Genomic DNA, 144,179 nt, shown 5'->3' on the forward strand with positions numbered 1-144,179 from the left:
AGTGCCTATTTTCTCCCAGCACACACCCTCCTGTGCAGGCCCAGGGGTCTTCTCTTTGTGTCATCTCAGCCTTTGTGCTGTGATGCACATAGCTGCATTTTAGAACTGGAGTATTTTCTCACTTTCAATTTTTGAAACCAAATATCCCTTCTTTAAACCTCCTTTTTACTTTATTATTTTTTATTGTCTCATCGCTGACATTGCAGCTCTAAAATATTTCCTCCTTCAAGGGAAAATAAAGACACATTTCTTTAAATATGCCTTCGAGTCCTGGTCAAGCAGTTTAGTTGATTGGAGAATCATACTGATGTGCTGGGGTTGCAGGTTCAATCCCTGGTCAGGGCGCATACAGATGTCAACCAAAGAATGCAGAAGAAAGTGGAACAATGAATCAGTCTTTCTCTCTCTCCTCTTCCTCTCTATCGAAAATCAATACATTTTAAAAAATTGAATGCTATAGGAAAGTAGTCTAGGTTCTGTTTCTGAAATGACATGAAATCATGAAACCATTTATACCTATTAATTTGTCAGTTGTGTAACTTGGATACATATAAACTTCCTGCTTGATTCAGTAATGTTTCATAAACTTAATAATTAGTTTGTATTTTAAAGCTATTACTTTTTATTATTATTAAGTAAGAAGTGGGAAGACAGAGAGACAGACTCCTTCACACGTCCCGTCTGGGATCCACCCAGCAAACCGCCAATGGGCAATGCTCTGCCCATCTGGGGCCTTTGTTCCATTGCTCAGTAACCAAGCTATTTTAGCACCTAGGGTGAGGCCATGGTGCCATCCTCAGCACTTAGGGCCAACCTATTTGCATGTGCCATGGCTGCAGGAGGAGAAGAAAGCGAAGGGTTGAGGGGAGGAAGGGTAATGAAGAAGCAGATGGTCGCTTCTTCTGTGTGCCCTGACCAGGAATTGAACCCAGGATTTCCAGGGCCAATGCTCTACCGCTGAGCCAACTGGCCAGGGCCTAAAGCTGTTTCAAAAAGTAAATATTTACAGTTAAATTTATCTTAGGTGAATTTTGTATTTTTTCTTCCTCTTTCTTTTTCCAAACTTAAAAGGAAGAAATGAAACATGATTTCAATATCAAAAAAATCTTAAATTTGGATATCCAACATAGTCAAACATTTTTTCCCTCTTAAGAACAATAATAATATTATTGCAGAATAATTAGCCATTGCATCTAGAATCTATAAAGAAGTCCTGATGGCTAACTAATTTTTAAAAATCCAGAAGGCTAAGTGTTGAGAAAAAACATAAAATCATAAAACCATCAGTGTTCAAAGGGAACATCTATCATTTAGTTAGATAGTAATCTTCCTACCAAAATTAGGAATGTGACAACCTTGCATAGATCTCACCTGAAGTCGTGCAGACACAACTCTTGACTTGCTCAGGTTTGGACCTGCACTGTTGAACATGACAGCCCCATTTGGCTACTGAGTACTTGAAATGTGGTGTGTCTTAGTTGAGATATGTTGTAAGTATAAAATACACCCTGGATTTCAAACACTTAATATTGAAAAATGAATGTGAAATACAGTATTAATTGTTTATGTTGATTACTGATTGAAGTAATTTTTAGGATATATTAGGTTATGTAAAAGGTTATATTAATTTTACCTATTTCTTTTTATCAAAATGTGGCTGCCAGAGAATTTTGTAGTGTATTTTGAAAACAGCTAACGCAATACCTCCAAGTATGGCGTGGGGAGAGGTTTGTGCACGTGTGCTCAAGATTGCACTGGTTGTTTTCTGTCTTTTATGGTTCCATATGAATTTCAAAATTGTATTTTTTTTCTCTAGTTCTGGGGAAATGTTGTATAAATTTTAACAGAGATGTTATTAAATCTTTAGATTGATTCAGGTCCTATAAACATTTTAGCAATTCTTCCAGTCCATAAATATACAAATATTTCCTTTATTTATTTATTTATTTATTTATTTATTTTCTACTTCTTAATTTTTTTCTTTTTATCGAATTTATTGGAGTGACATTGGCTAGCAAAATTATATAGATTTTACATGCACAATTCTACAACACGTCATCTGTACACTGTGCTGTGTGTTTATCCCCTATACCCTCCCCACTCCGCTCCCACAGCAGTCGCCACACTGCTGTCTGTGTCCGAGTTTGCTCTCTTTTTTTTCCTTTTTTTGCTCAATCCTTCCACCACCACCACCCACCCCCCCAAAAATGACAGCTGTCACCCAGTTCTCCAAGTATAAGTCTGCTGCTATTTTATTAGTTCATTTTGATTCTACATATGAGGGAAATCATATGGTACTTGTCTTTCTCTGGTTCATTTCACTCAGCATAATGCTCTCCAGGTCCATCCAGGCAGTCACAAAGAGCAAAATTACCTTTTTTATGGCTGAGTAGAATTCCATTGTATAAATGTGCTCCAGATTTTTATCCACTCATCTACTGATAGACGCTTGGGCTGCTTCCAAATCTTAGCTATTGTAAATAAAACTTCAGTGAAAACAGAGATGCATATATTTTTTCAAATTAGTGTTTCAGTTTTGTTTTGTTGCTTTTTTAAAAAATAAATCTCCAAAAGTGGAATTACTGGCCATAAGTCAGTTTCATTTTTAATTTTTTGAAGTAACTCCACATTGCTTTCCACAGTGGCTGCACCAATCTGCATTCCCACCAACAGTCACTGAAAGTTCTTTTATCTCCACATTCTCACCAACAGTTGTTATTTGTTGATTTATTGATGATAGCCATTCTGACCGGTGTGAGGTGATATTTCATTATGGTGTTAATTTGCGTTTCTCTGATGACTAAGGTCTTTGAGCATCTCTTTATATATCTATTGGCCATCTGTGTGTCCTCTTTGGGGGAGAGTCTATTTAGGTCCTTTGCCTATTTTTAAATTTGAATACAGTATTTGCTTCTTTTCCTTGGTGTTGAGTTTTATAAGTTCTTTATAACTTTTGGATATTAACCCCTTATCAGATGCATGATTGGTATATATTTTGTTCCATTCAGTGGTTTGTCTTTTCATTTTGTTGACAGATTTTTTTTTTATTTTACTGTGCAAAAGATTTTAGTTTGATGTCATCTCATTTTTTATTTTATTTTTTTAATTTTTTATAAATTTTAATTTATTATGTTAAAATGGATTCAAGTGTCCCACTCAATATAACTCCCTCACCCCCCCATCACTCTTCCTTTGTCCCCTTTCCTCAACATCTTCCCCCCTTCCTTTGGGATTTGCTGTTCTGTTATCTGTATCTATATGTTATGTATATATAATTTTACTAATCCCGTCACCTTCTCTGATCCCATCCTCTGATCCCCCTTCCCTCTGACAGCTGTCCTTCTATTCCTGTGACCCTGCCCCTGCCTCTATTCCATTCTTCAGTTCACTTTGTTCATTAGATTCTACATGTAAATGAGATCATATGATATTTGTCTTTCTCTGCCTGGCTTATTTCACTTAGCATAATAGTCTCCAGGTCCATCCATGTCATCACAAAAGGTAAGATTTCTTTATTTTTCATGGCCGTGTACTATTCCACTGTGTATATATATCACACTTTTTAATCCACTCATCCACTGACAGACACTTGGGCTGTTTCCAGATCTTCACTATTGTAAACAATGCTACCATAAACATGGGAATGAATATCTTCTTTTGAATCAGTGATTTGGTATTCTTAGGATATATCCATAAAAGTGTGATAGCTGGGTCAAAAGGCAGTTCCATTTTTAATTTTTCTGAGAAAATGCCATACTGTTTTCCAAAGTGGCTGCACAAGTCTGCATTCCCACCAGCAGTGCAGGAGGGTTTCCTTTTTCTCCACGTCCTTGCCAGCATTTGTGCATTGATTTGTTAATGAGCACCATTCTGACAGATGTGAGGTATCTCATTGTGGTTTTAATTTGCATTTCTCTGATGATTAGTGATGTTAAACATGTTTTCATATGCCTATTGGCCATCTGTATGTCCTCCTTGGAGAAGTGTCTATTCATTTCTTTTGCCCATTTTTTAATTGGATTGTTTACCTCCCTGGTGTTGAGTTTTAGAAGTTCTTTATAAATTTTGGTTATTAACCCCTTATCAGATTGGCGAATATGTTCTGCCATTGCATGGGCTGTCTTTTTATTTTGTTGGTAGTGTCTTTTCCTTTGCAAAAACTTTTTTATTTTGATATAGTCCCATTTGTTTATTTTGTCCTTTATTTCACTTGCCCATGAAGATAATTGGCAAATATATTGCTACAAGAGATATTGGAGAGTTTACTGCCTATATTTTCTTCCAAGATGTTTATCATTTTACTACTTACATTTAAGTCTCTTATCCATTTTAAGTTTATTTTTGTGAATGGTGTAAGTTGGTGTTCTAGTTTCATTTTTTTGCATGTAACTGTTCAGTTTTCCCAACAATATTTATTTATTTATTTATTTATTGTGGCAGAGACAGAGAGAGTCGGAGAGAGGAACAGATAGGGACAGACAGGCAGGAAAGGAGAGAGATGAGAAACATCAATTCTTTGCAGTTCCTTAGTTGTTCATTGATAGATTTCTCATATTTGCCTTGACCAGGGGCTACAGTAGACCGAATAACCCCTTGCTCGAGCCAGCGACCTCGGGCTCAAGATAGTGAGCCCTGCTCAAACCAGATGAGACTGTGCTCAAGCTGGAAACCTAGGGGTCTTGAACCTGGGTCCTCCACATCCCAGTTCGATGCTCTATCCAATGCACCACCACCTGGTCAGGCCCAACACCATTTATGAAAGAGACTATCTTTACTCCACTGTATGCTCTTATCTCCTTTGTTAAATATCAATTGACCATAAATTTGTGGGTTTATTTCTGGGTTCTCTGTTCTGTTCCATTGATCTGTATGCCTGTTCTTATGCCAGTACCAGGCTGTTTTGAACAATGGCCTTATAGTATAACTTGATATCCGGAAGTGTGATACCTCCCACTTTATTCTCATTTTCAAGATTGCTGAGGCTATTCATAATCTTTTCTGTTCCATATAAATTTTTGGAATATTTGTTCTATATCTTTGAAATATACCATTGGTATTTTCATTAGAATTGCATTAAATCTACAGACTGCTTTGTGTAATATAAACATTTTAATGATGTTTATTCTTCCTATCCATAAACATGGTTTATGCTTTTACTTGTTTGTATCTTTCTTGATTTCATTTATCAATGTTTTATAATTTTCCAAGTATAAGTCTTTTATCTCCTTGGTTAAATTTACTCCTAGGTAATTTTTTGTTGTTGTTGTTGCAATAGTGAAGGAGATTGTTTCCTTAATTTCTCTTTCAGATGGCTTATTGTTGGTGAATAAAAATGCCACTGATTTCTGAACATTAATTTTATATCCTGCTGAATTCATTTAACAGGTCTAATAGTTTTTTGACTGGGACTTTATGGTTTTCTATGTAGAGTATCATGTCATCAACAAATAATGATAGTTTTACTTCTTTTCCAATTTGTATGCCTTTTATTTCTTCTTCTTATCTGATTGCTGTAGCTAAGACTTCCAGACTATGTTGAATAAGAGTGGTGAAAGGGGGCACCCCTGCCTTGTTCCTGATCTCAAGGGGATTATTTTTAATTTTTGCCTATTGACTATGATGTTGGCTGTCGGTTTGGCATAGATGGCCTTTATTATGTTGAGGTATGTTTCCTATATTCCCACTTTGCTGAAAGTTTTTATCACAAATGGGTGCTGGATTTTATCAAATGCTTTATTTGCATCTACTGATATAATCATGTGATTTTTATCTTTCCTTTTGTTTATGTGGTGAGTCACATTTTTTTTGTAGCAGTGCTTAAGTGTCTAACAGAAACCACTCCATCTGTTAAACAATATCTCAACTGCAAAGCTTCTCTAACTGTTGGTGGATCGATAATGACACAGGACAGTCATCATCACCATGACAACAGTAGCAGGGAATTATCAGAGGAAAATGGCTGGCTCTTGAGCAGTCCTGCCTCAGCTTCCTCTGGAGTGTGCTTTTTCTGCAAGTCTGGTGTGCTCTAGGGTACCACTGAATCACATTTATTGATTTGCTAATATTGTACCAGGCTTGGTTCCCCAGAATAAATTCCACTTGATCATGATGTCCAATTTTTTAATATATTGCTAGATCCACTTTGCTAATAACTTGTTGAAAATTTTAACATCTACATTCGTCAGGGATATTGGCTTATAGTTTTCTTTCTTTGTAGCGTCTTTACCTGGTTTTGGAATGAGGATTATGCTTACCTCATAAAAGAAGTTTGGAAGTCTTCCTTCCTCTTAAATTTCTTGAAATAGTTTGAGAAGGATAAGTGTTAGTTCTTTGAATATTTGGTAAAATTTGCCTGTGAAGCTATCTGGTTCAGGACTTTTGTTTGTTGGGGTTTTTTTTTTATAACTGTTTGAATTTTATTTTTTTGTAATTGGTCTGTTTAGGTTTTCTGATTATTCTAGATTGAGGTTTGGAAGGTTGAATGTTTCTATGAATTAATCCATTTCACCTAGGTTGTTCAATTTTTGGCATATAGATCTTAATAGTATTTTCTTACAATCCTTTGTATTTCTGTTGTGTCAGTTGTTACTTCTCAATTTTTCTTTCTAATTTTATTTATTTGAGTTGTCTCTCTTTTTTTCTTGATGAGTCTGGTTAAAATTTTTTCAATTTTGTTTGCCTTTTCAAGAACTAGCTCTTGGTTTCATTGATATTTGTATTGTTTTTTAACCTCTTTAACCTCTATGTTATTTATTTCCACTCTGATATTTATTATTTTCTTCCTTCTACTTCCTCTGAGATTTATTTGTTGTATATTTTCAGGTTCTTTTAGATTCAAGATTAAGTTGTTTATTTGAGTTTTTTTTTTTTTTTTTTTTTTTTTTTTTGCTTCTTAAGGTATGCCTTTAATGCTATGAACTTCCCTCTCAGGACTGCTTTTGCTGTGTCCCATCAATTTTGAGGTGTATGTTTATTTTCATTTGTCTCAGAAAATTTTTTATTTATTTCTTCATCTCATTATTAACCCATTTGTTATTTAATAATGTGCTATTTAGCCTTCATTTGTTTGAATGTTTTTCAGTTTTTCTATTGTAGTTGATTTCTACTTTCATGCCATCGTAATCCAAGAAGATGCATGATATAATTTCAATCTTCTTAAATTTATTGAGACTTAATTTGTGTCCTAACATGTGGTCTATCCTAGAGAATGTACCATGAGCACTTGAAAAGAATGTATTGATATATTCTGCTGCTTTGGGTGAAAGGTTCTGACTTTATCAATTAAATCAAGTTGCTCTAGTGTGTCCCTTAATCTTGCTGTTTCTATGTTAATTTTCTGTCAGGAGAATCTATCTTTGATGTTAGTGGGGTATTAAAACCCCCTACTATTATAGTCTTGCTGTTGATCTCACCCTTTATGTCCATCAAAACATGCTTTATATATTTAGGTGCTCATATTAGGCACATAAATATTTACAATGGTTACATCCTCTTGTTGGATTGCTCCCTTTATCATTTGGTAGTGACCTTCTTATCCCTTACTCTAGCCTTTGTTTTTTGGGGTTTTTCTTTTGTTTGTCTGTTTGTTTGTTTGTTTGTTTTCTGAAGTTGGAAATGGGGAGGCAGTCAGACAGACTCCTGCATGTGCCCAACCAGGATCCACCTGGCATGCCCACCAGGGGGCAATGCTCTGCCCATCTGGGCCATTGCTCTGTTGCAACCAGAGCCATTCTAGCGCCTGAGGCAGAGGCCATGGAGCCATCCTCAGCGCCTGGGCCAACTTTACTCCAATGGAGCCTTGGCTGCAGGAGAGGAAGAGAGAGACAGAGAGGAAGGAGAGGAGGAGGGGTGGAGAAGCAGATGGGTGCTTCTCCTGTGTGCCCTGGGCAGGAATCAAACCCGGGACTCCTGCATGCTAGGCCAGTGCTCTACCACTGAGCCAACCAACCAGGGCAGCTTAGCTTTTGTTTTAAAGTCTATTTTGTCAGATATAAGTATTGCTACTGCAGCTTTTTTTTTTTTTCATTTTCATTTGCATGAAATACTTTTTTCCATCTCTTCACTTATAGTCTATGTGTATCCTTAGTTCTGAGGTGGGTCTATGATAGGTAGCATATGTATGGTTCTTATTTTCTTATTCATGCAGCTACCTTATGTCTTTTTATTGGAGCATTGAATTCATTTTCATTTAAGGTTATTATTGATATGTATTTATTTATTGCCATCTTATTGTTTAAATCTGCAATCCTCTCAATCTTCTTTTCCTAGATTTTTTTTCCTTTGCTCTTCTTACAGTAGGCCCCTTAACATATCTTTTTTATTTATTTATTTATTTTTCTGAAGTTGGAAACGGGGAGGCAGTCAGACAGACTCCCGCATGTGCCCGACCGGGATCCACCCGGCATGCCCACCAAGGGTCGTTGCTCTGTTGCAACCAGAGCCATTCTAGCGTCTGAGGCAGAGGCCATGGGCCATCCTCAGCGCCCAGGCCAACTTTGCTCCAATGGAGCCTTGGCTGTGGGAAAGGAAGAGAGAGACAGAGAGAAAGGAGAGGGGGAGGAGTGGAGAAGCAGATGGGTGCTTCTCCTGTGTGTCCTGGCTGGGAATCGAACCCGGGACTCCTGCACGCCAGGTTGACGCTCTACCACTGACCAGGGCCTTAACATTTCTTGCAGTATGTGTTTGGTTGTAATGAATTCCTTGATTTTTTTTTTTTTTTTTTTTTTTTTGCTCTGGCAAACTTTTTATTTTTCCTTCAATTTTAAATGCTAGCCTTGCTGGATATAAAAGTCTTGGTAGTAGGTTCTTGTTTTGCATCACTTTGAATATTTCCCCCCAATCCCTTCTGTCCTCAATTGTTTCTCTTGAGAAGCAAGTTGTCATCCTTATGGGGGTTCCTCTGTAGGTAATTAACTGCTTTTCTCTTATGACCTTTAGTATGCTTTCTTTGTTTCTTAATTTTGGCACTTTAATTATGATGTGTCTTGCTGTAGGCTTCCTTGGGTTCCTCTTTAATGGTACTCTCTGTGCTTCTTGAACTTGTGTCACTTTTTTCTTCATCAATTTAGGAAAGTTTTCATCTATGATTTCTTCAAACAGGTTTTTTATCCTTTGTTCTCTTCAAGAACCCCTATGATTCAGATGTTGTTTCTCTTCATGTTGTCACAGAGCTCTCTTAAAGTTTCCTCAGTCTTTTTGAGCCTCTTTTTGTTTTGCTGCTCTGCTTCCATTTTTTTGTTTATCTTATTCTAAATTGCTGATTCAATCCTCTGCTTCATCCAGCCTGCTGTTGATTCCTTCTAATGCAGTCTTCATTTCTGTTATTGTATTTATCATTTCTGATTGGTTCTTTTTTATGATTTCAATGTCTTTTTTTATGTTTACTATCCCTTTATTTAGGTGCTTCTTATATCCATCCATTGTTGCTCTAAGATCCTTGAGCATCCTAAAAATCATTTAAAACTCTGCATCTGGTAGTTTGGTTATTCCATCTCATTCAGTTCTTTTTCTGGGGATTTCTCTTGTTGATTCATTTGAGTTACATTTCTCTGTCTGCCCATTTTGTCTGTGTATTAGGTAGCACTGTTTGACTTTGAAATTTTTGTAGTGTTTTTATGAAGAAGATAGGCTCAGTGGTACTGACTTCCAAACCACCTGTTTTCCTGGTTCTAGGAATGCTTCTTGAGTGTACTATTTTCTCTCTTGTATGTGAGTATTAAGTGCAGTTGGTTCTTTTGTAGGTACAGTTATCCCTTCAGGCTGGTTGGCTCTAAGGGTCAACCTTGATCATGTGTATTACACTGTGCATCGTCTGTCCTGTTGGGTATATTTATTCTCCAAAGTGTCTGGTGTCTGCTAAACTTTACTTTTGGGTGTGCTGTTTGTGTAGGTAGCTGAGTCTAGGGTTGGTGCTGTCTGCCACCCACTACCTGAAGTATTGGCTTTAGATCTTCTTGGGTTGGTATCAGTTGTTGTTTTAACCCACTGTGGGCTACCTGTTTGTAGCTACTGAACTTTTTTCTATTTGTGTCTGTGTATTCTGTGCCTGGGTAGTGTAGGAGGGGCTGATCTTTGTATAAGGATCAACTTTCTTCCAGTTAGAGATGATAGCAGCTCTGTCAAAGCCCCAAGCTTTTACAGAGGCCCAGGACCCTCCCTTCTCTGCTAAACTCACCTCCGGCTGCGCAAGTCCCTCCGGGCTGCCACTTGCTCCCAGGAGCTGGGCAGCCCTCTCTGCATTTCCACTTTTCCTGCCAGTCTTGGTGCGGCTTCTTCTGTGATCCTTGGTTATAGACTCCTCATTCTTTAGTCCAAACTTGCTTTTTCAAGATTATAGTTCTTAAATTAGATTGTAATCCAATTTGGAAGGAGTCAGTTGGAATGTCCGCCTACTCCATTGCCCTCTTGGAATCAAAATTTTTTTCAATTAATTAAAGTTTTAATGCATTCTTGTGCAGTAGTTCATGAATGACAAATTTGGGGGGGGGGACCAACTTCCTTTCTTGGGGTTGTAGCAAATGAATCCATCCTCTTGTTCCGCGGGCAAAGTCAGTCTGATGCCTGCAACTCTCACTTGGAGAAGATCACAGAGCTCTGGCAAGGGAGCCTTTCTGCTCCTAATCCCCACTTGAACGTGATGACCTCTTTATTTCTCTTTTAGTTTCCCTTGCCTGATAATATATATCAGAAAAAATGTAGCTAAGACAAATGTTGAAGATTTCACTGTCTATGTTTTCTTCTAGGATTTTTATGGTTTCAAGTCTAACATTTAAGTCCTTAATTCATTTTAAGTTTATTTTTGTGTATGGTATAAGAAGGTAGTCTAGTTTAATTTACTTATTTATTTTTGCTTATATTTACTCAATTTTCCCAATACCATTTATTAAATGAACTATCTTTACCCCATTGTGTATTTTTATCTCCTTTGTCAAAAATTAATTGACTATAAATATGTGGATTTATTTCTGGGCTCTCTAGTCCTCTAGCCTGTTCCATTGATCTGTATGTCTTTATTCATGCCAGTAGCATGCTACTTTAATTACTATGGCTTTGTAGTGTAGTTTGATATCACGTAGCATAATATTCAACATTATTCTTTTTTCTCAAGATCACTGTTGCTATTCAGGATCTTTTGTGGGTCCACATAAATTTTAGCATTATTTGTTCCAGTTCAGTGAAATATGCCATTGGTGTCTTGATGAAAATTGTGTTGAATCTGTAGATTGCTTTGCATAATATGTATATTTTAATGATGTTAAGTCTTTCTATTCATGAATACACTATATGTTTTCATTTATTTGTATTGTCTTATATTTCTTTCTTCAGTGTCTTATAGTTTTCTGAGTACAGGTCTTTTACATCCTTGGTTAATTTTATTTCTATATATTTTATTCTCTTTTAAGCAATTGTAAATGGAATTGGGGTGTTGTTTTTTTGTTGTTGTTTGTTTGTTTCCCTTTCTGATAGTTCATTATTGGTGTATAAAAGTACAACTGATTTCTGGATATTTATTTTGTATCTTGCTACTTTGATGAATTCATTTATTCTTTCCAGTAGTTTTTTGGTGAAGTTTTTAGGGTTCTCTATATACAGTATCATGTCATCTGCAAATGATTACAGTTTTACTTCTTCCTTTCCAATTTGGATGCCTTCTGTTTCTTTTTCTCATCTGATTTCTATGGCTAGGACTTCCAGTATAATGTTGAATAAGAATGGTGAAAGCAGACATCCCTGTTTTGTTTTTGATCTTAAGGGAATAACTTTAGGTTTTACTCACTGAGTATGATGTTAGCTGTGAGTTTGTCATATATGGATTTTATTGTGTTGTATGTTCCTCTGTTTCCACTTTGCTGAAAGTTTTTCTTTGTCTCTTGCTATAGCCATTGTTTTAAAATCTGTTTTGTCATATATAAATATTACTACCTCAGCTTTTCTTTCAATTTTATTTGCATGAAATAGCTTTTACTATTTCTGTACTTTTAGTCTGTGTGTATCTTTTGTTCTTTGGTGAGTTTCTTGTAGAGAGCATGGGTCTTGTTTTCTTATCCATCCAGCCATTTACACTTAAAATGATTATTAATAAGTATGTATTTATTGACATTTTATTCTTTTAACCCTTTGAGTAGTTTTTTGTTTTTTATAAATAAATTTTTATTAATTTTAATGGGGTGACATCAATAAATCAGAGTACACATATTCAAAGAAAACATGTCCAGGTTATCTTGTCATTCAATTCTGTTGCATACCCATCACCCAAAGTCAGATTGTATTCCGTCACCTTCTATCTAGTTTTCTTTGTGCCCCTCCCCTTCCCCCTCCCTCTCTCCCTCCTTCCCCCCCCCCCCACCCCCCATAACCACCACTCTCTTGCCCATGTCTCTTAGTCTCGTTTTTATGTCCTGCCAATGTATGGAATCCTGCAGTTCTTGTTTTTTTCTGATTTACTTATTTCACTCTGTATAATGTTATCAAGATCCCACCATTTTGTTGTAAGTGATCCGATGTCATCATTTCATATATACCATGGTGTATATGTGCCACATCTTCTTTATCCAGTCTTCTATTTTTTTTTTTACAGTGATTAAAGCCTTTAAGCAAACCCTTGGCCAATACTTGAGTAGTGAGTTTTTTTATGCTCGCTGGCCCCTGAGAGTGAGGTCTTATAAAAAATAAAATAAAATTAGTTACAGTTACAGTTTTATTAACTTAAAATCATGTTTGTTTGATAATCAATTTATGGAAACAAAAAGAACATACATTTGTCTTTTTTAATGTTGCCTTACACATTTTTAAAATAAAAATTTTTATACAATCATACTCTGGATGGGCAGGAAACATGAGGATGTACATGATCATTTGTACTAGTACTCAAAGGGTTAATTACAATATATTCTTCTCTTTTTACTTTTTCTTCTTCATCTTCTTAGAGCAGGCCCTTTAACATTTTTTGTGATACTTGTTTAGTGACAACAAAGTCTTCTAGCTCTTATTTGGGCTGCTCATTATTTAAATTTTACTTCAATTTTAAATGATAGCCTACTGGTTGGATGGTCTTGGTTGTAGGACCTTGCTTTTCATCACTTTAAATATTTCATGCCAATCTTTTTTTGCCTGTAATGTTTCTGTTGACATTATTATAGGAGTATTATGACAGTATTATAGGAGCTTCCTTGCAGACAACTCATTATATTTCTTTTGTGGCTTTTAAGATTCTATTGTTGTCTTTAAACTTTTATTATTATGTGTCTTGGTGGGGGCCTCTTTGGGTCCAAATTGTTTGAGACTCTCTGCACTTCCTGGACTTATGTGTCTTTTTCCTTCACCAATCATTATTTCTTCAAATATGCTTCAATTCCTTGCTCTTTTTCTCCCCCTTCTAATACCCCTAAGATGTGGATGTTTGTTATGCTTTATCTTGTCAAGTTGTCCTAAAGTCCCTTAAATCATTCTCATATTCTTAAATTCTTTTTTCTTTTTGCTGCTCTGATTGTGTATTTTCTACTACCTTGTCTTTCAAATTGCTGATTTAATTCTCTGCTGCATTCAACCTACAATTTATTCCTTACAGAGTATCTTCATTTAAGATATTGTAGTCTTTATTTCTGACTGATTCTTTTTTACGGCTTCTATGTCCTTTTTCATGCTGTTTAGTATGTTATAACCATTACTTGGAACTCTATATCTAATGAATTGCTTGCCTCCATCTTATTTGGCACTTTTTCTAGAGAGTTCCTCTATTCTGTACTTGGGGCCTGTTCTTTTGACTCCCCATTTTGGCTGCCTCTTTGTGTTTTTGTATGTGTTGTGGGGTGGCCTTATGACTAGGTGTTCGGTTAGGTCCAGTGATGCAGTCTTCTTGATCACTTGATGTCCCACTAATCTCTTTTGTGTGGGTTATGTAAGCCCTCTTGTGGTAATTGAGTTTTGATTGCTATTGGCCTATTTGTGCATGAAATCAGCCCTCAAGTTGGCTGACTGTGAGACTCAACCTCAACCATAGCATATGAGCTACTGTGCAAGTGCTGACCACATGAAATGAAATTGGCCTCAGCAGATTTTGGAGCCTAAATAGATCACCCGTTAGATATGCTGCTTGTATAGCTTATTAGATCCTGCTCTGATATTGTAGCAGGCCACTGGGTGTGTAGGTTCTGGGCCTCTTATGAGGGTATTTGGTACAGAGAAATGTAGGACACTGCTTCTGACTGTCTCTTGGCAACCTGTTTGGAGCTATAAGCAATCCACATTTTGTGGCTGCCTCTGGTAGGCCTCGGTGTGTGTACAGAGGAAAGACTAAACTATGCACCAAGCCAGCTTTTAACAGTAACTCACCAGGAGTACCTCAGCAAAAGTTCCAATGCACCTTTATGAGATCTTTTTCAGCTTGCTTCTGCCTGCTCACTGCCTATTAGGCTCAGTCACTGAAAGAACCTCTGGTTCTACTCTTTAGCAGGACACAAGCTCTACAGGGTGAGGCAGGAGGGAAACCAAAGGTTGTGGCTACTGCTTTCCTTCAAGCAAATGTTGCTCAGATAGTAGTGCTCCATCCCAGAAAGATGGGGTCTGTAATATAAAAGAGCACTCAGCACAGGATTTCTGGCAGCTGTCCCCCCTGCTCCATCCCCAGAGCCACCAACCCCAGACTCTTCTTATGCTACTCTAATTCACTTTGCCCTCTGTTACAGGAACCTAGTGTGAGTGGATGTGAATGAGATTTTGTGCATTTGTCCTTTAAGAAGATTCTTGTGTCTCTAGCAGACTCCCATGTCTTCCTGGTTTACAGAAACTCTGCTGCTTATAGAGCCAGGTGTTCTGTGAGCACTTCTTCCTGGAACTGGTGCTCTGAGCAGAAAATCCCAGCTTGGGGTTGAGACCTTACCTTCTCAGGGAAATCCCTCATGGCTTAGAAACCCCTCTGGAAACTCAGTTGCTGCCTATGATTGCAGGTCCAGTCATTTTAACATTTTCAACCTTCTTACCAGTCTCTTTGTGGCTTCTGTGTAAATCCTTGGTTATAAGACTTCTCTTTAGTTAGTGTTCAGTTGGTTATCCTGGGTGAAATAAGTCTTTCAAATTTATTTCTAATTTTAGTTTAGTCCTAGGAGGAAGTGAGTGTACTGGTAACTTCCATCTACTCTGCTGCCATCTTGGATCCCCTTCTACTGATTTTTGTCTTCCTCAATTTCTTTCATCAATATCTTAGAGTTTTCAGTGTACAGATCTTTTACATTCTTGATAAATCTATTCTTATGTACATTTTTTATATGACTATCAACCATGACTTGCTGACATCACATTGTAGGGACAATTTTACCTCAGTTTAGAAAGTTTGTTCTGCATTTTGATTACCTCAAACCATTTGTCTAAGTGATAATGATTGGCTTACTAGCTACCAAAGCACCTCCTTCCCACATGGTAACAAACTTTTGGCATTGTGAGTCTTTGACTGAGAACATAAGAAAGCTTTTTGAAAGCTTTAGTACATATATACTATGGAATACTACTCAGCCATAAGAAATGATGACATCGGATCATTTACAACAACATGGATGGACCTTGATAACATTATACTGAGCAAAATAAGTAAATCAGAAAAAACTAAGAACTATATGATTCCATACATAGGTGGAACATAAAAATGAGACTCAGAGACATGGACAAGAGTGTGGGGATTACAGGGTGGGGGGAGGAGAGGGAGGGAATTGGGGAATGGGAGGGCACAAAGAAAACCAGTTAGAAGATGACAGAAGACAATTGAACTTTGGGTGATGGGAATGCAGCATAAACAAATGTCAAAATAACCTAGAGATGTTTTCTCTGAACATATGTACCCTGATTTAAAATGTCACCCCATTAAAATTAATTTTAAAAAAACAGAATATTTTTCATTTATGTTTTCTTGATGAGATAACATGCTCGCTTGACTCACACATTGTAAATTCTTTGGATTGTGTCACCTCCTGCTATTTGGGAATTTATAAGGTGTATCATAGTTTCTAAATATTTCAATTGCATACAGTCTGCTTTGTCTTCTCTAATGTCTGTGACTCACATATCTAAGCATCAACTAATTTTCCTAGAAAGAACTAATTTTCCTTTCTTTGAGACACATTTTTTCTGCTTTTTTTCCAGGTACTTAAGGTGTTTTTGATTGTTTATTTGTTTATTTAGAATAAATTAACTAAATTTTTGTTTGTTTAATTAATCTGAAGTTAGCTTTCTCCAAGGTTCCATTATTATTATTATCACTATTATTATTATTTTAGTGAGGGATAGAGAATGAAAGAGAGTCAGGAAGGGGGAGAGATGAGAAGCATCAACTCATAGTTGCAACACTTTAGTTGTTTATTGCTTGTTTTCTTATATGTGACTTGATTGGGAGGTTCCAGTAAGTGATAGGATTCAAATAATTTAACAACTGGTTCTCTGCCTTAATGATCTGTTTAAGTATAAAGAAATGATAAAAATAAAAGCTTGTTTATTATTTCATGAATTTAATACTTAAATAAGAACAGTAAAAGAGGTACACAAAACTAGATTATAAGAAAGAATTTTAAAATAGTAATGAAAAAATATTGAATAATACTTGACAAAAAATTAAAAACTTTTATTTAAGATATTTTCAATGACAGCTTGACACCCTGGTTCTTTGGCACTTTTTCTCTTTATGTTATACCATATGTTTGTTTACTGAAGTAACAAATGTGAGGGAATTAAAATGTAGTATTTCCTCAAAGATTTAATGAATTTAATGAAATGAATAAATAAATATTACCAGCATAGTTTTATCAATTTGTTTTCACCTATGGTTGGAAAGAACATTACTACAGGCACTTAGAATATCCTGTTGCTCAGATAAACGTTAAAAAAGAGTAAGGAGGATGGCAAGATGGCAATGGAGTAGGCAGACATACAAAGTTCCACCTTTCAGTACCAAAGTAAATTACAACTTAATCATAAGAACAATCATCTAGGGATGAAGACAAGATGGCGCTGGAGCAGGCGGACAAACCAACATCCACCTCCCAGAACCAAAGTGGATTATAGAATAATTTTAAGAACTATCATCTGGAAAAACCAACTTTGGACTAAACTAAGAGGACTCTTCAACCAAGGGACACTGAAGAAGCTGCACCGAGACTGGTAGGAAAAGCAGAAACTCAGAAAAGGCTGCCCAGCTCCCCAGAGCAAATGTCAGCCAAAGAGACTCACGTGGCGGAAGTGAGTTTAGCAGAGAGGGGAGGATCCAGAGCCCCAGGAACACACCCCAGCCTGCAGCCCCAGAGCACAGAAGAGGCGTAAGGACAGTATTTAGCTGGAAACAAGTCAGGATACTGTTTGTGAGAAAGAGTCTGATTTCTCAGACCCAGGATCCTTCTTTTTTATTTATTTATTTATTTATTTTTATTTTTCTGAAGCTGGAAATGGGGAGAGACAGTCAGACAGACTCCCACATGTGCCCAACCGGGATCCACCCGGCACGCCCACCAGGGGGCGACGCTTTGCCCACCAGGGGGCGATGCTCTGCCCATCCGGGGCATCACTATGTCGTGACCAGAGCCACTCTAGCACCTGAGGCAGAGGCCACAGAGCCATCCCGAGTGCTCGAGCCATCTTTACTCCAATGGAGCCTTGGATGCAGGAGGGGAAGAGAGAGACAGAGAGGAAAGAGAGGGGGAGGGGTGGAGAAGCAGATGGGCGCTTCTCCTGTGTGCCCTAGCAAGGAATCAAATCCGGGACTTCTGCACGCCAGGCTGACGCTCTACCACTGAGCCAACCAGCCAGGGCCTCCAGGATCCTTCTTAAAGGGACCGTGTAAAAAAATCTCTCTCACAACAACTCACCCGGGGCTCCAGGGGATGGGGAGAGAGGAGAGGACCAGAGTAGCAGGAGGAGAGTGTAATCTAGGAGGCACAGGGAGAAACATTTTGGGAGACAGCCACCCTAACCCCTGGGACGAGTCACTCCCCAAATCTGAAGTGAATATTTCCCCCGGAAACAGCAATACCAGTAAGAGGAAGCAGGACACCAGCCAAACAAGCTCTCCTGCGGCACTCAGAGCAGAGTTGCTTAGAAGGAGGGAGCTTTCGGGGCTACATTAGTGAGTGTTAGGGTCTGAGCTGCAGCGCTCGCACCCCACATGGCTGAGGGCTTGCTGGAAAGCAGGCAGCTGCGGGACACAGAGGCGCCATTCTGTCGGCAGGGGAAGAAGCCTGCTAGCCGCCACTGGGCTCACTTGTGAGCTCAATCTTGCCCAGCTGGGGAGGAGTAGGTGGGCAAAAGCAGTCAAGCCCAGCTGCTGGCAGCCTGTAATCCAGCCTGCAGGAGAAGGGCGGGAACTCCAGAAGGGGTGGTGACCAGCCCTTGAGCAAGGGCGCAGGAGCACAGCCTTGCCCCACCCGCAGAACCTAGGATTGTGACCTGACTTGGGAGCCGGCTCCTCTCACGGGGGTGGAGCCAAAAGCCCATAACAAGCAGAGTCCCCCTACTGAGCATGGGCACACAGCCCCGCCTGGCCTGTGGAGCCAGAGTTTGCAGCCATCCCATGAGCGGGCTCCTCCCACAAGGGCAGGGCAAAAGCCCAGAAACAGGCAGAAACCTACAGCTGAGCAAAGGTGTTGCCACTGAACGCAGGGCTAAGCATAATGCCACCCATGGGGGCAGAGCAAAGGCCAAGGCCACCAAGGCTTGTGCACCCGAGCACGTGATATCAGCCACTCCCGTGGCGGACAGGTGGGAACCACAGTAACAGCCCCAGTGGGCAGGCACTGGCAATGCCCAAACCCAAAACCTAGGCAGCAACAGAAGAGGGGGTAGCAGGCCTGCAGACAGACCATACCTAAGGAACAGAGGCCATACCCAGTGGACTCCAGTCGCTAAAACCTTCTTTACACAGAGAAAATGCAAAGGCAAGAAAATGCAACACAAATGAACCAAGAGAAATCCCCAGAAAAGATCTAAATCAGGGGTCTCAAACACAACTCAGCATGTGGGCCGCAGAGCAAGATCACACCCGTTTGGAGGGCTGCACTAGGTCTACAAAAGGCAACTGTTATGCAACACTTTTCTCCCTGCAGTTGAAAACAAAAAAAAAATCAGTACAAAATTGTTTGGCAGGCCGCATGCGGCCCGCGGGCCGTGAGTTTGAGACCCCTGATCTAAATGAATCAGATATAACCACATTACTAGATGCAGAGTTTAAAATAATGATTGTTAGGATGCTCAAAGATATTAGAACAATAGATGGTCATTACAAACACCTAAATAAAGAGATGGCAAATATAAAAAAGGACATTGAAATAATAAAAAAGAATTAGTCAGAAATGACAAATACAATATCTGAAATAAAAAACACAATGGAAGGAATTAAAAGCAGGATGGATGAAGCAGAGAATCAAATCAGCGAGTTAGAGGCCACAATAAGGGAGAAATCCAAAAGGAAGATATAACCATTATAAATATCTCACACCTAATATAGGAGCACCTAAATATATAAAGCAAACTTTGATGGATTTAAAGGTGAGATCAACAGCAACACTATAATAGTAGGAGATTTCAATACCCGATTAACATCATTAGATAGATTCTCAAGAAAGAAAATTAACAAAAAAACAGCAGATTTAAAGGACATACTAGATCAACTCGATTTAATAGATATCTTTAGAACCTTTCACCCTAAAACAGCAGAATATACATTCTTTACAAGCGCTCATGGTATATTCTCTAGAATAAATCACATGTTAGGGCACAAAAGCGGTCTCAACAAATTTAAGAAGATTGAAATCATATCGAGCACTTTCTCTGATCACAATGGCATGAAACTAGAAATCAACCACAATAGAAAAACTGAAAAATACTCAAACACTTGGAAACTACATAGCATGTTATTAAATAATGAATGGGTAAACAATGAGATCAAAGAAGAAATTAAAAATTTCCTAGAAACAAATGATAATGAGCATACATCAACTCAAAATGTATGGGACACAGCAAAAGCAGCCCTGAGAGGGAAGTTCATAGCATTACAGGCTTACCTCAAGAAGCTAAAAAAAGCTCAAATAAACAACTTGACCCTACATCTAAAAAACTAGAAAAAGAACAGCAAGTAAAGCCCAGAGCTAGTAGAAGGAAGGAAATAATAAAGATCAGAGCAGAAATAAATGACATAGAGGCTAAAAAAACAATACAGAGGATCAATGAAACCAGGAGCTGGTTCTTTAAAAAGGTAAACAAGATTGATGAACCTTTAACCAGACTCACCAAGAAAAAAAGAGAAAGGACTCAAATAAATAAAATTAGAAATGAGAGTGGAGAAATAACAACTGACACAACAGAAATACAAAACATGGTAAGAAAATACTATGAAGAACTATATGCCAAAAAACTAGACAGCCAAGATAAAATGGACAAATTCTTTGAAACATATAATCTTCCAAAAATTAATCTGGAAGAATCAGAAAACCTAAACAGACCAATTACAACAAATGAGATTGAAACAGTTATCAAAAAACTCCCAAAAAAGAAAAGTCCTGGGCCTGATGGCTTCACAAGTGAATTCTACCAAATATTCAAAGAAGAACTAACTCCTATCCTTCTCAAGCTATTTCAAAAAATTCAAGAGTAGGGAAAACTTCCAAGCTCCTCTTATGAGGCGAACATAATTCTGATTCCAAAACCAGGCAAAGACAACAGAAAGAAAGAAAATTATAGGCCAATATCCCTGATGAATTTAGATGCAAAAAAACCCCCGAAATATTAGCAAACTGGATCCAGCAATATATGAAAAAAATCATACACCATGATCAAGTGGGGTTTATTCTTGGGAGGCAAGGCTGGTACAATATTTGCAAATCAATCAATGTGATTCATCACATAAACAAAAGGAAGGAGAAAAACCACATGATAATTTCAATAGATACAGAAAAAGCATTTGATAAAATCCAGCACCGATTCATGATCAAAACTCTCAGCAAAGTGAGAACACAGGGAACGTACCTCAACATGATAAAGGCCATCTATGACAAACCCACGGCCAACATCAGACTCAATGGGCAAAAATCAAAAGCAATCCCCTTAAGATCAGGAACAAGGCAGGGGTGCCCCCTTTCACTACTCTTATTCAACCTAGTTCTGGAAGTCCTAGCCACAGCAATCAGACAAGAAAAAGAAGTAAAAGGCATCCAAATTGGAAAGAAGAAGTAAAACTATCATTATTTGCAGATGATATGATATTGTATATAGAAAACCCTAAAGTCACAGTAAAAAAACTACTAGACCTGATAAATGAATTCAGCAAGGTGGCAGGATATAAAATCAATGCTCAGAAATCAGAGGCATTTTTATACACTAACAATGAACTGTCAGAAAGAGAAATTAAGGAATCAATCCCCTTTACCATTGCAACCAAAAAAATAAAGTACCTAGAAATATATTTAACCAGGGAGATTAAAGACTTGTACTTGGGAAATTATAAAACATTGATAAAAGAAATCAGGGAAGATACAAACAAATGGAGGCATATACCGTTCTCATGGTTAGAAAGAATAAAAATCATTAAAATGTCAATATTACCCTAAGCAATTTTAAATTCATTGCAATACTGATTAAAATACCAATGTCTTACTTCAAACATATAAAACACATATTCCAAAAATTTATATGGAACCAAAAGAGAACACAAATAGCCTCAGCAATCTTGAAAAGGAAGAATAAAGTGGGAGCTATCACACTTCCGGATATCAAGTTATATTACAAGGCCATTGTACTCAAAACAGCCTGTTACTGGCATAAGAACAGGTATATAGATCAATGGAACAGAACGGAAAACCCAGAAATTAACCCACACTTTTATGAACAACTGATATTTGACAAAGGAGGTAAGAGCATACATTGGAGTAAAGACAACCTCTTCAACAAATGGTGTTGGGAAAATTGGACAGCTACCTGAAAAATAAATGAATCTAGACCACCAATTTACACCATTCACAAAAATAAACTCAAAATGGATAAAAGACTTAAATGTAAGCCATAAAACCATAAGCATCTTAGAAGAAAACATAGGCAGTAAGCTCTCTGACATCTCTCGCAGCAATATATTTGCTGATTTGTCTCCACAGGCAAGTGAAATAAAAGACAGGATAAATAAATGGGACTTTATCAAACTAAAAAGCTTCTGCACAGCTAAGGACAATAAGAACAGAATAAAAAGACAAACTACACAATGGGAGAATATATTTTACAATGTGTCTGATAAGGGCTTAATAACCAAAATTTATAAAGAACTTGTAAAACTCAACAGTAGGAAGACAAACAATCTAATTCAAAAATGGGCCAAAGAAATGAATAGACACTTCTCCAAGAGGACATACAGATGGCCAACAGGCATATGAAAAAATGCTCAACATCACTAATTATTAGAGAAATTCAAATTAAAACCACAATAAGATATCACCTCACACCAGTCAGAATGGCGCTCATCAACAAAACAACACAGAATAAGTGCTGGCGAGGATGTGGAGAAAAGGGAACCCTCCTGCACTGCTGGTGGGAATGCAGACTGGTGCAGCCACTGTGGAAAACAGTATGGAGATTCCTCAAGAAATTAAAAATCGAACTGCCTTTTGACCCAGCTATCCCACTGTTAGGAACATACCCCAAGAACACCATAGCACTGTTGGAAATGAAAAAATGCACCCCCATGTTTATGGCAGCATTATTCACAATAGCAAAGATCTGGAAACAGCCCAAGTGTCCATCAGAGGACGAGTGGATTAAAAAGCTTTGGTATATATATACTATGGAATACTACTCAGCCATAAGAAATGATGACATCGGATCATTTACAACAACATGGATTGACCTTGATAACATTATACTGAGCAAAATAAATAAATCAGAAAAAACTAAGAACTACATGATTCCATACGTAGGTGGGACATAAAAATGAGACTCAGAGACATGGACAACAGTGTTGGGGTTACAGAGTGGGGGGGAAGGAGAGGGAGGGTGTTGGGGGAGGGGAGGGGCACAAAGAAAACCAGTTAGAAGGTGACGGAAGACAATTTTATGAATGTCACACCATCAAAATTAATCAAAAAAAAAAAAAAAAAGAAGGTGTCTCATGGCTAATTCAGGCAGTTAGAAGAATAGTATAAGGATGCTAATTCTGCTTCTCAGGCCACATCCTGCAAAAGGGGCCGCACAAATTGGTGATTTGGCTCCTCTGATTTTGCCCATTGGATTTAAAAAAAATAGGTCAGGAACGCCCTGAAATGGAACTAACAATACATGAGCATAAATGTAAAGGACTTTTAGATACTTCGAGGTGATGTATCTGTTATTACTAAGCTACATAGGCCTCTTTCCTGGCCCGCTCATGCAGCAGCCACAGAATTACAAGGTATAGGGAGAGTAAATCCCCTCAACAAAGTTCTAGTTTTCTACATTGGGAAGATTAAGAAGGTCATTCTGGATTTTTTAAGCCTTATGTGCTCCCTGGATGGCCAATTAATATGTGAGGTAGAGATGTTTTAAAAAATATGGGAGTGTTGCTTGTCAGTCCTAAAGTTTAGTCAGTACTCAGATGCTTGATAGGGGATTTATGCCCACCAAGGGACTAGGGAAAGAACAGCTAGGAATTATCAGCTCCATAGAAGTGGCACCCAATACCAGAAGGTATGGATTAAGATATCAAAATTTAGCATAGGGGCCTTGGTAGCTCCTGCTACCTCAATAATGCATTGTGAAGACCCAATTACTTGGAAATCAGATAATCCTGTATGGGTAGACCAATGGCCTCTTTCTGAGGGGAAACTTAGGGCAGCTGCTCAATCAGTACAAGAGCAGTTACAGCTTGGGCACATTGAACCATCTAATAGCCCATGGAATACACTTCCATATTTTTATCTTGTTGCCTCCTGGATTATCAAGGGGCAAAGGCGACCCTTACAGTTTGTAGGTTTTGAGTCTCAAAATTATTGTTTTTCCTTTTTTCAAAAGATCAACAACAATGGCTCTGGGAAACTTCCACTAAATGGCAAATTGATTCTTACAAATCAATGGACAACTTTTAACTGAAACTGTCAACTTAAAATCAGCTCAAAGTCTAGAATTATATGCCATGATCATGGCTTTTAAGCATTTGCCATATTCCCCCTTTAATCTATATACAGACAGCAAATATTTACTTATGGTGTTTCCACTATAAAGACTGCTGTCTTAGGGACAAATGCTGCTGAACTATTTCAGCAGTTCCTCCTTCTTCAAAGACTTGTATGTTGACATAGAGCTCCATGTTTTATAGGACATACTCGAGCTTACTCCATGCTCCCTGGAGCTTTAGCACAAGGGAATGCCCTTTTTTCTTTTTTCTTTTATTTCTTTTTTTATTTTGTTTTATTTTTTATTTTTATTTATTTATTTATTATTCTGAAGTTGGAAATGGGGAGGCAGTCAGACAGACTCCCACATGCACCTGACTTGGATCCACCCGACATGCTTACCGAGGGGGGATGCTCTGCCCATCTGGGGTGTTGCTCTGTTGCAACCAGAGCCATTCTAGTACCTGAGGCAGAGGCCACAGAGCCATCCTCAGCACCCGGGCCAACTTTGCTCTAATGGAGCCTTGGTTGCGGGAGGGGAAGAGAAAGACAGAGAGGAAGGAGATGGGGAGGGGTGGAGAAGAAGATGGGTGCTTCTCCTGTATGCCCTGGCTGGGAATCGAACCCAGGACCCCTGCATGCCAGATTAATGCTCTACCACTGAGCAAACTGGCCAGGGCCTAGGAATGCCCTTGTTGATCAAGCTACCCAAAAAAAAATTATTTGGTGCAACCATGACAGATCGAGCAATTCAGTCTCATACTATTCATCACCAGAACGCTGCAGCCCTGTGTAAACAGTTTCAACTTTCTCAGGAAGCAGCACGGCAGATTGGAAAATCCTGTCCAAAGGGTCCTATGCTACAATCTGCCCCTTCATTTGGAGTTAACCCTCAAGGACCCCTACCAGGACAACTTTGGCAAATGGATGTTACTCATATACCTTCATTTGGCAAACAGTCCTATGCCCACTTTACAGTGGATACATATTCTGGATATATAGTAACCTCTGTCAGAACAGGATAGGCTGCTAAGCATGTTATAGCTCATTGTCTGTATGCATTGTTCTATTATTGGATTTCCTAAACTGGTTAAACTGACAATGCTCCTGCATATGGAGCAAAAGCATTTACTGTATTTTGTCAAACCTTTTGAATTATGTGTATTTCTTACAATCTTTAAAGTCAAGGTATTATTAATGTGTACCCAGCAAATATTTTAAGGTCAATTTAAAAAAATTTAAAAGGGGGGAGTCATATCCTGGAACTCTTATGGGTCTACCATATCATGCTTTTACTTAAAAAAATTTTTAAATTCCTTTTGAATGCTGATGAACAAATCTTTTCTCCTGCAAACTACTACCTTCTTTATTTGATCCAGCTAATAACACTGTTTTGTCTTTTTCCAAATAGCTCCAGATATATGAAAAAGATTTATATAGGTGGATGGGGATCCTCAAACCCCTCAGCGAGATCTTCTGAGCATGGCTTTTAAGATACCAGGAGGCAGAAAAAACCCAATAGAGATCAGGGGAACTACCAGTTTTTAGGATATGCCCTTAAATGCTCTGATGCCCCAAAGGGGTTTCATAGGATGCCATCTGGGTCCTGCTTCAATAGTGGAAAGGAAGGTCATTGAGCTAAAGCCTGCCAGACTTACATGCATCTGCTAGGAGGAAACAGGGACACTGGAAGGTAGGCTTTCCCCTCGCTCCTCTAAGGGAGGGTTCAGTCTCTTCCAGTCCTGCTCCAGCCACCTATGACCTAACCTTGCCCAGAGTGCTGGGGTTTGCCACTGAAGGCTGAAGGGGCCCTGGGCAGTTGGCCCCATCTATGACACTGTGGAGGAGCCTAGGGTATTTCTTCCAAGAAGCAAGTAATTGATCTCATTTGCACAAGGGCCACTTACCTATGTCTTGCCTGAATAGTCAGGTTTTTTATTCTTTCCTCAAAGATCTCTGTTGTGGGTGTTGATAGTCCTATTTTCTGCTTTGTTTAATATATAGTGTTTCCTTTATTCCCCCTACTTCAATGCCCCACTCATATTTCACACTGGGACCTACACATAATCTAGAGCTCTCTTTCCCCCTTTTGCCAATTTCTATTATGAATTTACCTTTGCCACCCAGCTTAGTATATCCCAAGGTTCTCTTTACCAAGCCACAGTCGCAGAGCTCCAGGGAAAAGCAACCTGGTCTCATCTCTCCAGGCAGAGAGGAACAGAAGCTCCATCTCCACACATGCTGCAGATGACTTTTCCAGTCTACCTGAATCATTACCAGCTAGAAGCAGTGGTCATTGGGATTTGGACGTGAGCTGCAACGTATAGAATTGTGACAATACCAGTGCCATGCAGACTTTTCCTGGAGGTGGACTTGTCCTGGACTCCTGCTCCTAGTGACAGCCCCTAACAGACTGAACTGGGGTTGGGTTGCATTTTTCAGGGATTTGGCATGGTGTTGGGGCCAACTTGGAATTGGTGAGCATGTTAAGGACACTACTGTTTTATGGATTCTTGCTGTATTGGACAAGAGTTTGTTTAAAGGCTTTAATCACTGTAAAAAAAAATAGAAGACTGGATAAAGAAGATGTGGCACATATACCCAATGGTGTAGACTATTCAGCCATAAGAAATGATGACATCGGATCACTTACAACAAAATGGTGGGATCTTGATAACATTATACAGAATGAAATAAGTAAATCAGAAAAAAACAAGAACTGCAGGATTCCATACATTGGTGGGATATAGAAATGAGTCTAAGAGACATGGATAAGATAGTGTTGGTTATGGGGGGTGGGGAGAGGGAAGGAGGGAGAGGGGGAGGGGGAAGGGGAGGGGCACAAAGAAAACTAGATAAAAGGTGACAGAGGACAATCTGACTTTGGGTGATGGGTATGCAACAGAATTGAATTACAAGATAACCTGGACTTGTTTTCTTTGAATATATGTACCCTGATTTATTGATGTCACCTTATTAAAATTAATAAAAATTTATTTATTAGCCCTGGCCGGTTGGCTCAGCGGTAGAGCGTCGGCCTAGCGTGCGGAGGACCCGGGTTCGATTCCCGGCCAGGGCACACAGGAGAAGCACCCATTTGCTTCTCCACCCCTCCGCCGCGCTTTCCTCTCGGTCTCTCTCTTCCCCTCCCGCAGCCAAGGCTCCATTGGAGCAAAGATGGCCCGGGCGCTGGGGATGGCTCTGTGACCTCTGCCTCAGGCGCTAGAGTGGCTCTGGTCGCAATATGGCGATGCCCAGGATGGGCAGAGCATCGCCCCCTGGTGGGCAGAGCGTCGCCCCATGGTGGGCGTGCCGGGTGGATCCCGGTCGGGCGCATGCGGGAGTCTGTCTGACTATCTCTCCCTGTTTCCAGCTTCAGAAAAATGAAAAAAAAAAAATTATTTATTAAAAAAAGGAACAATCATCTGTAAAAACCAACTTTGGACTAAACTAAGAGGACTCTTTAACTAGGGATCACTGAAAAGCCACCCTGAGACTGGAAGAAAAAGCGGAAACGTGGAGAGGGCTGCCCAGCTCTAGGGAACAAACTGCAGCCTGGAGGGACTCGCGTGGCGGGAGGTGAGTTTAGCAGAGAGGGGAGGGTCCTGAGCCCCAGGAACAAAGCCCTAGCCTGCATAACCAGAGCCTAGAAGAGGCATACAGACAGTATTTAGCTGCAAAACAAGTCAGGATACTGTTTGCGAGAAAAATATATCTCAGACCCATATTCTTTTTAAGGGAACCACACAGAAAACCTCTTTCACAACCACTCACCTGGGGCTCCAGGGGATGGGGAGAGATGAGAGGACTGGAATAGCAGGAAGAGAATATAATCACAGAGGCACAGGGAGAAACACTTTGAGGGACAGCCACCTTAGCCCCTGGGCTGAGTTACTACCCAAATTTAAAGTGAATATTTTTCCTGGAACCAACAATACCAGCAAAGACAAGCAGGTTACCAGCCAAACAGAAGCTTTTCTGTTTCACTCAGAACAGAGTCATGTAGAAGCATGGAGCCATCAAGGATACAGTATTGAGTGCTAAGGTCTAAGTTACATCACCCCCACACACACACAGCTGAGTGTTTGCCAGAGGGTCGGTGGCAATGGGACACAGAAGCATCATCTTATTGGCATGGCTGAAAGCCAGGAGCTGGCTGCAGCTGTGGCCTCGGCGCAAGCACAGACCTGCCCACGGGGGTGGAAGCTGTGGCTAGCCGCTACTGAGGTCCAGCGTGAGCACAGTCCCAAACATGGGGCAGAGCAAAGGTGAGGTTGGCCAAGGTTTGTAGCCCAGGAGCAGGGAACAGTCCAGCCTTCAGTGGCGGGGTGGAGGCAGAAGGCCAGCCAGGGCTTGCAACCCAAACATGTGAATGCATCCCCACCAGTGGGGAGAGGTGCAGGCCAGCGCTGGCCAGGGCTTGAAACCCAGGTGGGTGAACACAGTCCTGCCTGCAGAGGCAAGGCAGAAAATGCAACAGCGGCCCAGCACCAGCAAAACATGTGCCCAAATGCCCAAGGTGGTGGCAGAGGGGGTGGCAGGTTGCCAGATAGATCACACCTAGGGAACACAGAGGCCACAACCATCAGACTGCTGTGGACACACCTTTTTTATACACAGACAAAATGGGAAGGCAGAGAAATGCAACTGGAATGAACAAGAGAAATCACCAGAAAAAGACTTGAATGAGTCAGAAATAACCAAATTACTAGATGCAGAGTTTAAAATAATGATTGTTAGGATGCTCCAAGATCTTAGAGTAACAATGGATGGACATAACAAGCACCTATATAAAGAGATAGCAAGTATAAAAAAGGGCATTGAAATAATAAGAAATAATCAGTCAGAAATGACAAATTCAATATCAGAAATGAAGACCACACTGGAAGGAATTAAAAGTAGGATGGATGAAGCTGAGGACCGAATCAACGAATTAGAGGACAAGATAAAGAAAAGGACTGAAGCAGAGCAGCAAAAAAAAATAAGCTCAAACAGTCCGAGGAAACTCTAAGAGAGCTCTGTGACAACATGAAGAGAGATAATATTCCCCTCATAGGGGTTCCTGAAGGAGAAGAGAAAGAACAAGGAATAAAGAATCTGATTCAAGAAATCATAGCTAAAAAATTCCCTAAATTGAGGAAGGAAAAAGTCACATAAATTCAAGAAGCACATAGAGTTTCATTAAGGATGAACCCAAAAAGGCCAACACCAAGACACATCATAATTAAAATACAAAAATTAAGTGATGAAGAAAGAATACAAAAAGCTGTAAGAGAAAAGCAGTCTATTACCTACAGAGGAGCCTCCATAAGGATGACATCTGACTTCTCAACATAAACATTAGAGGCCTGAAGGGAATGGCAAGAAATGTTCAAAATAATACAAAACAAGAACCTACAACCAAGACTTCTCTATCCAGCAATGCTATCTTTTAAAATTGAAGGGAAATAAAAAGCTTCCCAGACAAAAATACTCAAGGAATTCATCACAAACAAACCAATGCTGCAAGAAATGTTAAGGGGCCTGTTGTAAACAGAACAAAGGGGGAAATATAGTAAAAGAGAATGTAGATTAAAAGAATAAAATGTCAATAAACAAGTACATATCAATAATAACCTTAAATATAAATGGATTAAATGCTCCAATCAAAAGACATAAGGTAACTGCGTGGATAAGAAAACAGGACCCATACATATGCTGTCTACAAGAGATACCCTCAAAAGATGCACATAGACTAAAAGTAAAGGGATGGGAAAAATATTTTATGTAAATGGAAATGAAAATAAAGCTAAGGTAAGCAATACTTATATCAGACAAAATAAACTTTAAAAACAAGGTTATATTAAAAGATAAAGATGCCCTGGCCGGTTGGCTCAGCGGTAGAGCGTCGGCCTAGCGTGCGGAGGACCCGGGTTCGATTCCCGGCCAGGGCACACAGGAGAAGCACCCATTTGCTTCTCCACCCCTCCGCCGCGCCTTCCTCTCTGTCTCTCTCTTCCCCTCCTGCAGCTAAGGCTCCATTGGAGCAAAAATGGCCCGGGCGCTGGGGATGGCTCTGTGGCCTCTGCCTCAGGCGCTAGAGTGGCTCTGGTCGCAACATGGCGATGCCCAGGATGGGCAGAGCATCGCCCCCTGGTGGGCAGAGCATCGCTCCATGGTGGGCGTGCCGGGTGGATCCCGGTCGGGCGCATGCGGGAGTCTGTCTGACTGTCTCTCCCTGTTTCCAGCTTCAGAAAAATGCAAAAAAAAAAAAAAAAAAAAAGATAAAGAAGGTCACTACATAATGATAAAGGGAGAAATCCAACAGGAAGATATAACCATTATAAATATCTATGCACCTAATATAGGAGCAGCTAAATATATAAAGAACATTTTGATTGGCATAAGGGGCAAGATTAACAGTACTACTATAATAGTAGGGAATTTTAATACCTCACTAACATTACTGGATAGATCCTTAAGAAAGAAAATTAACAAAGAAACAGCAGACATAATGAACAACTAGATAAACTGAATTTAATAGATATCTTCAAAACCTTTTACCCTAAAAGAGCAGAATATTCATTCATTTAAAGTGTTCATGGTACATTCTCTAGGATAGACCACATGCTAGGACACAAAACTAGTCTTAACAAATTTAAGAAGATTGAAATAATACCAAGTATTTTCTTGGATCACAACAGCATGAAACTAGAAATCAACTAGAATATAAAAACTGAAAAACACTGAAACACTTGAAAACTAAATAGCATGGTATTAAATAATGAATAGGTTAACAATGAGTTCAAGGAAGAAATAAAATATTTTTTAAAACAAATGAAAACAAACACAACATCTCAAAATTTAAGGGACACAGCAAAAGCAGTTCTAAGAGGGAAGTTCATAGCACTACAGGCAGACCTTAAGAAGCTAGAGAAAGCTCAAATAAACAATTTAACCCTGTATCTAAAAGAACTAGAAGAAGAACAGCAAGGAAACCCAGAGGAAGTAAAAGGAAGGAAATAATAGAGATCAGAGCAGAAATAAATGATATAGAAGCTACAAAAAAAAAATAGAGGCACAATAAAACCAAGAGCTGGTTCTTTGAAAAGGTAAACAAAATTGATGAACCTTTAACCAGACTAACCAAGAAAAAAATATAAAAAACTTAAATAAATAAAATTAGAAATTAAGGAGAAGTAACAACTGATGCAGCAGAAATACAACAGATTGTAAGAAAATACTATGAAGAACTGTATGCTATAAAATTAGACAGCCTAGGTAAAATGGACAAATTCCTCAAAACGTATAATCTTTCAAAAATAAATATAAAAGAATCAGAAAATCTAAACAGACCAATTTCATCAAATGAGATTGAAACAGTTATCAAAAAAATATATCCCCCCAAAAAAGTCTTGGGTCAGATGGCTTCACCAGCAAATTTTACCAAATATTCAAAGAAAAACTAATTCCTATACTTCTCAACCTATTTCAAAAAATTCAAGAGGAAGCATAATACTAATTCCAAAACCAGGTAAAGACAATACAAAAAAAAGAAATCTATATTCTAATATCCCTGATGAACTTAGATGCTAAAATTCTCAACAAAATATTAGCAAACAGGATTCAGTAATACATGAAAAAAATCATACATCATTGTCAGGTGGGATTTATTCTAGGGAGACAAGGCTGGTACAATATCTGCAAATCTATCAAGGTGATTCAACACATAAACAAAAGAAAGGATAAAAATCACATGATAATATCATAAGATGCAGAAAAACATTTGGTAAGTTTCAGCACCCATTTATGATTAAAACTCTGCAAAGTGGGGATACAAGGATCATATTTCAACATGATGAAGGCCGTCTATGACAAACCCAAAGCCAACATCATAATCAATGGGCAAAATTAAAAGCAATCCCCTTAAGATCAGGAACAAGGCAGAGGTGCCCCCTTTCACCAAACTTATTCAACATCATTATGAAAGTCCTAGCCACAGCTATCAGACAAGAAGAAGGGATAAAAGTCATCCAAATTGGAAAAGAAGAAGTAAAAATATCATTATTAGCTGATGACTTAATACTGTACATAGAAAATCCTTAAGTCTCAGTCAAAACTACTGAACCTGATAAATGAATTCAGCAAGGTGACAGGATATAAAAATCAATATTCAGAAATCAGTGTCATTTTTATATACCAACAATGAACTGTCAAAAATAGAAATTAAGAAAACAATTCCCTTCACTATTGCAACAAAACAAATAAAGTACTTAGGAGTAAATTTAACCAAAGAGGTTAAAGACTTATACTCCGAAAATTATAAAACATTCTTAAAGGAAATAAAGGAAGATACAAACAAATGGAAGTATATACCGTGTTCATAGATAGAAAAAATAAATATCATTGAAATGTTTATATTACCCAAAGCAATCTATAAATTCAATGCAGTTCCTATTAAAATACCAATGACATACTTCAAAGATATAGAATATTCTAAAACTTTATATAAAACCAAAAAAAAAAAACAAAAAAAAAAACAAAACCAACCACGAATAGCCTCAGCAATCCTAAAAAAGAAAAATAAAGTGGGAGGTATCACACTTCCTGATATCAAGTTATACTACAGAGCCATCTTACTCAAAACAGTTTGGTAGGTACTGGCATTAGAACAGGCATACTGATCAATGGAACAGAATAGAGAACCCAGAAATAAACCCACACCTATTTGGACAATTGATATTTTACAAAGGAGGTAGGAGCATACAATGGTGTAAAGACAGTCTCTTTAACAAATGGTTTTGGAAAAATTGGACAGGTACTTGCAAATAAATGAAACTGGATCACCAACTTACACCATTTACAAAAGTAAGCTCAAAATGGATAAAAGACTTAAATGTAAGTTGTGAAACCATAAACCTTTTGGAAAAAACATAGGAAGTAAAATCTCTGATATCTCTCATAGCAATATTTTTTGCTGGTTTATCTCCACAAGCAAGTGAAATAAAGGCCAGGATAAACAAATAGGACTATATTAAATTTAAAATGTTTTGCACAGCAAAAAGCACCATTAAAAAAATAAAAAAACAACTCACACATTGGGAGAATATATTCACCAGTACTTCGTATAAGGGGTTAATAACCAAAATTTATAAAGAACTTATCAAACTGAAGACCAGGAAGATAAAAAATCCAATCAAAATTGGGCCAAAGAAATGAATGGACACATCTCCAATGAGGACAAACAGATGGCCAAAGGGCATATGAAAAAAATGTTAAACAGCCCTGGCCGGTTGGCTCAGCGGTAGAGCGTCGGCCTGGCGTGCGGGGGACCCGGGTTCGTACCCGGCCAGGGCACATAGAGGAAGCGCCCATTTGCTTCTCTACCCCTCACTCCCCCCTCCTTCCTCTCTGTCTCTCTCTTCCCCTCCCGCAGCCAAGGCTCCATTGGAGCAAGGATGGTCCAGGCACTGGGGATGGCTCCTTGGCCTCTGCCCCGGGCGCTGGGGTGGCTCTGGTCGCGGCAGGGCGACGCCCCGGAGGGGCAGAGCATCGCCCCCTGGTGGGCGGAGCGTCGCCCCTGGTGGGCGTGCAGGGTGGATCCCGGTCGGGCGCATGCGGGAGTCTGTCTGGCTGTCTCTCCCCATTTCCAGCTTAAGAAAAAAAAAAATGTTAAACATTACTAATTATTAGTGAAATGCAAATTAGAACCACAATGAGATACCAACTCACACCTGTCAGAATGGCACTTATTAACTAAACAATACATAATAAGTGCTGGAGAGGGTGTGAAAAAAGGGGAACCCTCCTGCACTGCTGATGGGAATAAAGAGTGATGCAGCCACTATGGAAAACAGTATGAAAATTTCTCAAAAAATTAAAAATGGAACTGCCTTTTGACCCAGCTATTCCACTTTTAGGAATATATTCTATGAATACCAAATCACCGATTCAAATGAAAAAATGCACCCCCATGTTTATGGCAGCATTGTTTACAATAGCCACGATCTGGAAACAGCCCAAGTGTCTGTCAGTGAATGAGTGGATTAAAAAGCAGTGGTACATATACACAATGGAGTACTACACAGCCATGAGGAAGAAGAAAATCTTACCTTTCGCGACAACATGGATGGACCTGGAAACTATTATGCTAAGTGAAAGAAGCCAGGTAAAGAAAGAATAATACCATATTCTTCTTCACTCATTTGAGGAATCCAATGAACAATGTTAACTGAGCAACAGAATAGAGGCAGAGGCAGGATCAAAGGGACCAGGGGGAAAGTGGTCAGAGGGAAAATAGAAGAGAAGATGGGATCAGAGAAGGGAAAGAGATTAATAAAATTACATACACATAACACAGCATTATAGAGAACAGGACAGCAAATCCTGGAGGAAAGGGGGAAAGGCATTGAAAGGAAAGGGTATGGGGGGCCAATGGGGAATAAGGCAGTGGGGGGAGATATATTCAATGGGACACTTGAATCTATGTAAACACAAGTTAAAATCATAAAATTTAAAAAAAGGGTTAGGAGCTCTTAGGGCCTTTTGCTCTGCAAGCAGTGGCTGGGGCAACTTCCCGCCAGCCAATACAGGTTACAAAGTGGATTCCCGTGGAGCAAAACCTCAGAGAGCACAACGGAAGTTGTGGGGGCTGGGCTGTGGGCTTGCAAACTGGGCACAAGGAAGAAAAGCCTGTGAATATTAGACCTGCAGAGCACTGAGGCATACTAGACATGCGCAAGGGCCTTTAGAAAGGCACCTGAAAAGCAATCAGCTCCCTGCCCTGCCTGCTTACACTGGCAGCTCTGGTTGAGACAGCCTTACATAGAACTGTGCTGTGAGCGGGGATGGAAGGGGTACTTTGCAGCTCTTAGAGCCTCTTGCTCTGCAAGCAATTGTTGGGGCAACTTCACAGCTGAGTTGCCGGGCTGCTGTCTCAGGAAGGAAAGACATGGGGAGAGGCAATGGGAAAACTGACTCTTCCATTCTCAGAGTCTGCAATCCCTAACAAGCCCCGCCTACCAACAAGACTGAGGCCTAGCTTATATCATTGCCATAGCGACACATCAATTGCAAATCTCTACTCAAGAGTGCCACAGGGGCAAAACCTGTAGTACAGTGCCACCTGCTGAAAAGAAAAAGAAAAAAAAAGAAGATACCTCTCAAAACAAGAAAAAGATTACATTTTCTATAACTTTTTTTAATTTTTTTCTTGTATTTTTTATATTTTTTATTTCACTTTGATCATTTATCCTTCTTCCATCTTATTCTTTCCTTTTCATTTTGAACTTCATTACCCACAGAAATTACATTTTTTATTCGTATTTTTTAAAGGATTACATTCCAAAAACCTTAACACTTTTTTTTCTTTTCTTCTTTCTTCTTTTCTCTATCATTTTTTCTCTCATTTGATCATAATATACAAAAAAATTATTTTATTCTGGATTTAAATTTTTTCTTTGTGGCATGTTGTGTGTTTTTTACTTCGTTTTTTTATCTCTTTGTCATTTCTTCCCAACTCTGGCTGTCCATTCTATGTAGTTTTTGTTCCACATAACACAATAGAATTCTAACTTTTTCACTGTATTTTTTCAATTTTTTAAAATCATCTCTTATTAGTGTTATTAAAAATACCACTCTCAAATGCCACTAAGGAAAAAGAAATCAAATATCATGAATACAAAAGATAGGTATGTAGCTGAGATAGATAAGAAAAAACTTTTGGAAAAAGTATTTTAATTGCTTGGAAAACTTGGAGTTAAATGACAGAGAATTAAAAATTGAAGCCCTAAAAATACTCGGGAAATACACAAAAAGGATGGAAAGGCAGTTTAGGGAGCTCAAAAAACAATTCAATGAACAAAAAATTTACAGCACCAAGGAGATTGAAACTATGAAAATGAATCAGAGATGAAAAACTCAATTCATGAACTTAAAAAAATGAGGGAACAATCTTAGCTAATAGAACAGAACAGACAGAGGAGAGAATTACTGACATAGAAGACGGGCAACTAGAGACACTGCAGAGAGAAGAGAAAAGAGACTCAGAAATTAAAAAAAAAAAAATGAGAAAGCCCTACAGAAATTGTCTGATTCCATCAGAAAGAGCAACATAAGAATAATGGTTATATCAGAAGGAGAGGAGAGAGAAAATGAAATGGAAAACATATTCAAACAAATAATAAATGAGAACTTCCCAAGCCTGTGAAAAGAATTAGGGCCTTGAGTTCAAGAAGCAAACAAAAGACCAAGTTATCTTAACCTAAACAAAACCACTCCAAGGCACATCATAATGAAATTATCACAAACCAATGACAAAGAAAAAGTCCTCAGGGCAGCCAGGGAAAAGAAGAATACAAAATATAAAGGAAGGCCCATTAGGTTATCATCAGATTTCTCAGCAGAAACTCTACAAGCCAGAAGAGAGTGAACCCCAATATTTAAAGTTCTAAAAAAGAGGAACTTCCAGCCAAGAATACTATATCCATCAAAGCTATCCGTCAAATTTGAAGGAGAAATAAAAACATTCACAGATACAGAAAAGATGAGGGAATTTATCACCAGAAAACCCCCACTTCAGGAAATACTAAAGTGGGTTATCCGACCAGATAAAAAGAACAAAACAAAACAAAACTACAATAAAACCTCCATCAAGATCACAATAAAAATAAGATTAATCTGTGACAACAAAAACAAAAAAAGAGGCCAGAGATTAACAGTAGTAAAGGAGGGTGGAGTACAGAAGCACTCATGATGTAATGTACTACAATGAATATGCTATGTATCCTTTCTATTACTCAGTGGTAACCACCCCTGAAAAAAATCACCACAGAAACACATGGCTTAAAAATAGAAGAAAAAGAGAAAAGAGGTATGGAATACAACCAAACAAAAACAAATGATAGAAAAACAAAAGAGAAGAACCAAACATAGTACAGAGCTATCAGAGAGCAATATATAAAATGGCAATTGAAAACCCTCAAGTATCAATAATTACACTAAATGTAAATAAATTAAACTCACCAATAAAAAGACACAGAGTAGAAGAACAGATTAAATAAGAAAATCCAACTGTATGCTGCCTTCAAGAAATACATCAAAGCTACAAATGATAAAAATAAATTCAGAGTGAAAGGTTGGAAAACAATTCTCCAAGCAAATAATATCCAAAGAAAATCAGGTGTAGCCATACTCATATCTAACAATGCTGACTATAAGACAGCAAAGGTAATCAGAGACAAAGATGGTAATTTCATAATGATAAAGGGGACATTGAATCAAGAAGACATACACTTCTTAATATATATGTACCAAACCAAGCAGCACCAAAATATGTAAGACATCTACTAACTGACCTAAACATAAAAACCGAGAAAAATGCAATCATACTTGGAGACCTTAATACACCGCTGATGGCTCTAGATCATTCATCCAAACAAAAAGTCAATAAAGCAATATCGGCCTTAAACAAAACACTAGAACAATAGGATATGATAGACATCTACAGGATATTTTATTCCAGAGCACCAGAGTATACATTTTTCTCCTGTGTACATGGAAAATTCTCAAGAATTGACCATATATTGGGCCACAAAACTAACATCAACAAATTCAGAAAGATTGAAATTATACCAAGCATATTTTTTTATCACAAAGCCTTGAAACTAGAATTCAACTGCAAAAATGAAGTAAACACACCCACAAAACTGTGGAAATTAAACAATATACTTCTAAAAAATGAGTGGGTCAAAGAAATAATAAAAGTAGAGATCAAAAGATATATACACACAAATGAAAATGACAATATGACATACCAGAATCTCTGGGATGCAGCAAAAGCAGTAATAAGAGGGAAGTTCATATCACTACAAGATTATATGAACAAACAAGAGAGCCCAAGTAAACAATTTAACTTCACATCTTAAGGAACTAGAAAAAAAGGAACAATGGCAACCCAAAACCAGCTGAAGAAAGGAAATAATAAAAACCAAAGCAGAAATTAATGAAACAGAACAGAAAAACTATAGAAAAAGTCAATAAAACAAGGAGCTGGTTCTTTGAAAAAATCAACAGAATTGAAAAACACTTGGCAAGACTCACTAAGGAAGAAAGAGGAAAAACTCATATAAACAAAATCCACAATGAAAGAGGAGAAACCACCACAGATATCACAGACATACAAAGAATTATTGTAGAATACTATGAAAAACTATATGCCACCAAATTTAACAATCTAGAAGAAATGGATCAATTCCTAGAACAATACAACCTTCCTAGACTGAGTCAGGAAGAAATAGATAGCCTAAACCAGTGGTTCTCAACCTGTGGGTCGTGACCCAGGCGGGGTATTTCCGATGGCTTTAGGCGACCCCTGTGTTTTGGTCGTTCAACCCCCACCTGGGTCGCGACCCACAGGTTGATAACCGCTGGCCTAAACAGACCCATAAGCAGGGAGGAAATAGAAACATCTATCAAAAACCTCCCCCCCCCCAGAAAAAGTCTAGGGCCAGATGGCTATACTAGTGAATTCTATCAAACATTCAAAGAAGACTTAGTTCATATTCTATTCAACATTTTCCAAAAAAATAAGAAAAAGCAATACTTCCAAATAAATTTTATGAGGCCAACATAACCCTCATACCAAAACCTGGTACAAACAACACAAAGAAAGAAAACTACAGACTAATATCTCTAATGAATGCAAATGCTAAAATACTAGCAAATCGAATATAATACATTAAAAAATAGCTCATCATGATCAAGTGAGATTCATTTCACAATCACAAGGATGGTTCAACATACGCAAAACAGTTAACATAATACACCATATCAACAAAACAAAGAACAGAATTCATATGATCCTATCAATAGATGCAGAAAAGGCATTCAATAAAATACAACACCATTTATGTTTAAAACACTCAACAAAATGGGTATAGAAGGAAAATATCTCAACATAATAAAGGCCTTTTACGACAAACCATCAGCTAACATCATATTAAATGGCATAAAACTGAGGACTTTCCTCTAAAATCAGGAACAAGATAAGGTTGCCCACTCTCTCCACTCTTATTCAATGTAGTGCTGGAATTTCTAGCCAGAGCAATCAAACAAGAGAAAGAAAAAAGAGGCATTCATATTGGGAAAGAAAAAGTAACAGTTTTACTTTTTGCAGATGATATGATCCTGTACATCAAAAACCCCAAAGACTCCTCAAAAAGACTACTAGAAACAATAAACCAATACAGTAAGGTTGCAGGATACAAGATTGATATACAGAAGTCTATTGCCTTCCTATATGCCAACAATGAAACATCAGAAAACGAACTAAAAAAAAATAATCCCTTTATTGGTTGTAACAAAAAAATAAAATACCTAGGAAAAAACATAAGAAAGAATGTATAGGACCTATATAATGAAAACTACAAAGCATTGTTAAGGGAAATCGAAAAAGATACAATGAAATGAAAAAAAATTTTGTTCTTGGATAGGAAAAATAAATATAGTCAAAATGACTATATTAACCAAAGCGATATACAAATTTAATGCAATTTCCATCAAAATTCCAATGTCATTTTTAAAATAAATGGAACAAAAAATCATCAGGTTTATATGGAACTATAAAAACCCCCAAATAGCCAAAGTAATCCTAAGGGGAAAAAAATGAAGCTGGGGCATTACAATACCTGACTTCAAATAATATTATAAAGCCACAATAATCAAAACAGCATGGTATTAGCAAAAAAATAGATACTCAGGCCAATAGAACAGAATAGAGAGCCAATAAATAAAACCACATATATATGGTCAAATCATCTCTGATAAAGGGGCCAACAACACACAATGTAGAAAAGAAAACCTCTTCAATAAATGGTGCTTGGAAAACTGGAGAGCCACGTGCAAAAGAATGAAACTTGACCACAGTTTGTACCCTTGTGCTAAAATTAATTCAAAATGGATCAAAGACCTAAATATAATATATGAAACAATAAATTAAATAGAAGAAAATATATGTACTAAACTCATGGACCTTGGCCATAAGGAGCACTTTATGAATTTGAGTCTAAAGGCAGCAAAGTGAAGGCAAAGATAAATGAATGAAACTACATCAGACTAAGAAGCTTTTGCACAGCAAGAGAAACTGACAACAGAACAGACAGCCAACTAAATGGGAGATGATATTTTCAAACAACAGCTCAGATAAAGGCCTAATATCCAAAATATATGAAGAATTCATAAAACTCAAGAACAAACAAGCAAACAATCCAACAAACAAAAAAATGGAAAGAGGACATGAACAGACACTCTTCCAGGAAGAAATACAAATGTTCATCTTCATTAGCTATTAGAGAAATGCAAATCAAAACTACAATGAGATACCACCTCACATCTGTTAGATTAGCTATTATCAACAAGACAGGTAACAACAAGTGCTGGAGAGGCTGTGGAGAAAAAGGAACCCCCATTCACTATTGGTGGGAATGTAAAGTAGTACAACTATTATGGAAGAAAGTATGGTGGCTCCTCAAAAAACTAAGAATAGAACTGCCATATGACCCAGCAATCCCTCTCCTGGGTATATACCCCCCCAAACTCAAAAACATTGGTACGTAAAGATACATGCAGCCCCCTGTTTACTGCAGCATTGTTCACAGTGGCCAAGACATGGAAACAACCAAAAAGCCCTTCAATAGATGACTAAAGAAGATGTGATACATATATACTATGGAATACTACTCAGCCATAAGAAATGATGTCATTGGATCATCTACAACAACATGGATGGACCTTGATAACATTATACTGAGTGAAATAAGTAAATCAGAAAAAACTAAGAACTGTATGATTCCATACATAGGTGGGACACAAAAATGAGATTCAGGGATATAGACAAGAGTGTGGTGGTTACCAGGGGGAGGGGAGGGCACAAAGAAAACCAAATAGAAGGTGACAGAAGACAATTTGACTTTGGGTGATGGGTATACAACATAATCAAATGTCAAAATAACCTGGAATTGTTTTCTCTGAATCTATGTACCCTAATTAATCAATGTTACCCCGTTAAAATGAATTGTCTAAATAATAATAATAATAAAAACTGTGACCTAATTGTAGATTTTTAGACTGCTTTCTCCCAACAGATTGCTACATACTAAAGGTCTGTTTAGTAAAGTTCCTTTTACATTATATTCCCTTTCACAAAAAACTACCAGACAACTAAAAGGCAAAAAAAATAAAAAGAAGCAGAAGCAGAAGCAGAAGCAGAAGCAGAAGCAGAAGCAGAAGAAGAAGAAGAAGAAGAAGAAGAAGAAGAAGAAGAAGAAGAAGAAGAAGAAGAAGAAGAAGAGAAATAAAAAGGAGAAGGAGGAGGAGGCACAGCTTGAAGAGACAAAGCAAGCACCAGCACCAGACTCAGTTATGGCAGGGATGTTGAAATTATCAGACCACAAATTTAAGTCAACTGTGGCTAATATGCTAAGGACTCTAATGGAAAAGCAGGCAACATGCAAAAACAGATAGGTAATGCAGGAAGAGAGATGGAAATTCTAAGACTACAAAATAAATAATGAAAATCAAAAAACATTTTAACAGAAATAAAGAATGCCTTTGATGGGCTCATTAGTAGAATAAAGATGACTAACCAAAGAATCTCTGGACTTGATGATATGTCAATAGACACTTCAAAAACTGGAAAGGAAAGAGAAAAAAAAGACAGAAAAAAAGAGAACACAATTTCCAAGAACTGTGGGAAAACTACAACTGGTATAACATAAACATAATTGGCATACCAGAGAAGATATATGAATCACAAATAATCATAGAAAAGGGGCTCAAAATCAAATGTCAATAGGGAACTGTAAACTAAAACAATAATGAAACCACTACACACCTATTGGAATGGCCAATATTTGTAACTGACAAGAGCAAATGCTAGTGAGGATGTGGAGAAACAGGAACTCTCACATTGCTGGTGGGAATGCAAATAATACAGCTACTTCGAAGACAATTTAGCAGTTCCTTAGAAAATTAAACATACATTTACATATGATCCAGCAACCACACTACTTGTTATTTATGCAAAGGAGGGGAAAACTTGTGTCCATACAAAACTTGCACATAAATAGCAGTTTTGTTCATAATTGCCAAAACTTAGAAGCAACCAAGAGATCCTTCATTAGGTGAATGGATAAACAGTGGTACAGCCAGACAATGGAATATTATTTAGCACTAAAAAGAAATGAGCCATGAAAAACCAAGGAAGAATTTTAAATGCTTCTTAGTAAGAGTAAGAAGCCAATCTGAAAAGGTTACACACTATGTGTTTTCAACTGTATGACCATTCTGGGAAAGCCAAAACTATGAGGACAGTAAAAAAATCAGTGGTTTACCAAGGACTGGGGAGAGAGAGAAATGAATCAGCAGAACATAGATGATTTTTTGGGCAGTGTAAGTATTATGTATACTACTATAATGTTGAATACATGTCATTATACATTTGTCAGAATTTATAGAATGTATAACAGCAAGAGTGAATCCAATGTAAATTATGAACTTGGGGTTTTGGGATCATAATGATGAGTCCAAATGTAGGAGGTTCCTAGATTGTAACCAGTGTATTTGTGGTAGGAGGGTTAATAACTGGGAGAGGTTGTAACGTATTTCCCCATGTATAAGACATACCTTCATTTGGGGGCCCAAAATTTTTTTTAAAAGTATCACATATAGTTAATGAACTCAAGTTTTAATCATCATAAAATTCATACAGCTCCTCATCACTGTCAAAACTCCCATCCTTTAGCTTGTCCACATCTGTGTCTGATGAAGAATCACTGTCTTCATATATGGCCTCGTCCCCAGTGCCATCTATGGCCTTTGAAATGCCACAACCACTGTATAAGATGCACCCAGCTTTTAGATCCCAAATTTTTTTAAAAGGGCATGTCCTGCACATGGGAAAATACGGTATATGGGGGGTGAAGTTACGTGAGAACTCTGTACTTTCCATTCAATTTTGTTGTGAACCTAAAATTACTCTAAAAAACAGTCTTCTAAAAAAGGAAAGAAAGAAGAAAAGCATGCTCATTCATGTCTTATTATAAAGAGGTCAGGAAAATGACAACTAAGAAAAAGCTGTTACCATAGAATATGTACAGTACTTCAATCAGGCAGGGAGCTTAGAAAGAGAAGAGAGGACATCTCAGCAGCTTCTCCCCAATAACAGATAACACATCTCTAAGGAAGAGTAGCCCCTAGTTCTCATCTAATAATGCTTGTTTAAATCCACACAACTCTTATTTCCCTAACAAATTCCTTCCCTGCTGGCTTTGACCTTTCCACCCATATCCATCACCTCAGCTAGCTCCCGGTGCACCTGTGGAAGCTGGGGCAGGCCTTGCAGTGCAGTGATACTGCAGGAGCTGACCTAACAGACTAACAAGAATTGTGCCAGTTGTCTGATTACTCCACAATTTTGTCTGGAGAAGACTGGACATTTCTCATTTGGGAGAAACAACTACATTTTTTAAAAATTTACTTTGGTCAAAATAACTGATAGGCTTATACACAAATAGAGCAAGTAAATGCCTCAGTCAATTAAAATACTATTTATATAACAACAATTGATGAATTAGACTAGTGTTCTGAAAGCACGATCCACAGATCAGCAGCATCAATACCCAAGGAACTTGTTAGAACTGCAAATTCTTGGCCCCATCCTAAGCCTATTGAAGGTGGAGTCCAACAACATGCTTTACTAAACCTTTACCAAATTTTTCATTATTTGTCATTTATTCAATAATTAATAACAAGCAGAAATTACTTTGGCAAGATTTGTTGAATGAATTGATAAGTGAATGAATCAGAACCCATTTTTCCCAGGCCCCTAGGGAGAAAGAAAAACAAAACACAGCTCCTACTTTCCAGAATCTGATCAAGAATTTGATTTGTGCTTTCTCTATTAAGTACACAAAGCACACCATGGTCCTTTTTCTGGGTGCAACAACTGGACTTTTTATTGTTTCTGATAGCAATCCAATCTCTAGACAGTTTTATAAGTAACAGTCTAAGACATATTGATGCCCAATCTCTTGCTTTAGTAATGTTTAGACATTTCTCATTTGTCTGAGCCCAATACTCTTTTAAAACAAAACAAAAGCAAACTGTTTACATTTTTCTAATAGATTTAATATTTTGACCCCAAAATCACATTGGCAGTAATTCCCATGCCAGGAAAGAAAATTATTTTAAAATAATTATCTAAGTACATATATAAGTGCTCCTTGACTTGGAGTTATAGTTCAGAAATGGCTCTAACCATATGTTGACTTTCCAGCATTGGTTCCTTTCTGTTCCACCATTTCCCATTCTTATGAGCCTTTGTTTTATCTGTTATACTATAACCCTTCATCTAATGTCTCTTTTTTTCCTATAATAAATTACTTTTTATGGAAGAAAATATGGTGGTTCTTTAAAATATTAAGAATAGATCTACCAAAAAAAAAAAAAAAAAAAGAATAGATCTACCATATGACCCAGCAATCCTTCTACTGGGTATCTACCAAAAAAACTTGCAAATATCGGTAGTCATAGATAGAGGTACCCCTCCCATGTTCATTGCAGCATTATTCACAGTGGCCAAAACATGAAAACAGCCTGACCAGGCAGTGGCGCAGTGGATAGAGTGTCGGACTGGGACGCAGAGGACCCAGGTTTGAGACCCCGAGGTTGCCAGTTTGAGCGTGGGCTCATCTGGTTTGAGCAAAGCTCACCAGCTTAGACCCAAGGTCACTGGCTTGAGCAATGGGTTACTCCATCTGCTGAAGGCCCACGGTCAAGGCACATATGAGAAAGTAATCAATGAACAACTAAGATGTTGCAACAAAAAACTAATGATTGATGCTTCTCATCTCTCTTCATTCCTGTCTTTCCCTATCTATCCCTCTCGCTGACTCTTTCTGTTTCTGTAAAAAAAAACAACAACATGAAAACAACCAGACCAGGGTGTCCTTCAATGGAGGATTGTATAAAGAAGAAGTGGTACATATATATAATGGAATACTACTCAGCCATAAGAAATGATGACATGTTGACATTTATGACAACATGGATGGACCTTGAGAACATTAGTAAAATAAGTAAATTAGAAAAAGCTAAGAACTGTATGATTTTACACATAGGTGGGATATAAAACTGAGACTCATGGACATAGATAAAAGTGAAGTGGTTACGGGGGGAGGGGAGTAAAGAAGGACAGATATAAGGTGATGGAAAATTATTTGACTTTGAATGATGGACACACAATGCAATCAACAGTTCAAATGCTATAAAAATATTTACCTGAAACTTATGTACTCTTATTGATCAATATCACCCCATTAAATTTAATTTTGTAAATAAAATGTAAAAAAATAAATTATTTTTTATCCCCCCCCCAAAAAAAGTAAGGAATATAAATTTGTGATTTCCACTTTGGGCAGCTGTCCAGGCACCCACCTTAGAGAGAACCCTGATTACAAGTACCATTTTAACAAACAGTTGGCCGAACTTAACAAAAAATTAGGTATTGGTTTTGCTGAACCAGTGTGAACCAGCTAAATCCCACCACTGGCTCCAGCTGAACCAATGACTCCTTGCTCAAGCCAGCAGCCTTGAACTTCAAGCCAGCAATCTTTTGGCTCAAGCCAGTGACCATGGGGTCATATTTATGATTCCATTCTCAAGCCAGTGTGACCCCATGCTCAAGTTGGATGAGCCTGTGTTCAAGCCAGCAACACTAAGGTTTCAAACCTGGGTCCTCAGTGTCCCAGGTCAATGCTTCATTTACTGTGCCACCACCTGGTCAGACTATTCTTTAATAATAACTTAGGATCTCCATCTAGAAAAGTCCTCCTATCTGGCCCTCTCTATGGTATTTTCTACTATGATAGCCACAATACATTTGTAACTTTAATATTACAAAATGAAATTAAAAGACTTAATTTCTATTTCATCTGAATTATACCCCACTAAATGCCTTTTCTTTTTTTACCTATTACATCTTGTACATCCTTTCATTTGGAAATATTTAAATTCTGTGGCTTGTCAGCAGCTCTCCTTAATAGTTTAGCCAAATAAAATACAAGATGTCCAGTTAAATTTGAGCTTCAGATAAACAACAAATAATATTTTAGTACAAGTATATCCAACACAATATTTCTTTGTTAATTCTGACAATTTTATCCCTAACTCCTTTTTGGAATCAACCAGTGTCTCCTATGAATTCTCAAATCATTGTATTGGGGTTTTTTTTGTAATATAACATATTTTGTCCATCGTTGTTTTATACTAAATTTAGAGATTTGCCTTTTCTATAAGAGTATAAACACTTTTGTGATGAATGAAAATGGGTTTTCTGAAAAGCAAGCTCACAGGTCAATCTGATTATAAATTCTTAACTGGGCAGGTCATGGTGGTAGTCATGTGCCAGGCACATAACTTTTTAGTAAAAGGTTTATCTTTGTCTTAAGCAAGCCCTGTCCACAGTTTCTGTAGATTAACACAGCATAGAAATAAGATGAACCACCCACAAGAGAGCACATAATCTTGTTATCTATTCTGTAATCCAATCCCTGCCTTGCTTTTCCCACCTGCATGTCATCTTCCTTATAGTCTTTCCTTAATTTCAAAGACATAAAAGAAGCTGAAAAACTTACTCTCCAGAGCATTTGAGATCTTGCTCACTGACATATGTCATTGTTTTGTTTCAAATAAATTCTTATAAAAATATTCCAGAAGTTTGGACGTTTCTTTCCTTGACACTTTGAAGGTAGGAACTGCATCTAGCTTACTGTTTTGCATATAATCAATGCTCATAACTCTACTGAATAGAATTTAGCATCCTACTGTAAAGGGTTAAATTACAATAATTTCAGTCACAGAATTTCCTGCAAGGAATTAAGAAACTGTAGATAGGTAAGATCTTAGTTCAAAAACCTTAACATTTATTTTGTTGTCTAAGAAACACAAGGAGTTCCATTGCAGAAGTTCCCAGAGGCATCACGACCCCAGTCATTCCTGGGAGACACCTGTCCCCACTACCTTGAAGATTTACCAAGGACATCAGGTAGGACCATACTAATTAGGTTTATGCTACATCAGAAGAACTTGCATAGGATATGTTACTACAAACCAGACTCCCATCTCCTGCACAATACTACATGACTAACTGCATGGACTTTATTTATTTATTTATTTGCCCCTTACACCATTACTAACAGCCCCTGAATTATATAAAAACCACCAGCACCAGGGAAGTATAAGGCAGTTCTTTTGGACAGGAGTCACCTGCCTTCTCAAGTTGCTGCAATTTGAAATTAAAGACAAACTTTATACCTACTCAGTCCTCATCTCTCTTTATTGGTATCGGGGATGACAGGTAACCCTGAGACTGGCTTTGTTTTTCCAGTTTCATTATCACACTGATTCAGACTAGCCTCTTCAAATAATATTTCTAGAATCCTATGAACTTCTTTTCATCTCTGTTGAATTTGTATTGGTATGCTAATATTAACAAAATTTACTGAGTATATTCTGTGTTCACATTGCTAAGTTATACAGATCACCAGAGCTGGAACCATATCTCTTTTATAGACCAAAATATATTTTAAAACTATCACAATGATCAGGTCATAAAAAGTATACTATAAATATATATGTATTTTAAGTGATAGGAGAGGAGATAGTGAGACCTGTTTTCTTGGATGAGAAAAATAAGACTCGAGGTTACTGTACTTGCTCACTATCATTTTAAAACAAGAAATACTAGAATTTTTGTTGCTTGTCTCACCAATTCAACCAAAAAAGTAGAGATAGGGATTGAATCTTTAGGGTTCTCTATTCAGATGGCCAAACATCTGGGGAAATGTGGATTACATTCCCAAATTGTCTCAATCCCTTATTCCCAGCCAATTTTTTTTTTTTTTTTTTTTTTTTTTTTTTGTATTTTTCCTAAGCTAGAAACGGGGAGAGATAGTCAGACAGACTCCCGCATTCACCCGACTGGGATCCACCCGGCACGCCCACCAGGGGGTGACGCTCTGCCCACCAGGGGGCGATGCTCTGCCCCTCTGGAGCGTCGCTCTGCCTCGACCAGAGCCACTCTAGCACCTGGGGCAGAGGCCAAGGAGCCATCCCCAGTGCCTGGGCCATCTTTGCTCCAATGGAGGCTCGGCTGTGGGAGGGGAAGAGAGAGACAGAGAGGAAGGAGAGGGGGAGGGGTAGAGAAGCAGATGGGCACTTCTCCTGTGTGCCCTGGCCGGGAATCGAACCCGGGACTCCTGCACGCCAGGCCGACGCTCTACCACTGAGCCAACCGGCCAGGGTCAGCCAATTTTTTATAAGGAGAAGAAAAGGGTAGATAAGGGTTTTGGAATTTCAAAAGAGAGTTAATCAGATCAAGTTAATAGGATCATAGTCAGCAAGCATTTCATTTCCATCCTTGCAGCACGAAGACTTCACTTGCAGTCTCCTGGGGCACAAAGGTGAATCTCTTTCAGATCAAATTAAGTCGTGTAGGTCTGTTCAGGTATCCCAATTCCTGGACAAAGCTTTTACTTGTGATAACCATGCTTCCCACTGACCATAACCAAAGCCAGCATTATTCAAGCCAAAATTTTAACTCTTGAGTTTCACCAATGAATTTTAGTAGACGCAAAGTAACTGTTTTATATGGTTCTGAAGTCCATACTTTTACAGATTTTATGGTATGATACAAACATGTATTGCTGCCTTTCAAAATTTGACATTCTGTCTCAGACTGGATCAAAATGTACTAGACACAGTCCTTATAAACAGAAGAATATATTTTTTCAAGTGCTGGCACTGAGACTTTAAAGATAGGTAATTTGTTCAAGTGACAAAACTAAACCAGGAGGAGTTTAAGTTTGCCCAAATTCAAAGCTCATGCTTTTCATAAGTGCTGTACTTCCCAAACAGTGTTAGATCCTGTGTAAAGCCAGTAGCCATGGCCACCATCACAGCCGCCTGGCCCACGCAGGTTTGCATTTGATTCGGAGAGACGGTAATGAAAAAACGGAGCCAAGAACTGGTGGGCCATCATCTTTAATCCTAGCTTGCACCTGGCGGGCAAGTAAAAACACACACTGGGCTCCAAAACCCACTCATTCAGTTCTCACAAATCTACTGACTTATCCAAGTTCTCCTAGAATCAAAGGTTTCTAGCTCACTAGCCTTATTCACCTCTGTTCCCTATCTCCTTCTCTCTGCACAAACTGGCTTCTTCTTCAGCATTCCTCCATCTTGGCTGCTTCTCCTCTCCTCCATGTGGCCTTACTCTGTTCTCCTCCCTGCTCTCTGCCCTCCTCCTAGAATGCAATCACTCTTCCCCCAGAACAACATCATCTCTCTTCTTTTTAAAACCTTTTGGCATGAAAGCCCTCCCCCAACACATATTAACATAATCACACCCATCCCAAGCAAGAAGGGCAACTAATATTATTACCTGGGTGATGGACTTCCACGTAGGCAATGCCATCTTTAACAAAGTGAGCATAGTATATTTTATCTGCCCAACAATCCGCCCCTATGCTCACTTTACTACCCACAATCTATACCACTGGCATCCCTGTGCAAGGAAATTAGGCACATTACACAAATTACAACAACATGACAAATCATACAATTTCAACAATTACAAAGGTACATTTCACCAGTCTCTAAGCATTTTGCCAAAAGTGCAAAATGTCCTCGGCCTTCTTTCTAGCCATGGGAAAAACTTTCCGGGGCTGGGGGGGGGGGGGGGGATGCTTCCAGCAAAGCTGCCCCCTCCACCCCCATCAGGGTATTTCACATTGTCTAAAATCCGTAAGTCCATCCAACAAAGGAGCCAGTGCTCACTCGGATCGTAGTCCAGGAAATCAGTCCACGCTCATGGGGCCTCAGCCACCCCCTCATCCCTGCCATTCTGGCAGGTCTTACACTGTCCCAAGGAGGGGCACATGGCAATGGCAGTCAGCATTTCCATCTCTGCTCTGGAGAGCATGATGGCAGCCACCCCTATGTCCCAAAATCACAGACATACCAGGGACGTAGCAGGTACTCCTTGCTGCTGGGATCTCACCGTCTGGAGACTGTGGATCACAACTCCAGCCTGATTTTCCTCATCCCCCAAAGAGGAACTGAAAACACCAGCTCTCACTGCTGGTCTTGAGCCCTGGGCCGCCACCACCTTCTGCTCTGTGGGTCTTGCAACCCCGGCCTCCCGCCGCTGCTGACTCTCCACAATGTCCAGGGCAATCTGCAATTCATAAACCTATGATTCCTTCTCTAGCAGCTGCTCCATTTCCAGGCAAATCTCGTGAACCAGGTCGGCTTCCTCTGGTGTTTGCTCCAGCTCCAGGGTTGACATCTCTTTCTTCCACGTTTGCTCCAGTTCCTTCCACTGCTCGGTTTGCAGGTCCCAGGCAGCCTCTTCCACAGAGCTCTCGGTTTCCTCACGCATGGCTGTAAAAGTCAGCCAGCCTATGGTCCCCAAACAGACAGCCATGGGGAACCATAACAGCAGCCAGTCCTGTACTTCACTGCTCAAAGGTGGTGGTGGCTCTATATCAAACTGTATTGAATCCTACCACAGAGTACGCCAAATATAAAGCCAGTAGCCATGGCCACCATCACAGCCGCCTGGCCCATGGAGGTTTGCATTAGATTCAGACAGACGGTAATGAAACAATAGAGCCAAGAACCGGTGGGCCATTGTAATATCCACCGGGTACAAGAACAAACGTCGGAGACTTTTAGGAGTATAGATGTAACTTTATTGGCCAGTTTTACCTGCGCAGGGGCAAATTCCCGAGGTGTCCAGAGACACTGTGCTCACAAGGAGCTGCAGATGGGAATCGCACCTAGCGCTCACAGCTAAATCTTTTTATAAGCTAAGCAAGCAAGCCTCATACAGAAGTAGATGTGGCGGTAACCTATTTGCTAAGGGGGCTGCACATAGCATAGCAACAGGGGCTGGGGTCTAGCTCATTGGCGAATTCCAAACCTAAACTTCTGATAAGGGTCTTTTAACCAATAGAATGCAAACATTTGTCTCTTTTTCTCTTTTTTTTTCTTCTCTCTCAGCCTCCCAGAGTCCCTATCTGTCTCTGCTTCTTGAACGACCTTGGGCATGTTATTCTTAACAGAACAGGAGCAGGACCTGCCTGTAACCCTTAAGTTCCCTGTTCCATTAGTGCCCTGCTTATTTTCTGATCTTCTCTTGGTCCTTACATTCCCTAATTCTATTAGGGTATAAATCAAACCCTTGATTCTTCATCAGAAGGAAGGATGGTGTAGGTAGGTTGAGACAGAACCATCACTTTTACAGTCTCAATTCTTTCCTTAATAAATGTAAGGAGTTTATTAATAACTACAGGCCTAATAGTGAGAGCTAACAAAAGTATCAGTAATGGCCCAGCAATTGTAGATATAAGAGTGGTTAGCCAAGGGGAGGTTCTGACCATAGAGGCATACCATCCTGGGTCATCTTCTTCTAAGTTCCTATTTTTTAATCTGTTTGCAAGTACCTTGATATTCTCTCTAATTACTCTAGAGTGGTTAGCATAAAAACAGCATTCTTCTCTTAGAGCAGCACACAGTCCTCCTTGCTCGAGAAGGAGGAGGTCTAGTCCTCTCCTATTCTGAAGGGCTACCTCGGCTAGGGAGTCTATTTGCTTCTTGGGGTATATTACCTGGTTTTGGAGAAGCGCAATATCTTTGGAGAATGTCTTGGATAGCTGTCTGAGGGTAAGTTCCCCTTGAATGAGGGATGCTGTCCCTACTGCTGCTGACCCTACAATTCCTATGGTAGCTATGATAGGGATAAGAAGTGGAGCTCGTTTTTCCCACCTGGGGGAGCAACAAGGAATTCAGGATTTCCCCCATACAGATATACCTGTGGAATAATGTAAGCACTTACACAAAGTTCAGGATGAGTGGGGACTATACACTTGAAGATGCCTTGAGTACACACAAACCATAGTCCTTCAGGTGCCTTCGTCACTTTTGGGTCCTCTAGGGTGGCGAGTAGGGTTTTCTTGGTTAAGGCAATAGTCACTGTAATTGGAATTACCTAAGGTGAAATTTGCTAAGAGGTAGCAGGTTCCTTTCCCATGGAACTCTGCTAAAGTGAGAGATCCTTCTGAGACACAATCTTTTATCTGATCCTGGTTCCGGTCCCTCGTAAGGGTTACTGTAGTAGGAGCCAGTTCCCCTTCCCTCAAGGTGTTGGCTCCAAGCCCTACATAGAAAGGGGGTCTGGGACTAAGGCAAAGCCAACAAGATTCTGTAATTTCAGGCTGTGTCTTGTTAAAGAAGGGGAATACCTTATCTAATAAATCTAGGGTATACATCTCTTGGTGGTGTGGTCTTTCCAGTAATGGGCTGGGAGTGTAAAAAGGCAATTTATGGTCCTGCTCCTCTGGCTCTATTGGGAAAGAGTCTACAGTAGGAGTCGTGGTAGCTCCGCTCTGGTCTAGGCCTGTCTTACTGTCTCAGAGTTTTGGTGCTGCCGGAGTGTGTGCTGCTGGGAGGCTGACAGGGGGCCTAGGTGGCAGCCCGTTCCCTACTCTTATTAGGAAAGGTCTGTTCTTTGTAGGAAGCTTTCTAATGGTGAAAAAGGTACCAGGATCATGTCCAGTTACATATAATCTTAGCCCCCAGGTTTTTCCTGAATTCCAACTTGGGTCTTTAGGCTTCTTAATAGTAATGATAGTAGGGTTACAATTATCTTTAGCACAGTCCTCATCCCAACCATCATTGGGCCTTCTTCCCCCTAATCTAGTTCCTAATCGAAAGAGACTTATGTCTGGGTCTGGTTTCGGTGGACTTTATTGAAATTCACTGACAAGTGTTTCACAACCCTACGGTTTACAAAAATAATCTGAGTGAGACCCGCAAATTCGGCGCTGTCCGGAAGGGGGTTCAGGGCAGGCATAGTGTGGAGTATACCATAAAGCCCTATTTTTAACATGGGGTGCACACTTACTACCTGCAGTGTATGAGCTAGGCCAGTTATCTAAGAGCGGGCTCCTGGCTGAATCAGAATGTCTCTAAGCTGCTGGTGAATCACAGAATTTTTCTTCAAAAAACTTTGATAAATCAGCTTGGAGTGTTATGGAGGTGCTACTATCCCAGGTGTTATTTTGTGCTATAACTGCGCCATCTGCTGTCCTGATTAAAACTCATTCCTGCAACTCTAGTCCCTTGCTGGGTAAATAATAAAAAGTTATCAGTTCTAAGTGGAGGAGAAGGTGAGCTTTAGAGGCTCTCCAGGGGTCTGTTTGACTTGCCATCTCCGGGATCCTTCGTCAGGTGGTTGGGCTGATTTCACGTGGGAGAGATGGATCCAATAGGGCATTTCTGCTATCCGGACTGCAGAAGGGGTACTGAGCAACACCTGGAATGGTCCTTGCTACCGCGCCTCTAGGTTCCCTCAACGGTGGTTGAGAACCCAAACCCACTGTCCAAGGTCCGGTGGCGACAACCTCTGGGTGTTGTCTTCCAATGCTGCAGCTCTCTGTTCCCGCAGCTCCCTTACTTCTCTCCGAATCTGCTGCAATGCCTGTAGGGACTTGAGGAAAGTATGATTAGACATCTCTATTTCCTCTCTGGTGAGCTGGGGTACCAGTGGAACGGGTTGTCCAAACATAAGCTCAAAGGGGGTCCATCTATTAGTGTTAGGTGTACACCTAACCTGGTACAGGGCAAAAGGGAGTAACTCTACCTAGTTTTCGCCGGTCTCCTCTCTTAATTTAATTAGAGTTTCCTTTAATGTCCTATTCATTCGTTCTACTTGTCCTGAACTCTGAGGCCTGTAAATACAGTGCAATTTCCAATCAATTCCTAGCCTCGTAGCTAATTCCTGGGAAATCTTAGAGATGAAAGCTGGTCCATTGTCAGATCCTATGGCTATAGGAATTCTATATCTAGGGATGATCTCTCTTAGCAGGATCTTGCAAACTGTGGAAGCAGTTTCACCCTTGGTGGGAAAGGCTTCCGTCTATCCTGTAAAAGTATCTATTAACACTAGTAGATACTTATATCCTGCCTTTCCTGGAGTCATTTCTGTGAAATCTATTTCCTATAACTCTCCTGGGCACTTTCCCCTATATCTAACTAAAGGGGGGAGCTTCTTGTTTATAGCATTGACCTTAGCACAAGCCTTACATCTAGAAACTATGGATTGCACGATATCCCTAATCTGGGGTCCCCTGTAGTACTTCTTAGTTAGTTGTTCTATCTTATTTTGCCCTAGGTGGGAACTTGCATGGATTTCCTTTGCAATCTCTCCTATAACTCCCTGGGGTAGGTAGAGTCTAGTGTCAGGAAGTTCTATCCACCCCTGCTTATTTCTTTTACCCGCTATTTGCTTTCCCTCCTGCTCTTCCTCAGGAGTATACTTAGGGTTGGGAGGCAGCACGGGTTGAGGCAAAAGCAGTAGAATGTCTGCAGTTCCTTCTTTTGCAGCTTCTCTGGCAACGATGTCAGCAAAATGGTTTCCTTGAATAATTGGAGAGTCCCCCTTTTGATGTCCTTTGCAATGAATTATGGCTACTTTAGAGGGAAGCCAAATGGCATCGAGCAGGGCTAAAATCTCAGTTTTATTCTTAATTTCTTTTCCCCCTGCTGTTAGCAAGCCTCGTTCTTTGTAAATGGCACCATGAATGTGAGCAGTGGCAAAGGCGTACCTGCTGTCCGTGTAAATGTTGGCCACTTTGCCCTCAGCTATCTGGAGGGCCTGTGTAAGTTCAATTAGCTCTGCTCGCTGTGCAGAAGTACCTTTTGGTAATGCTCTCTGCCATAAGACACTCTCCTGGGTAGTTACAGCTGCTCCTGCATATCTTTGTCCATCTCGGACATAACTGCTTCCATCAGTGAACAGCGTGAGGTCTGCCTTCTCATAGGCCTGGTCCCTGAGGTCCGGTCTGGCCCCTGTGACAGTGTCCAATATCTGTCTGCAGTCATGGACCACTGATGGGTCTGGCAACGGTAGCAAGGTGGCAGGATTTAAGACTGCCGTCTTCAAGAACTGCACTGCTGGGGGATTCAATAACTGTGCTTGGTACTGTGTCAATCGAGCATTGGAGAGCCACCTATCCGGTGGGGCACGCAGCACTTGTTCTAGATAGTGTTCTCTAATAACCTGGATGTCCTGACCCAATGTCAGTTTGTTGGCCTCCTTAACTAGGATTGAGGTAGCAGCAAGTGCCCTTAAACAGGTTGGCCAGCCAGACGCTACGGGGTCTAGCTTCCTGGATAGGTATGCTACAGGCCTCTTCCATGGCCCAAGCTCTTGGCTGAGGATTCCCAAGGCTACCCCTCCCTTCTCAGCAATGTACAACTGGAAAGGTTTGGCCATATCTGGTAGGGCCAATGCTGGGGCAGCTACTAGGGCCTCCTTCAGTGCCTGGAAAGCCTTCCTTTCCTTGTCTGTCCAAATAAACTGTTCTTCTTTGCCCCACGTCAATTCATGGAGGGGCCTGGCCAGCTCTGCAAATCCTAATATCCAGAGTCTGCAATATCCTACTGCTCCCAGAAATTCTCGCACTTGCCTTTTGTTAGTGGGTTCTGGGATCTGCAACACAGTTTGAATCCTTTGACTGGATAATGTCCTTTGTCCCCCTTGTAAGTTATATCCCAAGTAACTTACAGTTTGGGTGACAATCTGGGCCTTCTTGGCAGAGACTCGATACCCCATCTGCTGGAGATCCTGGAGTAGGTCTAAGGTGGCCGTCTTACATTGCTCTTCTTCGGCTGCAGCGATGAGGAGGTCATCCACATATTGGAGCAACACAGTTAAAGGGTGGGCAGCTCGAAACCCCTGCAAGTCCTTACACAAAGCTTCATTAAAGATAGTGGGAGAATTCTTAAACCCTTGAGGAAGCCTGGTCCATGTATACTGTCCCACTAGTCCATTTTCTGGATCATTCTATTCAAAAGCAAATATCTCCTGGCTCTTGGGGGCCAATGGAATGCAAAAGAAAGCATCCTTCAAATCCAGTACTGAATAATATGTACAAGTAGGGGGTAATGAACTTAGCAAAGTGTAGGGATTTGGCACCGTTGGGTGAATAGTCTCTACCCGGGCGTTTACTTCTCGCAGATCTTGCATCAGGCGATAGTCCTGGGTCCCAGGCTTCTGGACTGGGAGCAAAGGTGTGTTCCAGGCTGACTGGCATTCCCGGAGGATACCCGCCACTAGTAAGCGCTTCAGATGCTGTGCTATGCCCTGCTTAGCTCGTGCTGGTATGGGATATTGCCTTACCCGCACGGGGCTAGCAGTGCTCAGCAACTGCACTATGACAGGTGGCTGATGAGCGGCTAAGCCTGGTGGGTTGGTTTCTGCCCACACCCCTGGCACCTTTTCCCGTATTTCCTCTGGGACCCCGATGACTTCGTCCTTACCTTCCTGTAGGACTGCCATCAAGTATTCTTCAGATATGGGCACCGTTACCTCGAGACTGACTTTTTCCTTTCCCTCCTGGGAACTGCTGTCCTCTTGCTTAAAGGTTATCGTGGCTTGAAGTTTCTGCAAGAGATCTCAGCCCATGAGAGGATAAGGACAATCTGGAATGACTAGAAATGAGTGAGTAATAGTGCCTCTACCTAAATTTGTGATTCTTGCGGTGGTCCATGGATAAGCTACTGCTTTTCCCGTTACCCCCATTATTTTTGTAGTTTCTTTTTGTATGTGTCCTTGTGGCTTCTTTAAAACTGAATAGGTGGCTCCCGTGTCAACTAGGAAGTCTATTGGCTTTCCTTCGACTGTTAGGGTGACCATGGGCTCCTGGGAGCCGACAGAAATGGAGCCCTGGCCCCGTCAGTCTAAGGTTTGGAGCAAGACCTCTGGATCTTGCTTTAGCTTCTGACTGTTAACCCGTAACTTTGGGCAATCTCTCCTCCAGTGTCCTTTCTCCTTGCAATAGGCACACTGGTCCTTGCCTATTTGCTTCCGTGGTTGACCTTTCTCTTTGCCTTTTTGCTGCTCTCCTTTTCCCTTCTTCTCTGACTTATGAGCTGCAATGAGGATCTTGACAGCTGCTCTCCCTAGTTCTGAGTTATCCCTATTTATATATACTTTCTGAGCTATTTCAATTAGCTCACTTCTATTTTTCCCTTCAAATCCTTCTAATTTCTGAAGCTTCTTCCTAATGTCTGATGCAGCTTGCGTCACAAAAGCTATATTTACTAACCTGCGATTCTCCTCAGCTTCTGGATCTATAGGAGTATAAACCCAGTAGGCCTCTATTAGCCGCTCTAAAAACGCGGTGGGGGATTCTTCCCTTCCCTGGATAACCTCACTTACCTTACTGAAATTAGTGGGTCTCCTGGCTGCTGCTTTTAAACCCCGCAACAGAGCCCGGCGATACTGGAAGAGTGCTTCCCTTCCCCCTGAGGTATTCGGGTCCCAGGTCGGGGGCTGTTTGGGAAGGACATTCTCGACTTCCCCATCCGTTCCCCCGTCCTCTAAAACTGCCTTTGCTTTGCTGCTTCTCTCATTATTCTATTTCTTTCTTCTGTAGTAAAAAGAGTTTGTAAGACCTGTTGGCAGTCATCCCACGTTGGCTGGTGGGTCCTAAAAACTGTCTCAAGCAAGGATATTAGTCCCTGCGGTTTCTCAGAAAAAGGAGGATTTTCCTGCTTCCAATTGTACAAATCACTGGTGGAAAAAGGCACATAGATGAAGCGAGGGGGCGCTCGTGGACCAGCATCTGGTGCCGGCGGCGCTTCCCGGAGCGGTAAAATGGCCACGCTCCCCTCGGCACCTCCTGCAGGAGACAAAGGCAAGATGGCAGCGCCTCCTGCAGAAGGAGGCAAAATGGCGGCGCCTCCTGCAGGAGACAAAGGCAAGATGGCGGCGTCTCCTACCGAAGGAGAAGGCGAATATATCGCCCCTCCTCGGGTGTGTGGTGGACTCAAAAATCCACTTACATCCTGCTGCGTGGAATCAGGTTCTCCCTGCTGCTGATAGGGAGGAGGGAAATTTACTGGGTCTAAGGGATCCTCCAGCGGTTCAGGCAAGACAGGGTAAATTCTAGATGATGGTACAGTGGACCGTACCGGGGAATTGGTCTTCTCCTTTTCCTTCCTACTGCCTTTCCCTGCCCTCTGGTTACTTGCAGTAACACATACTGCCCTTCTCTCTCTCTTGCCATTCTTTATGTACTTTCTGATATACCCTGGCTTATCTGTGGCAATATCAACCCACACATCTATATACAAATATTGGTCTGGATGGGGCACCTGGTAGATAATAGCTCGGACAGCAAACACAATAGGAAGATCAAAAGTTCCCTCAGTGGGCCACCCTATGTTGAAGGCGGGCCATTCTAACTGACTCAAGGTCCGGAGGGTCTCTCGGTCCAGAGGTGGCCCTTCGTACCCCTGGGCTCTTTTCTGAAAATCTGAAAAGTTGTTTAGCAGGCACTCAAGTGGAGAACCGGGTACAGACTCTTGTTGTCCCATTCTTCTGTATCCCGCTTTGTCTGCTTCTAAGCCTTCAAGAATTAACAAAACAATTATCAAAAAAACCCAACCAATAAGCAAAAAAAGGCTAGAGTAAAAGATTATCTCACACTCAATTCAGGCATTCGCACACAGACAAAATGCAGCGCAGCGCGGCGCAGAAATTCCTAATGTGACTGGTCACTTCTAGAGTTAACTCCTAGAGTTAACAATTCCTTTCAGAAAACGGCGTCCCATTCTGAAAGCCCTGGGTAGGTTACCAGCGGCGTCCCACCTACTACCTCAGGTTTATATGCTCCGGAGCTCAAAAACAAAACCAAATGAGGATCCTCAAAGAGTACTTACTCAGCTCGAGCTGTCCCTCTGGTCTCCGACCAAAAACTCCACCAAGGGAAATCTCAGGCGAGCCCCCAGAGATGTAACATCCACCGGGTACAAGAACAAACGTCGGAGACTTTTAGGAGTATAGATGTAACTTTATTGGCCAGTTTTACCTGCGCAGGGGCAAATTCCCGAGGTGTCCAGAGACACTGTGCTCACAAGGAGCTGCAGATGGGAATCGCACCTAGCGCTCACAGCTAAATCTTTTTATAAGCTAAGCAAGCAAGCCTCATACAGAAGCAGATGTGGCGGTAACCTATTTGCTAAGGGGGCTGCACATAGCATAGCAACAGGGGCTGGGGTCTAGCTCATTGGCGAATTCCAAACCTAAACTTCTGATAAGGGTCTTTTAACCAATAGAATGCAAACATTTGTCTCTTTTTCTCTTTTTTTTTCTTCTCTCTCAGCCTCCCAGAGTCCCTATCTGTCTCTGCTTCTTGAACGACCTTGGGCATGTTATTCTTAACAGAACAGGAGCAGGACCTGCCTGTAACCCTTAAGTTCCCTGTTCCATTAGTGCCCTGCTCTATTTTCCGATCTTCTCTTGGTCCTTACAGCCATCATCTTTAATCCTAGCTTGCACCCAGCGGGCAAGTAAAAACACACACTGGGCTCCAAAACCCACTCATTCAGTGCTCACAAAGCTACTGACTTATCCGAGTGTCCTAGAATCAAAGGTTTCTAGCTCACTAGTCTTATTTACCTCTGTTCCCTATCTCCTTCTCTCTGCACAAATTCTGCACAAACTGGCTTCTTCAGTATTCCTCCATCTTGGCTGCTTCTCCTCTCCTCCATGTGGCCTTCTCCTCTCCTCCCTGCTCTCTGCCATCCTCCTAGAATGCAATCACTCTTCCCCCAGAACATGATCTCTCTTCCTTTTAAAACTTTTTGGCGCAAAAGCCCTCCCCCAGCACACATTAATATAATCACACCCATCGCAAGCAAGAAGGGCAACTAATATTATCACGTCCTGGGCGATGGGCTTCCACTTGGGCAGCGCCATCTTTAACAAAGTGAGCATAATATATTTTATCTTCCCAACATCCTGACAAATCTCTAAACTCCCAGGGATTGTAAAAAACACTAAAGGAAAAAGGGCCGTGGGCTCTCTTGCATGTGTCTCATTCATAGTTCATTCATCTGCTTGTGTGTTGCCAGCCTTTTTTGTTTTTCTGCCCTGCAATCCTTTTCTTCTGGGAAAAACCTTCTTCCCAACACAAATTCTATGGTTCTGTGGGAGCTGCTGCCTTCTTAAATGACATAACATCCTATGACATTATAGAGGAGTTTGATGTAGTCTTACCATGCTATCCAAGCACAGTACCTCATCCCCTGAATGTAGCGTATAATAATCTTAGGTGATTGTAAAGCCAGTAGTTGCAGCCACCATCACAGCCACCTGGCTTTTGCAGGTTCACATTTAATTTGGGCAGATAGTAATAAAACTGTGGAGCCAAGAACTGGTGAGCCATTACCTTTATTTCTAGCATGCACTCAGTAAGTGAGTAAACACAAACATACTGGGCTCCAAAACCCACTCATTCAGCTCTCACAAAGCTACGGACACATCTGAGTTTTCCTAGAATCAAAGGCCCCCACCAGTCTTATCCCCTCTAGCTATATTCCTATTCCTCTTTTACTATATTCTTTTCCCCCTTTGTTCTGTTTACAACAGGCCCCTTAACATTTCTTGCAGTGCTGGTTTGGTTGTAATGAATTCCTTGAGTTTTGTTTTTATTTTTTTGTCTAGGTAGCTTTTTATTTCTCCTCAATTTTAAATGGTGGCCCTGCTGGATAAAGAAGTCTTGGTTGTAGGCTCTTGTTCTGCATTACTTTGAATATTTCTTGCCATTCCCTTCAGGACTCAAGTGTTTCTGTTGAGACGTCGGATGTCATCCTTATGGGGGCTTCTTTTTAGGTGATCATTTTGTAATATATACAAATATCATACCATTGTACTATATACCTGAAACTAATATAATGTTTGACAATTATACTTCAATTTAAAAAAGTACAATTCAAATTTAACATTAAGAAAAGATTGGGTAATGAGGATGACATGACAATGCAAATCATGGAGAGATTTTGAAGAATTGTCACACTTCATGACTGTTAACGTTATGGCTATGGACAAGGGAGGAAAGGGAAAGGGCAAGGGAAGGAAATGAATAGCAAAGAAGGAGGAGAGTTCAAAGTTATTAAAAAATTTCTGACATGGTAAGAAAATTGAGATATTTAATAAAGGGTGACTAAATTAGGTAGTAAAGGAAAACAAGAGGAGAATGGATGGTGACAGACACTTTCCTTAATCAAACTTTTATTAAGTTTCTCTGAGCAATCTTCTTGTCTAGGTTTCTTTGTCTTTTTTTTTCTTCATTTAGAAATTAAATTTAATGGGTGACATTGATCAATACAAGTACATAGGTTTCAGGTATACATGTCTATAGGATTTGAACTGCTGACTGTGTTGTGTGCCTTGTCTGGGTTTCTTGTCTGGGCCCTGTCTATGGCCTGCCAAGTCCACTTTTAGAAAGAATCCTGATAAGTCAGTTTAGAGAGAACCTTCTACTTTTGATATCTTATCATTCTTTCTTTTAAAATTGAATTTATTAGGGTGACCCTAGTTAATATAACTATATAGGTTTCAGATGCCCAATTCTATAGGACATCTCTGTACACCATTCTTGATATCTGATCAAATTCCTCCACTTACCCTTAATATCTGATCACACTGGTCTACCGTTAGCAAGAATCCTGTAAGAGCCATTTAGCAAGAATCACCCCTACTCTCTTAGTAACTTTCTAGCGCTTAACTTCTCTCACTCTGCTCATTACCTATACATCTCCAGCTGTCTTTGTTGTATTCATGATTGAGGCCCAATCTGTCTCCCCTATTACAGCAGTCTTGACACCTTTAGCAATAGTCCTAAGTAAAGTCTTCCTTATCATTTTAACAAGAGAATATTTTTTTCTTTAACAATAAAGAGAAACATCTCTCCAAAACTTTTTTCCCCTTTCTTTTTTTTTTTTAATTAAGTGCAGGGTGATACTCTGCCCATCTGGGGTGTTGCTCCATTGCTCAGCAACAGAGATATTCTTAGTGCCTGAGATAAGTTAGCACCCAGGACCAACTTGCTCCAATTGAGGCATGGCTGCAGGAGAAGAGAGAGAATGAGCATGAGAGGAGCAAGGGGGGGAGTGGAGAAGCAGATGATTGCTTCTCCTGTGTGTTCTGACCAGGAGTCAAACCCAGGACATCCACACACCAGGCTGATGCTCTACTACTGAGCCAACCACTCAGGGCTTTCTCCAAAACTTAAGATACTTCCATATGCCTCTAAAGTTTAAATAGTGCATATATCTTTTAAATATTGTATAGCTAAATAACATGTCTGGATTATGTTTTGTCTTTAAAAAATTTTTTTTTCTTACATACCTGGGTTATGTACAGCGGGGGTTTGCCAGGTATTATGATATACACAACCCTTCTATTTGTGCCCCAAGAACCTAGTAAGCTAGCTTTCTTACCTTAAAAAATAATTATAATAATTAATATTCAATAATTATGTCAGTCTAACATCCACAATGTTTGGCAGCTAATACTGAAGTGTGAAAAAGAAAGGCTCTTAACATGAATAATTTTTTGAAAAATAAAATTTACTTTCTCTAAAAGAAAGAGATTTTTGGCAGAACTAATTTTTTCTGCAAGTAAGTTACATCTTATTTTCCTTATTTTTGGCCTTGAGGCTGGTTTCCCAGACTATGGCCTTGGACTAGTAGCAGGTGTTCTCAGAATGTTTCTCTCTGAATTAATCCTATAGATAAACATTGTAAGAAAGCTTGTTTCACTGCTTTGTTTTACTGCTATGCTTTCACCGCTCCCCATTCCTGTCAGTATGTAATTTTCTCTATAAAAGTCAGCCCCAAATTGTATTCACTGCCCCATTGATTTGAATGACTTAGGTTTCCATGTGGTCCACATAGCTGGCTAATTAAAGATTCCTAATTTCTTAATTTGTCTAATTGATTGTGAGGCAAGATGTCTTATCTCTCTGATATACAATTCCTTCCTAAAGGACTTGACAGTAATCTTACAGGAAACTAAAGCATAACACCCATGAGAGTGGTGGTGAGCCCTGGGGGAAAGAGTGACAGACTTGGTAACATTTTGAGTTTGAGGTTTAGTAATGACACTGTTCTGTTTCCTAACCTCAACTTATTTGCAAGGTCAACTCAAGAGAGTAAGGCAGGCTGTTGACTAACCAGTCACACAGCTGTAGCATGAGAGCCGCTTGACATATAAAAGAACGGGCATGGCTCAGTATCATTTTTAAATGGACACTGAAATTTGAATTTCTTGTCATTGTCATGTGTCCCAAAACATTTTCATTTTTTTAACCACTGAAAATATATAAAAACCACTCTTAGCTCAAGGATGTTCAGAAGCAGGGGGTGTGCCATATTTGTTCTAAGGGCTATTTATAGTGTGCTGATCTGGTATGCATAAAAATAAGGTGACTAATCACCCTCCTTTAGGGAGGACAATCCTTTTGTAAGTTTCATCCTCCATCAAAAAGTGTCCTTTTGATATTGGAAGACTAATCTGTAAATGTCCATATTAGATGGATGCAGAGTTGATTCATTGCGTATGATGTGATGTATTTGTATTTAAATGAGTACTTTTTTCTTACAATTACTAAAAATTAATAGGCATGTAAGCATAATTACAATACAAAATATTACAAATGTTTTTATTATGCATTTATATTAGTGTATTATTGTGGCAATGAATAAAATGTTTCTTTTATTTAAGATATTGTTTTCTTCAATTTAATTTTGTCCTTTTCATTGTAAAAAAGTTGGTCACCTTAATAAAAATGTCAGAATTTAAAGTGGAAGTGTGAAGCATGGGGCCTTCTATGGGGTAGTATATGTTAACTTCACAGGCTAACTTCCAATAAGACAAGATATGTCAAAGTGCCAAGCCTGGAAACGCTGGGCTCATGATGCTCGCCTCACTCCGAGCGGTTATTAACTGTGTCCAGCTCCAAAGCCCAGACAGCATGGAAAGGCCCTCCAGAAACGTGGGGATAGAGCCTGAGTTCAGCGGACAAGGATGAAAAGCCACAAACAAGAGAACAGAAGAAAACAAACTTCTTCGCCCGCCCCCAAGCCGCGCAGTTCCAGGCGCAGACAGTCGTGTGCCCACACGCAAAGCTCTGCCCTCCGGCGCAGCCATCCTCCAAGGCGCATGTCTCAGGGCGGGGGAACAGCTGAGACTAAGAAGGCGGTAGAGGCCCGAGCAATGCGGAAAGCTCCTCCCAGTGGGCGGGAAGACGTGGGGCGCGTGTGCGTCACTACCCTGATACGTGCCGGCTGGCGTGGACGTTGGTGCCGGCAGGAGGCACGTCGCCTCTACCGCCGAGGTCGTTGCGGCCTGCGTCCGGGTAAGTGGCTGCTGGGAGACAGAGGCGGAACGTTAGGATTGGGAAGCTGGAAACCTCGTAAGCCCGGGCGCTCGGCTGGCTCTCCTGGTCTGTCTGCTCTCTTCTCGAGGGCGTATCCAGAGAGAGGATAGACTCCCGGCTTGCAGGAGGCCGCAGGACCTCGGCTCCAGCAGGGGCCGGACACCAGGACCGGACACCCAAAGGAGCTGGTACTCCTTCTAGGGCTGTCTGGTGCGCGGTGGCCCCCGCTCCCCCATCGCGGGTTTTACAGGCTCGGACGTACGAATTGTTTTTGTTTCTCTGGTCCCGCCCCGCGCTTCCTGTCCCACCCCCACGACTTCCAGCCGATGTACCCGAGTCTGGGTGGCTTCCCCGGACTGGAGGAGTTTCCAGCAGTTCGCTGGTGGCTATCAAAATAGTTTCCCTCTTCTACATCATTCTCGAATGGCAGTGCCCTGGGTGCTTGATTTTTTATTTGTCAACGACTTCTTCCTAACCCCAGCCACATTTAACTCTATCCCGACTGTTGCTTAAGAGGATTCAGGTATGTGTTTTATAAAAGGTGAAACTGTGCGAATCATTGTGCTGCAGTGCTTCCCGTCATTGTCATTTCTGTCAACCTGCTAGTTTCTGTGCCTAATACAGCGATAACGTTAAAGAAAAGTGGTGACTACTAGAAAAAAATGGAAGATTCGGCATTAGGGATTGTCGTATAATCCTATTTAGTGTTTTTACTTCCAGTAACAGTTACATTCTGGTTTTAGAATCCTAATTGTTGAGATTTCAAAAGTAACGAAACCGTTTCGGTGTATTGAAAAATGCTGGTAAAACAGAGAGATGTTAATTTAATATCTTGGGAGTTTAAAAACTATATTAAACTGAACTGAGAGCTTATGCCTCTTATGAGGCAGTTGTTTCAAGCCCATTGTATTTTAAGTCATTTGTGCGAATTAGTTGTACTCTCAATATAAGAACATGTTTTAATTTCATAATTTTTATTAATCTTTTTCTCAATGTGGATTTTATTTTTTTATTTCTGTATGAGATTTAAATTAAAACCTTGAAAGCAATATCCTTTTAACAATGAGGTTTAATAAAAGGATCGGTTTCACTAGTTTAGGTATTTAGTTCACATGCAAAGTTAAAAGTACAGCTTGTACTTTGACTTGTTGTTTTGGCTCAGTAATGACAGGAATTGTGCTGAAGGTACATATTGCTTCATTTGTGGAACATATATTTATGAAAACGTCAGAGTTAGAGCTATTAGCCCCAGCCACCTTCCTGTCCCCTCATGTCTTCCCATCTTTCACCCCCATTTCTTATATTTTACTTTATTATCATGCTGCCTGTTCTGCTGTGCTTTTTTGTTTCCTTGGAAGATTTTCTCTTTCTAACTCTGGATGGCAGTTCTTCTTCTTCCCTTGTTCTTCTCTCTAAACCAGAGTTTTTAAAATTTGAAACCCAAGGAATCATTAGTAGGTCAGTGAATGTCCTGAAATGTCACAGAAAGTAAGCATTCTTCAAGGAAGAGTAACGTTTTTTAGGTTCTAGGATCTCCAAATTCTCAAGAATTAATACTATAAACCTTTCTTTAGTAGATCCAGCCTTATGGTTTCAGCTGTCACTGTGCTGAGTAGCAAACATAATTCCATAGCCTATGTTCCTTATAGTACATCTCCATTTCAGTGTCTCACTGTAAATACAAGAGACCTTCTTTTCTTATTTAATTGCCTCCCTTCCCAGTTCTCTCATGTTTACAAATGACATTCTCCTGTGTCTCTGATTAAAACCCCTTAAGTTGTTTTGACACCTTGCTCTCCTCATCCCATTCTTCCCTGTCACCAAGTCCTGTTTTGTCGTTTCTCCTTTTTCACCGTGCAGAGTAACCCTCTTCTTCATTATAGTACTATGACCTTAATTTAAATCCTTGTCACCTTAGGCCTACGTTATGGCAATAACTAAGTGAAGTCCCATATAAATTAATTCTTTCCATCCTCAGCTGTGTCTCCACCTAGAAATGCCCACTTTTCCTCTCTATTCTATTTATACCTCCTTTGTATTTATACCACCCTATAAATCTGATCTTTCCTGCTCTTTTCTCAGTTGATGATGGCACCTCTCACTTTACATTCTTTTCTGTGTAGTTTTGCAGTCGAACAACTTTTCCTGTTGAATTTACTCTCAAAACTCTTACCTGCACTTACTAGTGTTGTGATTTGGGAAGTTAAATTAAGCCTGTTGATTTTGTCAGTAGCTTTTTACGTTTAGTAATTTTTTGTTTGTCATTTTTAGAGAGATAAATATGACCATAAAATTGTCTAGGCTTTCTGTAATTGTCCCCTCCCTTTTACTTTATATACTACATTTCAGTGCCAGGTTGAAAGGTATACTTAAAATTGGTCATGAGGATTATATCCTACAGCAGGGGTCAGGAACCTATGGCTCACAAGCCAGATGTGACTCTTTTGATGGCTGCATCTGGCTCGCAGACAAATCTTTAATAAAAAAAAAAAACGTTAAAAATATAAAACATTCATTTCCTACCACTCACGTTCATGGTTGCAGGTGGCTGGAGCCAATCACAGCTGTCCTCCGGGACACCACCAATTTTTATTGGATAATGCATAACATACACAGGTCGTTGTATGGCTCTCACGGAATTACATTTTAAAATATATGGCGTTTATGGCTCTCTCAGCCAAAAAGGTTCCCGACCCCTGTCCTATAGGAAAGAAACAATTCAGACCCCTTACTATAGTCTGAGTTTGCATAGCTTGACTCTTGGATCCTTCTCTACCATTTTTTCTGCTTCTTAATTCCCTTCAACTACCTTGTTGTTCTTACTATCCTGAGTAGACAAAGCCCATTCCTGTCTCCAAAGGTTGATTGCTTATTTCTCTGCCTTGAATGCTTTTTCTCCCAGCTACTTTTAATAATTTGCTTCCTCTGTGTATTCCGGTCTCCAGTGAAATGTCAACTCAATTTTTCTCCTGACCATCTCAATTAAAATAGCACTCTCTGTGCCCTTCCTTTATGTCACTTCTTCAGCTGACATTATACATTATATTAGTTCGTTGTTATTTGTTTATAAATTAATTGTATTATTCTCCAAGGCCTACAAGACTACTTGAGATTTAATAAATAAATGGGTTAATTATTTTCCTATTATATAGTATCCCTTTTTAAAAAATCCTTATTTAATAATTTTATCTTAAATTTTCCTTAAAGTACTTTTTTTTACTTTCTTTTGGTTATTCTGTACCTACTGTATATATATCATTTTCCACATTCCATTATTTTCAGTCTTTGTCATTATGGACAGGTATATCTAGTAACTAGCATGTAACTGAAATTTTTATTTTAGAATTTGTTCACTCTTTGTACAGTTCTCTTTTTTGCCTTCTTATATTTGTTGCCTGTGTTGTATTATTGACATTGTAAATCTACTTAATTTTTTTATTACTGGTTACTCATTTTCCTGTTGCTAGTATTCTCTTTAAGTTATTTATTTCCTTGTATGTTGTGTAATTGTTGTGAGTTAAACTTCAGTGATGGTGGCTTGGGGTGGGAATCCCATTTGCCTTGAGCTTTGGGAGTGTCCTTAAGTGTTAGTTTCGGTTGACTTTGCTGAGGCCCTTTGGAGTTCACCAGCTCTGGCTAGTTTTCATTTGCTTAGGGCAGTGGTTCTCAAAGTTTTTGAAGTCTGGGCGCATTTAAAATCCTACAAATAATTGTAGGCACACTAGATACAAATTTCTGAGAAATATGTTATAATAATTAAGTCAAATATTAAAGAAAAAATATAAAGTCCAAGTGTGCTTTTATGGTAATTAAATGAAATAAATACAACAAAATTAAATTTATTCTGACATTAAAAAACATTTTTATGTTAAATTTTTTGAGTTATGCTTTTTAGAATTTGTAAAAAAGGGGTTAAAAATTTAAAAATGACAAGAAAGTTATCTTTTTATATACTGTATATAGATACATTCTTAGTAAGATTTAGTAAATTCGGCAGGTCCTGGTGCAAATGTGTTAAGTTTTTTTATTCTTGTGTTTATGAGAAACATGAGCCTGATGTATCCTGGCAGTTTCTTCAATGTTTGGGCATATATTTGAAAGGCAAACTCTCATTTCCTCGTCAATACATTGAAGAATTCCCCTCTTTTTACTCTTAATTGTGTTGAGGGTAGAAAATCCTAATTCACATAAATAGGATGTTGAAAATTATAGTAAAACGTTCAAAGCTTTTTTAGATATTACCACATATTCTTCTTTTATAGACATCCAAAAGGCTTCAAGAGACAATTCCTTATGCTTAATCATCAATCCAGATCCCCCACCATACATATCATCTTAACTTTACACCAAACAGAGGATAGAAGAAACTTGCCTCCAGTTGTTTTGGGGAACATGGGGGGGGGGGTGTAAACAATCCAACACCACAGCTTAACAGCCTTTTGCAACCTAATCAGGCAAGTGAGGTGGAGGGTTGGGCAGACTGTCAGCTTACAGCCAATTCCCCACACCTCTGTCCCCCAAAAATCTAAACTCTAAAAACCTTGTTGGTTTTTTGGTCCCCAACAGGCACGTATTTCTCTGGAATACCATAGGGCGCACCTGGAAATCTTCTAGGGCGCACCAGTGCGTCCTGGTGCGCACTTTGAGAACCACTGGGTTAGGGTCTCTGTACCATCAAGGTAATGTGACTGCAGATTCAGGTCAGTGATTCCTCTTCAACTGTGGTTGTCCCGCTATTTTTATTTTTATTATTTTTTATGGTAAAAAACACATATAAAATTTACTATCTGAACCATTTCTAAGTATATAGTTCAGTGGCATTAAGTTCATTCACACTGTTGTTAAACAGATCTCCAGTACCTTTTCATATTGCAGAACTAAAGCTCTCTATACCTATGAAATAACAATAGCCCTTTGCCCTATTCCTCGACCCCTTGTAACCATCACTTACTGCCTGTATTTATGAATTTACTACTCTAGATACCTCAAAAAAGTGGAACCAATATTTGCCCTTTTGTGGCTAGCTTATTTCACTTAAAATAATGTCCTAAAGGTTCATCCATGTTGGAGCATGTGATGGGATTTCCTTTCTTTTTTTTAAGGCTGGATACTATTGTATTTTTGTTTATCCATGGCCATGGTTGTTTCCACCTCTGTCTGAGTAGTACTGCCGTGATCATAGGTGTAAAAATATCTCTTTGAGACCCTGCTTTCGATTCCTTTTATATACCTGGAAGGAGGATTCCTGGATCATATGGCAACTCTATTTTTGATATTTCGAGGAACCACTATACTGTTTTCCATAGCACCATTTTAGTCCCACCAACAGTGCCCAAGGGTTCCAACTTTTCCACATCTCTGAAGACACTTGTTAATTATTTATTTGTTTATTTTATTGATTTGAGAGAGAGAGAAGGGAGAGAGAGGGAGAGAGATATAACTTTTGGGTGTTACCCCCAGTTATGCATTAATTGGTTGATTCTTGTATATGCCCTGACCAGGGATCAAACCCTCAAACTTGATATATCAGGATGGTGCTCTAACTGAGATACCCAGCCAGGGCTGTTTATTTCTCTTGATAGTAGCCATCCTAATGAGTATAAGGTAATGTGTGATTTGGTTTCGATTTCCATTTTCTGATGATCAGTGATGTTGAGCATCTTTTTATATGCCAGTTGGTCATTTGTGTGTATCATCTTTGGAGGAAAGTGTCTGTTCAAGTCCTTGGTCTGTTTTTTAATCAAGTTGTTTTTTGTTGTTGAATTTTGTACAAGTCCATTATTGGTTTTGATAAGCATGATTTTATATCAACAAATACTTTAATTTTATCATATTTCTATGTTGGAGATTGTAGAGCTTTTATGTTGTCAGCTTATTCATTGACTGCAAGTTCTAAGGAGTTCAAGAGAGCCAGGAATGCAGATAGGTTTGCTTATTTTCTCCGCTCACCCCTGAAAATTGGGTGTTTTAAAATAATATGCTCACAGGAAATTTAGAAGGATTTTAGTTCAGACTACCATCTTCTGAACAGTCACAGTAAGACCTTGGTTTCTGTTTTTCTCAGTCTTGTCCCATTACTCCATTCTGTCAGAGATCTGCTGGAATCATCTTTTAATATGATTCCTTTGCTTAAAATACTTTATTGACAGTTTGATTTTTAATCTGTGGCAATATAAGAGCCTTCATTATCTGGTCCAAACTGCCTTTGCAGTATCATCTTCTGCCTTTCCCTCATTATTCTCTCTAGGTCCCGGGATCAAACTAGACTACTTGCAGTTTTTGCTCATATTGTGTATGCTTTTTTAAATGCTTTTGTGTGTGTATTTTTTCCCATTAATTAGAATTCTCTTGTACCCCTCTTATCTTTACCGTGTGATGAATTTATTTTTAACTTTGCCTAGTTTTTAGCATCTTTTTCTCAGCCTTACCTGGACATTTACTCTCACTTTGAGTCTTCCATTCACAAGGCACCATCTGTTACAGTGCTTTAAACTATTTGATTTTTCTGATTACAAAAGTAAAACCTGCTTGTTGTAAAATATTCAGACATTACAAAAATAAGAGATAAAGTCCTAATTCTCTTTTGGTTCCCAAGAATAAATAAACTGGTGCTTATCTTTTTAAAATCTGTGTATTTGTGTTCACAAATTTAAACTAGATATATAGGTTTTTGTTTTCTCTTATTGCATAATATCTGTATATCTACATCTGTATCTTCATATAGGACATATGGTATTGCAGCTTACCTTTTTCACTCTACTCTGTAAGAAGGATATGTCAGTATACCCAGATCACCTGGTTCTCTTTAACCGGCATGGTAACTCATTCCAGTGCATGTGTGCACCATAATTTATTGTGCCATCTTTTGCCAGAAGACATTGAGAGTTGTTTTTCAATGTTTTGTTATTTCAAGCAGTGTAGCAAGGATATTTTGTGTATACCTTTATACTCATTTGTGTGTGTGTGTGTGTGTGTGTGTGTGTGTGACAGAGGCAGAGAGGGACAGACAGAAAGGGAAAACGATGAGAAGAAGCATCAATTCTTCATTGCGGCACCTTAGTTGTTCATTGATTGCTTTCTCATTGTGCCATGAGGAGGTGGCCACAGCAGACTGAGTGACCCTTTGCTCAAGCCAGCAACCTTGGGCTCAAGCTAGTGAGCCTTGCTCAAACCAGATGAGCCTGTGCTCAAGCTGGCAACCTCGGGGTTTCAAACCTGGATCCTCCACGTCCCAGTGTGACACTATCCACTGCGCCACCGACTGGTCAGGCTATACCTTTATACTCTTATGCAAGCAGTTCTTAATAGAAGAATTCTGATAAAAGAATGTGTGCTTTTCATTTTTTAAATTTATTTATTGATTTTTAAAGAGAGGAAGAGAGAAAGACAGAAGCATCGATCTGTTCCCTGTATGCACCCTGACCAAGAATCAAACCTGCAACCTTTCTGTATGGGGATGACACTCTAACCAGCTTAGAATATGTGCCTTTAAAATTTGATAAATAGCATTTAATGTTTTATTATATTAAGTAGCCCTCTGTGTTCCATTTCTCCAGCCCATCATTAATTATTTACATTTTTACCAATTGAAAAAAAATACCTGTTTTAATTGGCATTTTTCTTCAATGCTAAGGATATTTTCATGATTTTACTGTTTTTATTTATTCTTCTGTGACTGGCCAGTTTGTTTTCTTTTTTTCATTTTTTATTAGGTTGTTCTTTCCTTTCTTATTTATATGTGTTCTTTTTACATTGTGCTTATGAACCCCTTGACTGTTAGAAGTTGCACTTTGCTTCTTCAATTCTGACTTAATTCTTTATTTATTTATTATTTTTATTTTATTTTTTTTTGTATTTTTCTGAAGTGAGAAGCAGGGAGGCAGAGAGACAGACGCCCGCATGCACCTGACCACGATCCACCCAGCATGCCCACCAGGGGGTGATGCTCTGCCCATCTGGGGTGTTGCTCTGTTGCAACTGGAGCTATTCTAGAGCCTGAGGTGGAGGCCATGGAACCATCCTCAGTACCTGGCCAACTTTGCTCCAGTGGAGCCTTGCTGTGGGAGGGGAAGAGAGAGGTAGAGAGAAAAAGGGGGGGGGGAAGGGTGGAAAAGCAGACGGGCACTTCTCCTGTGTGCCCTGGCTGGGAATTGAACCCAGGACTTCCACACGCCGGGTTGATGCTCTACCACTGAGCCAACTGGCCAAGGCCCTAACTTCTTTAATTTAATTAGTACTTACTACTAGGTGGTGAAATCTTCTTTACAGAACTATCTTTAGCTCTAAACTAAAAGTTCCTTAGTATTCTGTTTGTGATCTCAGCATCTAGCAACATGTAGTGTAAATGAAATACTGTATAAATGATTTGCAATGAATGAAGTAACTCTTGTCTTCAAAGAATATAAAGTCTGGTATCATATAAACTTGTCAAAACTTTAACAATAAGGAAGAAAAAGCACAGTATCTAAATTATATATTCAATTAAGTGTTGTCGAAAAACTTATCTATTGGGTAGCTTCTCTAAATTAGTGTTGTGAAATGGCCTGCTACTCACTTTCTTTTTTCATTGACTTCTATAATGAAAGGTGAATTATTTATTAGTTTAAAAGTGAAATCTATATCAACCACAACAGAAATATATAACTCTATCTTTTATTGACACAAGTTGTTGAGTTTAGGTCATGTAGTAATATATTTTTCTTATACTCAATTTCAGTTTTATCTTGAATCCTAATTTTTTTTTCTTGCCATTTCAGGTAAGACCATGAATTATGGCATATCTTAAATGAAGCATTCAGGAATGAAGTAAAAGTCATAACATATAGAAAACAAGTGATTTTTAAGTTATGTCTATTAATTTGACTGTAGATATATATATTTACCTCCTTAGTAATGCACGAAGTCTTTGTGGGAAGCAGAAAAGCAAGCAGCTGCATTTCTTGTGCTCACCTAAATATTACTGGAGGATAAGCCACATCAGTCTGCAAAGAGGTTTTTATGCAAGCAAAGTAAGATGTAAATGGACCAAAAGTGATGCCCATTCTTGCAGTAAGCACTGTTACTCTCCAAGCAACAATGGTTTACATATTGGAATTTTGAAACTTAGCACCTCTGCTCCCAAGGGACTTACAAAAGTGAGCATTCATATGTCCCGTATCAAAAGTACTTTGAACTCTGTTTCAAAGGCTGTTATTGGATATCAGAATGAAATGATCTCACGTTTAGCTCAATTTAAACTAAGTTCTAAAATATTAAGAAAAGTATCAGATGATGGCTGGTTAAGACAGAAAACCATTAAACAAACCATCAAGTCTCTGAAAAACTATACTGACAAATCAGCAGAAAAGAGTTCTGTTTCAGAAAAGCAAAGTCACATAGATAAAGACGAAGATATTGGTAAACAAAGCCTTTTTCATTACACAAATATTATAACCACAAAATTTGGAGAGTCTTTCTACTTTTTATCCAGTCATATTAACTCTTACTTCAAACGTGAGGGGAAAATGTCTCAAAAAAGAGAAAACAAACATTTCCAGGACAAATCAAAACTTGAAGATAAAAAGGTCGAAGAAGAGAAACCCAGTGCTCCAGATTCTGGCATTCTGACTGATGAGAAGCTAGGCTCAGAATCTTTTTCCTGTACTGTGGACAGGTCTGGAAGTCCCAGTGGAACACCTGAGGTCCTTCCAGTTTCTACTAAACAGAGTATTGCTAACTTTCTTTCTCGTCCCACTGAAGGTGTACAAGCTTTAGTAGGTGGTTATATCGGTGGACTTGTCCCCAAATTAAAGTATGAGTCAAAGAGTCAGCCAGAAGAACAAGAAGAAGCCACCAAAGCTGAACAGGTCAGCAAAGACAAAAATGCAGAGGAGAAAAAGCTTTTATCTCTTCAGCGAGAAAAGGCAAGTTGTTATTCGTGGTGGTTTTAAGTTTTGTCAAATTTATATTTTATTTCTTAGTGAGACCTTAGAAACTTTATCTCTTAGTGTTACTAGAGCAGTTTCATATTATAATTATACATATTTTAATATGTCTTTGTAGATTATTGCAAGAGTGAGTATTGATAACAGAACCCGGGCATTAGTTCAGGCATTAAGAAGAACAACGGACCCAAAACTCTGCATTAATAGGGTTGAAGAACTGACTTTTCATCTTCTAGAATTTCCTGAAGGAAAAGGTGTGGCTGTCAAGGTAACTTTAATTTTATTTAATCTGGTTTTATCTTGGAATAAAAATACTAATAAACCTAAACTAGAGAAAGCAGTACCTTTCTTGTTTTTTATTAAATTTTCTACTACATTACTTCCAACTTTTTAATTTCTTCCCTTTTCTTTCCCTTTCATTTTTTTATTTAAATATTTTTGTGGTTTTTATCATACATGTGATGTGCAACAGTCAATAATTGCCCCATTTATTCTATGATATACATTATACTAAATTCTCCCTTTTATTCTGTGATATAAATTATACCATAGATACTGATATCTATACTTTAAACATTTTAAAATGGAAGATAAATATTAGTAGATTAGCTTTTCTTTGCCTTAGTTTTTTCAAATATAAAATAGTCAAGATAATTCACAATCATTTAAATGGACTACTTTCATAGAAATACTATAAAATATGAATGATGTGGTTGAGTATCTGTATGTATGTGCTACTAGGAGTCTTTGTACTACAATACTTAATGAACAATTTGAAAATATAATGAATACATGATATTGACATTTTATTAGAGATCTGTAGTGCTTATTTTTAACTTTCCATTCAGAAAATTATAAGTTAATGTAGTTCATGTTTATTTAATTTATTGACAACTGTCTTTCTGAAAAATTAAGTCTTGGAATAATTTACCCTTCTGTAGTTTTATAGTATATAATATATATCTTATAATAGCTAAATTTGGGATTATCTTTCATATAGATGTTATCTCTTACCTAAAAGGTAAATTTTCTAAATATAAATATGTATTTCAGTGATACGCTGAGAACAGACCTAAAATAGAATGCTGTATTTTAAAAAATTCTTTAAAAACATTTTACTGCATTAAATTGTGAGTATAAAGTTCATTAAATTTTCACAAATTATACATCCATATAGCCAGCACCTGATTAAAAAATAGATTTTACTTGTGCCCCAAATCACAGTTTCTCCCCAAATTAGTCACAGGTTATTTTTACTTGATCTTGTATATTCTATGAAATATTGTGATTGGCTTCTTTCATTCAGCACATTGGTAGAAGTCATTCATATTGTTGTGGGTAGTTTATATCATTCATTCTTGTTGCCTTTATATAGTATTTAATGGTTTGAATGTATCACTATTTATTTATTTTACTGAGGGCTGCTGCTCAAACCAGTCTAGCCACTGGCAGCGAGAGGGGAACAGGGAGAGAAGGGGGAGAGGAAGGGGAAGAGAAGCAGGTAGTCACTTCTCATATGTGCCTGAACCCAGTACATCACAGGCCAGGCAGACACTCAACTGCTGAGCCAAATAGCCAGGGCTTTTATTTAATTTCTAAATAAAAATGAAAAAGAAATTGTTCTACACACACATATATATATATATATACACCAAAATAAAGCCATTGTATATGCACTGTTTTTGTTTTGTTTTGTTTTGTTGTATTTGTTTTATTTTTGTTTTGTTTTTTGAGAGAGAGGCAGGGAGAGAGACAGGATAATCAAGCTACTCCTTCCTGACCAGGCAGTGGCGCAGTGAATAGAGTGTCGTAATGAGATGCAGAGGACCCAGGTTCGAAACCCCAAGGTCACCGGCTTGAGTGTGGGCTCATCCAGCTTGAGAATGGGCTCACCAGCTTGAGTACGGGGTCACTGGCTTGAGCGTGAGATCATACACATGACCCCATGGTGGCTGGCTTAAGCCCAAAGGTCACTGGCTTGAGCAAGGCGTCACTTACTCTGCTATAGCGCCCCCCCCCCCAATCAAGGCACATATGAGAAAGCAATCAGTGAACAACTAAGGAGCCACAATGAAGAATTGATGCTTCTCATCTCTCTCCCTTCCTGCCTGTTTGTACCTATCTCTCCCTCTCTCTGTCTCTCTCTCTCTCTCTCTCTCTCTCACACACACACACACACACACACACACACACACACACAAAATATCGAGCTGTTCCTGTATGTTCCCTGACCGAGGGATCGAACTAGCAACCTCCATGATCTGGGATTGACTCTAGGACAATGCTCCAACTAACCAAGCTATCTAGCCAAGGCTTAATTTTTTTTCTTTTTTTATTTATTTATTGATTGATTTCTAGAGAGACAAAGAGAGGAAAGGAGAGAGAGGGGAACAGGAAGGGAAGCACTCATTTGTTGTTCCAATCAGTCGTATATTCATTGGTTGCTTCCCGTGTGTGCCCTGACCGGGGATCAAACCTGCCACCTTGTCATTTTGGGACGGCGCTCTTAACTGACTGAGCTAACCAGCCAGGGCTTGTGCACTGTTTTATAACCGTTTTTTTCAGTTTGCATTGTACACCTTTCTGTATCAGGAAATTTTCATTTCATCCTACACCCAGTTTAACAGTGTTCTTTATATAACTGATTGGGTCTAAATGAGGTTCTAGTTCAGACAATGCATTTCATCTTGTTATCCCTAAATCACTTAAAATATACCAAAGTCCTTTCTTATCTGCACCATCAGGAATGATAATTGAAGAGACCAAGCTGTTGTCTTGTAGAATGGCTCAGCTTTATGGATTTACCTGGCTTCCTCCTCATTGGTGTCATTTACTGTATTCCTATTTCCTTTTTTAATTTCCTGGACGCAGGAATTTAACTGTGAAGGCTTGATTGAGTTAAATATTTTCTTATTAGTAGTAGTCGTAGATAACGCCATGTGCTTGAAATTGCATCCTATTAGGACATATAATGGGTTGAATAGCCATTAGTAATGCTAAAGCTGACCACTGGATTCGGGAGATGACAGTCTGTTCTTTTCATTGGACATTCATCGGCTAGAACCATTATTCTGACAACCGTTTACCTAATTGGTTTCAGAACTAGTCATTTCATTAGGATTGCAGAATAAATTTCCAATTGTGTCATTCCTCTGCATTTTAATTTATATTCTGTAAAAGTAGAGTTTTCCTTCACCAACTAAAACTATTTGGTTATTTTCAAAGACCAGTTTTCCAGAAAGAGCAAGAGGAATGATTGATTTCTTTCTAGTTACCAATTTTCAAAGTAAAGAGTTGCTTTAAAAGCTGCTTCAATGATGACAGGAGTTTTTGGCATTTTCTTCTTTGCTCTCATTGCGAACTCACAGTTTTTAATAAATTCAGTTTCTGTAATCATTTTTTTTCCCCTCTCTTTTTTAAAATGCTGAATTTGTCTCAACTTTGACTAGTAGGGACTCCCTCGAGCTTATTTATGTATCTTTTAAAAAAGTTATTATAAAAATATATGTAGAAAAAACGTAAGTACACAGCTCCATGAATTTTCAAAAATTGAACACATGTATTAAACCACCACCCAGTGTAAGAAAAAAAAATGTTACCAGTATTCCAAAAACTCCGTTATGCCCCCTTATAATCACTATCTCCAAAAAGATTGACCAATTTTTCTGATTTTTAGCAGTGTAGATTAGTTGTGCCTTTTTCTACATATTACATAAATGGAATGGTACAGCATGTGCTTTTTTCTGTTTCTTTTTTTTCCACTCAACACATGTATTTGCTAGAGCATTCTATATTGTGAGTGTTGCTATAGAACATTCATTTATTGTAGTGTATTCTGTGGTATAAATATAAAACAGTATATTTATTTATTTTACTGTTGATGGACATTTGGATAGTTTCCAGTTTAGGAATATTTAGGAATAGTCTTCTGGAATGTATCTTTCGGAAAACATGACTTCACTTCTTTGGGGTATATACCCAAGAGTAGTATTCCTGGTCACAGAGTATGCCCATTTTCCTTTTCATTAGATAACTGCCAAGTGGTTTTGCAAAGTGCTCATACCAATTTATACTTTAACTAGAATTTATGAGCCTTCTGGTTGTTCTACTTCCTCCAACACTTTATATATATATATTTTTTATTTTAGCAATTCCGTTGGGTGTTTAGTGATATTAAATTGTAGCTTTAATTTGTATTTCTCTGGTAACAGTAAAGTGCAGCACTTTCTGCAGTGTTTATTGGCCGTTTGTATACTTTGTGAAGTTCATACTCTAGTTCTTGTGTAATTTTCTACTGGGTTGACCAGCTTTTTCTTACTAATTAGGAAAATCTCCCTATATATTATATGCATATACAATATACATATATATTATAAATATATTTTTCCACTCTGGCTTACCTTTTTATTCTTTCTAATGGTCTTTGACATATAGATATTTTTAATTTTAATATTGTCCAATTTATAAATATTTTTCTTTATGGTTAATATTTGTGTCGTGTTTAAGACACTCCAAATATTTTCCTCTGTTTTATTCTAAAACTCTGTTGTGTGACCTTTCACACATATCTACTATTCATCTAGAATAAATTAGGTTATATTATGTGAGGTAGGAGTCATGATTTTTTATTTTTAATACACATACAGTTGACTAAGTACATAATTGAAAGGACTTTTGTCATAAATCAGGTGATTATATATGAGTTTGTTTCTGGATACCATATTCTGTTCCATTGGTATACTTATCCTTGCTCCAATACTATACTGCAAAAATTATTGTAACTGTAATAAATTTGCTGTCTGATAGTACAAATCTTTCAACTTTGTTCTTCTTAATATTGGCCTAGGTACATTGTATTTTCATATAAATTTTAGAATCAGTTTATATATAAACTTTTTTTAAAAGTGAAGCAGCCCACTGAGGGGGCAGTGGCACAGTGGATAGAGCGTTGAACTGGGATTCAAAGGACCCAGGTTCAAGACCTCGAGGTTGCCAGTTTGAGTGTGGACTCATCTGGTTTGAGCAAAGCTCACAGCTTGGAACCAAGGTCGCTGGCTTGAGCAAGGGGTTACTCGTTCTGCTGAAGGCCCACAGTCAAGGCACATATGAAAAAGCAATTAATGAACAACTAAGGTGTCACAACAAAAAACTGATGATTGATGCTTCTCATCTCTTTTTGTTTCTGTCTGTCCTGATCTATCCGTCTCTCTGACCCTCTCTCTGTCTCTGTAAAAAAAAAAAAAAAATGAAGAAGAAGAGCTCTGGTCAGGTTGCTCAGTGGATGGATTGTCATCCCAGCGCACTGAGGTCATGGGTTCAATCCCTGATCAAGGCACATAGGAAAAACAACCAATGAGTGCCCAACTAAGTGGAACGACGAGTCAGTTCTTCTCTCTCCCTGCCCCTCTCTCTCAAATCAGTGGGGGAGGGCAGGATTCATAGTAGGATTTCAGTAACTATAGAGTAATTTGAGGTGAACTGAATCTTTTTAATATTGAACCTTCTAGACCTTGAATATGGTATATTCTTCCACTTATTTGAAGTGTCCTTATTTTCACTGTGTGTTAGTATTATACATTTGGGCTGCTATAGCAGAATACCAAATAGGTAACTTATAAACAACAGAAATGCATTTCCACAGAGTTCTAGAAGCCAGAAGTTCAAGATCAAGGTGCCAGCATGATCACCTTCTGTTGAGGATCCTGTTCCTGGTTCAAAGCTGGTGCCTTCTCACTGTGTCCTCACATGTTAGAAGGGGCAAGGGGTCTCTAATTCCATTCGTGGGAGCTCTGTTCTCATGACCTGAGCATCTTCCACAGGCTTTACCTCCTAATACTATTATTTTCAGGGGTTTCAACATGGGAATTTTGAGAGGACACAAATATTCAGACCAGAGCAATCAATGTTTAAAAATTTTCAGTGTCAGTATCTTACACATCTTCCATTAGATTAAAAAAAAATTAATTCCTAGGTATATGAAGTTTGGGGATGGTAATTTTATTTTTGTTATTTTAATATATTTTACTGGTACTTGTCATATCAGGATCACCTGTTCGTCTTTGAGCATTTGGTACTGGTTTCACACAACGTATAATTTTTCTGGATGCTGAATATTATGAGTTAAAATTGTTTAGGATCTAAATTATAGCTAATAATTTTGTTTTCCAAATATAGAGTTTATTTGTTCTCTGCTTGAAACATAGAGTGGGGGCATTGATGACCTTAATTCAGTATGGATCAGAACTGGGTGAAGGCTGGTTTATGATTTGGTGAGACCTCTAGTTGCCTGTTTTTAGGGCATATTTTTTTAGGACTTGCAGTTGAGAGCCAGGTGTGTCCTCTACCACCACTACCACTACCCTCTTGAGCTATAAAATCTCAAGAGCACAAAAAATTACACTTTCATTTCCAAAGTTTTTCAGCTTTAACTTCTCACAGCACATAGTTAAAGAATCCACCAAATATCTTGAGGTGAAACCAGCCTGTGATTGAGGCCCTTCAGGTTAATTTTTATGGCTCCAAACCGCTGAGACTGAATGATTGTGGCTCCAAACCCATTTTGAATGATCGACTGGTTTCTCTGTCTTCCATTTATGTTCCTCTGTCTGAACCAAACCCAGTTTTTCAATATTTAGTTTCTTCTCCAACTCTGCAAATGCTTCAAGGGAATAAAAGCTGTAGTTTATAAACTTCCCAACTGTTGTCCTCTTTCCAGAATCTTAGCCTCTCCTGCCTTGTTTTGCTTTAGCAGCATTTCTATGCTTTAAAACAGATGGCACATTTTAAAAAATCAAGTCTTGCCTGACCAGGCAGTGGCACAGTGGATAGAGCTTCAGACTGGGACGCAGAGGTTCAAAACCCCGAGGTCGCTGGCTTGAGCACGGACTCACCAGCTTGAGCCCAAGGTCGCTGGTTTGAGCAATGGATCACTTGGTCTGCTCTAGCTCCCCGGTCAAAGCACATATGAGAAAGCAATCAATGAACAACTAAGGTGCCGCAAGGAAGAATTGATGCTTCTCATCTCTCTCCCTTTCTGTCTGTCACTATCTGTCTCTCTCTCTGTCTCTGTCACAAAAGAAAAAGAAAAGAAATCAAGCCTTTCTAGCCTGACCAAGCAGCAGCACAGTGGATAGAGCATTGACCTGGGACATGGTGGACCCAGGTTCAAAACCCTGAGGTCACCATTTGAATGCAAGGTCACCGGCTTGAGCATGGGATCATAGACATGACCCCATGGTCACTGTCTTGAGCCCAAAGATTGCTGGCTTGAGCCCAAAGTTGCTGGTTTGAGCAAGGGGTCACTGGCTCAGCTGGAGCCCTGTGGTCAAGGCACATATGAGAAAGCAATCAGTGAACAACTAAGGTGCCACAACAACTTAAAGTGCAACAGTCTCTGTCTGTCCCTGTCTGTCTCTTGCTTAAAAAAAAAAAAAAGACTTAAAAAAAATCAAGCCTTTCTAATTCTTACAGAGAGACTATTCTGTCCTAACCAGAGTGGAAATTAATATTTTCATGTTCCACCATTGCTCAGGTTCCTCTAGTGGGGCTTTGGAGCTCAACAATAAACCAGGGCAAACAAAACAAAAAAAAATTGAAAAAGTTTAGAATAGTATTATACATTTGATTTATTATAAAAAAAGAAACAAAATGAGTGATACATTAGGATGTTACTTGATTTACTGGAGGTCATACAGTACAATTGTAGCTGTTTCTCAATTATTTCCTTAAACCTTAAGTCTGGGCTACTTACTGACCAGATGTGATGCTCTGTGCACAGAACCTAGACTTCTAGTCTTTGGTAAACTCAACAGAGAACCTTAGAATTTAAGCTCTTGCCTCTGATCAACAATATGAAGTTGAATGCTTAAAATCTTAAAGTCCCAGGTTTGTTTAAACTAGTTTTTAATTGTAATGGTCAGCCTTTGCCTTTTAATTTAATTTATTCACTTCTGTTCATATTTCACTCTGAGCTGCCCTTGTATCTCCTGTACATTATACACAAGATGCTTCTTTTTTGTTTTAATAGCAAATTTAATTTCCAATAATTACTGTGAAGGAGGTTCATCTTAACTTTGGACAAAATATTGTATAAAATGTATAGTGTTAACCTTTTGTTGTAACATTAATAGTTTGTAAATTTATGTTAAGCAAATTACATTTTCTCTTAATTGCTAAGCATTGCACCATTCAAAGGAAATATTTGGATAGAGGTTAATTTTTTTACCAAAATATTAGGACAAATATATTCTAGATATTAATTGACATTAATATGTCAGACACTATTGCCTCATTTAAGGTTACTGAGAGAGTGATAAACCATGGCAGCTTGGTTTCATGTGATGGTTTACACCTGTTGCTTAAAAATAATCATACATTTTCACTCTTGATTTGACAAAAGCAGCAAAAAATCTTTTTTCTCATAGGAGAAAATTCTCCCTTTTTTATTACGATTGAGACAAATGAAGGATGAAACTCTTCAGGCTTCAGTTAGAGAAATTTTGGCTTTAATTGGCTATGTGGATCCAGTGAAAGGAAGAGGAATCCGAATTCTCACAATTGATGGTGGAGGAACAAGGTAAGACTAGGATTGTGATTTTTAAAAACTGTAGCTCCAATTCAGCCTTAGCAGTTATTTTAACTAATTCAGTGTAATTATATTATTATAAAATCAAATTTTTAAAAGAAAACATGAAATATTTTTTCTTACTTGATCAATTTCAAAGCTTCTTTAACATACTTGAATTTTCTTTTATTTTAATTTGACCTAGTAGTTATATTTTAGTTTTGTTTTTTGGTAGTGTAGGATAGCTTATCAACCAAGATTCTTTTAAAATCTTGGCAATGTTTTATAATGTTCGCTTTTCTATATTTATCTTGCCTGTATGTCAGCTGATCATTGGTAAAGCGATGGTTATAAAAGGAGCCTCTTTCAGTAACTTCCGACTCCCTGTACCCTCCCCTGCAGAGGCCAGTTCTGGTGCTATGCCAGAACTATTAAACGCATTCTTAGTTCAGAAAGATCATTTTTGCCGTAAAGCTCCATTCTTACTACTGGCAATCCAGCCGTGCTGCTTATTCTGTCTTAGTTTGTCTAGTTTCTTTCCACTTGTTGGTTAGAATCTTTGGCCTGGTTTTATGAACATTCCCCCCAGATTTTCTAGGCTGGGTTCCAATTCCCTCTCATCTCTCCTCTTAGATTCATAGTACATACCCTGTGTATTGTTCTCAGATTTAATTTACCTTTGTGCCTTCATTCTACCTACTGTGCCCATTACTCTTCTGTATGCTCAAGTACTACCCTTATCTTCTTGTCTGTAGTCCTCTATGATAGCCACGTCCTTTAATATGAAGGGAGGAGTGAGTGATGAGATAAGGAAGCTGTTTAATGATCTAGGTAGAGGACAGTAAAATACCAGTCTTGGATGGTGGCAAGTGGGAAGCAGGAGAAAGGAATAATACGTAAAAACTTTTTTAACAGAAGCAGGAATGGATATAATAAAAAATAGGCTGAGATCACTCTTACGTATAAACCATGGGATGACTGGGACAGAATTGCAGGGATACGGGAGGAGATGACTGGTATTGAGAAAGAATTCTGTTTTGGATATGTCAAATGTAAGGTGTCACACATCCATATATTGAATAGAAGTATTTAGTTGGCAAATGAAGATAGAATTGATTGAGTGAAAAGTCTTAGAAGAAGATCTTTTGAATCTTTCTTAGTGAAGTGAAATAACTCAGGAAGGTGGACATCATTCATGTGATAAAGTGGTAATGAATTGGACAGAATCATTCTAATTCATAGAGTTGGTTCCAAGTGAGGAGAAATAGAGAGAGTGGCAGTTAAGTGAGTAAGGAATTTCACTAAGGAGTGGGAAGAGGCAGTCCTCTCTGCCATTAAGTTCAGGGGAGTTAGAAGGGGTGGTGTCATTCATTGAGTCAACTAACAAGTATTGATTGAGTACCTACCTTGTTCTAAATACTGGTTTAGATCCTGAAGTCACTGAGTAAACAAAACAGACAAAATCAAGTCCCCTTGGTCCTACTATTCTAAAGAAAGAAAGAGCCTGACCAGGCGGTGGTGCAGTGGATAGAGCATCGGACTGGGATGCGGAGGACCCAGGTTCAAGACCCTGAGGTCACCAGCTTGAGCGTGGGCTCATCTAGTTTGACCAAAGCTCGCCAGCTTGGACCCAAGGTTGCTGGCTTGAGCAAGGGGTCACTCGGTCTGCTGTAGCCCCATGGTCAAGGCACATATGAGAAAGCAATCAATGAACAACTAAAGTGCCACAACAAAAAACTGATGATTCTCTGCGTTCCTGTCTGTCTGTCCCTATCTATCCCTCTCTCTGACTCTCGCTCTGTTTCTGTAAAAAAAATAAGTAAATAAAAAATAAAGAAGGAGACAACAAATAGAAAAAAAAATTATTGAATAATAGGCGCTATGAAGAAAATAAAAAGTTAAAGTGTTAGAGAGTAACAGTGCTATTAGTGCTATTTCAAAGAGTGAACATAACTGTGGCTTCTTTTTGAAATAACATTTGAGTCGAGATCTGAAAGGACGTTAAAGAACAGTCGAATATCTGCTTAGAGTGAGGGAGATATGGTGAAAAGAGGTTTGTGACCAATAAGTATTTGACTTTCTAGAATGAGGGTTTTGATAGTTGTAGGAAATTGGAGTGAAGATATATGTGAAAACCTAGAGGTGGATTAGTATGAAGGTAGATTTAGATCAGGGATTGCCTACTGGAGGCACTTTTCCCCCTAGAAGACAGTTGTGTCTGCAGACATTTTGGTTATCACAAGTGGGGTACTGCCACTTGCATCCAGTGAGAAGAAAACAGTTGCTGCTAAGTATCTATAATGCATAGGATAGCCCCTACAACAAAGAATTATCCATCTCAAAATGTCAACACTGCTGCTGTTGAGAAACCTTGGTTTAGGGGAATGTGAGAAAGCAGCCAGAATGAGAAATTTATGTTGAAAGGAATAACATGAAGGCCTGTAAGAAAAATAATTCTTATTTTTTATTTTCTGTGTTGTGTAAGAAAAAGCCTGGTACAGTGTTAGGTATGATATATAGAACCAAGCTGGCAAATATATTTATTTTAAAATTTATCCTGAGTTAATTTATACACAGAGCATTTAAAAATAGTTTTCTTTCTCATTATATGAGTAAAACTTGGGAGAAAAAAAAGGAAAAATATGAAGTCAAACATCAAAGCTCAGAATTTCAGGATTATTTTTATTCAAATCTTTTTATGTGTGTGAATACCACATGTGCATGTTTTGTTTCTGTTTTATAAGTAATGGTGGTCACATTATTAAATATATTTTATCCAGCATTATCTTTAAATTTTCATGTCTCACCTTGAATTCATATGTTTCTTTTATAAGCCATTTTAAATTCTCTTACCACTCTTCAAATCCACATTACTTCTTGCAATTAAAAAAAACCCCACAGAAACAGCATTTTTGGTTTTCTACTTGTGTCTTACAGTATTTTTGATGACTGCCTGTTAGTAGTAGCGAAGCACAGTTTGGCACTCTAAATGTTATTTTGTGGTAAATGACTACCATTGTGTTCCAGGACTTCTCTGCCCCACACCTTGTATTGGGATTATGTTTCATTATTTTTGTATATGCTCTTAGTGTTAAGAATTATCCACATTCTAGAGGGTATTATGCTAAGTGAAATAAGTCAGACAAAGACAAATACCACATGGTTTCACTTATAGATGGAATCTAAAAAACAGTAAATGAACACACAAAACAAACTCATAGATACAGATAACAGACTGATGGTTGCCACATGGAGGGGGTTGGGGAACTGGGTGAAAAATATAAAAGGACTTAAAAGTACAAATTGGTAGTTACAAAATAATCATGAGGATATGCAGAACAACATAGGAATTATAGTCAATAATACTGTAATAACTTTATGGTGTGAGATAACATTACTAGGCTTATCGGGGTGATCACTTTGTAAGTTAAATAAGTGTCTAATTGCTTTGTTGTACACCTGAAACTAATAATTAAATAAGTGTCTAATTGCTATGTTGTACACCTGAAACTAATATAATATTGTATGTCAACTACAATTAAATAAATTTTAACAAATTTAAAAAAGAATTGTGAACCTGTTATACACACCCTGAATTGGCAAGGATCCAGAAATGAATAAAGTCAGCAGCATAAATTAACACATACTTAAAGTACAGCATTTCCTAAGATTGTTGAGAATTAAAAAAAAAATGAATAAAAGCTTAAAAACATGACTAAATATATAAAACAAAACTATATAGAAGCAGAGGTGACCAACAACGTTATTGAGAGAAGGAACCAATATATAGCATCCCCAAACTAGTGAGTAGAGGCTTTAAGTATTTTCCACAGTTGGAGTATTTGTATTTTATTTTACTTTTTTTTCCCCCCACAGTTGGAGTATTTTTTTTTTTAAATCTTACATTGGTGTATTTTTGTAGTATAGATACTAGTATAAATTTTAAAATATGCAGCTATGGTACAGGTTTTGTACCATTATTTAAATGTTGGATATTCCAAGGTGACCTTAAAAACAAACTTTTACTGATGCTAAATTATATTACTGGTTTTCATGCTACCATATAAGCTAGAAAAGCAATTTTTAGGATTGTCTTATTCAGTAACTTAACTGTTCTTGAAACAGGAATTCTCATTTTGCCTTATTTTTTCTGTAGGGGTTTGGTTGCTCTTCAGACACTGCGAAAATTGGTTGAACTTACTCAGAAGCCAGTTCACCAACTGTTTGATTATATTTGTGGCGTAAGCACAGGTGATTATTACTATGGAGATGGTACATCCTAGCATTGCATTAAGAAAAGAACATTAAGCACTTATGTTCAAAATCATTCTTTGAAATGATGGGTATTAATTTCATGTTTTGATGATGAATAATCTTTTGTTTTGCTTAACGAACTTTTAAAAATATTTATTGAGAATAAGTTAACATTCAGAAAAAAGTTTTTAATGAATTTTCTAATATTTCTTAAATAAGTCACATTGACAAGTTATGAATTATGAGTTACTGCTTTATGGTATAGTCACCTTATGGAAAGTGATAAAATGGAAGGAAGGTAGATACTCAGAAATTGTGCTTGAACCAACAGAATATTGAAAATGAACAAAATTGCACTTATTTGTGAGAGGTGTCCCTCTGCGAAGTAATTGATGCTTCTGTCATTTTTCACTAATCTGGTTGTTTGAAGCCAGAATTTAAACTGATAAATGTGAGAATCCATGTTTATTAATGGCAATTTTTAGTATTAATAGTGGATACACATTTAAAATTACAGTTTCATATTTGTATAGAAGAAATTGGCAACCTAGAATACAGTTATACGAAATAATTTCTTAGTTTTTATTGACTCACCATCAGATGAATTTTTGTTCTGTTCTGTTTGTTTGTCTATTTTCTTATGCCAGCTCTCTCACCTATTATTCCCCACCACCACCTCTCCTACCCCCCCCCCCCCCAGCACCTCAAGTCTCTCAGGATACCCAGTGCTATTGCTTACCTCCCAGGTAACCCAGAGGACCATTAAGACTGTAGATCCTGGCTATATATTTTATTGTTTGATCTAATCGTTTCTCACTTTACAATTAATCTTAATTTCTTCACAGGTTTTAAATTCTATTTTTCTTATTTTTTGAATTATGGTAGTAGTTCTAAAGACTACTAGCAACAAAAATCATATGATTTGTCTATATTACCTGTGTCAAGCATGACAAAAATTCCCAAAGGACATGCCAATTGATGCTTGTTATGAAAACGAAATGAGAGCACAGGGATGACTCAAAAACATAAGGAATCAGTGACTCCTGTGATGTTCCACTGAACACTGATTCCTCAGGGTGTTAGCAAATTTGGAAAGTACTGGGTTAAAGGAAGTTAAACAGTTTTTTTTTTAAAGAGGTATGTCCGAGATCTTTTGGTATGTTAAAAATGTATTGTGACTTTTCTGAATTGGAAAATGTTGTGTATATCCCAAATTGATATAACTATGGAAACTTCGTAAATAGACATTTCACAGGGTGAGTGTTCTTTGGTACTTGTTTTGGAACTATTACCCTATTTCTTTTACATTTTAGACTCACCCTAGCAATTCTAACATTTATGCATGTCTACAAGGTAACTTCTGCTTTGGCACTATTCTTATGGGTGGGTGCTCAAAGAGAATTTTAAATCAGAGATTTACTCATGGAGTAGAATATTCGTTCATATAATATGTATATTTTTATATTAATCACAATATATTATTTCCATTGCTTTCTAGCTTACATTAAACTTAATTTATAATACAGTATTTATAATTTTTTTCTATATTTTGTATTCTAATGTAGAAATTTTTTTCACTTATAATTATTATAAAGTTAATAAATATACTTAATTCAAGGGTAATGTCATTACTAGTTCAGTGAAATTTAGATTAATACCTTCTCATTTTTATATTAGCTCTACTTGAAAGAACCTAATATTTTGGCAAGTTACTTCTTGTGTTAATTACAACTTTCCTACAAATTGAAAAATAACTTTCTATTATATAGTTATGCCATACAGTGAATTTTAAAATATAAGCTCTTACCCTTTACTAGAATAAAACTAAGTATAATAAAATACTTACAGTAATTATGAAAGTGATTTTCTGTGTTTTTTCTCTGCAATCTGAAGTAAGCAGTGATGCTATATACCTCTTTGCCTTGTCCCACCCTTTTCCCACCCCCAAACCTTTCTCCAGTTTCTCCTGTTAGTGCAGTGTTAGGCCAGTTAAGTAGGTACACTAGGTGGCAGTGTGTCCTACCAGTTGCAGCTAGGATGGGGAATAGCTATTTAAAAGGACATTCCAGAGACCTAATTTCTTTGATTACATTAGTTCTCAGGACCAACCTGAAAGAGTAATTATTTTAATGAATTGGTTGTCAAATACACTGTATTCTGTGACCAAAACTAAGGAACTTATTAAGGTTAGAAATGACATTCTCTTCCCCAGTATCTTTTTTTTGTTTGTTTATTCAGTAAGCTTGCCCCTCATTGGGATTCACCTGGCCTGTCCACTAGGGGGAGATGCTCTGCCCATCTGGGGCATTGCTCTGTTGCTCAGCAACTGAACTCTTCTTAGAAACACCTGAGGCGGAGGCCATGGGGCCATCCTCAGTGCTTGGGGCCAACTTGCTCTACTTGAGCCATGGCTGCAGTAGGGGAAGAGAAAGAGAGAAGTGAGAGAGGAAGGGGTAGAGACAGATGGGTACTTCTCCTGAGTGTCCTTACTGGGAATTGAACCCAGGATATCCACACACCTGGTTGATGCTCTATCACTGAGCTAACCAGCCAGGGCCCACAATATCTTAATTATATATTATTTAATGTAGTGTTAAAATGACAGATTTTTATATTTTTTTAAATTGTCATAATCCTCATTGATTACCATTTATGTATCCTTAGTGAAGCCCAGTAAATAAAGCTCTTTGTATAAAGACTAGTAAATAAAGCAGATATAAGAACTTTATAAATGCCTGGCCAGGCAGTGGCACAGTGGATGGAGTGTCAGACTGGGATGTGGAGGACCCAGGTTCGAGATCCCAAGGTCGCCAGCTTGAGCGTGGGCTCATCTGGCTTGAGCAAAGCTCACCAGCTTGGACCCAAGGTCGATGGCTTGAGCAAGGGATTACTCGGCCTGCTGATGGCCCACGGTCAAGGCACATATGAGAAAGCAATCAATGAACAACTAAGGTGTCGCAACAAAAAACTGATGATTGGTGCTTCTCATCTCTCTTCGTTCCTGTCTGTCTCTGTAAAAAAAAAAAAAAAAAAAAAGAACTTTATAACTTTTAGTTGTTGTAATTACCTTTATTTTATAGATGAAAAGATTGGGGCTCTAAGAGGTTGAGTAGTCTGTCCCAGGTGACACAGTTTGAAAGTGTCAAAGGTCGAGTTTTAACCAGGTCTGTGACTCAGGTGATCTTATAAATGCTTTGACATCAACACTGAGAGAAACTAAAGATTTTTTTTTTCAGGTGCTATATTAGCATTCATGTTGGGATTATTTCATATGCCCCTGGATGAATGTGAGGAACTTTATCGAAAATTAGGAACAGATGTGTTTTCACAAAATGTCATTGTTGGAACAGTCAAAATGAGCTGGAGCCATGCATTTTATGACAGCCAGATATGGGAAAATATTCTTAAGTAAGTGATATAATTATTTTTTTGAAAAATCTAGGTAATATGTACATAGTGTAATTTGAAAATGCTGAGTAATATAAGTATAATATTAAATTATTGATCCCACTAGTTAAAGATAATCACTATAAATATTTTAGTGAATCTGTTTTAGTCACTTAACTTTATGTATGTGAAATTTACATGTAAAAGTTGCAATTGACTTTAAAAACTGAAACTGTATTCTATATAAATTATTTTGCATCCTATTGTTTTTACTTACCATATTAGTCTTTCTCAGAAGTCATCAACAAATATTTCTCTAAAACACTAAGTTTTAAACATTTTTTTTCAAAACACAACAAAGCCATTGTTTCCACTTTCCAGAAATAGAAGCATAATTTAGAAATATAAAATCATTCACAATCTCATTATTCAGAGCTCTAGAGTTTTCAGTATAGGTCAGTGTATAAGAAGCACAATTATTGACCAATGCTAATGTATTTTTAAAATAATCATATAGGAAATAGAGAACATATAAAGAAAATGGTGAAAATAACTTATAATCCTACTTGGTGATGTATTTTTTCCTATAGTTTCTTAGAGATAAATAAGTGTGTGTATGTATGGGGTTCTGAATATCCATGTGTATTTATCCCCTTCACAAAATTGTGATGGTATTGCACTTGTAATTTTGTATCCTGCGTTTTTATTTAGCACTTTATCATGATGGATTTCCTATGTCATTAAGTGTTTTCTGAGGCATGTCTTAAAGGCTAGCTGTCCTATTTTATGGACGTACTATTTTTTGTTTAAGAAATTCCCTATTGGAAAATGTCTACTTTTTAAATATTTTTACAGTTTAAAATGAAGTTTTAACTGGACATTCTACATCTCTACTTAAATCTCTAATTATATCTTTAAGGTAAATTTCTAGAGTGAAATTTTAGGTCAGAAAGTATACGTGTTTTAAAAATGCTTCAAAACAGTTATCCCAATTTATTCACCCATCAGCATCAATTTGTATTTCCATTTCATGAAATATTTATGAACACCAAACATTTTAATTTTAAAGCTGTGTCAGTTTGAGGGATTTTTAAACTGGTGTTTTAAATTTGCGTCATTTTGACTATTGATGAGTTGGAACATTATTTTATGTTTGGATTTTACGTGTGTGTGTGTGTGTGTGTGTGTGTGTGTGTGTGTGAATTTCAAAGACATAGTATTTCCTCATTTCCTTTTAGAATATTTCTCACTATACTGTAAATATATTAAAAATATTTTTATGTTGAAAATATGTTTTTTAATTAATGAGATTTTTAGTGTTACCTGACAGGGTGGACCCTGTGACCTCTGGCACACTGGGATGTGGCTTTATCCATTGAAGCACCCAGCCAGCAACTTTCTTTTATTAACTTTGCTTTTATGTTTGAGAAGTATTTTCTACATTGAAATCAAGTACAACTTTTTAGTCTTAGGATTTAATTATTTTATTTTTAATTCTTGTCATCTGAAATTTATTTTAGTATGTATCATAAGGGGATCGGACTTATTTTTTTACTCCAGTATTACTGCAAATATCCCTGTACCTTTTACCAAGTACTTTTTCCTTTTTTTTTTCACCGATTTGAAACACCAACTTTATCATATTTTAAATTAATCTACATTAGAATTTATGTCCAAGTTTCTTTTTTTCTCTATTGATTTAAACTTTTTTTGCCCAAATTGTTTATTGATCCTTTTAGTCTTTTTGTTGATTTTCAAAAATCTGTTCTCTATTTTCATTTTATCTCAAGTGAATTTTAGATTATTTTAATTACATTAAAAACATAATCCCACTGGTATTTTGATTGAAATTACATAAAATGTAGCAGTTATTTTTGCAATAATGGTATCTTTTCAATTGAGTGATCTTCCCATTCATTAAAATTATTCATTGCTTATTTTGGGGTCTTCCTTTGTGTGTATTTAAAAAATATGTCTCAGTTTTCATGAAGTCGTAAAGTCATAGTACTGGTAAACAGTGGTGGGAGTCAGCCAGTTTGCACCAGTTTAGCGGAACCAATAGCTAATTTTTGGTTGAGTTCTGTGAACCGGTTGTTAAAATGGCACTTGTAATCATGGTTCTTTCTAAGGTGGGCACCTGGGCAGCCACCCAATGTGGAAATCACAAATTTACGTTCCTTACTCTTTCTTAACGTTTGTCTGCTCAACAGCATATTCTAAGCACCTGTGGTAAGGTTCATTTTGTCCATAGGTGAAAAAAATTACAAGTGAGGATGCCAATCAAAAAGCAATATGGAAATATCTTAAATGACAATCTTACTGTTTTTTTTTGTCAGGTATTATTTAATATTTTCATTAATATTTTAAACTTTCTTATAATCTAGTTTTGTGTACCTCCTATTGTTCTTAAGTGGTAAGTACATGAAATAATAAACTACCTTTAGGTATGTCTTTTTTATATTTTAAATGGTCGTTAGGGCAGAGAATCAGTTTTTAAATTATTTGAATCCCACCACTGCTGGTAAGGTTTTTTAAATGAAGATTTAAAATTTATTATAAAACCAGCCTGTGTACTATAAAATGTTTTTTCCTTTTGTTGCTCATCAGAATCTTCATGTGTTTGCATATTTCTATTTCACTATGCTCCTTCAAGGGATTCTTTATTTTTAATCACAACATTGATAAATTTTCTAATATGGTCAATTGTTTTCTCTTTTCCTTACCTTTTCATTCAACCTTTGCTGCAAAACCAGCCATTCCAAAACTCAAGTGTTTTAAAATGACAATGACTTAGTATCATGATTCTGTGGTTTGATTGGGTGTTTCTTCTGTTCTTGTCTAAACTCACTCACATGACTGTTGGCAGTTACCAGCTCGTTAGAGATGGCTAGGATGGTTGGTCTCTCCACATGGTCAGTCTTATTGTGGACTTCATCTTGTAATGGTGGTCTCAGAGTTTCAAAAAGGGAAGCCCCAGTACAAAAGTGCTTACCAAGCCTCAGTTTATTTTATTTACATTTATCTATGTATTTGTTTATTTTTATTACTATATACATATAAATTTAAAATGAATTGATTGTAATACACCATAAATTCTTTTTGACACTCACCCAAAATAATCACCTGGAAAACCCGCTAAAATTTTGTGAAAAAGTACAGAAGTCTTGGTCACATTTAAATCACTGAGACCTAGAGAGAAATACTACTACAAACTAATAGATGTTCCAAAAGTTTTCTTGTTCTTCATTGTAATGTTTTACAAAGCACAATGCAGTTGCTACATGGCAAACTAGTGTAGCAGAGAAATAAAAGCCAAAACAAACAAACCAAAGAGAGAAAGCCACAAGTCTAAAATTGTTAAACAATAGTTCAAACTTCGTAATGAAATCTATCATTAGGTTAATTCAAACAAATCCTCCTGTTGACTTAAATGTCAGATTTATCCAAAATCACCCTCACAAAGATATCCAAAATGATGTAATATTTGACCAGATATCTGAGTACCCCATGTCCCAGTCAAGTTGACATAGGAAACACCGTGCACGTGTTTTCTAGTTTGGGCTGGTATGAGTATGCTGCTCTGAACCTTCTTGAATAGGTTTTTGGGTGAATATATGTGTGCATTTTTGCTGAGTACATATCTAGGAGTGAAATCATTCTGTCATATAGTGTAAGCATATGTATATTCAGTTTTCAAAATGGATGTGTAAGTTTACATTCCTGTCAGCAGCGTATGGAAGTTCTGGTTGCTCCACATACTTATGAAGCTATAACACTTGGCATTTGTTGTATTTTTTTATTTTAGTCATTCTAATGAGTGTGCATAGACATTGTGCTGTAACATCGATTTGCACTTCTTGATAAAGAAGCTGAACTCAAAAAATAAATCTTCCTATACCTTGCAGTGTATGGTTTAACTTTACTTAACACAAACCAAGTTTAAAATTAATACCTGAGATGTTTAAAATGAAAAGACTTTGCTAGGGCAAATTGTTTGCTCTACTACACCTACTCTCTAGCTTTTTTGGTCATTTTTTTTCTCTCCCATTGGTTATTGAGATCATTTTTATAGGTATTGGTTTATTTACTGTGATAATGATTTTGTGTTATTTTAGAGGCACTTTTTAATTACAGCTTCAGCAGAGTCTAGGAATATTGACATTATTTTTCATATTTTGACATGTCTCTGAAATAAAGTGTTTCTTACTTTTTGAATTTATATTTATAACTTAATTCACTAATGCATTTTCATTCTGTTAGTACAGTCAAGGTTTGAACAAAGTGGGAATGAATGTAAACTTTGCTTAAAATACAAAAGCAGCATGCTCCAGGATCTCTCTCCCACTTTTACAGCAAGATTCTATGGCAAAATCAAGTGAAAGACCTGTAGAAGGATAACATTTTATTGTTCTTCACGCAGAAGGAGCATATAGGTCAGGTTGGGAAAAAGAAAGACCTTGTTCGTGTGAGAAAATATTTTTATCGATAATTTTAACAGGTTGTGAAGGGCAGATCACTACTTAATTTGTACATTCTACAAATTAGCATGAATTCATTCTAGTTGAGAAACATGAGTATTATTTGAAAAAAAAATGCCATTAGAAAAATATTTTTCTTATTGAGGCAGGATGATTTAAAAATAAAAAACATAGTCTTTATATTTACTATAAGGGAAAAACATAATTTTTAAGTCAGAAAGAAATCTATACTGAAGTAAAATTCTTCTATAATGGAAAAATTGCTACCCAAGGACATTTCTATAATGTTGCAGTAATTCAACTGCTTACTTAGATGGCCTAATAAACATTTCGTGGGGGTGACATTGGCTTTGTATTGCTAAAATAAGTTTAAAGTCTAAATGTCCTGATCTGGTTTTTGTATTACTCTGTAACTAGCCTACCCATTCTGCAGTCCTATCTTGACACAGCTGCTTTATTCTGTCAGAAGGACCCTGGAAACTGTTAACAGATTTTTTCTGTTTATGTGATAACTTTCTCCTGTTTGTGTCCTAACTTTGAAGTGGTACTTTGCCATGTTTTGGTGTCCTTTTCAAGCTGCACCTCCATACATATTTCCCAGATACTGCAGCCTTTAATAATTGCCCTCCGTTAGAACTGTAGTTACTTGCAGTTTTAATCAGACATTAGTAAATAATCACAGCCCCAGGCCGAGAGCTCGATTGTGTTAGAGCATTGTTCAGAAGTGCAGAGATTGCTGGTTCGATCCTTCGTCAGGGCACATGCAGGAACAGATTACTGTCTCCCTCCCTCCCTCTCTTTCTCCATCCTTCCCTTCCTTCTTCTTCCTAAAATCAATAAAATGAACATTTAAAATAAATGAATAAATAACCACATTGTTTCATGTACATTGATTGGATGCTGAACCTCCAAGAGACTCTTAAGCTTTTTTTTTAATTTGGTTTTGTTCCCTGATGTTAGGAGATAATATTTTGATATAATTTATTCGTTCTCCTTTATTAAGGGATAGAATGGGATCTTCACTAATGATTGAAACGGCAAGAAACTCCGCATGCCCTAAGGTAAGTTTAGAGTATATAACAGCTAGTTGGAATGAAGGTCAGGTGAAAACATTTACTCTGAAGGCCCTTTATTAAACAGAAAATTTCTTAGGAACCTCATTAATAGATCATATCGATTTCTTATATAAACTATCCTATGAATATATAGGCTGTGACTCTTCAACCTTTTTTTTGTTTGTTTGTTTGTTTTGTTTTTTTTTTACTACTTTTTTTTTTAAGATTTTATTTATTCATTATAGAGAGGGGAGAGAGAGAAAGAGAGAGAGGGAAGGGGGGAGGAGCAGGAAGCATCAACTCCCATATGTGCCTTGACCAGGCAAGCCCAGGGTTTTGAACCGGCAACCTCAGCGTTTCCAGGTTCAACCTTTTTTACATATAGTAAAAGTACAGTAGTTTAATAACATGAAAGACAAGACTAAAAATAAGGAAGAATTATGAGGGTAATCAAATTCAGTGATTTAAGAAAAATTGTGGTATTTTCTTCTAGATTTTTTAAAAGAAATTATATATGCCTCTTAGATATATATTAGATTAATATACAAAAGGAATCCCAAGTTTAAAAATGTTATTGTTAACTAAAAAAAGTCTTAGCATGACTTCTCTTTATTTTGTCTGAAACACATGTCTGAGTATTGTATTCTGTGTTCTTTGATAATATTTGTTACTTGATTAAGGAATAGGATTTCTGCACCTATAATTCTGTACAGCTTTTATTTATTTTTGGATAACAAGCTAAAACTATGAAAAATCAAAAACAGCTCCCTCTATTGCTCCTTCACTCTTGCCTTTTCCTATTTTTATCTCTACTTTAGGTATTCTGCACCAAATGTGCCATAATTGTGCTAGGCATTTTGGATACATTAGTGAGTAAATGCAGACATGGAGTTGATAGTCCAGTAGGGAAAAGTAGGCGTTAATCAGTAGTCCCACAAGTGAGATACAGCATCCTGAAGTAAGTGCTATGGAGCATAAGAACAGTTCTCTGAAAGCATGTATTTATACGGACATGAGCGAAGCCTACTCCAGGAAATAAGATTTGAGATCTCAGTGTGAAGGCTGATGAGTAGGAGTGTTCCTGGCCAAGGGAATGACCGGTTCAGAAGGAATTTTGGAGAAATGCAGGACCAAGAAGAGTTACGGAAGACTAGAGCCTGAGGATCCAAGTGCAGTGTGCATTGGGGTTGGAGTGGTATGTGGACCTGACCATGCAGGCCTTAGAAGCTGTGAGAGTCAGAGGCACATAGTTCTTGTGGAGAGGAACCTAGGATGCACTCGGTACCTCTTATGTGCTCCCCTGTACCTTCAGGACTTCTTGTTCATTCTTAAATTCTGAGAATTGCCAACTTGAAGTAATAAAGAATAGGGTGGGTGTGAGGGAACTTTAGCCACCTTATAAAGTAATTCACTCATAAAGGGAATAGCCACCCATATGTTTCTTAAGTCAGCCATCTATATATGAATTAATTAAAAAGACCTTCAGTATTATAGTATATGGCCAACTCTTAATCACAGTAGCCTAGAGACATAGTTGAATCACTCATAGGAACTTGGGATATGGCCTTTGGTTTATATAATAGCAAAGTAAACAGGCCCCTGGTAGGGCTTTGGCCATCTCTGTATCTTTTACTTAAGTTTATATTTCAGACCATTTATAAATATAGCACATAATTCAGGTGACATTGATAAAATCTGAGACGTAGGGTGATGAACGTTAGTTTTTTTAGTAAAAAAAAAAAATTACTTGGCTGCCAATTATTAACTATGATCAGAAAGCCTTGAGAGTTTCTATAGTCTTAGTAAAGTCATATTTCAAAGAGCATAGAAACAAAGACTAGTTATTAGTAAATTATATTGTGAAAATAGTGTATTTTAGGTGGTTTTTATTCATGGCTACTATTACAGTATCAATTATTTTATAAGATCTATAAATTTATGCCTTCTTCAATGTCTTTAAATACTTTCAAATCATGCAGTCAAAAATATCTTATATTCTCTTATATTTCTCGAAATTATTTCAGTCCTTGTATCTACTTCTTCATAAAGAAATACCTATTTAAAAAGATCCAGTTCCTGTTGCTTAACATTATAGTTATTTTTACATGTATCTTGATGGGTAGAGTTGTAGGATTTTTGTTGAAATAATATTTAATTTTTACCTATCCCAAATATTGCTGCTTACAATGAATATTGTTCACTTTGTAATTTACTAGGTAGCTGCAGTAAGTACCATAGTAAACAGAGGAATAACACCAAAGGCTTTTGTGTTCAGAAACTATGGTCATTTTCCTGGAGTCAACTCTCACTATTTGGGAGGCTGTCAGTACAAGTTGTGGCAGGCCATCAGAGCCTCGTCTGCTGCTCCCGGCTACTTCGCTGAGTATGCAATGGGAAATGATCTTCATCAGGTGAGTTGTGTCTCTGGCTTGCTTTTTAAAACTTCACATGATTAAAAAGAATCACCACTTATTAAATGTCACTGAACAGAAAACCAACCAAGGACATGTTCTTCTTCATGTCTCCATGTGGCAGGTGTGCAGTACAAGGTATTTTCATTTATTGCTTGTTTTTCTTTAGCAAGCCTTCTGGCTTAAAGAACATATTTTAGAAAATATATTTTTGTATTTTATATAATGTAATTCATAGCCAATTGTGAACATTTGATTGATAGAAAAAATGAAGTAGTAGACTTTCCAAATGTGATAAAAATTAAGAATGAAACACAGTCCCTAAAATTGCAGAACCTAAACTGTTTAACAGTTTTGGTGGTCATTTAAAAAATATTTTTTTCAGTTATTATTGACATCCACTATTATATTAGTTTCATATGTACAACATTGTAAATTAAAAGTGATCCCCCCAAAAAAGTCTTGTACCCATATGATACCATACATAGTTACTATAATATGACTATATTTCCTCTGCTATACTTTACACTTGGTGTTCACATTTTGAAAAAGAGAATATAATAAAATGATAATGTAAACACTTAAGTTAGCTATGTGCCAGACACTTATGTAGTCCTTTGCTTGCATTATTTCATTTCATCATCACTGCTTATGAGGTAGATAAGAGTTGTTTCCATTTGATAAATAAAAAATTTAAAATCTTAAGAAAGGCTGAGTAACTGAACTAGGATTGCAGATGTTAAGTGACAGATGCTTTCTGTAATTATACTGTTTTAAAATTTGTGACTAAATGACATATAAAGTTGAATATTATTTGTAGTGATTTATTCTTTTTCTGTTACATAGACTCATTGACTTACCCATTTTTTCCTTCTCTCAAGTTTTTCTTTTTTATTTATGGAAATCTTAACTCATACTAAGTGATAAGGGCAACAAATGTTTTGAGCTGATATTTCTAAAATATCTATTTTATATGTGTTTTAATTTTTTATATGATATCCCACTTAAAATTAGTCTCATTTGATGCAATCAGTAGCCTTAGCTTTCTTCTTTAGTCACTGAAGTATGGTATGCTCTCTTTCTTTCTTTGGTACTCAGATATATGTTAAGGAAAAAAGCTAATATTTTCACAGGATTTTCAGATGTTATTCAAAACTTAATATGTAGATCTTTTGTATAAACTACATATCAACTATATAATTTTAATTTTTGTGTGTCAATGTTATAACATTTTTGTCTATTTTATTTTTTTCTTTATTTTTATAAAGTAGCTTAAATATATATTTTAAAATGTTAGCTATCTCATTTTATTTCTGTCTTTGTAGTTAGGATTTCTTTTGTCTTTGGAGTCAATTCAGATCATTTCTTTGTCAAATCAGTTATTGTTGAATTATGCAAGACACTTCCCCTTCTCAACTTTCTCTTCTTCCAACCTCTTAGGACAGAAGGTGCTAACTATAGAGTTTTTCTCACATTGATTTAGGGCATTTTGGTTAAAATAAAATTTTTATTTTAATGTTGCTTGCTATTTTTAACAACTATTTCTCCATATGTTTATCATGTCAAAGTGGTGAAGTAACTTATACAGTATAGTCAAAATATAATTCAGTAGTTAACTTTTCTAACCTTAAGATGGTTGTCATGCTATAAAGTTGGAGTTACAACAAATATTAGTGAGTCTCAAATGATAAGTCACCGAATTTCAGGACCATATGTTCTTAGACTTCAAAAGAAGTTACCTAATTTACTTTTTGTTTTTTTATCTAAGAAGAAGTAGTTCTAAAGTTTAATTCATCCCTGTAGAATACTTACAACAAACCAACTTATTTCATTTCAGATAGATCAGTGATATTTCTTTTCATGCTTAGCCTTTTTTGTATTGATGATCATATCTTTGAGCTTAGGTTGGAACAAGTTCTATAAATTATATGTAAAGTGTAAACTACTTATACAGAGAATATGTTTTCATGTAAATCAGTGACTTGACTCCAGAAAGATTGGCACATCAACTTCAATAAGAATGTTCAAATGGAATCTGGAGTCTAAACAAACCTTAAGTAAATATTTTCTTTTTTGCATATTCTCCTCCAATATTTGAACAAGAAATGAGGTATTTTTCTTTTCAAAAGATACTGTGAAAGATTGATTAGCATACCCTAAGGTGTGAATGATCTTGATTGCTTAAACAAAAAAAACATTCAAGCAGAGTTTCTTGCCAATCCTTCAGAAGTTGCCAAGAATTTTAAAACTAAAATGTGGTACTTATTATAGTCCTCTTATCCAATAAGTTCTTGGAATATTCAGTTATTTCCAGTCTCATTTCTGAAACCCTTTTTAACTGTCATGTCTGCTGAGACCAGCTCGGCAATGGCTGTGCACAAGGGGAAGGCGCTGCAGGACTTAAGAAAAAACACACAAGACACAACATAAAGAAAAGATGAGTCTTGGGGACTCCCAGCCTCTAGGACTGGAGCCAGATATCTGCAGCCTCATCGTATTTATTGGTTTCTTTGCTCATCAATCAAATTAGCAGAGCCTACGTCACATTAACCTAGAATGGATTCAGGTGCAGAGAAGGATGATTAATACCTTTCTGGCATGTAGGGAAAAGGCCATAAAGATCAGCTGTTTACTTTAAACAGTCTTATCAGTGCTTGCCTGGCAGTGTTCTGCCCCCACAGGACTTGGCATTCCAAAGTCTGCACCAAAGACTTGTTTCAGGGCAGCATCTAATCTGGCCATTTTCCTAAAATGTCTGACATGTTTTAATGTAAGTTACTTTATATCTTTTTTGGAATCAGAAGAGTATAAATTATAAATATTCTATTTGAGCAGTTTTTGAAAGTAGTGCTATAATTAAGAGGTATGAGTAGGTATGTTTTGGAAGATGGCTCTAAATGCAAAAATGGTCCCCAAATGCTGAAGGAGCCAAGAGACCAAAGAGTGAGGCAGACAAGTCCAGGTTGTAGGTGAAAGAGTTTAATAGTGGGGTTATGTACAGAAACACAGTACTGAGCAGTCACAAGACAAAATAGAGCCCTGTAACTTCCACCCCTCAGACTGTGTGCTTGTATCTTTGAAGCAATAAGACTGTGCAGATGATCAAAGGTGTCAGGTGCTGGGAAGCTCTGGTACCAGAGATAGACAACAAGTTAAGAGTTAAACAACATTGAGGGCATCTCACCCTGGGGAAAAATAATGGAAATCCTGTGATCACCTCAGAGCTCTATGTACATGATCCAGCATTCATCCAGGGGAAGCCAGGAGGCTCAAGAATCTCTGTTTAACCTGATGTCAAGATGAGTGATTGGTTTTAAGGTGGAGTCACTTATTTTCCCCACAGGTAGATTGACAGATTTCATTTGCCTTTGAGTATCAAGAGAATATTATAACGTTTATTACATGCCCTAGGAAATGAGTGTCAACCAGTGGTTATTGGAATCAATTCAACATCAACAGGATTCCCCCAATTATGGGGGGCAGTGTAGAAGGACACCTTATTCAGTACAAACAGCTCAGTTGATACAGCATGGCTATGAGAACAGCACAGCCATGGAACAGCTCAACAGTGTTACAGCTCATTTATGAAGCAGTATAGCTGTGAAACAGCATGGCTCTGAGGTCCTAGGGTCAGGCCCCTCATTGGCTAGACAGCTCTGTCTGCTCTAGTTCAGTCTGGTCAGGTCTGTTCTGCTGTGTTCTGCCCTGTCTGTCCTTCTTTGCTCTGCCCCAATGAAATGTCTTACATGTTTCAACTACATTGTGAGAAACACAGTCTTCTGTCTTTGGTGGAAAGAGAAAGTGCTCCCCAAGCTAGAGAGGAACTGACTTATATAGACAGAAGTCCCTGCCCCTGGTCCCTAATTGGTCTGTCCTCATGCAAATGAGGGCCCCAAATCCTCATAGTTTGATTGGTCTGCAAAGCACTATTCTGATTGGTCAGAATAGAGCTGGTCCGATTGGCTGATGAACATACTGATGACTGTATAGGTACATAGCTCCAATTGAATGGGGAAAGCCTCAGTCTTATTGGTTGAAATACTATTTCAGGAACTCCTTCATAAGGGCTGGCTGAGTGCCGGCAGGCAGGTCATTGCAGGATGCTCTTTGAAGTAGGGTTTGTATAAGAGGCCTCCTATGTTGAAATGGCTTGCTTGGCTCTGTTTTTAAAGTTTGAACCCAGTTAAGCCACAGAGAATTCTTCTTAGTAGGTATTTCCTTTCTCATGGTTCACATTATAATGTGGAAGAATTATTTTTGAGTAGCTTCCAATGTGTTACTTCTCACCCCCTGGCCAAGTAGTGTAGTGTCTTACACTGCTCACAAAAATGAGGGGATATTTCAAAATGAATGTTAATGATAAAAAAAGCATTTGATTTTTTTTTATTAGACAAGAACATCAGAAAAGCAAACAACAAGTCAAAGAAAGTTGTTCAATTATGCAAATGAGACACAAAACCAACTTTTATTTTGTTGGTGAGAATGCACGATACAAAAAGCGAAAAGTACTGGAGTATCTGCACATTTCCTGATCCCCTAATGTTTGTTGTCACTATGTTTATCTTGAAATAGTACTTTTTTATACAAAATTATACCTCCCTTCCCCTTCCTAATCCTCCCTTTTTCTCTCCTTTTTTTCTCTTTCTCTCTTCTCTCTCTAGCTTTTTTGAGATATAATTGATATATAAAAAAACTTCAAGATTTGATGTGTAAAACTGAATGAATTCTAGGCGTCCCCCAACTACGGCCTGCGGGCCACATGCGGCCCCCTGAGGCCATTTATCCGGGCCCAGCCACACTTCCAGAAAGGGCACCTCTTTTATTGATGGTTAGTGAGAGCAAATGGTCTGAGGGACAGTGAACTGGCCCCCTGTATAAAAAGTTTGGGGACCCCTGATTTAGGCATATGCATATCTATTTTGTCTTTTTCTTTTTCTATCTCAATCTCCAAAATTAAATCAACTCATTTTCTGTCTTTAGAGAAAAAACCTGATAAATTAGTCTGCATTAAAGGTTTTTATGACAGATTCTAATATAGTATTTCTCTTAGGCCTTATTTATATTTTAAAAGGTTATGTTTAGAACTCAGAATACATCAACCTAAAGGGAAGTATGTTATTTCATATAAGTGTTCCAGGTAAAGTGTTCTTGGAGAGCCTGCCTAGCACCTTCTAGACTGCCTGAGCCAGGACACAACTATTTCCCTTATGACTGGACAGAAATGTAGTGAGAGCTCAGTCAGTGCCAGACACTGTTTGTCTTGAGAAATAGAAAGGTTTGTAATTATCACTAGCATATGGTTTGTATTTCCTGGGTCCTATCCTCAAACCAGAAGTTATATTTATATTATAGTTATATTACACAGTTGTAGAATAAGATGATAAATTTAATAATGAAAATTAGTACAGGGGTAAGAAGTAGTAAAGAAGATGTGATTTATTCTTCTGTCAGGGTTTGCTTTACAAAGATATTTTTATCTGAGTTGATATATAAATAATGAATAATTGATTAGGATAGAAACCAGATGGGGAGGGGAGAAATTGTTTAATGGTTACAGAGTTTCTGTTTCGAGTAGATAAAAACTTATTGGAAATACAGAGTGATGATGGTTGTAAAACAATCTGAATGTAATTAATGCCAGTGAATCATATAACCTTATACTGGCAAATTGTTAAAAAGACCAATTTTATGTTATATATATATAACAGACTTTAAAAAGAAACTTTAAAAAAATAAGACGATTTGGAGGCATTTACATTGTCCGGTAGTTATTTTCTGATAGATGCTCTGAATTATGATGTGGAAAAATTATGCATTAAAAGTAATAAAAAGTACCTAAAACTTTGGCTAAGTACATGTACGATTGTACTGCAATTAAAATGTAATCCTGCATATACCTTTAAGAGATAAGTAGCAAATTGTTCAATCAGTTCATTTTTCAAGTCTTTTTTTACCTCAGCACCTAGCAGTGTGCCTGGCAAGTAGCAAGTACACAATAAATAAATAAATGTGAATGTGACTACTTAAAAGAATGGAAAGGCTATAGTAAGTACCATAGACACATAACATTGCCTAATGACTTACTGATAGAAGAGGCATCTGACAAGACTGGGCTGACTGTAAGCAGTGCTTACTGGGTGATCTGTCTTACCACTAGAGTAGAGGGAATACCAGACAGAATCTTACCTTCTGTGCATTTTTGGTGGAAAGCAGGTAAAATTTAAACAGAATTTACTTTGAAGCATGGCTATTGAATATATTGGGAATCTGGCAACTTTTTGATTTGGAATTGATCTTACTGTTATCATTTCTCGCTAAACCTTGTCTCTTATTTTTCCTCCTCTTTTTTTTCTTTTCTCATCCTTCATAATAGGAATTTATAATAATGAATAAGTGTTTCATCTAAAATACCCAGATGATTATACATTCCACAGAGTATAACTATAGAACTTAAGATAAAAATAGCTGAATAAAAGATATAACTTTTGCTGAATTAGAAATGAAATGTTAGACATCAGAGAAATGGTGGTGTGAGAGATACTTCTCATCTCTCCCCTTGAAATTTCAACAAATGCTATAACTATATGCAAAGAAAAAAAGCCAGATGAACCTGAAATACACACACACCAGATAGACAAAGGTATGATCGCACAAGAAAGTGAGCCAAAGCACAGAAGAAAAAAATAATACCAGAGGACTGAGTGTTTCTCCGTCCTCACTGACCCGGGGGAGGGAGGCACTGTTGGCACAGGTTCTGTCTCAGAACCTGGAGCCAGGAGAAGAGAGTCTGGGAGGAAGGAGCTGAGATAGGGGCAACGACCAAGATCAGGGAGCAGAGCCGTTTCCCGACGTCTGCCACAACTGTGATTGCAGGGCTGGGCTATTACAGTCCCGGGCACACACAAAGCCAGAGGCAAGCTCCCAAGAACTGCAGGTGACTAGCTTGTGGAGATCAGCCCACAGGACACTGGGGTGCACTTGATCTGCCTGCCTGATGAGCATAATTTAGCCTTGTGGCGCCAGACACCCTTGATCTGGGATCTGCATGCCACCGGCTTGGCATGCCGCTGCTGCAGCTACTCCCAAATCCCGGGGATACCGGCTTGTGGTGCACAGCCCCTGTCTTGCCCAGGGCTGTGCTTGGAATGTTTAGAGTGGTATCGCAGGAGGGACTGGACTCTATCACCCTAGCCTCCTGGTTCGTCATTACTCCCCTTGCTGTGAAAACCAGTTGTGGCGGACGCCCCTACACTAGGTATCCAGGCTGCTCTCTCCTGTGAGAGGTGGGGGGCACCCGGATAATAGATCTTCTGCTCTGTTGGGACGTGGGGGAGGACCCTGGTCAGTCATTGCTGGTACCATAAAGTTGCAAAGCCCTAGCAACAAGCTCCTCCTACCAACGTGATGACCCTGCCTGTATCATTACAAAGGAGATAGCTAAGTCTTAGCAGAACACCCAAGAATCTCGGAGTAGCAAATCTTGTAGTGCAGCGCCTTCTGCCAGAAAAAGAAATAATTATCCCTTATTGGGGTTATTAGCAATTACACTCTCAAATGCCACTAAGGAAAAAGAAATCAAGTATGGATATACAAGACAGAGGCATAGCTCAGATAAATGATGAAAAATCTCCAGGAAAAAATCTCAATTACATGGTAACCTTGGAGCTTAATGACAGAATTCAAAATTGAAGCTCTAAAAATAATAAGATACAAGAAAACACTGAAAGGCAATTTAGTGACCTCAAAAAACAACTTAATGAACAAAAAGAGTGCTTCACCAAGGAAATTGAAACTATAATAAAAGAACCAAACAGATGAAAAACTCAATACATGAACTGAAAAATGAGGTAACAAGTTTGGCCAATAGAATAAGCCAGATAGAGGAGAGAATCAGTGACAATGGAGACAGGCAACTAGAGACACTACAGAGAGAAGAAGAGAGAGACTCACATTTAAAAAAATGAGAAAGCCATACAAGAATTGTCTGACTTCATCAGGAACAACAATATAAGAATAATGGATATATTAGAAGAGGAATAGAGGGAAAAGGGAATGGAGAACATATTGAAACAAATAATCGATGAGACCTTCCCAAGCTTGTGGAAAGAGTTAGAACCTCGAATCCAAGAAGCAAACAGAACACTGAGTTACTTCAACCAAAACAGACCTGCTCCAAGGTACATCATAATGAAATTATCACAAATCAGTGACAAAGAATCCTCAAGGCAGCTAGAGAGAAGAAGGATATAACATATAAAGGAAGGCTCATTAGTCTATCATCAGATTTCTCATCAGAAACTTTACAAGCCAGAAGAGAGTGGACCCCAACATTTAAAGTATTGAAAGAGAGGAGCTACCAACCAAGAATTCTATATCCATCAAAGCTATCCTTCAAATATGAAGGGGAAATGAAAACATTTCCAGACATACAGAAGCTGAGGGAATTTATCACCAGAAAACCCCCACTACAGGAAATACTAAAGGAGGTTATCCAACCAAGTACAAAGAACAGTACAAGACAAAATTACAAGTAAAAATTTTAACAAAACCATAATAAAAAACAAGCATAATCTGTGACAATAATAACCTAAAAGGGGAGAGGATCAAGATCAGCAATAACAAAGGAGGATGGAGTGCAGAAGCACTCATGAGATAATGGACTCTAACAAATATGATAATTTTTCTTCTAACAACCTAATGGTAACCACCCCTGAAAATGCCACTGCTGAAACACATAGTTTTAAAAAAGAAGAAACACAAGATAGAAGTATGGAATACCACCAAACAAAAACGAATGACAGAAAAACAAAAAAGAGGAACCAAACAAGACCTAAAGCTATCAGAAAGCAGTATATAAAGTGGCAGTAGGAAGTACTCAAGTGTCAATAATTACACTAAATGTAAATGGATTGAACTCACCAATAAAGAGGCAAAGAGTAGCAGACTGGATCAAGAAGCAAAACCCAACAGTATGCTGCCTTCAAGAGACACATCTAAGCTACAAGGATAAAAATAGATTTGAAGAGAAAGGTTGGAAAACAATTCTCCAAGCAAATAATCTCCAAAGAAAAGCAGGAGTAGCTATACTCGTATCTGACAATGCTGACTACAAGACATCAAAGGTAACCAGAGACAAGGATGGACATTATCGGCCTTAAATGAAACACTAGAACAAATGGACATAATAGACATCTACAGGACATTTTATCCCAAAACGTCAGACTATACATTTTTCTCCAGTGTATGTGGAACATTCTCAAGAAAAGACCATATGCTGGACCACAAAACTAACACCAACAAATTTATAAAGATTGAAATTATACCAAGCATATTCACAGACCATAAGGCTTTGAAACTAGAACAAAAGCAGTAATATGAGGGAAGTTCATGTCACTACAGGCTTATATGAAAAAGCAAGAAAGACCTCAAGTAAACAACCTAACATCACATCTTAAGGAACTAGAAAAAGAACAAAGGCAACTCAAAACCAGCAGAAGAAAGGAAATAATAAAAATTACAGCAGAAATAACTGAAATAGAGAACAGAAAAACTATAAAAAAATTAATACAACAAAGCTGGTTCTTTGAAAAGATCTATAAAATTGACAAACCCTGGCAAGACTCACTAAGGAAAAAAAGAGAAAAGACTCATATAAACAAAATCGAAAATGAAAGAGGAGAAATCACCACAGATATAGATATACAAAGGATTTTCGCAGAATACTATGAAAAATTATATGCCACCAAATTCAACACTAGAAGAAAGGCATAAACTCCTAGAACAAGACAATCTTCCTAGACTGAATCAAGAAGAAGTAGAAAGCCTTAATAGACTGGTAAGCAGAGAGGAAATAGAAACAACTATCAAAATCCTCCCCCCATATAAGTCCAGGTCCAGATGGATATACTAGTAAATTCTACCAAACATTCAAAGAAGAATTGGTTCATATTTTTCTCACAGTCTTCTAAAAAATTGAAGAAGAAGCAATACTTCCAAACATATTTTATGAGGCCAACATAACCCTCATACCAAAACCTGGTATGGACAACACTAAAAAAGAAAACTACAGACCAACATCTGTAATGAATACAGATGCTAAAATCCTAAACAAAATACTAACAAATCAAATACAACAACACATTAAAAAAAAATTCATCATAATCAAGTGGGACTCATCCCAGAAACACAAGGATGGTTCAACATACGTAAAACGATTAACATAATAGACCATATCAACAAAACAAAGAATAGAAACCTTATGATCCTATCAAAAGATGCAAAAAAGGCATTCAAAAAAATACAACATCCTTTTATGTTTAAAACACTCAACAGAATGGGTATAGAAGGAAAATACCTCAACATAATAAAGGCCTTTTACGACAAACCATCAGCTAACATCATACTAAATGGTAAAAAACTGAAAACTTTTCCTCTAAAATCAGGAACATGACAAGGTTGCCCACTCTCTTCACTCCTATTCAACATAGTGCTAGAAGGTTTAGCCAGAGCAGTCAGACAAGAGAAAGAAATAAAAGGCATCAATATTGGGAAAGAAGTAATAAAGGCTTCACTTTTTGCAGATGACATGATCCTGTACATAGAAAACTCCAAAGACTCCACAGAAAAGCTATTAGAAACAATAAACCAATACAGTAAGATTGCAGGATACAAAATTAATATACAGACATCTATTGCTTTTTTATATGCCAACAATGAAACCTCAGAAAAAGAATTCAAAAAAATTAATCTTTTTTACAGTAGCAACAAATAAAAATAAAATACCTAGGAATAAATATAACAAAGAATGTAAAGGACTTATATACTGAAAACTACAAAACAATCGAAATTGAAAAAGACAATGAAATTGAAAAATATTTCTTGTTCATGAATAGGAAAAATAAATATACTTAAAATGGCCATAAAACCTAAAGCAATATACAAATTTAATGCAATTTCTATCAAAATTCTAATGTAATTTTTTAAGAACTGGTAAAAAAAAATCATCAGGTTTATATGGAACCAAAGAAAAAAAACACAAATAACCAAAGTAATCCTAAGAAAAACAAATGAACCTGGAGGCATTACAATACCTGACTTCAAACTATACTACAGAGCCATGATAAAAGAGCATGGTACTGGCAGAAAAATAGACACATTGACCAATGGAACAGAATAGAGAGTCCAGAAATAAAACCACATATATATGGTCAAATCATCTTTGATAAAGGAGCCTAAAACACACAATGGGGAAAAGCCTCTTCAATAAATGGTGCTGGGAAAACTGGAAAGCCACATGCTTTCCAATGAAAATTACACCTTGTCTCCATGCACAAAAATTAATTCAAAATGGATCAAAGACCTAAATATAAGATCTAAAACAATAAATTACAAGAAGAAAATATAGATACTAAACTCATGGACCTCGGCCATAAAGAACATTTTGAATTTGACTCCAAAGGCAACAGAAGTAATGCCAAAGATAAATGAATGGGACTACAGCAGACTAAGAAGCTTCTGCACAGCAAAAGAAACTGACAGCAAAACAGACAACCAACTAAATGGGAGATATTTTCAAACAACAGCTCAGATAAGGGCCTAATATCCAAAATATACAAAGAACTCATAAAACTCAACAACAAACAAACAAAGAATTCAATAAAAAAAATGGGAAGAGGACATGAACAGATACTTCTCCCAGGAAGAAATACAAATGGCCAACAAATATATGAAAAGATGCTCATCTTCATTAGTTATTAGAGAAATGCAAATCAAAACTACAATGAGATACACCTCACACCTGTTAGATTAGCTGTTATCAACAAGACAGGTAATAACAAGTGTTGGAGAGTCTGTGGAGAAAAAGGAACCCTCATTCAATGTTGGTGGGAATATAAATCAGTCCAACCATTATGGAAGAAAGTATGGTGGTTCCTCAAAAAATTAAGAATAGAATTACCATATTACCCAGCAATCCCTCTACTGAGTATATACCCACAAAACTTGAAAAAATGGGTATGTAAAGACATGCACTTTTCTGTTCATTGCAGCATTGTTCATGGTGGCCAAGACATGGAAACAGTCAAAATGCCTTTCATTAGAGGTTTGGATAAAGAAGTGGTACATATATACAATGGAATACTACTCAGCCATAAGAAATGATGATATAGGATCATTTATGACAACATGAATGGACCTTGATAACATATACTGAGTGAAATAAATCAGAAAAAGCTAAGAACTGTATGATTCTATATATAGGTAGGACACAAAATTGAGACTTATGGAAAGAGAAAAGTGCAATGGTTACCAGGGGGGAGAAAAAGGGGGTAGGGGAAGGGGAGAGGCTTAAAGAGAAACAAAATATAGGGTGACAAGATGATTTAACTTTGGGTGATGGGTATACAGCATAATCAACTGTCCAAATAATGTGGAGATGTTTTCTCTAAATCTATGTATTCTGGTTGACCAATGTCACCCTGTTAAATTTAATTGTCTAAATAAAAAAAAAATGAAATGTTATGTCTGTTATAGGATGGGTATCATTCTAATGTACTATTAATTGAAAACAAAGAAAAAGTTGAAAAGATTAAATTAAAATTTGTACTTAAAAAACCCTTTAGGAAATAATTATTCCTACCTGCTTTTAAGGAAACTGAGTAGTTTTCTACAAAGTTCAACATAAAAGTACCTAGCCAATTTATGACTTGCAAAAGATATATAAAGATAGCTAAATTTAAAAATAGTTCCTTTCAGCTGGTGAGTGGATAAATAAACTGGTACATCTGAATAATTATTACTCAACCGCAAAAACAAATGAACTGGCATGCACATGGATGGATGTCAGAAGCATTTCTCAGTGAAAGAAACCAGACTCAAAAGACTATATACTTACTGTGTGATTCCATTTGTTTTGATAACGAAAGCTAATGTATGACCCTGAAGAGTAGGGAAAAGAGTTCTTGTTGATAAGAGGATTCAGGAACTGAGAGTCCAGGTCTTATAAAGATGTGAAGTCATGTGGGGTGATATAAAGAATTTCTGCCTCTTTCTACATGAGGCACAAAGGAAGTCTCTGAGCCATGTGCTGACTGATTTGTTGAATGAGAAGTGACTGGGGGTTGATAGGTGACAACAGTGATGGGGAAATGGTGTAGCTGAATAGCAGAACTTGAAGGAAGTGGCCTTAGTAGGTCTAAGCACTTGTCTCGCTCTCCCAAGTGATCAGTTCCAGCAGCTATGGTCTCACTTCATCTGCTTCAAACTTAGCACACACAAGGATAGCAGTCCCCAAAATTAGTCACTACATGCTTTTTGCCTGGTATAGAGTAGGTGACTAAGTTTTTAATGAATTAACTGAAGCAATCTACTTGGTACCAGAGAAGACTGACTTCTTACAGTCTTAACTTACACTTTGATGAGTTTAGTTTAGAATTCTGGTGATTTGAATGTATTCTCTGCTACATTATTTTGAGTTTAGGAATGAGTTAATTATATCACTATAGCATTTGACCATATTACTAAGATTTACACTAAAAATTTGGCCTGCATCAAATCCATAATAAAGATAAGTCCAATGCTAGGTGATGTGTTGCTATGTCTTCATTGTGCCGCTGGTACAAACCTCCTTCCTGAGTCTGGACAAAGGGGAGAGGTTTCACTTTTCTTAGGACACCTACTTGGATGGCAAATAAGGTGAGCCCAACCCTCCCCCTTCCCACCTTTTTCTATCCCAGACCTGGGGTTAGTCACAGACCAGCTTTCTGTAACTTTTAGGTTTCAGAGGCACTCTCTATTGAAGCACATCTCAGCCACAAAGGAACATTTATGAAAAGAGCTAAAAACCTGAAATATGGTGGGCCTGTGAATAAATGTGCCCCTGATGACAGGAGCTGTGTTTTTAAAGGACAGATTTTTCTTGGGAAAATCACAAATGTGGAAACAAGACATTCTTTTGAAGAGATGTAGTTAGAGAATGGTTGGCAATATTGGATTGGAAATGGCAGCTAACAACCCGTCCTAAAGTGGAGAACAGAGCAAGCAATGAAAATGTGATAAAACAGCTATTTGAGAGTCCACACAGCCTTGTGTCCTTGTTATCCCAAGAGTGTCAAAGCTACATTTTGGGGATATGCCATAATAAAGGACCATTAACTTCTAATCCATACCTAAAGTGCCAATTAACTTTCTCTGGGAAATGTAAGTAGCATTTTGGAACATTTCTATATTGCTGCCTTCTAATATAATCTCACTAATTGAAGCAGAAAATTATTTTGAGATACCTGTTTTTGAGAAAGTTTTTTTGGTAATGTTTAAAATGATTTATTATTACCTACAATTTGGGAAATAAATTTGACCCCTCCTAAAGTACTGAACATAAATTCACAAAAAGGTAAGGAATGTTTCTCCTTTACAGTCCATGAGGAATTTTAATAACAATAGTATCCTTCGTTAGTAGAGCAAAATCCTGCATAATATTTCTAATGGGGCCTACAAGCCAGAAAACACTAATATTGACAGTGGTGGAGGTGCTTGGTAGATGACTGTCCACAAGAAAAGGAAACCACTGTGAAAAGCTTCTTTGATCCTTTGATAAACTAATTTTATAAGGAGACCGTCCTATGATCACCTCAGTAGAGGTTGAGTTGCTGCATCTTCTTTTCACCTTTATCAGAAATTTGCAAATATTTGAAAGGAAGACATAAAAGTTCTAGAGCCATTACTGAAATAAGTTGCCATTGATCCCATTTGAAATTATACTGTTATAATATTGAGTATCATAAAATTTTGGAACTGGACTGGACTTTGGAAACTACCTAGTCAAATTTTATTTTAAAAGTCATGATGCCTCAATCTATAAGCTAATAATTAGTACAAGAGCTAAGATTAGAATTATAAATATCAATATTCCTAATCTGTGTTTCCATGCAATCCTGAATCCTCAAGAAAAAATTTAAGTGCCATTATTATATTCTTTTTTTAAAAGTATACAACTTATTGCAGAAAAAAGTTTTGTTCTTAAATACAAACACAGACACGTATACACACACACTCAGCTCTAAGGAAAACCCTGCTCTGCAAAGCAGTTTATTTGCTAAAGATTCTAGATCAGAGGTCTCCAAACTTTTTACACAGGGGGCCAGTTCACTGTCCCTCAGACCGTTGGAGGGCCGGACTATAAAAAAAACCTATGAACAGGCCCTGGCCGGTTGGCGCAGTGGTAGAGCGTCAGCCTTGTGTGCAGGAGTCCCAGGTTCGATTCCCGGCCAGGACACACAGGAGAAGCGCCCGTCTGCTTCTCCACCCCTCCCCCTCTCCTTTCTCTCTGTCTCTCTCTTCCTCTTCTGCAGCCAAGGCTCCATTGGAGCACAGTTGGCCTGGGCGCTGAGGCTAGCTCTATGGCCTCTGCCTCAGGCGCTAGAATGGCTCCGGTTGCAACGGAGCGACGCCCCAGATGGGCAGAACATCGCCCCCTGGTGGGCATGCTGGGTGGATCCTGGTTGGCGCATATGGGAGTCTGTCTGACTGCCTCCTCGTTTCCAACTTCAGAAAAATACAAAAAAAAACCCCAGAAACTATGAACAAATCCCTATGCACACTGTACATATCTTATTTTAAAGTAAAAAAAACAAAACGGGAACAAATACAATATTTAAAATAAAGAACAAGTAAATTTAAATCAACAAACTGACCAGTATTTCAATGGGAACTATGGGCCTGCTTTTGGCTAATGAGATGGTCGATGTGCTCCTCTCACTCTGACCACCAATGAAAGTGGTGCCCCTTCCGGAAGTGCGGCGGGGGCTGGATAAATGGCCTCAGGGGGTCGCAGTTTGGGGACCCCTGTTCTGGATTACCATAATTTTACCATACTAATACATTAAAAAATAGTCTTGAAAAAATATATTTTACAAGAAAAAAATTTAGTTTATTACAGTGTATATCTTTGCCTGGAATGTTTGAATTAATGTAATAATGGATTGTATTAAAATATGTATCGCATTATTGCATGACAATTTAAGGTTGTATTTCTTTTCTTATCATTGTGGAAGACATTATTTCAGAATTCTGTTTTAATGAACTAGTTATAGAATGCAGTAATGTATTATGTTCCAGTAGAAATGGAGTGTTTTCTACTCGATGTATTAGTATTATTTCAGCCATGTCCTTACTAGACTGAATGACTCTTGGACTATATTTTCAGGAATCAGTGGGGGTTAATTGAGCAAAGAAAGGGGCAGGAAAAGCGTCTTTTGAGATAACGAGCTAAGGCATGAAGACAAAAAATGTGGCTCATTCAGAAAACTGCAAATAATTCATGAATGGCTACATTGTACGATTAGAAGATTACCAATTCTTTGTAACTTCAAATGCAAAGTCTAGACTTCACAGTAAAAGTTAGAGGGAGAGATTTGGGCTTATTAGAAGAAAAAATTTTTTAACAGTTTATAGCTTTTCAAAATTGAATAGATACACTAATACCAAGTGAGGTTAATCTCAGAAATGCTAGGCTGGTTTTGTACTTTCATTCTGCTACATTTTTATAGTACTCTATCATCATATTTTAACTTTCTTTCCTTTTGGATTTTTCAAAATAATATTGATTATTGATAAATGCTTAGAAATTTGTCTGCTCTGTCTAAGTTATATCTGTATTATAGTGAATGTGATACTTTGAAATTGTACTGTTAATAAAATTTCAACTTAAATTATATAGTTTAATTAATTTGGTTATATTTAACTTGGGAAAGAACTAGTTTTGTTTAGTAAAACCACAGTTCTTTCCTTAGGTTTTGTACAGAATATATATTAACTACTAAACAAGGGTAATATATCTCTTAAAAAATAGTTCAGTTCATTTCAGTAGTTTTAAGCAAAATGTGCAAAGCAGTCCAAAACGTCCAAAGAACTTTCATAATAAGAAAAGAAAGCTTAATAAGGCCAATGAGGCCAGTGAGTTTTTGCATGACTTTTTTGTTAGCTGTAATATATAAAATGAATTCACCTTAAAGGAACCTTTCATTTTTAATATGTTGTTGAATTTATTATATAGTGCAGCTTTCCCTGTGAGTAAATGTCAAACTGTTTAAAATATTTTAATCCTTGTATTTGTAAAATAGAATTTCACTTTTAAGAGTTCTACATTATATTTTTTTTACTTATATTTTGCAGGATGGGGGTTTGCTACTGAATAACCCTTCCGCATTAGCAATTCATGAGTGTAAATGTCTTTGGCCAGATGTTCCATTAGAATGTATCGTGTCCCTAGGCACTGGGCGCTATGAGAGTGATGTGAGAAACACCGTGACATATACAAGCTTGAAGACCAAACTGTCTAATGTTATCAACAGTGCTACCGACACAGAAGGTTAGTTGTTTGCTACCTTACAGCACTAAACCTCTGGAATCAGCTTTTGGTAGAATATGCTCATGCTCACTGCAAAAGAGTGTGATGTGTCTGTACTGTGGGCTTAGGAAGCACCGGGGAGCAAGCCTTCTGTTTTTATTTCTCCTCACCCAGTTCTAACTGACCCTGGAATTGAGACTGTTCTCCACGGGGAGTTCGTGCTGCCTTTGCCTGCCTTCAGTTGGAGAAGTATCTAAAGCTGAGTTAGCACAAGAGCTTGGTTGGAGACTCTTTAAGGTAGTTAAGAAATGGAAAAGAAAAGGAGTCAGGTGGATTCAAATATACATATAACAGTAAGAGAATTAGAATACTTACAGAATTAGATTATTTAGTAATGTAGAGGAATTAGAATAATTTCTTGCACTCTTGCTGCCTCTGTAATCTAGTCTTCATATAAAAGCTGAAGTGATTTTTAAAAAAAACAAATCATTTACCCTGCTCTAAAGCCTGTAGGCTTCCCATCACACCTACAACCAAATCCAAAGTCTCTTTTACTGACATTTACCAGGCCCTATAAAACCCAGCTTTTGAATAATACATCTCTTTTCCCCCTTACCCCCTCAAAATTTGTTCTTTTTCTAAAGTATGTTCAGCTACACTTAATCTTTGCTGTCCCTCAGACTTGCAACAAAATCTGCCTCAGGGTCACTGTACTTGCTGTACTCTCTCCCTGTAAGGCAGTGGTCCCCAACCCCCGGGCCATTTGGTACCGGTCCGCAGAGAAAGAATAAATAACTTACATTATTTCCGTTTTATTTATATTTGTCTGAACGATGTTTTATTTTTTAAAAATGACCAGATTCCCTCTGTTACCTACGTCTAAGACTCACTCTTGACGCTTATCTCGGTCACGTGATACATTTATCCGTCCCACCCTAAAGGCCAGTCCGTGAAAATATTTTCTAACATTAAACCGAAAAAGGCCCAAAAAAGGCTGGGGACCACTGCTGTAATGTCTTTCCAAGATGCATGCTGATTCATTCCCTTATTTCATTCAGGCGTCTGCTCAGATGTCACTTCCTCAGACCTTTCCTGACCACTTTCCAACCCCTTCTTGTCCTGCTTTCTTTTTTAAAAAAATATCTCTTAGAAATATTTTTATGTCATTTGATACCTGGTACATATTTGCCTATCTAATTGTTTATTATGTATCCTACACAAATGTAAGTCAGGACTGTATCCAGTTTACTATGTTGACTTCAGTATCTGACACATAGTAGGCAGTCAGTCAGTGTTTGTTGAATTTCTAGTTTTAGCCTAATGATCTAAATTTCCTTGTTTTACTATTTTAAGTCCTATCTGAAATCAGTTATTAAATTAAAAAAAAAAAAGAATTGTTACCACTTACCTCCTTGCTTCTGAATATCACATTTTTTATATTATCATATTATTATCTAGGTCGCTAGAGGGTCTTGAAAGACCCATTAAGGACTTTATCTATTAAATGCTAACTCAAGAAAGGCTGATGTCCTAGATTTTTCATTATGTGAAATTTTGTTATCGATTTAGTAATATTGTGTGTGTGTGTGTGTGAGAGAGAGAGAGAGAGAGAGAGAAATACGAGACAGAGAGAGGGACAGACAGACAGGAGGGAGAGAGATGAGAAGCATCAATTCTTCGTTGCGGCACCTTAATTGTTCATTGATTGCTTTCTCATATGTGCCTTGACCGCAGGCCTTCAGCAGACCGAGTAACCCCTTGCTGGAGCCAGCGACCTTAGATTCAAGCTGGTGAGCTTTTGCTCAAACCAGATGAGCCCGCACTCAAGCTGGCGACCTCGGGGTCTCGAACCTGGGTCCTCGTTCTAGTCTGACACTTCATCCACTGCGCCACTGCCTGGTCAGGCTCAATAAAATATTCTTATTGTAAGCAGTTTACTGAGAAAAAGATAACTTTAATCATTCAGTTTCATAATATTTACACACATATTTTGTGCAGACCCTGTGATGGGCTCATTTGAAATTCTCAAGAAATATGTAATGCTGCTTTTATGTACTTACACTCTAGTTAATGAAGAATTTGTATGGCTGTGCAAAGGACCTAAAATAGCCAGAAGAATTTTGAAAAGGAGCAAAGTTGAAGGGCTTGCACCCTTTGATTTCAGTACTATAAGACTACAGTAAGCAAGGGACTATGTTATTTGCATAAAGATAGACTTATAGATCAATAGTATGCAATAGAGATTACAGAAGTTGATCTATACATATAAGCTCACAAGATTTTTGGCAAAGGTAAGTCAACAAGAGAAGGATATTCTTTTCAGCAAATGGTATTGGGACAACTAGATAACTGTATTCAAAAATTGAATCTTGACCCTTTATTCCATATACAAAAATTAACTTGAATGAATCATGGACCAAACTGTAACAGCTAAAACTGTAAAACTTCTAGAAGAATACCCTGGAGAAAATCTTAATGGTCTTGAGCTAGGTGAAGACTTTTTAGATAGAACACAAAATCATGAGCCAAAAAAGAAAAAAAAAATTAGATTTTCTCTAATTCCACATTTTGCTTTCTCAAAGACACTTTTCTAATGAAAAGACAAGCTACAGACTGAAATAAAGTATTAGTAAAACATGTATCTGATCCATTATCAGAAATATATAATTATATCCAAAATATATAGACAGTTCTTACATTATAGATAAAGAATATATAAAGAAGAAAACAAATTCAGTTCAAAAAATGAACAAAATATTTGAACCAACCCTCCATGAAAGATATACAGATAACTAATAAGCACTTGAAAAATTTCTCAACATCATTAGTCATTAGGGAAATGAAAACTAAAGCCACAAGATAACACCACACATCCTCTAGAATGACTGATATTAAGAATGGTAATACCAAGTTTTGGCAAAGATGCGATGAAGCAGTGGGAACTCTGATGTATTAATGTTTGGAATGCAAAATGGTACCACTGTCGTGTTGCAGTTCTTAAAAAGATGAACATACTTTTACCATATGACCCAGCAATTTTATCACCAGCTATTTACCTGAGAGAAACGGAATCATTTATGTACAAAAATACTTAGGTGTAAATGTTTATAGGAAGATTATTTCTAATAGCTAAACACTGATGAGAACCAGACTGGAGAGAACCGATGCTATGTTAAACAATGGAATATTACTCAGCAATAAAAAAGAAGGAACTATTCATACTTGCTACAACATAGGTGAATTTAAAGAGTTTTGTTAAATATAAGAAGCTAGACATAGAAGGGCTATGTCCTTACGATTCTGTTTATATGAAATTCTAGAAAAGACAGGTAAGGAGGGCCCAACTATAGAGGTGGAAAGGAACTTTTTCGGGTGATAGTTCTGTGTCATGATTTCTGCAGTGGTTACATAAGTGTATATGTCAAAACTTGTCAAATTATATAATTAAAATTAGTGAATTTGTCCTGGCCGGTTTGCTCAGTGGTAGAGTGTCGGCCTGGCGTGCAGGAGTCCTGGGTTCGATTCCCGGCCAGGGCACACAGGAGAAGCGTCCTTCTGCTTCTCCACCCCTCCCCCTCTCCTTCCTCTCTGTCTCTCTCTTCCCCTCCCGCAGCCGAGGCTCCATTGGAGCAAAGATGGCCCAAGCCGCTGAGGATGGCTCTGTGGCCTCTCTGCCTCAGGCGCTAGAATGGCTCTGGATGCAACAGAGCAACGCCCCAGATGGGCAGAGCATCGCCCCCTGGTGGGCATGCCAGGTGGATCCCGGTCAGGCGCATGTGCAGTCTGTCTGACTGCCTCCCCGTTTCCAGCTTCGGAAAAATGGAAAAAAAAAAATAGTGAATTTTATTTTATGTAAATTATGCCCCAATAAAGATGATCCCAGAAAAATGAAAGACAACAAAAAAAAGATGGTTGGAACTGCATTTCTATAGTGGAACAGCATCACCAAAAAGAGAGAGAGAAGAGTACTGGAGCAGGCATCGTAATGAAACAGAGCTATATGAAGTATTCTGGGAGCTGAATTTTATTTAATAGGTATATTATTATGATGGATTTCTTTTCTGCTCTTAATTAACTGAAATGATGAAAAAAGCAAGGCTTTATAATTTTCCCTAAAAGAAGGTAATTTTAAAAACTGACATTGGATCACTGCAGAATACTGTTTTCTTATCCACTCTATTCTCTCTCTGTTTGTTTTAACAGAAGTCCATATAATGCTGGATGGTCTGTTACCTCCTGACACATATTTTAGATTCAACCCTGTAATGTGTGAAAACATACCTCTAGATGAAAGTCGAAATGAAAAGCTGGATCAGCTGCAGTTGGAAGGGCTGAAATACATAGAAAGAAATGAAGAAAAAATGAAAAAACTTGCAAAAATATTAAGTCAAGAAAAAACAACTCTGCAGAAAATTAATGATTGGATAAAACTAAAAACTGACATGTATGAAGGCCTTCCATTCTTTTCAAAATTGTGATGAGTGTTTGTACATTCTCTTCAGTGAAGGCCTGTTCAGGAGATCCACCAAATTCAGTGAGGGGTCGACGGGTTCACCATGAATTAACTTTGAAGTGCTTATGAATTCTGGGGGATCCTGAAAAAGATGGTGCTTGGGCCAGCTTGCACAGCACAGAGAATATACTTGGTTACAGAATTTATAAGGGAATTAGGTTTTTATGATGTTAATAATTAACTGCTTTAGGAATCTTTTGTTCTAGTTGATTTTAGTAGTTATTGGTGTTACATTGTTTGATGTTGGAAAATTCATTAATATATATGCTAAACAAGAATTGAAAAAAATATAATTACTTCAGTCACCATAATCATGTTGAATTTATTTGATGATTGATTTTCTTCCACGTGGAAAAACTAATTTCTTAAATTTACATCACATGTTTTCACGAGCTACATTCTGCAGTCCAAATGTTGCCTTTACTGTGATATCATTTAAACACATACAGAAATGTAGAATTTTCTCTCAAAGGACTTTTACATTTGAAATATGAAAAAACAGATACAGTTTTCTATTCAAACTTGTTTATTTCAACACTGTTTGATTCAAAATCACAGGTGAGATTCCAGTCAATCACTTTCTGCCCTTGAATTTCAAGATAATGCTGTATGTTAACTTTTCTAGCTGTAGCTTATTATTCACTGTTATAAAATTAATTATTTGAATTTAATAAAGTATTCCTATCATTAAAAAACTATTGAAATAATTATTGTTAAAAGGCTAATGTCATTTTAAAATTATTTATTGTTTGTAATGTAAGTCCCCATCTCTTTGTAGCATTTGAATATACTTGTTAACAGTATGCTTAAAAAAATAAGTTAAGCTTGTTTTTTTTTTTTTTTTTTTTTCTTCATTTTTCTTAAGCTGGAAACAGGGAGAGACAGTCAGACAGACTCCCGCATGCGCCCGACCGGGATCCACCTGGCACGCCCACCAGGGGCGATGCTCTGCCCACCAGGGGGCGATGCTCTGCCCATCCTGGGCGTCGCCATGTTGCGACCAGAGCCACTCTAGCGCCTGAGGCAGAGGCCACAGAGCCATCCCCAGCGCCCGGGCCATCTTTGCTCCAATGGAGCCTTGGCTGCGGGAGGGGAAGGGAGAGACAGAGAGGAAAGTGCGGCGGAGGGGTGGAGAAGCAAATGAGCGCTTCTCCTGTGTGTCCTGGCCGGGAATCGAACCCTTCCTTCCTTCCTTCCTTCCTTCCTTCCTTCCTTCCTTCCTTCCTCCCTCCCTTCCTTCCTTCCTTCCTCCCTCTCTCCCTTCCTCCCTCCTTTCCTCCCTTCCTTCCTTCCCTTCTTCCTTCCTCCCTCCCTCCCTCCTTCCCTCTCTCCTTCCCTCCCTCCCTCCCACCTTTCTTTCTTCTTTCCTTCCTTCCTTCCTTCCATTTATAGGAATATCCAGTTGTTCTAGCATCATTTGTTGAAAAAAATACCCTCTCACCACTGAATAGCCTTTGAACTTTTGTGAAAAATGTGTTGACTTTATATTTGGGAGTCTATTTTTGGACTCTCTTCTGTTTCATTGAGCTTTATGTTAATCCAATGCCAGACCACACTGTCCGAGTGCTATAGCTAATGTAAGTTTTGAAATCAGACAGTAAATCATTTTGGCTCTTCTGGTCCCTTCACATTTCCATAAAAATTTTAGAATCAGCTTGTCAGTTTACACAAACACACACAACCTGCTGGAATTCTAAGAGCACTGAATGTATAAAGTTGAGAGAACTGTCATATTAACAATATTGAGTCAGTGATGTCTGTCTTTTGAAACACAATGAATATAAACTATCCATTTAAAAGTTTTTCTCAGCAATGTTTCATAGTTTTCAATGTACAAATCTTGTGCTTTTTTGTAAAATTTATTTCCGAGTCACATTTCAATGCAATTGTGAATGGAATTGTTTTTTAAAATTCAGTTTCTGGCCCTGGCCAGTTGGCTTAGTGGTAGAGCATCAGCCCAGTGTGTGGAAGTCCCGGATTCGATTCCCAGCCAGAGCACACAGGAGAAGCACTCGTCTGCTTCTCCATCCTTCCCTTCTCTTTTCTCTCTCTTCCCCTCCCACAGTCAAGGCTCCATTGGAGCAAAGTTGGCCCAGGCACTGAGGACGGCTCCATGACCTCTGCCTCAGGTGCTAGAATGGCCCCAGTTGCAGCAGAGCAATGCCCCAGGTGGGCAGAGCATCGCCCCCTGGTGGGCATGCTGGGTGGAGCCCAGTCAGGCGCATGTGGGAGTCTGTCTGCCGCCTCCCCGCCACCCCCCCCCCCCAGCTTCTCACTTTGGAAAAATCCAAAAAAAATTCAGTTTCTGATTGACTAGTATGTAAAAGTACATGCATATAATGATTGCAGCTCTGGTGCTTTTCCAGCTCTTGAATTATCAAACTAGTAATGTCAAAGTGGTCTCATCTATGAAGTATGAACAGAGTGCTTCAAACTATGAAAAGTAATTGTATTATCACAATGGTCTTACTGATAATGCAGAACTTGTGATAGCTCTGGGTTTTTATTTTGGGTCATTGATCACCTATTAAAAATTTTTAAATTGTTTTTATAGAGAGAGGTAGGTAGAAAGAGAAAAAAAACCACATTGACTTATTCCATCTATTTAATGCATTCGTTGATTGGTTCTTGTATGTGCCCTGACTGGACCTCAAACCTGCAACATGGGCGTACTAGGATGATTCTCTAACCCACAGCTATCCAGCCAAGGCCTGAACACCTATTTTAAAGTGTTCAATTCTAATTGTGCAACTATATGTATATGTATGTATATACATTGAATATCACATTGAATTTACTGTGTTATTTTGGTATAAAGATATGAAAGTCTCTAGAAATATTTATTTAGAAAAAGTTCAATCCTGGTTTCTGGATTGAATTATATTTTATTGTTGCAGGCACTCAATATCTGGTGAGCTTCTGTGTTACATTTAGCGTTTTGTGTTATTCTTACTTGAAGTGTTTTGAGTTTATTTCTGATTAACTGTGTTGAATTGGATTAGAGTTCAGTCTCGATCGGGAGAACCCTGAATTGCAGACTGCTTGGAGAACAGCACGCAGCATGAGGTGCTCGTACACTTGTTCGATTGAGAAGTATGAACTGAGGGCGGCCTTGCTTTGTCTTCACACTTCACTGTGGATGCCGGTGCTGAATACGTACTTAATGAAACAAAACACTTTGACACAGGTTGAGCAGTTGTGAACTATTTAAAACAGGAGTAGTGATGAATCTTAAATATGACAAAATAATAAACATAAAGGCTCATCTCAGATTTTATGAATTGGTGAAAATGCATACTTTTTTTTTAACCAGTTAACAAGACAACAAACAAGACATTTCTAGTAGAAATTGTCATTTGCCTTATTTTTTAGTTATTTTGGAGGCTACTCTAATTTACCTTTGTTTTTTCTAATGTACATTATTGTGATACATTCTTGGTCCTTCTAAATTATAGCCATTGAATTCATAAACACCTGCTTCACTACCTTTATGCTTAACAGTCATAACATTGGAGTTCTAGCTGAATACCAGGAACTGAGCTAAGCAGGTAACATGTTTAGCACATATACCCCCACAGTAAGCCTATGAGGGGAATATAATCATTTGCTCTTCTGTAGAGAAGTTGCCCAAGTTATTACAACTAGGAAGTGGTAGAGCTTAGATAAATTACCAGTGTAATTTATCTCTGCCTTTTAATGAACCACAGCTCTTTCTATCACTCTTTCCTAAAATTTCCTTTCCTGGAATGTTAGAAAGTAAATTCAAATCTAGTTTAATAAACTGAATTGTTAACTTGGTTTAGTCCATGAAGAAGTACAATTTCAAAATCAAATTGTACTCCTTATGCTCTTGTTTACCACAGTGGTTCTCTACCAAGTGTGGCATTACCCATCTCCCTGGAAGGATTTGAAAATCTGGGGTAATGAGGGGATATTGTCTGGGGGTAATCAGAGATTGCAAACATCATGCAATGCACAGGTCATAGGACTGTCCCTCATAATGAACGATTTCCCACCCAAAATACCAACATTGATTGCTGCTCCCTTTTAGTAAGTATGAGCTGCTTATCCACAGAATGCAATAATTTCTTAAACAAGAAATTGAGGATATATTTTCCTCAGAGTTGGTGTGTATAAACCATTTGTAAAATTCCATTTTGATTCTATCACAACAGGAATTCTTTTTAAATTCATTGCTCCTTGTTCTTATTTTAATTTTTTTTTTATTTTTTGCCAAGTTCAAATTCAACTGAACTGTTCACTGAATCTCACTTTTTTGGACCACATCTATGTCAGTTGCTCTTTATGAGTAGGAAATGGGAAGGAGGAAGACCACATTAAAAATAGTCTGTTCTGTTCCTGACTGGAGCTACCCAGCATCCAAAAAAGACTCATAGAGTACAGCTCTCTCTGGACTAAATTATTTGCATGAGCTTGTCCAAGAGTTTGATAAATGTGTATTTTTCAGAAGTCACATTGATTGCCTTGTTCATTATAACCTTTATTCAACTGATGCAGGTAGCTTGAAATTTATCATCGTGCAGATTAATACTACTAGTTTGGATAATTAGTTAAAAATAAAGTATTGACTTACCTTCATGATGAAAATTTTTACACATCCATTCCTTGCCTGTAGACAGTATATATTATGAGATATATTTTAAAGATTTTAGTCTGATAGAATATGAACAGATTTAATGGTCTAAAAGGGTTGAGTTTCAGTAGCAGTTGTAGCTAAGATTTAGCAATTTAATCTTCACAACAACCTTATGAGTTAGGTACTATCACTGTCCCTATTTTATACTACCAGAGAGATGGTAATGAAGATGATTACTTTTCTTGCCTTCTTTTACTTTAGACTGTATCCTTCCTTAAAGAGAAGTGAATAGCCTCCTTATCACTAGGAAATTATAGATTATAGTATGAATTTGGTATATAGCAGTCTTTCTTAAATTGCATATCTAAGATAAATACTGGAATATACTTTCATATATTCTAATCTAACCCACACCACATTTAAATGCTTGATTTGTATTACTTAGGATCAAACCAAGAGAAATCTTTCTATCTTATAGAAGAATAAAATAGTAAACTAACAATTATTCTTTGTAAGCACTATTTCTTATAGCATACACTACTACTGACAATGTTTGTAAAAGACAAAATAATAGTATCCAAATCCTACCCGTTATCTGAGAAGAAAGGAAAGCTGTGTCATCTTATATTAATTATATTATATTCATAACATACCTTGCTCCAAAATAGTATTTAATGTAGCACTATAATTATCCATCAAGATAATTTTAAAAGATCTGTGAATGCAATTAAAAATATCCCATACCTACCAAACAGAACAATATTAAAAGAGAAAAAACAAAAGTCATCAAATGTTCTATGCCAAGATTCAGAGTCCCTGTGACTCAGAAATCTTTCAAAAGAAAGTCTCATCTTTTATTATGTTTTGTACAATTGGACCACATTTTTTTAAAAACAAATGTTCTAGGGTAACAAACATAATCACTCTACTTTTGTGTTTGTGGTAACATACATGAGCAACCTAAGAAATTCCTAATCAGAAGTTTCTCAAATCGAGAAAGTTAAAACCAGTGTAATTTATCTCTGCCTTTCAGATTTGTTTAAAAACTTTATTTTAAAAAACTAGAATTAAGAGCTATTTAAAATAACATTTTTCCCCTCTATATATACATATATTATAGAGGATAACAAAGAAATGTATGCTTAAAAGGTTTGGATGGAGTGATGTCAGAGAAATGGCGTCATGAGGGGTGCTCCCGATATCCTTGAAATTTCAACAAATTCAACAACTAAAGACAGAGAAAAAATCTCAGAAGCATCTGAAATATACACACACCAGTCAAAGGTATGATTGGGAAAAAAGGTGGCTGTATGGCCAGTAGCCACGGCCACCATCACAGCTGCCTGGCCCATGCAGGTTTGCATTAGATTCGGACAGTTGGTAAAGAAACAATGGAGCCAAGAACTGGTGGGCCATTACCTTTAATCCTAGCTTGCACCAGGCGGGCAAGAAATACACACAGTGGGAAAACACTTCCCTTTCCATTCAGCTCTCCCAAAGTCACTGACTTATTCAAGTTTCCTAGAATCAAAGGTTTCTAGCTCACCAGCCTTATTCACCTCTGTTCCTCATCTCCTTCTCTCTGCACAAACTCTGCACAAACTGGCTTCTCCTTCAGCACTCCATCATGTTGGCTGCTTCTCCTCTCCTCCACGTGGCCTTTCTCTGCTCTCCTACAGCATAGGCTCCTCCTAGAGCATAATCACTCTTCCTCCTTTCTCTGCTTTCCCCTCTAATGCTAATCTCAAAAACAGAGAGCAAGCTTCCGGTCTGCCCCACTTCATAGTGTAGAAATCAAAACCTTTAATCCAATATACAAACAAGGAAGTCTCTGATACAAAGTCTCCTATCTGAGGCATAATGGGATTCCTCATGAGAGTGCACCACCCCACATCATGCAATCAGTCAAGGGTGTGGGGAAAAGCTTAGTCTTAGAACTAAGCCTTAGGCTATAACCACCCTGCCTGCTTACAGCTTGTCCCCCACACACAATGCAAACTATAAGCAAGCAAACATATATCATATTTAAAAACTTATTTGATGAACAGTGGCTGAATACATAATCCACTCTGAAGGAAATAAGACAGAGAATGGAATATTTCACTTTCCTCACTGATCTGAGGAAGGGACGTTTTCTTCTGGAACTGAGCGAAGCAGAGGGTCGGAGGCAGAGGGAAGGAGCAGGGCTGGGGTGGATGATCAAGCAGAAGAAAGAACACGCTAGCTCAGCTTGAGATCACAGATGCGAGGCTAGCACGGGTGGCAGGCTCCGACAAAGGTTACTGGTGCAGGATGTCCATGGGAGCCGGTGCCAGCAGCTTTGTACACTCCTGGCTCTGCATCACAGGTGATGTGCAAGTGGCTCCACCAGGCACCACTGGTGTGGGCGCACACACATGCAGGCTGGAGGGCTTAGCCCGAGATTATCAGTGACAACTTTTGCATGGGCCAGTGTCTTTGTGCGCTCCCAGCTCCAGGACCATCAGCACAGGACGTGAGCAAAGACCGGGATCCCTGGACCTGGGACTGTCAGGCAGGGCCCTCCATGGAGCTGCATTCTGGGTTCTGACTGAGATCACAGGCACTGTGCACCTAAGTGGGTGAATACAGGTTTGTGTGCACTGCTGAAGTCCTGGGGGCTGGGCACGCATGTGGTTTGCTGCAGTCTACCAAACAGTGCACAAGGGAGAAGCTTGTGGAGGTTAGACCTGCAGAGTGCTGAGGCAAACTAGACATACCCGGGGGCCCTTAGAAACTTGATCTGCAATCAGCTCCCAGCCTACAGCACACTGAGTTGTGCTAGACCTGTCCTCCAGCCCTTTTAGAAAGGCACCAAACCTGAAATCAGCTCCCAGCCCTGCCTGCTCTCACTGGCAGCTCTGGTTGGCACAGCCTTACCCAGATCTGTGCTTTGAGCGGTACTGGAGGAAGAACCTGGCTGCTCTTAGAGCCTCTTGCTCAGCAAGCAGTGGCTGGGGCAAACCTCACAGCTAAGTCCCCGGGCTGCTAGCTCAGGTAGGAGAGACGTGGGGAGAGGAACTGGGAAAACTGAAACGTTGTTAGAGCCTCCAAACCCTAACAAGCTCCACCTACCAATGGGACTGAGGACCAACTTATATCTGCTACACAGCAAAACAACAGCAAACCTTTGCCCAAGAGCCTCACAGGGGCAAAACCTGTAGTACAGCACCACCTGCTGAAAAAAAAAGGAAGAAGCTACCTCTCAAAACCAGAAAAAATTACATTTTTATAATTTTTTTTAATTTTTTTTATTTTGGTCATTTTATCATATTTCCTTTTTATTCTTTTCTTTTCCTTTTGAACTCATTATCCATAGTTGTTACATTTTTCATTCTTATTTTTTATGAGGGTTTCATTTCAAAAACCTTGACCTTTTTTTCTCCTCTTTTTTCTTTTTCTTTTTCTCTCATTTGGTCATTTATCAACAAATTATTATATTTTGGATTTATATAGTTCTTTCTGGCATTTTGTGTGTTTTTCACTTCATTTTTTATCTCTTTTGTCATCTTTCCTGAGTTCCTGCTCCTTGTTCTCTGTAGTTTTTGTCCCACTCATCACTAATAAATTATTTTTTTATATTCTCTTTTCAATTTTTATTTTATTTTTAATTATCTCTTATTAATGTTATTAACAATACCACTCTCAAATTCCATTAAGGAAAAAGAAAGCAAATATTACAGATACAAAAGACAGAGATGTAGCTCAGATAAATGATGAAAAACCTCTAGAAAAAATTTCAATTGCTTGGCAACCTTGGAGTTAAATGACAGAAAATTATAAATTGCAGTCCTAAAAATACTCAGGGAAACACAAGAAAGCACTGAAAGGCAAGTTAGAGAGCTCAAAAAAAAAAAACAATTTAATGAACAAAAGGAATTACTTCACCAAGGAAATTGAAACTATAAAAAGGAACCAGAGATGTAAAACTCAATGCATGAACTGAAAAGTGAGGTAACAAGCTTAGCTAATAGGCTAAATAGAAGAGAGAATTGGTGACATAGAAGACAGGCAACTAGAGACACTACAGAGAGAAGGAGAGAGACTCATGAATTTAAAAAAAATGAGACAGCCCTACAGGAATTGTCTGACTTCATCAGAAAGAGCAACATAAGAATAATGGGTATATAAGAAGGACAAGAAATAGAAAATGGAATGGAGAACATATTGAAACAAATAATCGATGAGAACTTCTCAAAAACTGTGGAAAGAATTAGAGCCTCAAATTTAAGAAGCAAACAGAACACTGAGTTACCTTAACTCAAACAGACCTAATCATAGGCACATCATAATGAAATTATCACAAACCAATGACAAAGAAAAAATCCTCAAGGCAGCCAAGGAAAAGAAGGATACAACATATAAAGGAAGGCCCATTAGACTATCATCAGATTTCTCAGCAGAAACTCTACAAGCCCCAATATTTAAAGCACTAAAAGAGAGGAACTTCCAGCCAAGAATAGTATATTCATTAAAGCTATCTTTCAAATAGAAAAGGAAAGAAAAACATTCACAGATATAGAAAAGATGAGGGAATTTATCACCAGAAAACCCCCACTTCAGGAAATACTAAAGGGGATTGTTCGACTTGATACAAAGAACATAACAAAACAAAACCAAAATCACAAGTAAAAGCTCCATCAAGATCACTATAAAAACAAGATTATCTGTGACAACAAAAACAAAAAAAGGGGAGAGCACAAAGATTAAGAGTAACAAAGGAGGATGGAGTGCAGAAACACTCATGAGATACTGGACTACAATGAATATGATATATATCCTTTTTATTACCTAATGGTAACCACCACTGAAAAAAACCACTACAGAAACACATGTCTTAAAAAAGAAGAAGAAGAAACAGAGGAAAGAAGTATGGAATACTGCCAAACAAAACAAATGACAGAAAAACAAGAGAGAAGAATGAAACAAGATACAGAGCTATCAGAGAGCAATATATAAAATGGCAGTAGGAAACCCTCAAGTGTCAATAATTACATTAAATGTCAATGGATTAAACTCACCAATAAAAAGACACATAGTAGCAGAGTGGATCAAAAAAGAAAATCCAACTGTATGCTGCCATCAAAAAACACATCTAAGTTACAAGGATAAAAACAAATTCAAAATGAAAGGTTGGAAAACAATTCTACAAGCAAATAATATCCAAAGAAAATCAGGTGTAGCCATACTCATATCTAACAATGCTTACTACAAGACAGCAAAGGTAATCAGAGACAAAGATGGTAATTTCATAATGATAAAGGAGACATTGAATCAAGAAGACATAACACTCCTTAATATATGTGCACCAAACCAAGAAGCACCAAAGTATATAAGACAGCTATTAACTGATCTAAAAATAAAAAGCAACAAAAATATAATCATACTTGGAGACCTCAATACACTGCTGATGGCATTAACTCTTTTATCCAAACTGTGGTGGCGCAGTGGATAAAGCGTCGACCTGGAAATGCTGAGGTCGCCGGTTCGAAACCCTGGGCTTGCCTGGTCAAGGCACATATGGGAGTTGATGCTTCCAGCTCCTCCCCCTTCTCTCTCCCTCTGTCTCTCTCTCGCCCTCTCTCTCTCCTCTCTAAAAATGAATAAATAAAAAAAATAAAATTTAAAAAAGTAAAAAAAAAAAAAAAAAAAAAATCAATAAAGAAATATTGACCTTAAACAAAACACTAGAACAATTGGATATGATAGATATCTACAGGACATTTCATCCCAAAACACCAGAGTATACATTTTTCTCCAGTGTACGTGGAACAGTTTCAAGAATTGACCATATGTTGGGCCAGAAAACTAACATCAACAAATTCAGAAAAATTGAAATTATACCAAGCATATTCTCTTAGGTTCCATTTCTTTAACCCTGCCAGCATGAATTTTGTTTCAGGGCTTGTGGCAGGTGACCAACCACAAAGAAATGTCCAATGAAGTCGTGGATGGTTGAAACTGCTGACAACCGACACCAACAATCCATAATTGGTGAAAAGCACCCCTGCACTCAGTGATAGTGACAGCCAATCAACAAATGCCCCACTACCCTTCTTACTTCCCTATCCTTACCTTTAAAAAGTGGCCTAACGACTGTAGCCCCTGCTGCTCTCCCTTACGAGACAGCTCGGCAGGTTTCCTTTCAATAAAGCCTGTTACACTGGTCTTTTGGACTCCCATGGATTCCAACATTTGGTGCCAAAACCCGGGACAGGGTACTAACTGCCTGGATGATCCCTCTTTGCTGTCCAAACTTACAACCAGGGAAGCAATGGGCAGCGGCAGCTTGTCCCAGGCTTACTCCCTGATTCTGTTTGGACGTGTAATTGTGGGTTGATTGGCCGGCAGTCTGACCCTGTCCCGAACCCCTGCCGGACCAGAGGTAGAAAATTTCTTTGAGGTCTTCCTATCCCTGGTAGGTCCTTGTGCCTCCCATCCATCCCATCCATCCCCAGCCCAGGGTCGTGTTTCGGGAGGACTTTCATTTAAGTAGCCTGTCTCATTTCTCATTTTCTCAAAAATCTAGGTGCCTATTCAGGTCTCTCTCATTTTCATTAGGACTGAGGGCTCCAGTGATGAATGGTCACCTCACGTTCTACTCATTCCATGGGGAATAATTGAGAGAGACTGAGGACACTCGTCTCTCTCTTTATTCTCAGCCCATCATGGGCACCTCCCAATCATGACCCTCCGAGGCTACACCCCCAGGCTGTCTCTTAAAAATCTCGTTAAACTCAGTGTCTCAGACCTCTTCGTATGCAATACAGCCTGGCCCCAATATAAACTCGACAATGATTCTCATTGGCCCAAAAATGGCACATTTGACATAAACATTCTTCGGGACCTAGACAATTTTTCCCATCGGACTGGGAAGGCCTCAGAAAGTTCCTATGTACAGGCTTTCTTCTTTCTCCAATCTCGACTCTTGCTCTGTTCCTCTTGCTCGACCTACCAAATACTTTTAGCAAAAACCCCTTCTCCCCCATCCTCCTCCAACACTCCTCTAAGCTCTGATCTTTTTGACTCCTCTAACTGTGTGGTGCCACCACCAGCACCTCAACCTCCTCCTTCTCCTCCTCCTGCAGATTCTGACCCTCCTTTCCATCCAGCTGTTTATGCTGTCCATCCGTCTGCTTCCTATCTTCCTCCTCTCTATGCTGACAACTCCTTGCCATCTTGAGAAGCTTAAAAGGCAGAGTTGTCTATTGAGCTGTGTAAGTAAGTAATCTGTTTTGTCTCTTTGTCAGAAAATATTTCTAGTATAATTTTAATTGAAATAAGTAAAGCTCACTCATTTAAATTTCTTAATTTATAATTTGTATGTGAAGTCTTTGTTTAATGTGTAACTGTCTCTGTTTCTAAGGCCTTAAACCAATAATTACCCACCTCTTAAATCAAGGCTTACCCATGGACTCCCCCTGCAAAATCTCCATCCTTCCTGTTTGAAAACCTTCAGAAGCTTATCACCTCATACAAAATATACACCTAATCAATGAGGCAATAATTCTCCTCCATCCAGTAGTCCCTTATCTCTACACATTACTGGCACACATTCCCTCAGACACCAATCACTTCACCGTCCTAGACCTCAAGGATGCCTTCTTTACCATTCCTCTACACCCTGACTCTTTTTTTTTTTTTTTTTTTTTTTGTATTTTTCTGAAGCTGGAAATGGGGAGGCAGCCAGACAGACTCCCGCATGCGCCTGATCGGGATCCACCCGGCACGCCCACCAGGGGGCGATGCTCTGCCCATCCGGGGTGTCGCTCTGTCATGACCAGAGCCACTCTAGCGCCTGGGGCAGAGGCCAAGGAGCCATCCCCAGTGCCCGGGCCATCCCCTGCTCCAATGGAGCCTCGGCTGCAGGAAAGGAAGAGAGAGACAGAGAGGAAGGAGAGGAAGATGGGTGGAGAAGCAGATGGGCTCCTCTCCTGTGTGCCCTGGCCAAGAATCAAACCCGGGACTTCTGCACGCCAGGCCAATGCTCTACCACTGAGCCAACTGGCCAGGGCTACACCCTGACTCTTACTTTCTGTTTACCTTTACTTGGACTGACCCAGACACTAATGCAGCCCAGCAACTTACGTGGACTGTCTTACCCCAGGGGTTCAGAGACAGCCCACACCTGTTTAAGCAGGCACAAGCTCAGGATTTAGCAGCATGCAATCTTGAAACTAGTACTCTCTCACAATATGTAGATGACCTACTCCTCTGCAGCCCCTCCCTGCTTGCCTCAAGAAGACACACCGCCACCCTTCTTAACTTCCTCACTGTGAAGGGATATTGTGTCTTCCCTGCTAAGGCTCAACTTCACTCTCAGTCCCTAGTCTATCTAGGCATCACCTTAACCCCCACCACCTGAGGTCTCACCCTAAATTGAACTCAGACCCTCCACAATCTCTAACTACCTACCACCGCAAATCAAATTCTTTCTTTCCTCAGTCTAATAGGCTTCTTTAGACACTGGATTTCCAATTTTGCTCTCTTAGCCAAACCCCTCAATGAGATCTCCTGAGCATGGCTTTTAAGGTCTATAATAACTGAGAGGAACAGGAGAAGGCAGACAGCCCAAAAGAGATCAGGCAAAATACCAACTCTTGGTGGCTGCTCTTAGATTCTCCAACACCCCTAAGGGGCCTTGTAAAACTTCACCAGAGTCTTGCTTCAAGTATAGAAAGAAAAGTCACTGGGCAAAAGCCTGTTCATCTCCTCAGCCCTCGCCAAGGCCTTGTCCTCACTGTGGGAAAAAGGGACACTGGAAGGTTAGACTGCCCCCTCATTCCTCTAAGGGAGGGTTGTCTATTCTACCCCTACCCCAGCCACCTGTGATAACTGAAGGTGCCCAGGGCTGTTGGCCCCATCTCACATCACCATCAAAGAGCCTACGGTAGCCATCCAAGTAGCAGGTAAGACGATCTCATTTCTTATAGACACAGGGGCCACTTACTCTGCCTTGCCCAAATATTCGAGTCCTGCTCATTCCTTAAGGATATCTGTTGTGGGTGTCGATGGTCTTATTTCCTCCCTATTGGCCAAGGATCCATTTCCTTGTCTAATACATGGTGTCTCCTTTGCACACTCTTTTCTCCTCCTGCCTCAATGCCCTATGCCTATTTTAGGCCAGAACCTAGTCTCCAAATTCAGTGCCTCTCTCTCCTTTCACTTCCTGTCCTCAGAGTCAGCTCTGTTACTGCTTCTCGGCCAGCCAGATTTGCCCAATTCTGTTATAAATTTACCTTTATCCATAAGAAATGATGACATCGGATCATTTACAGCAAAATGGTGGGATCTTGATAACATTATACGAAGTGAAATAAGTAAATCAGAAAAAAACAGGAACTGCATTATTCCATACATAGGTGGGACATAAAAGTGAGACTAAGAGACATTGATAAGAGTGTGGTGGTTACGGGGGGAGGGGGGAGAGGGAGAGGGAAAGGGGGAGGGGGAGAGGCACAAAGAAAACTAGATAGAAGGTGACAGAAGACAATCTGACTTTGGGTGATGGGTATGCAGCATAATTGAACGACAAGATAACCTGGACATGTTATCTTTGAATATATGTATCCTGATTTATTGATGTCGCCCCATTAAAAAAATAAAATTATTAAAAAAATAAAAAAATAAAAATAAAAAATTTACCTTTATCACACAACATAGTGAATCCTAAAGTTCTCCTCACCACCCCTATGACAGCAAAACTCCAGGGAAAGGCCCCCTAGTTTCATATCTCCAGGTTAAAGAAAATGGAAGTTCCATCTCCACACATGCCTACAAATGACCCTTCCAGTCTACCTGAATCATCACCTAGATACGCCTGCTCCCCCTTAAGGCCCACTAAGGTCAGTCTGACTAAAATCCCAGAAGAAGAAGAACAGCCTGAGCCGTGAGTAACTATGATTACCCTTTAATAACAGACAGGATGGAGATTCCAGCTTGCTCTATTCTTTCTTATCTCCTTACTCTTAAAGGCATACTCTGCCCCCACGCCCTCCTCTCGAAATCCTCTCGTCTAGAAAGCTCTCTTCATCTTATTTAAAATCTTGTAATCAAGACTAACTCCTCCTATGCAGCCAACTGCTGGATATGTCTGCCCATGTCATCTTCAGCTTACTCAGCTCTCCCTATTCCTCTTAATAACACTCATCTCCTTCACACCACTCTTATGTACAAGATTCAGAAAGGGGCCACCTGCTGTGAGAGAGCCGGCACTCTCATAGGAGATTGCCCCACCTCAGCTGCAAACTGAACAAACAAGCTATACTAAATCTACTATTCCCAGCTTGACAAACTCCTTCCACAGCCCTTTCCAACCACGAACTCACACCTATCAATCCTCCCTGGGGACCAGGTCTACAGGAGGACACGGGGAAAAACCCCTCTCCAGCCTACCTGGACAGGGCCCCATACTGTTATCCTGTCCACCCCTACTGCCATCAAAGTGGAAGGAGACTCACACTGGACTCACCTCTCCCACATTAAGCCTTATACCACCAATACCCCTAAAACCTACATCTCCACCCCCACAGGTCCTCTGTCTCTCAAAATCTCCACATGTTCCCCTATCCAAGAAGAACCAGACCAGTTCATCTCATAATGCTCCTCCAAGAGGCCAGTCCAGCAGGCACTCACAACAGGCAACTGCCAATGACCACCTTGCCAGATTCTTCTACTTTTTTCTTCAGGCCTCTGAGGACCTCTCCTAATTTAGGCCTCACTCCAGTAAAGTGACAGACTCCTCAATTGGATGCGAGACTTGGCCTGACAAGTTTCTCTACTTGAATTTTCTCCAGAAGAAACAGTGGCTTTTCAATTTCTTCTTCTCTTCCTCTCAGTCACCTCTAAGCCCAACCACCATGCCCCCAGTTCTTGATCTCCTAACACCAGCTCTACTTTCTCTCTTACTGGGCACCACATATGCCACCCCCATCTCCTCTCTCCTAGAGGCCACATGTACAGAATGCTCTCTTAACCTCACTCAAAGACTTTTAATTAAAGCTAATTCTTCCTATGCAGTTAACTGCTGGATGTGTATGTTTATGTCTTCCTTAGCCTAATCTGCCCCCTCATCCCAAACAACAGCACCCACCTTCTATGGACAGTTCTCATATACCAAACCCAAAAAGGGGCTTCCTTCTTTGAGAGAGCTGATACTCTTATAGGGAATTATCCCACTTCAGCCGCCAACCGAGCAAATAAGCTATATCAAACCTATTATTCCCATCTTGAAAAATTAAAACCCCAAATTCCCCCTGCTTGGAGACCAGTCACCCTGAATACACCCCTCTGCTTTCACCTGCCCCTTTTTGCTTTACTGCTCAAGGTACTGTCCCAGTGGGTCACCTCCCTTCTAACCTCTGCAACACCACAATAACTATCCAATTTCCCCAAGATCATCAGAATCAACGAGTTAACTATCAAGTCTCTCCAGAAGCAAACAGATTATTTTCCAACCCCATTCAATTCACTGGACCCCCTACCCTTACTGCTTAATCTCATAAATACTTCTATCCCATGAACCAACTCTCTGGCTTTCCTCAACAGCTTCGACTACCTTATAATGCTCAAAACAATCCTCTACTCATATCTCCCCACTTATTGGGGCTGCACTTTCCTCCACCTTGACCATTTGGAGTTCAGAACTGGACTGACGAAAGCGACCCCTGTCCTTCTATTTTCTATTCACCTCTCATCTTGCTTCACCTAATCAGGGGCATTCTTCTTGTGTGGGACCAACACCTATATGTGTCTCCCTACTAATTGGACAGAAACCTGTACCCTAATCTATCTTACCGCAAATATCAACCTAATCTCACCCTATGAGCCCCTTCCAATTCCTAGTACACTATTATTCTAGCTTTTAGACCCTGCCTCTTACGTCTGTTCACTAGTTTCTTACAGAACCGCATGCAAGCCTTCACCAATCAGAAAATTGGAGAAACACACCAACCCTGAAATCTGCCCTCTTGAAACAGAAATATCTGAATCCCTGTAAATATACCTCTACCCGGCAAAAAGCCATCACTGCATCTCTCTACTCCCCACTGAGAGTAATCCTTAGAGAGGCCATAACCCCTCACTGCCCCTACTCAGCAGAAAGAAGTTACAGAAGAGGAGGACCTCCATCCCCTTTCCCTGAGCCTCTCTAGAAATCATTCTCTTTCCTTTTTATATAAATATATCAAAAGTCAGGAATCTTAGGTTCCATTTCTTTAACCCTGCCAGGATGAGTTTTGTTTCAGGGCTGTGGCAGGTGACCAACCACAAAGGAATGTCCAATGAAGTCATGGACGGTTGAAACTGCTGACGATTGAAAATGCACCAACATCCATAATTGGTGAAAACGAAATTGAAGATGATATTTTCAAACAACGGCTTAGATAAGGGCTTAATATCCAAAATATACAAAGAACTCACAAAACTCAACAACAAACAAGCAAACAATCCAATAAAAAATGGGAAGAGGACATGAACAGACACTTCTCCCAGGAACAAATACAAATGGCCGACAGATACATGAAAAGATGATCATCTTCACTAGCTATTAGAGAAATGCAAATCAAAACTACAATGAGGCCCTGGCCGGTTGGCTCAGTGGTAGAGCGTCGGCCTGGCGTGTAGAGGTCCCGGGTTCAACTCCCAGCCAGGGCACACAGGAGAAGCGCCCATCTGCTTCTCCACCCTCCCCCTCTCCTTCCTCTTTGTCTCTCTCTTCCCCTCCGGCAGCGAGGTTCCATTGGAGCAAAGATGGCCCGGGTGCTGGGGATGGCTCCTTGGCCTCTGCCCCAGGTGCTAGAGTGGCTCTGTTCGCGACAGAGCGACGCCCCGGAGGGGCAGAGCATCGCCCCCTGGTGAGCAGAGCATCGCCCCCTGGTGGACAGAGCATCACCCTCTGGTGGGCGTGCCGGGTAGATCCCGGTCGGGCGCATGCGGGAGTCTGTCTGACTGTCTCTGCCGTTTCCAGCTTCAGAAAAATACAAAAAAAAAAAAAAAAAAAAAAAAAAAACTACAATGAGATACCACCTCACACCTGTTAGATTAGCTATTATCAACAGGACAGGTAACAACAAGTGTTGGAAAGGCTGTGGAGAAAAAGGAACCCTCATTCACTGCTGGTGGGAATGTAAAGTAGTACAGCCATTGTGAAAGAAAATATGGTGGTTCCTCAAAAAATTAAGAATAGAACTACCATATGACCCAGCAATCCCTCTAATGGGTATATACTCCCAAAACGCAAAAACACTGGTACATAAAGACACATGCAGCCCCAATGTTCATCGCAGCATTGTTCACAGTGGCCAAGACATGGAAAAAACCAAAAAGCCCTTCAATAGAAGATTGGATAAAGGAGATGTGGTACATATATACTATGGAATACTACTCAGCCATAAGAAATCATGACATAGGATCATTTACAATAGGGGTCCCCAAACTTTTTACACAGGGGGCCAGTTCTCTGTCCCTCAGACCGTTGGAGGGCCGGACTATAAAAAAACTATGAACAAATCCCTATGCACACTGCACATATCTTATTTTAAAGTAAAAAAACAAAACAGGAACAAATACAATATTTAAAATAAAAAACAAGTAAATTTAAATCAAGAAACTGACCAGTATTTCAATGGGAACTATGGGCCTGCTTTTGGCTAATGAGATGGTCAATGTGCTCCTTTCATTGACCACCAATGAAAGAGGTGCCCCTTCCGGAAGTGCAGCGGGGGCCGGATAAATGGCCTCAGGGGGCCGCATGTGGCCCGCGGGCCGTAGTTTGGGGACCCCTGATTTACAACATGGATGGACCTTGATAACATTATACTGAGTGAATTAAGTAAATCAGAAAAACTAAGAACTGTATGATTCCATACATAGGTGGGACACAAAATTGAGACTCATGGACATGGATAAGAGTGCAGTGGTTACCAGGGGGAGGGGAAAGAAGAAGAGGGAGGGTGTGAGGGAGGAGAGGGGCACAAAGAAAACCAAGTAAAAGGTGACAAAGGACAATTTGACTTTGGGTGATGGGTATACAACATAATCAAATGTCAAAATGATCTGGAGATGTTTTCTCTGAATCTATGTGCTCTAATTGATCAATGTCACCCCGTTAAAATTAATTGTCTAAATAAAATTAAAAAAAGATGTTTGTTAAACTACCATAAAAAAGGTTTGGATGAAGTTTAGATACTATAGAATTTTAATATAGGCTTTGTCAACTGATGGTCACTAGACAGCAACATGAACTGGAACCCTCAGTTTGGGTAGTGGTGAAGAATACTTTCTTCAGTTCAGACAGCTCAGTTGTGATGCAGCATGGCTGTGAGACAGTACAGCTGTGAGGCAGCCCTGGGGTGAGGCCCCTCTCCTGCTAGACAACTTTGCTCTGCTCTGGTCTGCTCCATTTGCAGTAGTCCTGTCCACTCTGCTCTGCCCTGTTGCTGGTCTGTTCTGCTCTCCTCCTGTGCCAGTCTGCTCCAAGATGTCTCAGCTCTAGCCAGGGAAACACAGTGTTCAGTCTTTGGTGGAAAGATAAAGTGCACTTCCTAAGCTAGGGAAACTGACTAACAGACAAAAATCCCCTGGCCAGAGTCCCTGATTGGTCTGTTCTCATGCAGATGAGGACTCCAAGTACTTGAAGTTTGATTCAACCAAAGGCACTGTCCTGATTGGTCAGGATGGAGCTGCTCTGAGGATGCTCATGGGGATATAGGTGCGAAATTCCAATTGGATGGGGAAAGCAGTCTTATTGGCTGAAATAGGATTCCAGGAACTTCTTCTCTATAAGAGCTGGCTCAGAGGGCAGGACCACAGTGCAGGCAGATAGATCAGTGCAGGAGGCAGGCAGCTTAGTACAGACTGCCCCCTGAAACACTGTTTGCAGGAGAGACCCCTGAATAGATATGGCTGCTAGGCTGTTTTTGTTGATGTTTTTAAATTTAGACATAGCACCAGGGGCTCTCCTGAGGAGGTGTTTTCTTTCTCAGGGTACACAACTTATACCATTATCATTTACTTATCATGTGTGAGTGGCTGTGTCCTGATACTCCAACAGTGTCCCACATGTCTGCAATATGTTGCATCCACAGGGTGTGAGAACAAACGTCGGAGACTTTCAGGAGTGTAGATGGTACTTTATTGGCCATTTTAACTGTGCAGGAGTGAACTCCCAAGATGTCCGGAGACACCATACTCACAAGGAGCTGCAAATGAGAGTCACACCTGGCACTTACAGCTAGGTCCTTATATATCCTAAGTGAGCAAGCATTATACAGAAGCAGATGTGGCAGTTAGCTATTCGCTAGGGAGGTCGCACGCAGCATAGCAACAGGGGCCGGCATAGCAACAGGGACCGGATTTAGCTTAGTGGCGAATTTCAAACATAAACTTCTTTGTTCTCAGCCTCACAGGGGCCCTATCAGCACTCCCTGTTCCTGCTCCTTCAATAGTTACACTCTGGCAGCCACAGCAGGGCCCTATCAGCACCTCCCTGTTCCTGCTCCAAAAAGTTACACTCTGGCAGCCACAGCATGCCTCCCCGAATCTAACATTCCCCCATCTCTTTTGGGCATAAATCAAACCTTTGATTCTTTATCAGTGGGGAGAATGGTATAAGGTTGGGACAGAATCATTAACTTTACTACATCTACCCTCTCCTTTACAAATGCAAGGAGCTTGTTAAGGATTATTGGACTAAAGGTAAGAGCCAATAAGAATAATAGGAGGGGTCCAGCAATTGCGGATATGAGGGTAGTTAACCAAGGAGAAGTCTTGAACATAGAGGCATACCAGCTAGGGCTGTCTTCTTCTAGGTTCCTATTCTTTACTCTGTTTGCAAGTATCTTGATAGTCTCTCTAATTACTCCAGAGTGGTTAGCGTAAAAACAACATTCTTCTCTTAAGGCAGTACACAGTCCTCCTTGCTCAAGGAGGAGGAGGTCTAGCCCTCTCCTATTCTGAAGGGCTACCTCGGCTAGGGAGTCTAGTTGCTTCTCGAGATATATTACCTGGTTTTGGAGAAGCACAATATCTTTGGAGAATGTCTCCAAGCTGCTGGTGAATCACAGAACTTGTCTTCAAAGAACTTTGATAAGTCAGCTTGGAGAGTTATGGGGTTATTATTATCCTAGGTGTTATTCTGTGCTATAACTGTGCCATCTGCTATCCTAATTAAAACCTATTCCTGCAACTTTAGTCCCTTACTGGGTAAACAATAAAAAGTCATCAGTCCTAAGTGGAGGAGAAGGTGAGCTTTAGAGGCTCTCCAGGGGTCCGCTTGACTTGCTATCTCCGAGATCCTTTGTCGGGTGGTTGGGCCGGCTTCACGTGGGAGAGGTGGATCTAGTAGGGCTTTTCAGTTACCTTAATAGCTGTGGGTGTATTCAGGATCACCTGGAACAGTCTATTCCACCGCGGCTCAAGGTTGCCCCGTCTGTGGTTGAGAATCCACACCTACTGTCCAGGCTCCGGTGGCTCCGGTAGTCAGGAGCTGTGTTTCGCATTCGATTGGGCTGATCTCTAGAGGGCCTGCACCTCGCTTCTGATGTGTTGCAGGGCCTGCAAGGACTTGAGGAAATTATGATTAGAAATCTCTAGTTCCCCTCTGGTCAGTTGAGGTACAAGGGGCACAGGTTGCCCAAACAAGATTTCATAAGGGGTCCATTTATTGAGATAGGGGGTACATCTGGTTCTAAAAAGGGCGAAAGGGAGGAGCTCAACCCAGTTTTCACTGGTCTCCCCTCTCAGCTTAATTATAGTTTCCTTCTTTCTACCTGTCCTGAACTTTGGGGCCTATAAATGCAATGCAATTTCCAATTAATCCCTAACTTAGTGGCTAATTCTTGGTATATCCTGGGTATGAATGCAGGCCCATTGTCTGATCCTAGGGCTAGGGGGAATGCCATATCTAGGTATGATTTCCCTTAATAAGACTTTGCAGACTGTGGAAGCAGCCTCTCCTCGCATGGGGAATGCTTCCACCCATCCTGAGAAGGTGTCTACTAATACTAATAGATACTTATAACCTGACTTCCCAGGGGTCATATCTGTGAAATCTATTTCCCACAGTTCTCCTGGAGCTTTCCCCCAATACCTCACAAAGGGGGGGGGTAGCTTCTTATTCTGTGCATTTACTCTGGCACAGATGCTGCACCTCGAGACAATGGAGTGGACAATATCCCTGATGTTGGGCCCTACATAATACTTCCTGATAAGTTGTTCTAGCTTGTTTTGTCCTAGATGAGTACTAGTATGAATATCTCCTATTTCTCTTACTATTCCCTGGGGTAAATAGAGCCGGGAGTCAGGAAGCTCTATCTATCCCTACTGATTTTTCTTCCCTTTCAACTACATCCCTTCCTGCTCTTCTGGGGAATATCTAGGATCCGGAGGTAGCATTGGCTTAGGCAGCAATGGCAGAAGGCTTTCTTGTGGTCCAGTGGCTGCCTCTCTTGCAGCTGAGTCTGCTAGGTTGTTACCCTTTACAATAGGAGAGTCCCCGCTCTGGTGTCCTTTGCAGTGAATGATGGCAACTTTGGTAGGTAGCCAAATGGCGTTTAGGAGGGCAAGAATTTCATTGCAATTTTTAATGTCTTTTCCCCCTGCTGTCAGTAAGCCTCTCTCCTTGTATATGGCTCCGTGGACATGGGCAGTAGCGAATGCATACCGGCTGTCAGTGTAGATCAGGGGTCTCAAACTCATGGCCCACGGGCCACATGCGGCCCGCCCACCAATTTTGTGTGGCCCGCAGACTGGCCCGCAGACTAATCCACGAAGTTTGATTAGTCTGCGGTCCGCACAAAATTGGTGGGCGGGCCGCGAGTTTGAGACCCCTGGTGTAGATGTTGGCAACTTTTCCCTCTGCTATCTGTAAGGCTTGGGTTAGTCCTATTAGCTCTGCCCTTTGTGCAGATGTTCCTGCGGGCAGTACTTTCTGCCACAGGACCTTATTTTCCATGGACACTGCTGCCCCTGCATGTCGCTGTCTATCCTTAATAAAACTGCTCCCGTCTGTAAAGAGGGTCAGGTTTGCCTTCCTGTATGCTTGATCCCTTAAGTCCGGGCGGGAGCCAGTCACTGTGTCAAGGATTTGTTTGCAACTGTGGACCAAAGTGGGGTCTGGTATTGGCAACAGGGTCGCTGGGTTCAGGGCAGCAGTTTTGAGGAACTGAACAGATGGAGGGTTCAGCAGCTGAGCCTGATACTGTGTTAGCCGCGCATTAGATAGCCACCTGACAGGGGGTGCTCGCAGCACTTGCTCTATGTAGTGTTCCCTAATGACTTTGATGTCCTGCCCTAAAATCAATTTACTAGTCTCCTTGACTAGTATGGAGGTGGCAGCAAGCGCCCTCAGACATGTTGGCCATCCCGAGGCTACAGGATCAAGTTTCTTGGACAGATAGGCGACAGGCCTCTTCCCTGGCCCAAGTTCCTGGCTCAGTACCCCTAAAGCTATACCTCCCTTTTCTGCTATAAATAGCTGAAAGGGTTTGGCCAGATCTGGCAGGGTCAAAGCTGGGGCAGTCACAGGGCCTCTTTAAGCGCTTGGAATGCTTGCTTCTCCTTATCTGTCCATGTGAACTGCTCTTCCTTACCCCTGGTTAGTTCGTGCAGGGGTTTAGCTAGTTTTGCAAAGCCTAATATCCACAGTCGACAGTATCCTACTGCACCCAGGAATTCTCATACCTGTCTCTTGTTAGCAGGCTCAAGGATCTTCAAGACCGTCTGAATTCGCTGGCTGAACAATGTCCTTTGCCCTCCCTGTAAGTTATACCCCAAATAACTTACAGTTTTCATCACAATCTGGGCCTCCTTGGTGGAGACTCGATATCCCATTCGCCCGAGATCTTGAAGCAGGTCTGAGGTAGCTTCCTCACACTCTCCTTCGTCCTTGGCAGCTATGAGGATGTCATCCACATACTGGAGCAGTACGATCGACAGATGGAAGTAGCGGAAAGCCTGCAGATCTTTGCTGAGGGCTTCATTAAAAATGGTGGGGGAATTCTTAAACCCTTGTGGTAGTCTGGTCCAAGTGAACTGCCCTACTAGTCTATTATCTGGGTCATTCCATTCAAAGGCAAAGATCTCTTGGCTCTGAGGTGCCAGGGGAATACAAAAGAAGGCATCCTTCAAATCCAGGACAGAATAATAGGTATGGGTTGGGGGCAATGAGCTCAGTAAGGTGTACGGGTTGGGCACCGTGGGATGAATA

At 38.7% G+C, this 144,179-nt stretch overlaps 1 protein-coding gene and 1 non-coding gene across 6 annotated transcripts; one reads left to right on the forward strand and one right to left on the reverse strand.

Annotated features, from left to right (window-relative positions):
• Positions 1-5,803: 5,803 nt before the first annotated feature.
• On the reverse strand, positions 5,804-6,064 carry LOC136377901 (small Cajal body-specific RNA 13). Its single transcript, XR_010746513.1, has one exon. It is a non-coding gene; the product is annotated as a small Cajal body-specific RNA 13 (non-coding RNA).
• Positions 6,065-63,745: 57,681 nt separating this feature from the next.
• PNPLA8 (patatin like phospholipase domain containing 8) lies at positions 63,746-120,701 on the forward strand. Of its 5 annotated transcripts, none has more exons than XM_066341764.1 (10): positions 63,749-64,408; positions 73,186-74,331; positions 74,471-74,620; positions 82,776-82,927; positions 87,072-87,166; positions 90,406-90,577; positions 96,038-96,095; positions 98,306-98,500; positions 115,670-115,865; positions 120,048-120,701. In XM_066341764.1, the coding sequence occupies exons 2-10, from the start codon at positions 73,276-73,278 to the stop codon at positions 120,320-120,322; spliced, it is 2,349 nt and encodes a 782-aa protein (XP_066197861.1). In that variant the 5' UTR covers positions 63,749-64,408; positions 73,186-73,275; the 3' UTR covers positions 120,323-120,701. The 5 variants fall into 5 exon arrangements, with proteins under 5 accessions (XP_066197866.1, XP_066197861.1, XP_066197865.1 ...); XM_066341768.1 differs by having other exon boundaries at positions 63,750-64,408; positions 73,320-74,331; XM_066341767.1 differs by lacking the exon at positions 63,749-64,408 and adding an exon at positions 64,424-64,687.
• The last annotated feature ends 23,478 nt before the right edge of the window (positions 120,702-144,179 follow it).

The sequence above is a fragment of the Saccopteryx leptura genome, chromosome 6, assembly GCF_036850995.1.
Source record: "Saccopteryx leptura isolate mSacLep1 chromosome 6, mSacLep1_pri_phased_curated, whole genome shotgun sequence".
NCBI lineage: Eukaryota > Metazoa > Chordata > Mammalia > Chiroptera > Emballonuridae > Saccopteryx > Saccopteryx leptura.

Excerpts from the sequence above, each read along its gene's own strand:
- PNPLA8 (XM_066341764.1), top strand. The coding sequence starts at position 73,276 with ATGTCTATTAATTTGACTGTAGATATATATATTTACCTCCTTAGTAAT. Across the intron at positions 74,332-74,470 it reads TATCTCTTCAGCGAGAAAAG|ATTATTGCAAGAGTGAGTAT; the intron begins GCAAGTTGTTAT and ends ATGTCTTTGTAG. Across the intron at positions 96,096-98,305 it reads GAAACTCCGCATGCCCTAAG|GTAGCTGCAGTAAGTACCAT; the intron begins GTAAGTTTAGAG and ends GTAATTTACTAG.